The following is a 144,179-nucleotide window of genomic DNA, read 5'->3' on the forward strand; positions in this document are numbered from 1 at the left end:
AATATCAATAACCTCAGATATGCAATAACACCACCCACATGGCAGAAATGGCTTAAAGCTCAACAGTCAGAAAACTAAGATCATGGCATCTGGTCCCATCACGTCATGGGAAGTAGATGGGGAAACAGTGGAAACAGTGTTTGACTTTATTTCTTGGGGCTCCAAAATCACTGCAGGTAGTGATTGCCGCTATGAAATTAAAAGACGCTTATTCCTTGGGAGGAAAGTTATGATCAGCCTAGATAGCATACTTAAAACCAGAGACATTACTTTGCCAACAAAGTTCTGTCTAGTCAAGGCTATAATTTTTCCAGTAGTCATGTATGGATGTGAGAGTTGGACTGTGAAGAAAGCTGAACACCAAAGAATTGATGCTTTTGAACTGTGGTGTTGGAGAAGACTCTTGAGAGTCCCTTGGACTGCAAGGAGATCCCACCAGTCCATCCTAAAGGAAATCAGTCCTGAGTATTCATTGGAAGGACTGATGCTGAAGCTGAAACTCCAATACTTTGGCCACCTCATATGAATAGTTGACTCACTGGAAAAGACCCTAATCCTGGCGGCAGGCAGAGAAGAGAACGACAGAGCATGAGATCTTTGGATGACATCACCAACTCGATGGACATCGGTTTGGGTAGACGGACAGGGAGGCCTGGCATGGTGCGATCATGGGGTCACAAAGAGTCAGACACGACTGAGTAATTGAACTGAACTGAACTGAATGGTCTAGTGGCTTCCCCACTTTCTTTAAGTCTAAATTTGGCAATATGGAGCTCATGATCTGAGTCAGGTCCGGGTCTTGTTTTTGCTGACTCTATAGAGCTTCTCCATCTTTAACTGTAAAGAATATAATCAATCTGATCAATATAATCAATCTGGTGATGTCCATGTGTAGAGTCTTCTCTTGTGCTGTTGGAAAAGGGTGTTTGCTATGACCAGTGTGTTCTCTTGACCAAACTCTATTAGCCTTTGCCTTGCTTCATTCTGTTTTCCAAGGCCAAATTTGCCTCTTACTCTAGGTGTTTATTGACTTCCTACTTTTCCATTCCAGTCCCCTATAGTGAAAAGGACATCTTTTTTGAGTGTTAGTTCTAAAAGGTATTGTAGGTCTTCATAGAACCATTCAGCTTCAGCTTCTTCAGCATTACTGGTCAGGGGATAGACTTGGATTACTGTGACACTGAATGGTTTGCCTTGGAAACAATCAGAGATCATTCTGTCATTTTTGAGATTGCATCTGAGTACTGCATTTTGGACTCTTTTGTTGACTATGATGGCTACTCCATTTCTTTTAAGGGATTCTTGTCCACAGTAGTAGATATAATGGTCATCTGAGTTAAATTCACCCATTCCAGTCCTTCTTAGTTTGATGATTCCTAGCATGTCAATGTTCAGTCTTGCCATCTTCTGTTTGACCACTTCCAATTTGTCCTGATTCATGGACCTAACATTCCAGGTTCCTTTGCAATATTGCTCTTTACAGCATTAGACCTTGCATCTATCACCAGTCACATCCACAACTGGGTATTGTTTTTGCTTTGGCTCCATCCCTTCATTCTTTCTGGAGTTATTTCTCCACTGAGCTCCAGTAGCATTTTAGGCACCTACTGACCTGGGGAGTTCATCTTTCAGTGTCCTATCTTTTTATACTGTTCATGGGGTTCTCAAGGCAAGAATACTGAAGTGCTTTGCCATTCCCTTTTCCAGTGGACTATATTTTGTCAGACCTCTCCACCATGACTCATCTGTTTTGGGCAACCCCATATGGCATGTCTTAGTTTCACTGAGTTAGACAGGCTGTGGTCTATGGGATCAGATTGGCTAGTTTTCTGTGCTTGTGGTTTCAGTCTGTCTGCCCTCTGATGTCCTGTCTCAGCACTTACTGTCTTACTTGGGTTTCTCTTGCCTTGGACGTGTGGTATCTCCTCATGGCCATTGCTCCTGACCTTGGACGTGGGGTGGCTCCTGTGCTGCGCAGCCGCCGTTCCTGTCTTCTTATACCAAAATATATTTATAAAATTTCATATTAGGTAATCTTTTAAGAAGATTACACGATAAAATCAACTACATTTGGAAAAAAAATAACTGAGTTTTCAGCAGAGCAGTGGATTAAGTACATAATAATCTCATGAAAAGGGTGAGATATTGGTAGTCTATAGAGAGGTTGACAGGACTAAAGAGAATTGTTTAAGGTAGGAGAGATTCACATACATTTGTAGCATAGGAAAAAAAAATAACATTGTTCCTTCATTTCAATATTGGTATAAAATCCTAATTGCCTGATTATTATAAAATCACCTTATTTTCTATTATATATATATCTTTCAACATGTTTTTACTGGTGTCAGTAAATTCATTCAAGACTTTCTGTATCTCTTTGTTCATGTAGGACAGGACCATGACAAAACTGTTCTTTACAAGGTGCCCTGAGGCACAGCTAAGGGCAATGATCATAGGGCTGGAGAAAGTAGCTTCCAGTGGTCAGGATGATGAGTGCAATCAGGAAATAAATATTTATTGACAACTTTTACCTGTAAATCTAATGAGAGGAAAGTACAGTGGGGAGCTTTCTGATAATTAACCCCATGAGGGAAAGTGATGCTCTCTACTGCAGTGCATGGGAGAAGTCCCCTATGGAGCCCATTTCCCTTTCTGTTATGCCCTGAGGTACCTGTAAATATAATTGCAAGTCTGCCTTTTGAGGGAATTAAGAGATCCAGAAGAACAGAAGGGTTTCTGTGGTCTTTGGTAGAGGTCAGTACAGAAGACTCAGGCTTGGAAAGAAGGTATCACTCACTGTGCATGAGAAGAATAATCTTATTACATGAAGATTGCATTATTATATTATTATATAATATAGGTTATTATAGATTCCATTATTATTATATTGCATATAAAAAATTAGAGGCTTTGAATTTTGGTGATAGGCAATGATAAGTTTGGAAGAAACTCTGCCTGCTGAGGTACTAGGCAGAGGTATACATGAAAGAGAAGACTCCATTTATAGTGCCATCTTTTGAAAGATTATTTTGTCTAGTCTTGATTATGACTCTTATCAAAATTGAGTTTTCATACTTTTCTTTCCAAACAGTCCTCAGTTTTCTTTGCTAGGTTATTCATGACTGTCTTGTGGGTTTAATCATAACTGCACCTGGTGGCCTTGCTCCAAGTTGATCTATTTGACACCAGCTCATATTTTGCTTGTCAGCCCTTTCCAGGAGAAACTCATTCTTGAGAAGGTAAAACAACTAAGTTGTAATACAACAAATGATCCTTATGTAATGCAATAAATATATGTTAACACAATAAATATAATGCAGACACTCTAGTGTAATGGTGCCCAGTATTTTGGAATGTTTAGTACATTTCTAACATACTTTAAGTATTTAAGTATATTTACTTTGTCTATGCCTAGGTTTTCTCATTTGTAAAGTGGGGTTAATAATCCTATCTTATTAGAGCATTTTGAGCATTAAATGAAAAATATATACTTGTGCTTGCTGCAGTTAGTGACTCAGTACTACGTAATATACATAGTATACTGGCTAAGGCAATGGCAACCCACTCCAGTACTCTTGCCTAGAGGAGTACGACCCATGGAATCCCATAGAAAATCCCATGGACGGAGGAGTCTGGTAGGCTGCAATCCCTGGGGTCGAGAAGAGCCGGACACGACTGAGCGACTTCACTTTCACTTTTCACTTTCATGCATTGTAGGAGGAAATGGCAACCCACTCCAGTGTTCTTGCCTAGAGAATCCCAGGGACGGGGGAGCCTGGTGGGCTGCCGTCTATGGGGTCGCACAGAGTCGGGCATGACTGAAGTGATTTAGCAGCAGCAGCAGCAGCATGCATACAATATTCATAATGCTATGTAACACAGTACTGCCTTCCCAGGTGGCACTAGTGGTAAACAATCGGCCTGCCAATGCAGGAGACTTCAGAGATGCGAGTTCGATCCCAGAGTTGGGAAGAACCCCTGGAGGAGGAAATGGCAAACCCTCCAGTATTCTTGCCTAGGAAATCCCATGTAGTCTGGGGGGCTACAGTCCATGGGTTCACAAGGAGTCGGACATGTCTGAGTGATTGAACAATCAATGCAATACTATAGAATTCACAACGATATGAATCATATTATGCTATACTATTATTTTTATTATGTTTAGCCATTCTCGGAAACTTACGAGCTAGTTTCTATTAGTAATTAGCAGACAGGGTGTTACTTAACATAGTCAGATGAGCTTCATGGATTAGTAGGGGAGGAAGTACAAAGCAGAATGTTAAAGAAAAATGAGAGGTGTGGTGAATTGGACTTTATTACCCTTTTACTAAGCTGCCTGTTAAGCACTGTTTTAAGTCTTTTGTAGACATTAACTTAATCCTACACTATACCTATGAGTGGATACTATTATTAATCTCATTTTACAGATGAGTATTTGAGACAGACAGATTAAGTAGTTTACCAAAAGACACATAGATAATAACAAACTTAACTGAGATTTCAATGTAGACTCCAGGCCTACATTCTAATACCCTAGAACAGAGATCTCCAAAGAGGAATGTGCAAGATGGCCCAAGGGTGGAAAAAGAAAAGAACAGAACTTCTGTTATGTTTATTTTCACTCACACTTCTTACTTTTAAAATGTATTGTTAGATAATGTGTGCATGTGTGTGTGTTAGTTGCTCAGTCATGTATGAATCTTTGAGACCCAGTAGGCTCGCCAGGCTTCTCTGTCCATGAGATTCCCCAGGCAATAAATCAGGAGTTGGTTGCCATGCCCTGTCCATCATAATGTAGTACTTGCACATAGCTTTTGTTTTATTTTTTAAAGTCTTTATTGAATTCATTACAGCATTGTTTCTGTTTTATGTTTTGGCTGTGAAGCATGTGGGATCCTAGTGCCTCGACCAGGGATCGAACCCACAGCCCCTGCATTGGAAGGTGAAGTTTTTTCCACCTGACTACCAGGGAAGTCCCCGTGCATAACTTTCAAATACAAATACTTATATTAGAAGTTAAGCTAAAAATACTCCAATTTTTTTTTTTTTTTTTTTTACCACTAAAAGCATTTGGGAAAAATCTATTTCTGCAGTGGTGACTCTGGAGGAGTAAGTGAGAAAAAAATATAGAATGCTGATCACTTTTTATAAAATATGAAATTAAGGGAAAAATTTTCAAGCTATTTCTTCTTATTCATTCAAGTTATTTAGCAGTACATTAAATATTCTTCCTTGTGAGCTGGCATGTTGTTCACTGTTCAGTTGCTAAGTTGTGTCCAGGTCTTTGCAACCCCATGGACTGCAGCACACCAGGCTTCCTGTTCTTCACCATCTCCCAGAGTTTGTTCAAACTCATGTCCATTGAGTTGGTGATGCCATCCAAACATCTTATCCTCTGTAGTCCTCTTCTCCTCTGACCTTCAATCTTTCCAACATCAGGGTCTTTTCCAGTGAGTCAACTCTTTGCATCAGGTGGCCAAAGTATTGGAGCTTCAGCTTCAGCATCAGTCCTTCAGGGTTGGTTTCCTTTAGGACTGATTGGTTTGATCTCCTTGAGCTGGTGTGTACCCTTTTTTTTTATTCACAGGTAGTTCTGGGGATATGGAGATATACAAACCTATCAGCAGTGACTGAATTTGTAATCACTTACTTTTCTCAGATCCAGGAAGGTAGTCTTCTGTACTTCTTTCCTTTACTTTTCATCTATGTTTTTATTGTCATGGGAAATCTATTGATCTTTTTGCAGTAAGGCTGGATACCCAGCTCCACAATCCCATGTATAATTTCATCAGCATCTTTTCCTTTCTGGAATCTGGTATACCACAGCCATCATTCCCAATCTTGCAGATGCATTTCTTCCTTTCACTTGGAAATTCAGAGGGAATCTTGCTAATCACCATGGCCATTGACAGATATGTTGCAATCTGCAACCCTCTTCACTATCAAATGATCATGACTCCCTGTCTTTGTGCTTAGCTTTCTGCAGGCTTCCTCTTAGCTTCCTCATCTTTGGCTTCCTCATCCTGCTTCCTGAGAGTGTAATCATTTCAACATAGCTTTTCTGTGGTCCCAGTCAAATCCATCGAATCTTCTGTGACTTGGTCCCAGTTCTGATCCTGGCCTTAACAGACACATCTATGATTCTGATTGAGGATGTGATCCTTGCTGTGGCCATCATTATTACTGTCTTAATCATTGCCCTGTCCAATATAAGAATTGTCACCATGATCCTGAAGATTACTTCTGCTGAAGGTCAGCAAAAGGCTTTTTGTATCTATGCAGGCTATCTCACTGTTTTCCTGATATTTTTTAGCAGTGTGTCCCTCATGTACTTGCATTTCAATGGCACTTATTCACCCATTTTGGACACAGCCATTGCACTGATATTTACTCTTCTTCCCCCAATCTTTAATCCTATCATCTATAGCCTGAGAAAAAGGACATGAAGAATGCAATTAGAAAACTCTTCTGTATTCAAAGAGTGTTGAACACATCTGGAGGTTAATTCTGAGCCACAGACTGCCTTTCACTCTTTTAATATTTCTCTAACAGATTAAAATATGAAATTATTCTCTCTCTAATTTTTTTGTCAACTTGAGCCATCTGTCTGCTATCCTGATTATTTTATTTTATTGGGAAAACACATTTATGTTCTGCCATTGCTAGGAAACTTGATGGGTATTTCATCAAGAATTTTATTATGGAGCTGAAAGATTTTCTTCTTTCTTCTGAAAAGTTACAATTAAAGGAAAAATTTCTCACCATTTTAAAGGGTTAGAATCACATTTCAGAAGCTGGCTAAGTGCTTCAAGACATATGTCTTTATGTAGGAAATAGATCATGGGAATATTTTCTATACAATTATGAATTATGGATCACCTGATTCAGTTGAGTTCAGTTCAGTCACTCAGTTGTGTCTGACTCTTTGTGACCTCATGGACTGTAGCACTCTAGCTATCTTAGTCCATCACCAACTCTCAGAGCCTACTCAAACTCAAGTCCATCACATCAGTGATGTCATCCAACCATCTCATCCTCTGTCATCCCCTTCTCCTCCCACCTTCAGTCTTTGCCAGCATCAAAGTCTTTTCCAATGGGTCAGTTCTTCACATCATATGGCCAAAGTATTGAAGTTTCAACTTCAGCATCAGTCCTTCCAGTGAATATTCAGGACTGATTCCCTTTAGGATGGACTGGTTGGATCTCCTTGCAGTCCAAGGGACTCTCAAGAGTCTTCTCCAACACCACAGTTCAAAAGTATCAATTCTTCTGCACTCAGCTTTCTTTATAGTCCAACTCTCACATCCATATATAACTACTGGAAAAATCATAGCTTTGACTAGATGAACCTTTGTTGGTAAAGTAATGTTTCTGCTTTTTAACATGCTATCTATTTTGGTCATAGCTTTTCTTCCAAGGAGCAAGCATCTTAATTTCATGGCTGCAGTCACCATCTGCAGTGATTTTGGAGCCCAAAATAATAAAGTCTGTCACTGTTTCCATTGTTTCCCAATCTATTTGCCGTGAAGCGATGGGACCATATACCATGATCTTAGTTTTCTGAATGTTGAGTTTTAAGCCAACTTTTTCACTCCCCTCTTTCACTTTCATCAAGAGGTGCTTTAGTTCTTCTTCACATTCTGCCATAAAGTTGATATCATCTGCATATCTGAGGTTATTGATATTTCTCCTGGCAGTCTTGATTTCAGCTTGTGCTTCATCCAGTCCAGCATTTCTCATGATGTCCTCTGCATGTAAGTTAAATAAGCAGGGTGACAATATACAACCTTGACGTACTCCTTTCCCAATTTGGAACCAGTCTGTTGTTTCATGTCCAGTTCTAGCTTGCTTCTTGAACTGCATACAGATTTCTCAGGAGGCAGGTTAGGTGGTCTGGTATTCCCATTACCTGATTAGGTTTGTCCAGAAGCAGATAGCTACGAAAAAGCAAAAATTGCACTTGCAGAATTAAATTACACTTTAATTTTTAGTTGTATAATTAATTCTTCTTTATTACAATAAACGTATATGTTTAGTAAGATTAAATTATCAGTATTGTTAGACAGGTCCATAAAAAAACTAGAGTGTAGAGTCATAGAATTGTAGAGTTGCAACTATTGAGCCCATGCACTACGACTATTGAACCCCGCTTGCTCTAGATTGTTATGCCCCATGTCCGAATCCCTGAGCGGGAAGAGAGAAGACTTCCAAGACAATGCAACTCGCAAAAAAAGGGAAGTTTATTACTGACTCGAGCCAGGGCCTCTGCCGCAACCAACGCAGTGGTGCAGGGTCAGAGAGCCCCGAGCCCAAGCTGTTACACAAATTTATAGGGTGAGCACACGCCATTGGTAGTTGGTTTAAGCGGATTGGTTACAAGCTTGCAAAGCAATTTCATTGGTCAAAACTTGCACGCGGGCGGGACTTTCCTGGGGGTTTCCATCCCGTTCCTAATTTCCTAATTGGCAAACAGCGGTCAGTGTTAAGTGAAAGCTAATTGGTCCTAATTGGCAAACAGTGGCCAGTGTTAAGTGAAAGCTAATTGGTTGTATCCAGGTGGCCTGATAATCTTACCACCCAGAAGTAGGAAGGCCTACTCCTAATCTAAGCTTCCTGCCATGGCGTTACTTCTGCTTGCCTCACATAGATCTCATGCTCTGAAGCAAGAGAAACAATGAGAAGCCCACACACTGCAACTAGAAAGCAACCCCAGCTCATTGAAACTAGAGTCCACTGACACTAGAGTCCACTCAGCAATGAAGTCCCAGCACAGCACATAAACAAAATTATGTTTTAAAAGAGTAATTGACTTTCTCAGATTTTCCGAGAATACTATATAATCTGTGAATAGAGGAATTTAAGACAAGACACATTTTATAAGAGAGCAGGGAGAAGAAATTTTTCTTGCTCTGAAAGCATGAACTCATGGACATTACAGAACAAATAGACTGAAAGTATGTCCTTCCACACTGCTGCTGTTGATGCCCATTTGCCACCATTTACTTGAGTTACCATGACAACTCTCTTCAGGATTCAAACCCACAGTTAAAGCTAGTCTGCTAGGTTAACCAAAGAAGGCACTGCTGTCATTCAATCCTTTATATATAGATTTCCTAACATCTGGATAAGGACAAATATAGGCTAATTAATGAAGCATTTCTTTTTTAAAAGCAAATTGTCACTCTCCTTTTTTGTAAATTTATGCTTTTCTTATAGAAATAATTTTATTCCTAAAAATAGTGAACAGATGAAACATAGATTATGTCTGAAAAATAAATTTGCCAAATGCTGCTGATTCTAAAAACAGTTTTCATGGAAGAAAATTAGATAATTTCACATTCAAAGGGGCATATAAAATATTTCTTAACTTTAAATTTCTATTTTAGTAGAAATTTAGTAGAAATATCAAGGAAAAAGTATTTCCTGATTATTTTCAATGGTTAAAAACAAACATGTTATACACAATGGTGGTTAATACAAATTTGGCTTCACAATGTATTCTAATCTACTAAATACCATTATTTGATGGAGGTGAGGAGAGACACTCTCTTGTCTTTCTCCCTAGCATAGCAAGTCTTTGGACTGTGCTTACTAAACCACTATTTGTGAATGCGCCAAGGATGTGACACCATTGTTATGCTACTCTATCAAGAAATTTCTAAGGCATCTTTCACAATAAATATAAGCATTAATAGGAAAAAAGTTAATATACATATTATATTTTACAATGTTCACAGTAAACTGTAAACTAATTAGCTTGAACCAGTAGCACCCTCAGTTAAACAAAGCGATTTTTCAACATTAAGGATGTACAATTAAAAAATACTAAAATTAAGGCATCAAGTTAACTTGATCAATTTAATTTTGCCTTTTCTTGTCAAAATATATTTTCAAAACTCAGAATTCAAAAGTCTGGTATTTTCAAAAATTCTTTGCTGAGTTTCTCATATTTTTGCTTGGAAATTGCTACCATTCATTATACAGTTTAACAAATTATTCATCTTGGTGCAAATAGCTAGAGTCAGAGAAAATGTGATGTAGATAGCATATTGGAAACCTAACATATTGAACAACTGTCTGTTTTAGGTCCTTGGGGAATAATTCCAATGTAGCCTGGTTTTCCAACTAACCAATGGACACAAAAGGGCCAGGCTGCATAAGAAACATGGGAACCCTGAAGAAGTGGGATCTGGGACTCAGAGAAGGTTATTTTTTCTGAACTGCCATAACCACAGATGCTACATACATAAGTTGGAGGGCCAGGATCCACACAAAATCTAGCTTCAAATCCAAGCCACAGAAGGATATAGGAAGCAATAGACTTACACATGGGACATTTATGATGTTTTCCCTCATGTTTTTCTGTTTCCCCCATTATGGTAACAACACATATGGCTACAGTTTAGGAACACAGTTTAGGCTGTTTTCATTGACATCTTTCCTCTTTATACTAGGAAATGCTAGTGCTTTGAATTCTATAGGGTTCTGAGGTAACACTGCATTTGATTTTCTGTCTTAAAACTGAATTTTTCACTACAGGAGGCAGAAAAGGCCTTCTGGAGTATGCCACAACAACATTATACTGCAGAGGTGAATTAACAAGACATCTTATAGCTTATTGATTTCAATTTCCACCATTTTTCCTCTCTGCTGAGCTAATTTGGTTTTATACAAAGCTGAATACATTTCAACACATTGATACTTCTCTCCATATTTCAGTGCTAGAATCCTGTGTGAACCCATTATGTAGATGCATAACAAAACAGCCATTAGTGTTCAAGCCATCCATCTGCCCATCTGACAGCTTCAATATGTCACTCTTTTTTCCCAGAAAGGTGTTTTTTGATGAGTCAAATCCTGTAGCATTTATTTGTGATGTAAAGGGGAAATTATATTCACATATAATTCTAAAAGCAAACCTTGATATATTGCTTTGCACTGTCTGTGTATCAGAATTATCAATACTTTTACTCCTGGAACTATATCAGTTATTACAAAATTAATGAGACTTTAAGTCAACTGACCAATCTGAAACATCAGTGTTGCTGTCATGAGCATATTCAGTTACTGCTGTCTGGACCCCATGCTGGTCTTTCTTGCTTATTTCCTTTGTAACCTAAGGAGAACAAACCATAACTACAATGCTGGGCTTCACTCTATTTGCTTTATATCTTAAAAACAAGGCAAATAGACTTTTCCTTCTTCCTTTATCACCATTTGGGAGACAGTCTTTGTACCCTAAGGCAATGAGTTCACCATAGTTTGTTGGTGCTTTGGATGGATTATTTTTTTGATCAGGGCATAACATGATATTGGCTGTGTTTTTCAAATCTTTGTTCACTGATCATGAGCCCTAGGATACTTATAGTTTTTCATCTACTAGCTTGTTATTAAGATACAACTGTAAAGAGAACAAATAGAAAAGCTGTATAGAGCAAGGTAGTGCAAGGAGGCAGAGTGGGTCGTAGATCTTCCAAGCCCTGTCTGAATACACCACACTCTTAGCCCCTCTGTGTGCCCCAATCTAGAAAATTTATATTTTCCAAAAGGTTCTTAAACAAACCAAATGGAGAAAACCAAGGAAAGTTTATTTGCAAAATACAGTACATTTCTAACCAGAAAATTTCATAAAGCCTTAAAATTCAGAAAATGTGATTCATTCTATATCACACAAAACTTTTGTGCACTTGACCACAGGAGATTAGCATCTGAAGCTCTGCTTCTTGATTAGTTGAGAAAAATAATTTTGGAAATGTAAGCAATCAGTTTTTAATATCTCTGCATTTTGTTTGTTTATTTTAAAGGCATGTATGTCCCCATTCCACTCCCCAGCACCACACTGTGTATATGCTTCTGTGTATGTAATAGTGTGTGGCATTTAGGGATATCTGTGTGTTTATGAGAACACTACATTGCAATCTGCATTTTCAGGTATGGAGTGATGGTTGGAGAAAGGTTAATGTACATTAAAAATGGGCATATTCTGTTAATAATAGCAAATATTTAACCATAAGCTGCCCTAAGAAAGAATTACAGAAATAAGTTAAAATATTCCAAATTTAAATCTATAAAGAAATTATAAAGGTCTTTTAATGTATGACATGTGCTAGTTTGTTATGGCACTGTTAGTGATAAAAACTAACCAGATTAATAATCAGTAATAATATTCAATGGAAGAAATTTAAAAATTGAACACTAGAAAACTAACCTAGAATTTTGACTTGAGAAAATATTATAAAATTTAAGGAAGAAAAGTACAATGTCCTGTAAAATAGATTACATGGAAACTAAACCCTAGAAATGAAATATTAATGAAACAGAAATTCCAGAAATAAAGAAAGTAATACTCTGAGGAGTACCTTGGGGCTTCCTTGGTGGCTCAGCAGTTAAAGAATACTCCTTCAATGTGGGAGACCTGGGTTCAATTCCTGGGTCAGAAAGATCCCCTGGAGAAGGGAAAGGCTACCTCCTCCAGTATTCTGGCTTGGAGAATTCCATGGACTGTGTAGTTCATGGGGTTGCAAAGAGTCGGACATGACTAAGTGTCTTTCACTAATACCCTGAGGAAACTGTAAAGTTTCTACAGTAATGATAGAAGTTATCTTAAAACAAAACCAGACAAAAACAAATGTTTCTAACTAAAATGGAATACATTGTATTATCTATGTTTCAAAAAAAAGGCTTACAATTTATAAGACAAAAATTGATATAATCAAAATTAGCAATGGAGAAATTCACAATCATGTGGAAGCTTAAAAAGCAGATTAACAAACTGGACATAAGTGATAACAGAATTAATACTTGATTTGTGTAGAGTTAGACAAGTATTTTCATAAAGTAAAAATTTATTGAAATATGTGTTTATAATTTGTTCACTTTTTTACATGAATTATTTATCATTAAAATTTTTTTTTCTGAATTAGAGCTCTTGTGAATATCCACATAATTAAAATTTGGTTGTCCAAAAATCCAAAACATTTCAATAAGTTGTATTATCACATGATACCCTGTTCTTGTCTGCCTGCACACACATATGAGTTGTACACTAACCTAAATTTATCAAAAGTATTTACAGATATGCTGCTAGTTAATATTAAATATCTAAGCTTTTGCCTCATTTGAGTCATGACAACAATTTTTGTGAGCATTCACAGTATGATAAATATGGACTAACTACTTTGGAGCTATTTCTTTATAGCCATGAAGTGAGATGGAATTATGAGAATTTAAGAAACAATGAGTGGAAGGAAGTGGTATACAAGAAGTACATACAAATCTTTAATATATTTTTTGCTGAAAAGGGGGAAATGTAAAGAGTTCAGCAGAATTAATAGAAACAATTTGAAGGAAAACGCTGTGTATAGTGTTGGATAAAACTTGACACTCTTCCATCTTTTTTAGTATGGTGTACTTCTAACTTACATATTTTCATGAAAATTGATCTATTTTCTATTCATTAATTTGTTCACAATAATTAACATGTCAGTAAGGCTCTTTTGACATCATCCGGTTTCTTGTGTTTTTGAAAGGATGAGGTCCAATCAAAGGTGAGTGTACCTTTGTATGGTACACTTCCAATTCCACACCTAAATGAAGGCTGACTGGTTAAATCACAATGATGACAAGAAAAGATGCAACAATGGTCACCAGAACTTGAAGTCTTCCTTGGAGCACTGATTCTCCTTTGATCTGAAAATATGATGAGAAAAAAGTGCAATCACATTCTGATACTGATCCCATAGGAAAAAGAAAGAGTGCTTTCTATTTATTACCAAGGGAAGAAGTCTCAGTGGAACTCATTTCCCCTTTAGTATTTTTCCTAGGATCGTTATAACAATCCCTTCCAGAGAAGTTGAGAGAACATTTAAGAATGCAGAGATCCAGGAAAAATGAAGACCATTGCTGCATCTGGCAGAGGTGAGTTGAGGGCCACTGAGGTTTGGGTAGAAACTATTCATTTTTTATGTTCGGCATGAGACACACTCTAAAGATTCAAATAATGAAGATTTAGGCAGGCTTACGTTTTGGCATTGGAATAAAATTTATGTGAAAGCGCCATCTTTGGGGTTCTGGGCTTTTCACACTTAAAATCAGAAGTAATATCTAGTTATTCAGACATTACAACTGTCCAAGACATAAATGCTTATAAGTTTCCTTCCTACCAGTCTTATTTCTAGATTTTTCTAGCTTTAATATGATGCTGGGAAAGATTGAGGGCAGGAGGAGAAAGGGGCAACAGAGGATAAGATGGTTGTTGACACCACTGAGTCAATGAGCGTGAATGTGAGTAAACTCTGGGAGACAGTGGACATGGAAGCCTGGTGTGCAGCAGTCCATGGGGTTGCAAAGATTTGGATAAGACATAGCAACTGAAAAACAGCAACGATATTTTTCTAAGCCTAATCCAAATGTATTCATTAGAAAATGGCCATTTTCAAGCGATCAATGCATGCTAGGGTTATGAAACACAAAATGCTGATCCTGCTCTAATAGAAGCTCACAATCTTGTCAAGTTAAACAAATAACATGTTATAATAAAAACATACTAAGGATGATGGTAGAAACCCTCTGTAGGATATATATGAGAATAAACATGTGTGTGTGTGTGTGTGCGTGTGTGTGTGTAAATGTAGGGAGGGAGATGAAATCACAGTAACTGCTGAGGGCTTCTGATAGGGATCAATTCCTATGCTGAAACTTGAGGAAAGTCTAGGAGTTAGTCAAGTGAAGAGGAGTAATCAGGTCTTCTAAGAAGAGGGTTAACATTCACAAAAGCAATGATCCAGGAGAAATCAGGGTGGACTCTGAAAACTGTCGCAGTGCAGCATGAGAGAGTGGCAGATGGGAAAGACTGAATATGCAGTTCTAAAGTTCAGGAAACATACCTCTGCTGGTGACACAGACTTGAAAGAACTGAAAAACTGTGGAGGGTATGTGTTCATCAACAACAAGGCAGGACACAATTTTAGGGACCACAGCAGGAAACTGGGGCACACAGTCGTCTAGAGAATGGGTCAAGACGGTGAGTTTATAACACATAAAATAAGAAAGTTTTATAACAAAACACCTGAGAGGAAGCTTCTATTCAGGAAGAAGGTAAACTTGGAGAGGGTGGTTTCATGAGAGCCAAGGGAGACAGTCTTCAAGTAGTAGTAATCAGCAGTTTCTAATGCCAAAGTGAAGTTATAAAGATTGAAACTTTTCCATTATTTTGCAGCTACCATGTCACTGATACTTGGGACAGAATGGCTTCCATATAGGAGCGAGAAAGCAGTCACATAGCAAATGATTGAGGAGTGAAGAGATCTAAATGAGATATTGTTATTATTCTTTCAGAAAACTATTCAAGGTAGGAAATAACTAACAAATATTGAGCAATATTAATATTCTGATACATTAATTCTTTCAATACTCATAATTTTGCACTAATATTTTTCCACTACAGAAGATTCTGAGGTTCAGAGAGAGATTATGTAACTTGCTTATTTGCTCAACTAATATGTGCCAGAATGAGAATTTAGGCTCAGAATGTCTGATTTGAACCTGTTGCTAATCATCATTCTGCATTATCTCTCAAATAAAAAGATTAGTGATATAGACAAGTTGTCCATTATTTTGAATCTGGAAAAAGTCAAAACACAAAAATACCAGGTAACAAAAATACCATTTACATTTACACTGTGTTGATTTCTTTCTCTAATAGTTGGGTGTACCATCTTCCTCATTCACAGGTAGCCCTTCTGGGGACATGGAAGATGGAAATCTATCAGCAGTGACTGAATTTATCTTCACTGTGTTCCTCTGCTTCCAAGACGGTGGCCTCCTATACTTTGTTCCTTTACTCTTCATCTACACCTTTATTATAGTCGGGAACCTATTGATCTTTGCTGTAAGACTGGATACCTGTCTCCACAACCCCATGTATAATCCCATCAGTATCTTCACATTTCTTGAGATGTGGTACACCACAGCTGCTATTCCTAAGATGCTCTCCAATCTGATCAGCAGTCGAAAGGCCATTTCTTTCATTGGCTGCCTCTTGCAGATGTACTTCTTCCCTCCACTTGGAAACACTGAAGGAGCCTTGCTGACTGTCATGGCCATTGACAGGTATGTTGCCACCTCAACCCACTCCACTGCCTAACCATCATGACTCCCCACCTACGTGCTCAGCTTTCTGCAGGCTCTTGTATGTTTGGTTTCCTCATCCTTCTACCTGAGATTGTGTGGATTTCAACCCTACCTTTCTGTGGTCCCAACTAAATCCATCAGATCTTCTGCTCTGTGGTTTCACACCTTTATTAAATTTAGCCTGCACAAATGCCTCTGTGATCTTGGTGCAAGATGTGATTCATGCCCTTGCTATTCTAATAACAGATCTGATTATATCTCTTTCTTACACCAGAATTATCATTGTTATCCTGGGTATCCCTTCAGCTGAGGGTTGTAAAAAGGCCTTTTCTACCTGTGCAGCACACATGTCCATCTTCCTGCTGTTTTTTGGCAGTGTGGCTCTCATGTATCTTAGATTCTTTGCTACTTATACATCTTCTGGGACACCATCATTGTGCTAACATTCTCTGTGCTTACTCCCTTTTTCAATCCCATTATATATATCTTGAGAAATAAGGATATGAAAGATGCTATTAAGAAGCTCCTTTGCTCCCCAAAAGGTGTTTAATATATCCGGTAAGTAATTTAGACTGCAGTCCTGTATACAAATGGAACTTCTTCACAAAATATTAAGGCCAAAGAGACTAGCATTTCAAAGAATAATACAATTAGTCTAGTTTTCTTCCCCATGACTTGGTGAACAGACTGGTAAAGAAAGTCCTCTAAGGATTTACAGAGATGCCAGCGATATAAATTCTACTTCTGATTTTCTAGAGTCAGTGTATTTTTTTAAAATTTATAGCCTTGTAATTTGATTTTAATTTACTCTGTTACTTCAAACTGATTAACTGTATATATGTTTATAATACTAATAGTTACTACCTTTACTATTCAATATATTTCTTTTATATCCAATCTGTCTTAAAAATACTCTTAATTTCCTTACAAAACCCTTGTTAATCTGTGAGAGTACATGCTAACTCTCTATGTTACTAAGGAGATTTCTCTAAACCCTTTCAGTTACTGGAAATTAAGAAGAAGCAAGAATTCCTGGCACCCAGGCAATAGACTTTATCCCCCATCTTTGTTTCTTTTCCAGTCAGCCTTGCTGACATTTAAAAACACGTAAATTGGCTGGCTTACTTCATTTAGTATGATAATCTCTAGGTTCATTCATGTTCATGCAAATTACATTGTTTTTTATGACTGAATAATATTCCATTGTATAAACATATCTCCATTCATTCATCTGCGGATGGACATTTACGTTGTTTCCATGTCTTGGCTATCATAAATAGAAATTACTTTTCTGCACATCTGAGACTAATGCAGCATTTTAAATCAACTATGCTTCAATAGATAAAAAGAAAAAATATACATGTACTGATCTGATTTGCAGGTGATGCTATCATGAACAGGGCCATTATAGTACTGAGATGTAATTTGGTATTATATTACCTACTACAGAAAGCTATTAAGAAGATCAGATTCCTACCCGTGGAAACTTATTATATTATGTAGAATCAATGCAAGAGAGTATTAAAACATAATAAATGCATATATTTACATTTATAGTCAATAAAATTTATTAATGATTTAATCTATGTCTCTAGAAATCATCTATTTCCTCTTCCATATTGTGCTAAAAATATACTTAGCATAATATTTTTAGTATAATACATGTGATTTGATAATAAATATATTAAAATTATGTACTAAAATTTATTATTTCCACTATGTATTTATAATCATGGGTTTAATTGATTGCTTCATTGATTGAACATGCAAATTATTTTTCCATTTTGTTTCTCTATTGTTTGCTTCTCTATATTGTTTTTTAACTATTACCACTGGCGGCTCAGATAATAAAGAATCCCACTGCAATGCAGGAGACTCAGGTTCCATCCCTGGGTGGGGAAGATCCCCTGGTGGAAGAAATGTAAACCCACTCCAGTATTCTTGCTTAAAAACTCCCATGTACAGAAGAGCCTAGTGAGCTACAGTCCAAAGAGCTGTGAAGAGTCAGACATGACTGAACATGCATACACACATTTTTATAAATATGGCAATTATCATTTTCTTGCATAAAGTCCTTTTCAATTTCAAAAATTTCTGTTTCAAGATAAATTTCAAGAAGTTGAATTATTAAAAGCAGATGTGAAAGTATGTTCATAGCTTTTGGTAAAAATATTGATTTTGTAAATGGTTGCATAAATAATGCCTTAGTGTAGCACTTTTGTTGCAACCTCAGTAGTATGGCAACTGAGGTATAGATAAAATAAAAGTTTAGTTATTCTGTGAAAAATATCAATCCTATCACTGGCAAGCTGAACTTGCAGTACAACTATAAAAAGGAAATGTGATAAACTGAGTCATTCATCCCAATTCTTCACATCCCTGCAACAGATTTATAAATCCATAATTTTGCAATGAATGGATTCATGGTAAGTACAATTTACTTTCCTGCCCCACAGATTTGGCTTGGGCTTTTCCTTTAATTGACTCTTGGGAAAGCAATGAATATTATAAATACTGAATATATGCGTTTACAGTCAGGTTTACTTCAGATAACTGCTCCCCTTTCATCACTGGGCTCAAGTGAAACCATGTCTCTGAGAGTCAGTGGTTCAGACAATGAGAGACGCATGGAGCTGACCTGAACTGTAACTTGCCTGAAGCCTGGTGCTCGAAGTCCACAACCCAGAGCTCAGAGCCTGAAGTTGAGCATAGCCCTCCCTATTGCAACTGACTAATAGACTTCTAAGTGTGAGGATAAATGACTATTATTTTACTATCCATGTCTGAAACCCTTAATAAGTTACTGTACACTGCCATGTGTGGGCTTTGTCTGACATTGTGCCATCCTGAGATTGCAGAAATTAATAACTAATGCTTCTTATCTGAATCTTAAGATATTCTTTTGGGTTATAAGTATTTTAAAGCTGCATTGGTAATAATCTTTTAAAATAATTCTATAATTTCCAGAAAGATTACTCACATCAAATGTGCAATTATTTAACCATACTGCTTATTATTTTGTATGTCAAAGAACTTTTACACATCAAAGGGATTTGAGATCATTTAGAAATAAAGTAGGGGCTGAGTAGTGGAATGTAAAAGATGCAAGGCAGTCAATCTTTGGAAGCTACATTCTCCTTCTTACCATTTTTCTTCATTGTGTGTGCTGCTTCTGGGCATCTTGCACCTGATATGTGCTTGAAAAACAAGCTATGGAATTAAATCTTTATGAAATTTTATCTTTCAGTGTAAGATAAAAGCTAAAAACCTCTTTAAACTATGTGAAAAAAACAAAGATGCATTGGTAACAATGAAGAATTTTAGCAAGTAGAAAAGACAAGTCAACTTTTATTCTTGTTACTTGTCATATGTACATGAGCAAAATGTTATGGGTTAGTCCAAACATGGTACAAAATTCACACTAATTCTATGTGATATTCTTTAACTAGAAGTTGTTGTATTAGAAAAATTGATGAATGTGTCTTTGCCTAAAATTATAGTACCTCTTCTTACAGCATATTTATTTAGCTTATTTTGAGTAAGAAAAGTCATTACATTTAAAGAAATGAAGGAAATGGATTTCATTTTGTTAATCTTTTTTATTCTTAGAAATTTTAGTGAATAAATGGACAAAAATGAAAACAATCTTAATAATGGTAACATTAAAGAATTAGATCAACATAATTAGCCAAAGCACTGGCTATACAATTCAATATGGAACTAATAGGTGGAGCATATGGAAGGCCAATAGATTTTCCTAAATTTGGCTGACTGACTTAGAAACAGGTAAGAAATAGGTTTTAAGACTATATCCCTCATTTTATTGTTTTACCAATCTCCTCTCCTCTACTGCATTCAGTTCAGTTGCTCAGTCGTGTCCAACTCTTGGTGAGCCCATGGACTACAGCACGCCAGGCCTCCCTGTCCATCACCAACACCCAGAGTTTACTCAAACTCGTGTCCGTCGAGTCAGTGATGCCATCCAACCATCAAATCTTCCATCGTTCCCTCTCCTTCCGCCTTAAATCTTTCCCAGTGTCAGGGTCTTTTCAAATGAGTCTGTTCTTCACATCAGATGGCCAAAATATTGGAGTTTCAGCTTCAGCATCAGTCCTCCCAAGAATATTCAGGACTGATTTCTTTAGGATTGATTGGTTGGATCTCCTTGCAGTTCAAAAGACTCTCAAGAGTTTTCTCCAATACCACATTTCAAAAGCATAAATTATTTGGTGCTCAGCTTCCTTTATAGTCCAACTCTCACATCCATACATGACTACTGGAAAAACCATAGCTTTGACTACATGGACCTTTGTTGATAATGTCTCTGCTTTTTAATGTGCTGCTTACATTGGCCATAGCTTTTCTTCCAAGAAGCAAGCATCTTTTAATTTCAGTACTGCAGTCACCATTTGCAGTAATTTTGGACCCCCCAAAATAAAATCTGTCATGGTTTCCATTGATTCTCCATCTATTTACCATGAAGTGATGGGACTGGATTCCTTTTGATCTTAGTTTTCAGAATGTTGAGTTTTAAGCCAACTTTCTCACACTCCCCTTTCACTTTCATCAAGAGGCTCTTTAGTTATTCTTCACTTTCTGCCATAAGGGTGATGTCATCTGCATATCTGTGGTTATTGATATTTCTCCCAGCAATCTTGATTCCAGTTTATGCTTCATTCAGACTGGCATTTTGCATGATGTACCTGCATATAAGCTGAATAAGCAGAGCTACAGTATACAGGCTTGACATACTCCTTTTTCTATTTGGAATCAGCCTGTTGTTTCATGTCCAGTTCTAACTGCTGCTTCTTGAACTGCATACAGATATCTCAGGAGGCAGTATTCCAATCACTTTATGAATTTTCTACATTTTGCTGTGATTCACACAGTCAAAGGCTTTGGCACAGTCAATAAAAAAGAAGTAGATATTTTTCTGGAACTCTCTTGCTTTTTTGATGATCCAACGGATGTTGGCAACTTGATCTCTGGTTCCTCTGCCTTTTCTAAAACCAGCTTGAACATCTGGAATTTCATGGTTCACATATCACCCCTGAAGCCTGGCTTGGGGTATTTTGAGCATTACTTTGTTAGTGTGTGAGATGAGTGCAATTGTGCAGTAGTTTGAACATTCTTTGGCATTGCTTTTATTTGGGATTGCAAAAAGACTGATCTTTTCCTGTCCTGTGGCCACTGCTGAGCTTTCCAAATTTGCTGGCATATTGAGTGAAACACTTTCACAGCACCATCTTTTAGGATCCAAAATAACCCAACTGGAATCCCATCACCTCCATTAGCTTTGTTTGTAGTGATGCTTCTTAAGGTCCACTTGACTTCACATTCCAGGATATCTGACTCTAGATGTGTGATCACACCGTCATGGTTATCTGGGTCATGAAGGTCTTCTTTGTACAGATCTTCTGTGTATTCTTGCCACCTCTTCTTAATATCTTTTGCTTCTATTAGGTCCATACCATTTCTGTCCTTTATTGAGCCCATCTTTGCATGAAGTGTTCCCTTGGTGTCTCTAATTTTTTTGAAGAGATCGCTAGTCTTTTCCATTCTATTATTTTCCTCTATTTCTTTGCATTGATCCCTGAGGAAGACTTTCTTATCTCTCTTTGCTATTCTTTGGAACTCTGCATTCAAATGGGTATATCTTTCCTTTTCTCCTTTGCCTTTAGTTTCTCTTCTTTTCTCAGCTATTTGTAAGGTCTCCTCAGACAGCCATTTTGCCTTTTTGCATTTATTTTTCTTGTAGATGGTATTGATCCCTGCCTCTTGTACAATGTAATAAACCTCTGCCCATAGTTCTTCAGGCACTCTGTCTATTAGTTCTAATCCCTTGAATCTATTTGTCACTTCTACCGTATAATCTTAAGGGATTTGATTTAGGTCATACCTGAATGGTGTAGTGGTTTTCCCTACTTTCTTCAATTTAAATCTGAATTTGGCAATAAGGGCTTCATGATCTGAGCCACAGTCAGCTCCTGGCCTTGTTTTTGCTGCCTGTATAGACGTTCTCCATCTTTGGTTGCAAAGAATATAATCAATCTGATTTTGGTGTTGACCATCTGGTGATGTCCATGTGTATTCTCTTGTGTTATTGGAAGAGGGTGTTGCTGTGACTAGTGCATTCCCTTGGCACAACTCTGTTAGCCTTTGACCTGCTTAATTTTGTACTCCAAGGCCAAATTTGCCTCTTATTCCAGGTATTTCTTGATTTCCTACTTTTGCTTTCCAGTCCCCTATAATGAAAATGACATCTTTTTGGGGGTGTTAGTCCTAGAAAGTGTTGTAGGTCTTCATAGAACCATTCAACTTCAGCTTCTTCAGCATTACTGGTCAGGGCGTAGACTTGGATCACTGTGATACTGAATGGCTTGCCTTGGAAACGAACAGAGATCATTCTGTCATTTTTGAGACTGCATTCAAGTACTGCATTTCAGACTCTCTTGTTGACTATGATGGCTACTCCATTTTTTCTAAGGGATTCCAGCCCACAGTAGTAGATATAATGGTCATCTGAATTAAAGTCACCCATCCCAATCCATTTTAGTTCACTGATTCCTAAAACGTCAATGTTCACTCTTGCCATCACCGGTTTGACCACTTCCAATTTGCCTTTATTCATGGACCTAATATTCCAGGTTCCTATGCAATATTCAGAGAAGGCAATGGCCATCTAGTCCAGTACTCTCACCTGGAAACTCCCATGGATGGAGGAGCCTGGTAGGCTGCAGTCCATGGGGTCGCTAAGAGTTGGACACAACTGAACAACTTCACTTACACTTTTCACTTTTCATGCATTGGAGAAGGAAATGGCAACCCACTCCAGTGTTCTTGTCTGGAGAATTCCAGGGATGGGGAAGCCTGGTGACTTGCCATCTATGGGGTCACACAGTGTCGGACACGACTTAAGCAAGTTAGCAGCAGCAGCAGCTATGCAATATTTGCTCTTTAGAGCATCGGATTTTACTTCCATTACTAGTTACATCCGCAACTGGTTGGTGTCTTTGCTTTGACTCTGTCTCTTCATTCTTTTTGAAGTTATTTCTCCATTCATCTTCCATAATGTATTGAGCTCCTATCGACCTGGGGAGTTCATCTTTCAGTGTCCTATCTTTTTGCCTTTTCATACTGTTCATGGGGTTCTCAAGGCAAGAATACTGAATTGGTTTGCCATTCCCTTCTCCAGTGGACCGTGTTTTGTCAGAACTCTCCACAATGACTGGTCCATCTTGGGTGGCCCTACATGACCTGCCTCATAATTTCATTGAGTTAGACAAGGCTGTGGTCCATGTGACCAGTTTGGTTAGTTTTCTGTTATTGTGGTTTTCATTCTGTCTGCCCTCTGATGCAGAAGGATAAGAGGCTTATGGAAGACTTCTGATGGGAGAGACTGTTTGAGGGGGAAACTCTTCTGGTCTTGTTCTAATGGGTGGGGCCATGCTCTTTAATCCAACTTTCTGTTGATGGGCGGGGTTGTGTTCTCTCCCTGTTGTTTGATCTGAGACCAAGTTATGGTGGAGGCAATGACGATAATGGCGGCCTCCTTCAAAAGGTCCCATGCACGCACTGCTGCACTGTGCCCCTGGCCCTGCAGCAGGCCACCACAGACCCACGCCTCCACTGGGGACTCCTGGACACTCACAGGCGAGTCTGGGTCAGTCTCTTGTGGGGTTCCTGCTCCTTCCTCCTGGGTCCTGATGCACATAAGGTTCTGTTTGTGCCCTCCAAGAGTCTGTTTCCCCAGTCCTGCGTAAGTTCTGGCAGCTCTATGGTGGGTTAATGGCAAACTCCTCCAAGAGGGCTTATCCCATACCCAGGTCTGCTGCACCCACAGCCCCTGTCCCTGCAGCAGGCCCCTGCTGACCTGTACCTTTGCAGGAGACACTCAAACACAGTTCTGGCTCAGTATCTGGGGGTCTCTGGGTCCTGGTGCACACAAGATTTTTTTGAGCCCTCTGAGCATCTCTGGCAGGTAAGGGATTTGATTCTAAACTTGATTTTGCCCCTCCTACCATCTTGCTGGGACTCCTCCTTTGCCCTTGGATGTGGGGTATCTTTTATTGGTGAGATCCAACATTCCCCAGTTGATGGTTGCTCAGCAGAGAGCTGCAGTTTTGGAGTTCTTGCAGGAAAAGATGAGCACACATCCTTCTACTCTGCCATCTGCATTAACATTCTTCAAACTCTTGGAATTTCAGCTTTTGATTTATTTAAAAGTTAATCCAATCAGAAGTACCATAAAAAAGAAAGCAAACAAACAAAACCACACTTATTGCAATGTCTCTGACTCCTGGATTATCTCATTTGTTCTGGATTTGAGTTACCTCAGATTGGGGTTCTCCTAATTACCAGCTTGAATTTTTTCCCTAATTGGAACTATTATAATAAGAATTGTTTTCCTACTTATTTTAAATCGCTTGTGTAGTATTCTCAGGAGAGTCCATCTTCCTATTCTAGCTAGGCTTAGGAAGATACACTAGTGCACCCAAAGGGGCAGGGTAAAAGGAAGAGCTCTGTAGGGAGAGTCAGATCTCTTTATCACTGACTGATGAAGGAAATACAGTTTAGGTGGAAGATTCAGGGTAGAAACATAGCAGAAGAGCAAAGGAAGCTAGGCTCAGTAGCTCTATATGGGTGACCACATTAGGGTAGGGAAAGAGAGTCTTCACACATGTTTATTCCAAGTTTGGAACCCATCAGCAGCAAGGTCAGTAAATTAACTAATTTAGGGGAGTTGGGACATATCTAGGGGAAGAAAAACACTTACACAGGACAATATACAGCTCTGGTGTCCATGTGGAAACTGTGAGTAACTATTGGTAAGGCTGGGCAAGGAGGAATCAGGAACTTCTCCTGCATTGCAGGCAGATTCTCTACCGTTTGAACTACCAGGGAAGATGTGTTATAAGCAAGTTAGTACAAAGCATACATGTTTCAGTTGCTAAATTTCCCAAGAAATAAGAGGGATACAAGTGGGGCCAAAGCTCATCAGATGGCTTTAAAACAACAAATGAGCATTGTGATTGATTTCTGAAATATTTCAGGAATCAAGTGACGTTTCCAGTTTGTTGTGAGGCATTAATATTATTGACAATTGTACTAGACTTTACTGAGATTTGGATAAAGATAGAGAAGTGTTCATTGGGAGAACTCTAAGTTTTCTTTTTGATTTCCATGTCTCTTATCTTTCTTCTACTTAGCCATGTCTTTTCAGTAGAATGAGGAATTAGTTCTGCTCAGAGGCTCTTTCTGGAATGAGTAGACTGGCTCAGTTTGTAGGACCCTGTCTTAAAGGCCATAGTAACAATATGTAGGGATGACTACTGAGGACATCAAGTCTTATGGGAAAGATCAGATATGTATATGAAAAATCAGGAACACTTGAAAAAATTTAAAAGGAAAAGATACAGAAACATATAAATATTACAGGAAGTAGAGTGATTTCTATTACGTGTGGAATTAACTTGTTAAAATTAGAAAAGACACATATATTGGGCTGGCCAAAAAGTTCATTTGGGTTTTTCTTATAACATCTTCTGGAAAAATCTGAATGAATTTTTTGGTCAACCTGATAGAATTTGGCTAATTTAAAGAGAAGGTAGAGTTTGTACAGAACAAGAGGATATTTCATGCAGGGGAGACTTCTTTCAGGAATTCTCAGAGACCAGAAACTGACATGTTTGGATTAACAGCAGGTTTAATAAATTGGATTGGAAATGAACAATTTTTCATAGCAACAGTAGACAAGATGGCTTTGTTTTCTGCTAAAATAACAAAAATGCCATTTCAGTGCAATACTAGAGAAAGATGATGCAATTGGGAGTTTTATGGGGCTTAGTCACATTATTGGGCATCCTGATGCCTCAGACAGTAAAGAATCTGCCTGTAACACAGACACCTGGGTTCAACCCTTGGTAGGGAAGATCTCCTGGGGAAGAAAATGGCTCTAGTATTCTTGCCTGGAGAATTCCATGGAGAGAGGAACCTGACAGGCTACAGTCCAAGAGATCACAAAGAGTCAGACATGTCTGAGCAGTTAACATGTTCACTTTCAGTCATATAATCAATGAACAAATACATCCATAGATAATATAAATAAGAGAATATTAATAAAGTACCCTTTCCTAGTGTACCATGAGATTATTAATCAGTGACAGACAAAAGTGAAGCTTATTTTTTTTTCTTTTGCAGTGATTATAAAAATGTTATCCTAGGTGATCTGAGATTTTTTTCTTTTTAAAGAAAAAACAATTTAGAGGAAGAAAATGGTGAGAATGTATAGGTATGGAAGGGGAGTCACATGAATAAACTGATGCTATAGCAAGGTCAGTCTTGAGGGAATAGAGGCTTGTATGAAAACAGTAAGACTGGAAGTAAAAACCTTTGGTAACCTATTACAATAGTGTAGGCATTATTACTAAGCATCAAATTAGCGGTAAGATAAAAGAAATAAAATGTATTGGTAATACAACAGAAAAAAGTTAAGCAAACTTCAATGATTAATTAAGTTTGAGACATAAGAAGGCAATAGATGCAAAAAATGTGTGAAGTCGCTATCTAGAAGAACCAAGAAATAAGAAAGTCAACAAGGGAAACTGGTTGAGTGCTGGGTGTAAGTATGGTATATTAATTTACTAAAGCTTTTATAACAAAGTATCAGACTAAGTGACTTGAACAACAAGAATTTATTTTCTCACAGTCCTGAAATCTAGAAGTCTGACATCAAGATTTTGGCAGAGTTGATCACTTTCAAGTTCTTTCGTCTTGACTTGTAGGTGACTGTCTCTTCCTTGACTTTTCTCAGGTTGAAGACCAGTAAGATAAGTTTTAACAAACCCTCCAAGTGATCCTGATGCCTGATAAATTTTGAGAATCATTAACCTAATCTATTGGCTGTGTTTTCTGATTGAATTTTTTCCACATTCCAATTTTAGTTGTAAGCATCTATGGAATATGGAATATTCTTTCTTCTTCTACACTCCCAAGATGGGGATTTATCCAGATGCTGGCATTTTGTAGGTGTACTTACTCTATGATGAGTAGTAGACATTGCCTAGAAAGTGTGAGTGCAGTAGGATTTGAAAACCTCATTTCTCACCTGGAGATGGAGAAAGCCAATCAAACCACTGCTCACGAGTTTATCTTCTCTGCTTTCCCTTATTCCTGGAGAGATTCTGTCATCTGTTTTGTTCTACTGCTCTTCATTTATGCATTCATTGTTGTTGGAAATGTGGTCATCATCACAGTGGTCCAGCTGAATATTCATCTCCACACTCCCATGTACTTCTTTATCAGTGCCCTTTCTTTCCTGGAGATCTGGTATACCACAGCTACAATACCAAAGATGCTCTCTTGCCTGCTTTGTGAGAAGAGCATTTCCTTAAACGGCTGTCTTCTGCAGATGTATTTCTTCCATTCCACAGGCATCAGTGAGGTTTGTCTGTTGACAGCTATGGCCTTTGACCGCTACCTGGCCATCTGCAGCCCTCTTCATTACCCTACTATCATGACCCCAAAGCTATGTGCCTGGCTGACTTTAGGTTGCTGTGTTTGTGGTTTTGTCACACCCCTTCCTGAGATTGCCTGGATCTCCACACTGCCCTTTTGTGGCTCTAATCACCTGAAGCATATCTTCTGTGACTTCCTCCCAGTACTGCGCCTGGCCTGCACAGACACACAAGCCATCCTCATGATTCAGGTAGTGGATGTTGTCCATGCAGTGGAGATCATTACAGCTGTGATGCTCATTTTCATGTCCTACGTTGGTATCGTGACTGTAATTCTACGTATTCGTTCCACTGAGGGCCGTCGCAAGGCCTTTTCCACATGTGTCTCCCACCTCACTGTATTTCTGCTCTTCTTTGGCAGTGTGGCTCTCATGTACCTACGCTTCTCTGCCACCTACTCCTTATTCTGGGATACAGCCATTGCTCTGGCCTTTGCAGTTGTATCCCCATTTTTCAACCCCATTATCTATAGCTTGAGGAATAAAGAGATAAAGGAAGCCATAAAAAAACACATGAGTCAAGTGAGCATCTTTTTTTCATAAGACCAGGGACCTCAAATAAGATCTAATGTTTGGTAGTCTATATAATTGTTAGTCTTTTTACCCTCAACTCTTTTTCATCTGTCTTTTTCTGTCAGTCTTTGGTTGAAACTGGTCTCCCAAAGGTCACCAATAAAAAAAATTCACTAATTGAATTCAATAGGTTTTTTCAACCTTTATTCAATTTGACACATTTTGAATCAGACTTTGTTGATTAGGTTTTCTGCCACTCAATTTCTCCAAGATAAATTTAACTTGTGGAAATAATTGGGGTAAAAATTTAATTTTAATAGAGTCAAGACATATGATTATAAGATATGGTGACTGAGCAACTATCTTCATAAGACTAAGTTCTCTCTATGGTATTTACAATGAATATACTTGAAGAATAATCCTAATTTCTAATCGAGTGTTCATGTGTTGATAAATAGCATACTAGATGTTTTTCAGTAGGTTCAATTAGGAATCCCTTGTATGATTTTTATCTTGGCATTACTACACAATATTAATTCCATGTCTGGGTCAATAACAGGGACTAAGGCCTGCATCAATCATAATGAGCCTATGTGCCCAGTTAGTGGAGGTTGATTTATTGAACACCAAATTAACTTTATTAATATTGATGACCACTAGAAATGAAGAGAATGGATAGGCCTCTTTAAAATTGACATGGAGAGAAGCCTCATAAAGGAGTTGGTTGCAGTTCTGTGGTAGTTAAGGACCATGGCAAAAAATCTCAGGGCAAGAAGTTCATTGAAGAAAATTTTAAATGCAATAAATGAACAAACAAAACCTTGACTCTAAGAAAAGTAAAGTAATATAAGTAACCTATTAATTAGCTAATCAATATTTTTTCATGATACATTGAAAAATGTAATCCTTGGTTTCACTGTAATAACATGTAAAGTACTTATTAATGAAGCAGGAATATCAATAAATATCTATTTAGTGAATAAACCAGTATCAGCATGCTGCATTCAGATTGTTCCAGCCAATTGATCTACCATATTGGACAACAGGGCTTCCTTTTTGACTTCTTCTCCCTTGGGTTTCAGGATGCTAGACTCCATTTTTTAAAATCTTACTTTGTTTGAGGGCTCTTTCTCTTGTGAATCCTTGTCTTTATATATGCTTCACAAAGGGTGATTTTCTCCAGGGCCCACACCTCAGTGGTGATGCAATAACAAAGCTGATGACTATGCAAATGTTAATAGATTTTTCACTTTTCTGTAGCCCACCTACAGGAATCCTATGGTTGTCAGTCTTACTTCCCCGCTAATATGCCACAGCCATGCCCTCATCCTCACCCCTAAATCTTATGATATTCAAGAATCAGATGCAAGGACACAAGTTAAGGGAAGGGTCTTATGAGAAGAGGATAATGCTATCTAAAAGAATTCAGATAGAAAGAACGTGAGAGAAAAGTCACAGTTTGTGGCTGGAGAGGTCTTGGTAAAAGGAAGTCAATCAGAAAATACACTTGTCATAAGAAAACAAGGAAAAAGAAAAAAAGGGAAACAAGAAGTGTTCCTGTATTTAAATAGTGAGTCTTTAATGTTCTATTTTTAATGTTTTTCATAAAACATGAGGAATGAAATTACAGATTGACTAAGTATTTAACTATAATTTTCTAACTATAATTATTGTTCCAGAATTGATATACAAAAATTCCAGAATATGAAACAGTTATGCAGTTTTCTTATCTGTTTTCCCATTTTTAAGATTGTGTATTATATAATCTATTTCTTAATTAAAGTTCAATTAACAATCCAGTTTAGAAGAATAAGAAGAATTTTATTTGAGCCAAACTGAGCAATATAACCAGGGAGACAGACTCTTAGAAAGCTCTGAGAACTGTTCCACCTGTTAGAGGTCAGAGGCACAGTCAGATACACCTTCAAGACAAAGGCTCATGCATCAAATGGCATACTGATGTATTACATAAAGTTCAACAAGGATACATAGTCCAGGTAAGCATTTACAAAGCATCAAGTCATCATGACTCTTCACAGAGATGGGAAATAATAGTATTTATTTTAAAAGGAGTTACATTGCTAGGGTCAGAGGAAAGGAAAAGAAGTGATCTTTACTGCCCAGCAGACACTCCCATCCTTGAGAAGTTCTTTTTGATGTGTAATGCAGGTGCACACTGCACATTAGGGAGACAGGATGCCCAAACGGACACACAGAGAGAATTTTATGCTGAAATTTTCTTGTCATGCCTTAAAATATAAACTTTATGTCTTGCCTTAAAATATAAACTTTGCTTATCACTTTCCTGAAAAAGAAAATGAAAATGTTAGTCAGGAAGTTGTGTCTGACGACTCTTTGCCACCCCGTGGACTGTAGCCTGTCAGGCTCCTCTGTCCACAGAATTCTCCAGGCAATCATACTGGAGTAAGTTTCCATTTTATACTCTAGGGGATCTTTCCGACCCAGGGATTGAACCCGAGTCTCCCGTACTTCAGGCAGATCTACCATCTACTACTTTCCTAGTCCCTCAAAATTTATGCTTGTCATTTATCTTTATCAATATCACATATTTATCATTATAATTTATAAATTATCTATAAATTATATTATGACTATTATTGTATCATTATCATTTATCACTTATAATGACATTTATAAATGACATTTATATATGTTATATAAATGACACTTATGCCATTGTCATTTATCATTGTCTCTAAAAAATTTATATAGCTGAAACTTCCACACTTTCTCACCTTCGGTCTGCTCGTACAACTGAGATTATAATATTTCTTAAAACTTAGATATTATTGCTTTACTACTCTACTTAAAAACCTTCTAAGATTAAACACACCCTCACTCCAAATTGCGAATGTAATTTTACCAGCTAAACTGTGTATGTGTGCACGCTATTCCAGTGTGTTGAATAAAGACAATTTCAAATTGAGAGAAAAGCTAAAGGAAAAGAAACAGCATACAGCAGGGTCTGATGGTCAAAATAAGGATACCATTCAGAGGGGAGATCACTGTGCTGACCTGCTGGTGGAATTTCTTACATGATTTTTTTTTTTTTAATTCACATTACTGATGATTGAGCAGTGAGTTCTCTTACACTGTGTTCCACCTCACCAACCTATCTATTGTCTGATATTTGGGGAAGATTATATTAAATAAGGGCTTTCCAGGTGATGCTAGTGATTAAGAATCTGCCTGCCAATGTAGGAGACCCAAGTTTGATTCCTGGGTTGGGAAGATCCCCTGGAAAAGGGATAGGCTACCCACTCCTGTATTCATGGGCTTCCCTGGTGGCTCAGATGGTAAAGAATCCACCTGCAATGCAAGAGACCTGGGTTTGATCCCTGGGTTGGGAAGATCCCCTGGAGGAGGACATGGCAACCCACTCCAGTATTCTTGCTTAGAGCATCCGCATGGCTTAGGAGCCTGGCAGGCTATAGTCCATGGGGTCACATAGAGTCAGACTTGACTGAACAAATAAAAACAGCACAGCACAACTTTGGAGAATCTGAGGTAATAAAAGTTAAAGTGAATATTGTTCACTGCAAAGAGGTCTTTCTTTCTTTCTTTCCTTTTTTTTTTTTTTTTTGTGAATGACAATATTTAATATTTTAAATTTGGGAGACAAACATTGGAGGCTTCTTAAAATGAGAACTCACTCTGGAGAAACAAAAATAAAGTCTTAAAAATAAAATAATGATGACCTTTACTCCACAGGAAAACATTTTTTACATTAAAATTAGTGTATTTTTCCTTGTTATTAAAAGAGTTGAGAAAATTGAACTCTAAAATTCCACAGTAAGCATGTGAATTTTAGTGTTGCAAATTGGGGACACTTTAGAATTTGGGGATATAAAGCATCTGTTGGAGTTTCTGAGTCCGGGAAATGAAGATCTGATAACTAAGAAGAGACTCAGGAAAGCTGGGCAGTGCTGATTAAATGAGTGTGAGAAGTATAGTTCTGCCCAGAGCTGATAACCAAGATCAAACACAACAGTTCTCAAAAGTACTCCCACCCTGTGAAACTGAGCATAAGACTTCTCTTTAATGAAGCTGTCTGTAATGAACTTAGTTTTCCCTGTAATCTCTCAGCACTCATTTATATAAAGGGCTACATGCAATTTTACAGATTGAACATGATTCTTAACCTGCACCATGTCTCTCATACATTCTTTACCTGAGTCTCCTATACTCAAGGCCTCTATGTCATCAGCGCCAATAACCATCCTTGGAAAAATGTAATAGTGGCAAGAAGGTCAGAGGCCCAAGTATTAAGCTATCAGGGTTCAAGATTTTCTCATCACGCCCTTCCATCAATCCAAAGGAAACATCCTGACACTTGTACTAATACATTCCCTAAGATTTGTGTTCATGCCATTAGCACCCAAATTTGATTTTTATATAATGAAACTATATGAAAAAGTAAAGTTAATAGTATACTTCCAAGAAGAGAATTTAAATCTCTCTCAGTTTCTTTGGGTGAGATAATCCAGGGTGAAGGGAAACTAGAAATGTAGAACCTTGATCTACCTTAGTAGACCATGAATGCTATATTATTCAAGTTGGATCTACAGGGAAATGATGTTTGACATGGATAGACCCACTGTTTTTTATGAGGATCTGAAGCCACCCTGATCTTTTTTTTTTTTTTTTGATATGTTTATTTCATTTCTTAAAATTTGTATAAAAGAACAATGTGTTTGGAGGATTTCTGCTTTCTTTTCTCTTCATTAAAAATAATACATACAATAAATAGTATGACTTTATCCCAAAATTTATAATTTTGTTCCATTTTTAGATATTTTATGGCTTCATTAATTTGTCAAATGCTGTTCAGTCACTCAGCCATGTCTGACTCTTTGAGATCCCATATACTGCAACACACCAGGCCTCCCTGTCCTTCACCATGTCCCAGAGCTTGCTCAAACTCATGTCCATTGAGTCAATGATGCCATCCAACCATCTCATCCTCTGTTGACCCCTTCTCCTCTTACCCTCAGTCTTTCCCAGCACCAAGGTCTTTTCCAATGAGTCAGCTCTTCACATCAGGCGGCCAGAGTATTGGAGCTTTAGCTTCAGAATCAGTCCTTCCAATGAATATTCAGTGTTGATTTCCTCTGCATTGACTGGTTTGATCTCCTCGGAGCCCAAGGGACTCTCAGAAGTCTTCTCCAGGACCACAGTTTGAAAACATCAATTTTTCAACACTCAGCCTTTGTTATGGTCCAACTCTCACATCTGTACATGGCTATTGGAAAATCAAGCAAACAAACAAGCATAGCTTTGATTATACAGACCTTTGTTGACAAAGTGATGGGGTATCCTAATTTTCGTTTCACAAAATGCAAATAAGCAAGCTTATATCTTACTTCCTTTGGGTTTTTAAAAATCTGATTTAGCTTTACCTTTAATCATTTAAATAAAAGAAACAACCTGTGAGACCAGGAATAAAATTTTCTCCCTATTTTAGCAAAGTCTGTACAGCAAGAATTAGGATGTCTTGTTGCTTAAAGACTGTTAAAGATCTGCAGTTGAGTTTTAATGGAGTTGGTGATTTGTATTTCTGAGAGACAGGTTGGAACAAGAACCTCTGTATGCCTTGAGTTCTTGTAATTCTGTACAGAGTATGAAGAATGGGCAACCTAGAATTCCTTCCTGATTTATAATTCTCAGAAGCAAAATTTAAAGCTAATTGAAGAAACAAAACATAATCTTAACATTGCCCTATGTTACATCTATAATAGTTTTTTTTCTCTAAGTTTTCATCTAAGAAATTTGCTTTCACTTTTTTTTTTTTTTTTATAAAGTCCTGTTGAAGACCTTTGAGAGCCGCAGTCCCCTCAAAGCGCTGAATCATCCAGCATCTGTGAAAGTTAGCAGCTGCTTCAGGCCAATCTGTCTCCCGAAGATAGGGTAGATTGTAGTTGGCGGGATTCTGGCCCAAGCAACAGGCTATTTTTTTTTTCTTTGTCTTGCCACATGTGTAACGTTTCTCTCATCTCTATCTAAATTAGACTAAACGATTACATGTGAATTGTTTCTCTTTCTTTCTCTCTTGCTCTTTTGGATAAATTTTATTTTGGTGGGTTCTTGACCTTTAGGAAAAGCATAACACTTTCCAAAGGAAACCGTGAGTACATCTTTATTGGATAATTTGTGACCAATATAATTAGGAAAGCTGTCTCCTTTGAACTTTCTGTGCTATCTTTGACAGGATCAGCAAGAATTATTTCTTGATTCTTAAGAAGTAAAGAAGATTAGTTTTAATTCTCTTTTTTATGAATGTATCACTTTAAACTGACCTTGAGCTTGTGACTATACAGCACAAAATCCAGCAATGACCTGTTTACACAGAAAACAACCTAATAACTTGGAGCAAAATAACACACAATAAATGTTTGAGTCTCCATAAAAGGATTTATTTCTGTAACCGAACTAGTAAAGGCCATCCACAGAATAACAATTATGTATAGAAGGAGACTAAAGTCTAAGTCTTATATTGAATGTTTTCACAGAGGTAAACTAAGGAAAACTGTGCTTATATCCAGATAAATAAAGATGTATCCTATGGAGATTTTGCTGGATGTTGTCACAAATAAATTGGATCCCACTATTATTGGAAAATAATACGTGATTTTATTTGATAATACAATGTTTTATATTGCAAAAGTCAATTACCAAGATGCTAATATTTTAAATTTGTGGGAATTAGATTGTAAATGTGCTAAATGTTTGATTTGTAATGTTTATGAATAAAGAAAATAAAAAAGTAAATAGTATATTAGTTATACTTTTACATACTTTTTTTTGGACTTTGGGGTATATAATTTGTCAAAATTAATTGCAAGCCATTTATATTTATTCACTAAATTAGGTTTGTCATGATCAGTATATGTTAACACCTTTTAAGCTTTTGAAAGCAGTAAAATCATATTTCTTTTTATGCATCTGAAAATGTGATTTTGCTAATTTAAAGTTATTTTCAATTAGTCTAACAATGCATGTTATAGAACTTTATCATTAATTAAGTTTATTAATATAGGCAGATATTTATGTGAAAAGTTGGAAAAGTATTATGAATGACCAAGAATTATTAGCCTAAGTTGTAGCTGTATATGGTCAAAATTATATAAATGTATTACAACCTTTCTAAAAAGATAATTTTATGGATATAAAGATATCTGAACATAAATCCAACATGAGTAAATGCCTTGAGACATTTAAAAAGAGAGAATATTAGAAAGAGAGAGAAAAAAACCCAGTATACTAGAGACTTGAAAACCAGCAGTAAGTAGAAGCTTTTTAACTTGCAGGCTATGGAGAGTGATGGGTCAAAGGAGCTGGAAACAGCAGAAGAGATCCAGGAGAGGCGTCAGAAGGTGTTGACTCGGTACCAGAGGTTCAAGGAACGGGTTGCTGAGAGGGGTCAGAAACTTGAAGATTCCTATCACTACCAGGTTTTCATACGAGATGCAGATGACCATGCGAAATGGATCACGGAGAAAATGAAGATTGCAAGTGATAAAAGCTATGAAGACCCAACGAACATACAGGTTCTTCAGTTTCACTGACGTCACTGGAGTAGACTCTAAAATCTCTAGGGAGGGAAACATTTTTATAATGTAGGTGTGCATCTGGTAAACTCTAGAAGGATGCTGTAATAGAAAGATTAGACTTCGGAAACTGTAATTCTGTCTCTAAATAGTCCATGTCTTCAACTCCTTAAGCCTCAATGTCTTATTTACACAGGGAACTGATTCTAGATAATACTTTATAAATGCAGCATTGCTTTGAACTTAAAGCATGGGCAAAACACTGAGAATGCAAAGAATTTATGATGCACTATGGAATTTCAATATTTGTGACATTAAGGATGGAATTGAAGTAAAGTGACACCAGTACTTCTGAACCAACTTCTCTTTGCTCTCCTCAGAAAGATATGATTTAACCAGAGTTTTTCCCAGCTGGTTGTTCATGACTCTTATTAAGTCCAAATGAGAGGTCTCAGATAGAGAGGTTTGGTGGATGCTCCCCCTACTACTTGTATTACGGAATAAGGCATAGTCAGGAGCAGAAGAGAGGCTTGTATGCCTAAAATGCACAAAGGAAATCAGAAAGGAAGCACCTAGAACAAGAACAAAGTGATACCTACTAAACGGATCAACCTATATATGACAGCAAGAGTATAATCTGGCATGCAAAAACTTCCCAATTAAAATAAAAGCCACTGTTGTCATGATCATTTTCCTCATTGTTCACTACTTTCAGTAGGATTTCGTTCCTTTTTTCTTAAAAGGACAAATTCTGTGTTACATTATTTAATTTCCACAGAAGGCAATTAAGACTTTAACGTAATATTTATTGAAAATTTCCCAAAAGCAGTAAGGACTGAAAAAACCTTCTTCTGTGGTCCTGGACATTGGGTCTGGGATCTTTGAAAACCTCTATGCAATGATTCTGCCACAACCACTTCTTCTAGGATAGGACTCCTCTAGCTATGGTCATAGGCTATCATTTAATCTATGTTGGGAATCAGGTAGTTCTGCCTGCAAGAAAGAAGAGGAATAAAAGAACTCTTTTATGGTCCAGGAGACCAGGCTCCAATAAGTCATAAACTCTGATTTCTAATCTTCAGGGGAAATATCAGAAGCATGAATCCTTTGAAGCAGAGGTGCAAGCAAAATTATGGGTCCTTCCTGATCTGGAAAAAACCAGGGAACTCCGATTTCCTGAGGGGCATTTTGCCCATGAAGACACCAAGGTAAATATATGGTTGGGCTCTGTGAGAGATGCTCCTAATTGCTGATTATGTTATCAGAGTTTTCATTGATTACAACAGGTGTAAACCTTGATATAACTGACTTGGAACCATGGTTCTGCCTCTTATATTTTACTTGAATTGTGGAAGGAAAAATTGATGGGATGTGCTAGTGTTCCTAGGAGTGGGGACAAGAGCCATGGCACAAAGCTCTCATTGAATAGAGTCACCTTCCTCCTTATGCCATCACAGGATGGGCTGGCTCAAGATCACACCCACTTCAACCCAGATGAATTGGCTTTCCCAAATGTCCTTTCGGACTAACTCTTCTAAGCTTGGAGTCCTTGGTGTTTAAACTGTCTAAACAAGGGATGCTTTGTCTTTGAATCTTCTCTGAAATCTTTCTCCCTTTGTCTATGATTCCTCTTTCTCTTCAGAACTCACATGCTATAACTACTATTGTAGTTCTTCAAATACTTGAACCCTTGAGATCGAAGAGCACCACCACCATGGAATCCATTATTAATTTATCAGATTTTTTCTGAGTTAATTCATATATCTTCCTAAAGTGTTTGTGTTGATAGAGTCAGTTCAGGTTCTTTCTGTATTAAGTGAAATTCTTTTACTGTTTAACTGTTTCTAAAATTGTCAAAAGAAATGTGTGTTATATATTTGTAAGCTGGGGCTGTTTTTCCATATTTAGCATACAAATTCTAGTTCCTTTTACTGTCAACAAAACATGGTCAGACGATGCAGACTTTAGCAAGAATAAACCTTATTAGAAAGAAGATTCTGTAACAAGAATAACTCAAAATTTACCTGTTATTAAATAAAAATGATTTGGTCAAATTGCACAAAAACCAGTCCCTGGCATTAATTAAAGTAGTTGAGAAATGTCTGAAACATCTTCACATCTATCAGAATTACTGAGATTATAGTGACCCTGTAGCATGGCAGGATCCATAGATAAATGTGATCTATATGCTACATGTTACCTTAGAGCCATGAAGTAGTTGAAAAATACAAAATTCTTGAAGACATAACATAAATGATACCTTCAATTTTGCAATATATGTAAAACCCAGTCTTCTAAGCTAATCTAGCATTAGAGCCCTCAACTATATAGTCTCAAGTTCTGCTATTGCTTTGGTGACCCTATTTCCTTTGTAAGTCAGAAAAACTTGTAGCTCTTAATCCATTCTGACAATGCAGTGAACACCCTCTCTGTATCTTCTGCCTATCAAAATTCTATCTATTCCTCAAGGTCCAATTCAAATGAGTGCCTTTTTTAAATGGATTTTTATTCCATCCTGTCTTATCATTTGTAATCATTTCATCTTCTAAAATCTCCAAATGTTATTATTTCTTTTTCTTTATGGAAGATCATATGATTTAACGGCTATTCCCATACATGCCCTATCCTCTTTTACTATTTTCAAGCAATTAATGCCAAAGTTAATGGGATGAGGGATTTTTATCCAGATCCTTCTCTGCACAGGTTTCTGAGTCTATACCTGCTGCTCCACAGCAGGTAATGTGCCTGAGTGGTTTTACTTCTCCCAAAGGGCCTTCTGAATGAACTGAACCGCCTGTGGGACCTGCTGCTGGAGGTGACCCGGGAGAAGGGTGCCCTGCTGCTGGGGGCTCTGAAACTCCAACAGTACTTCCAGAAGTGTGATGACATCTTGGAGTGGATTGGAGATAAGGTATGGGAGCAAACAGCCTGTATATAGGACTTTCCATCCCTCTGGCCCAGACATCCCATAGCAATTTAATGCGGACTTTCCTGGTGGCTCAAATGGCAAAAATCCACCTGCAATGTGGGAGACCAGGGCTCTGTCCCTGGGTTGGGAAGATCCTCTGGAGAAGGGGATGGCTACCCACTCCAGTATTCTTGTCTGGCGAATTCCATGGACAGAGAAGCCTGGCAGGCTACAGTCCATGGGGTCATGAAAAGCGACATGTTATGCAACTGAGCGACTTTCACTTTCACTTTTTGTAAAGAAGTCAGGGTATTTGTTCCTGGTCTTAGTTCCTTGGAAGAGAGAGGAATGCTAGCAAAGATTTAGAGGTATTCTGGAAGTAAGCAACATTATAGGAGGATAAATCTAAATGTATGAATCTGAATATGAAGAAGACAAGACATACAAAAAAATGTGTACTGAAAGATCATCTAGGATTGCCCCTCTTCTACCTTCCATGAACCTTCACTCCTTTCAGGTTTTCAATCCTACTCTGGTTCCAACTGAGAGAATTGTCTCTTAGTACCTATAACTAGAGAGGTTATCTTCTATTACTTGAAGAATAAACCTATGGTTAGGAATGAAAATTTACACAGGCAAGCATTCAGCACAATACTTTTGTAAATACTCAGTATGTTGAATTGAGCAAAACCAGAATGAATTTACTTTTCATGTTCCAAACCACAAAAATGTTCTTCCAGGGGCATTTTCTGACAATGTCCTTGGTCTTCCCAAAGAGTTACCCCAAAGACCACTGTCTCCTGAGTCGCGGTGCCACGTCAGGAAATATACCCTTGCTCTGACTCTTTCTTGAAGGAGTTCTCCCAGGTTCCACCGCTATCTCCTTCTGAGTTATCCTGGGAATGTAAATGTAAGCAAGGTGTTGGGCATTTGATCTGCGGGAATCTCTAAATATTTGCGGGTGACCTAATAGACCTTTCTGCGTCTACAGGAGGCTCTGGTGACATCAGTGGAGCTGGGTGAGGACTGGGAGCGCACAGAGGTTCTCCACAAGAAGTTTGAAGAGTTCCAAGCAGATCTGGCAGTTCGAAAGGAGAGAGTGAATGAAGTGAACCGATATGCCAATGAGTGTGCAGAGGTGAGGTGGGGAATGACAGGGACAATCCAGGGAAAGGGTTCTGATCTTCAAGAAGATTGCCTGGCCATTTGTAGAAGGAACAAGAAAGCTATGTAGGACATTGTGAGAACACGGAGGTACGCCTGTCCCTGGAGTAACATGCCCAGAGCAGCTTTCTCTCATTTCTGAACTTATCCCTTGCCAGTCTTCAGAAATAGAGGTGTGAGTGAGTGAGTGTACATGAGTTTGTGTAAAGAAATTCAGTCTACAATGAGGTTACTCTTGCACTGTGCAGTGCATTGATTTCTCATGTTTATGAAGCACCAAAGTGGCAAGGAATATAAAATAATGGTTGCTTCTCGTAATATATATGATATCATTAGATAAAATTTTCTGTGCTTTGAGGGGGAAGGAAAAAGAGGCAGATTTACCTTCATTTACTTAAGAAAGTTCTGAAATAAATTTTTAATTTCTGAGCATACAAATACTCAGCATGCAACTAAATACCCTTAACACATGTAAGAACCGGGAAGTCAGTCTGATTTTATGTGAAGGAATTGAACAGAAACTGCAATAGTTGGCTATCATGCTTTTCCATTTAAAGTTTTATTATCACTTCAGCCATATAATGGGAATGACATTTATGTGTAGATAGGATCAAGATTTCAGGATTAACGGTTACCAGAGTAGGGAAAATAAACTATTTCTCAATTTTTTCCAGGCCTCATTTCTAACAGTCTCTAAATTTCTCCCTCTAACATGACTGTATTTTTCTTATTGTGCAGAATTTTTTTTTTTTTTTTTTTTAGTTATCTGTTACTATCTACCAAACCACTACAAAACTTAAAACAGAAAACACATTATTTTTTCTTGGTTAGGTGAGTCAGATTCACTGATTCAGCTGCTCAGCTGGGCCATTCTCCTGATTTCACCTGATATTCTTAAGTAATTGTGGTTACGCAGTGACTCAGTTGGTATACAGGATCTAAAACAACCTTCCTCCCATGTCTAAGGATTTGGCAAGGATTTCTCCATATGCTCTCTCATCTTTCAGTAGATCATACTTTTTAATGTGTTCCAAGAAGGTAAGAACAGAAGCTGAAAAACCTCTTGAGGCCCAAGTACTGGGGCTTATAAAATATTATTTCTACTTATAAAGAAGGAAGAAGAAAATTCTGTCTGAAGAGACTGCAAAATAGAAATAGAAATAGGAATAAACAGGGATGGGGGGATAGGGAGACCTGGTATATGGAAACTACTCAAAATTGCCAAGTATCAAAATGGGCTGATGCCGCTAGCTTTATCTGATAAATATAAATCTCATTGCTTCAGATAGTGTGCAAAACTGTATGAACTTTCCTGCAAAATTAAATTTATCTGCATATCTGTCTAGTTCTGGGAAGAGGGAAATAGCTCCAACTATATTCTCAAAGGTGTCAGGGCCCCAAAAGAGCCAAAATTCACAGTATTAGAGTTTTGAAAAATTAAGTCAGATTTCGCAAAAGGAATTTTCTCTTCCTTGGTTTCCAGGATCTTGAGGGAAGCTAGCAGCCATCAACATGATGGAGTTCTGAAAATAATGAGGTTGGGCAACCTGTGTTAGTAGACTAGTCTTGAGCTGTGGGCAGAAGATGCAATATCTGGTGGTTTGGTTTTCTAGATTTTGATGATATGGATCAAGTAAAAGGGACCAGGGCTAAGGTGAAGTGCAGTATCTGGCTAAATGGTTATCCTTCGCTTCTGACAAAGTATGGACCAGTGTGAAATAAGAAGTATTTAAATATTTTTTCTGCATTAGTCTAACACTGACTTACTCCCACAGGAAAGGCATCCTGAGCTGCCCTCGATTCAGTCAAAGCAGAACGAAGTGAATGCAGCCTGGCAGCGTCTCCATGATCTGGCTCTCCAACGACAGAAAATGCTGTCCAGTGCTGCAGACCTCCAGAGATTCAGAAGGTAGGAATCTGGCCACTGAGTTGTAGGAAACTGCAATAGCACCAGGTTGGGTATTTGGGTTAACCTCTGTCTACTGTTAGAAATGAGTGGCCAATACCCTGAATCAAAGAAAAGCAATGTGCTTGCCTTTAAGACAACAAGGGACAGAGTAGTTAAAATTGTGATCCAGTCAATAGCCAAGCATGTGTTAAATGGAGCTTAAAGTAATAAAATTAGCACTAGTGAATTACTGATGGAAGCTCTGCAGGGGCAAAAGCAGAAAGAAAATGGAGAGTAAGGTTGGGAAGGAGGACGTTTGTGAAGAGCTAACACAGAAGTATATCTGGAGGCTCAGCTGACAGGATGCCCAGGTCCTTACATCTCAATGGAAACCATTAAACCATAAGTAGGAACTCTTCTTAAAAATCCTGTGCATTTATTCTATTTTTGGCTGTATTGGGTCTTGGTTGCTGTGGGCGGGCTTTCTCTGAGGTGAGCCGGGGTTTACTCTTCAGTGTGGTGGGTGGGATTCTCATTGTGGCGGTTTCTCTTGTGAAGCACGGACTCTAGGTGGATGGGCTTCACTAGTTGTCTCTTTGCAAGTGGGATCTTCCCGGACCAGGGATTGAATCCACGTCCCCTGCATTGGCAGGTGAATTCTTAACCAATGCATCACCAGGGAAGCCCCCAAACAGGAATTCTTTACGCTATTTTTTGCTAGTGTGTGGGAAGATAGGATAATTTCTGACAGGGTGAGTGAGGCTGGTCCTGCTGGGTGCTGTTTGCCCTGGAATGCCTGCCTTCTTCCTTGATGGAGCTCATGGGGATGTCTGGCAGGGATGTGACTGAAGCCATCCAATGGATTAAGGAGAAAGAGGATCAGGTCACATCTGAGGACTATGGCAAAGACCTTGTGAGCTCTGAGGCACTGTTTCACAGCCACAAGACACTTGAGAGGAACCTTGCAGTCATGAATGACAAGGTAAGCTGGGGGGAGGAAGAGCTAACATCCTTGTCAGAAGAGCCATCTGATGTTCATCTTGTCTCCATAAGTTAAGTGAAGTCGCTCAGTCATGTCCAGCTCTTTGCAATCCTATGGACTGTTGACTACCAGGCTCCTCTGTCCATGGGATTTTCCAGGCAAGAGTACTGAGTGGGTTGCCATTTCCTTCTCCACTTGTCTCCATTAGAACATAGTAAATTTGCTATTTCAATGAAGGAGAAATTTTGCGCCACATGAATATGCCTCTTTATTCTACTTTATAACTTGTATATAATTCTTGGATATCTAGTATTTTGTTTAAATTATTTTTATTTAAATGCACATATATATATAATATAAATATATACACTTATGCCTTTTGTAATATATTTCATAATTCAAAACCAAAATAGATAGCTTCATGAATGGTTTCCTACCTAACCACACCTTCTCCTGTTGGAGACGAACCTTGTTTCTTTTTGTCATTTACTCAGTAGAAAAGGGGGAAAATTTCTTCTTCTCCTTTTATAATAAACATAGACGATAAAACACTATACTCAACCCGCCTTTGGGTTTTCTTCTGGAAGCTGAAAGACCTCGATCCCTGTACCTACGGTAGGCATAGTCACACAAGAACTTGGAGTAGGCCTATATTGTTGAATGCTTTCCATTCTTACTTCTTCCCCTCACAACTTTGACCATAATTTAAACTGATTACTCCTCAGCTTTTACAGTGGAGTCAACCCACAAGAAGATCTCTAGTTGCTATGCTTTAATCATAGTTCTATCCTTCGGTCCAGTTTCTGAAAAATATTTCACCAGTTCTTTTTTTCTTCCTCATTTTTCCCCTTTGGTCTTTTTTTTCCCCCTAATTATGAGTGATAAAATACCATGACTTAATGAGTAATGATAATGAAATCTCATCTTAGACAACACCTGATTATAATTCAGTATAGTGGAAGGACTAATGGTAACATGGAATTTTCCCTAGTAACCCTGCTCTTCAGGAATTGTGCTCACAGTGACCTGGCATTACTGAAATTTTCTTGGCCAAAATTTTCCTTAGCAGAAATATCTTTCTGATTCTTATGGTAATGTTTATGAAAACAGTATAGAGGGTAATGAAGGACAGATATACATCTAAATATTGCTTCTGATACTGATTTATTGAATGACCTTGGGCAGATAAAATACTTAGCCTCTAGTTTTCACATACAAGGGGAACAAGAATAGTTTCTGCTTCATAGTCTTTTAAAGGGAGACTGGTCTGTCTAGTCAAGGCTATGGTTTTTCCAGTGGTTATGTATGGATGTGAGAGTTGGACTGTGAAGAAAGCTGAGCACCAAAGAATTGATGCTTTTGAACTGTGGTATTGGAGAAGACTCTTGAGAGTCCCTTGGACTACAAGGAGATCCAACCAGTCCATCCTAAAGGAGGTCAGTCCTGGGTGTTCTTTGGAAGGACTGATGCTGAAGCTGAAACTCCAATAATTTGGCCACCTCATGTGAAGAGTTGACTCATTGGAAAAGACCCTGATGCTGGGAGGGATTGAGGGCAGGAGGAGAAGGGGATGACAGAGGATAAGATGGCTGGATGGCATCACTGACTCGATGGACAAGAGCTTGGGTAAACTCTGGGAGTTGGTGATGGACAGGGAGGCCTGGAGTGCTGCAGTTCATGGGGTCACAAAGAATTGGATACGACTGAGCGTCTGAACTGAACTGAACTGATAAAACAAGAAAATGAATGTGACATGCTTAGCACAATAAGAGACAAAAAGCAGTCAGTAAATTATCATTGTTAATATAGTTACATGAATATATTAATAAAGATATATCCATATAAATGCACTAAATGTCATTCTTACTCATATAATTATTATGTTACATCCATCCCATAAAACTTTGTCAGGAGGATCAGAATACTTGGATTTCCCACTAAGATTCATTTTTCCTCTTTTTAAAATTATATAGTAAGTTTCAGATGTACAGCATTATCACTAGACACATGTATATACTATAAAGTCACTATCTAGCACCATATTTTTGACCCACCTTCACACACTAGGTTTCTTTTTCATACCAAAGGTGAAGGAGTTATGTGCCAAAGCAGACAAGTTGAAGCTTTCCCATCCTTCAGATGCAGCTGAAATCCAGCAGATGAAAGAGGATCTGGTCTCCTGTTGGGAACATATTCGCAACTTGGCTACAAGCAGATATGAAAAGCTGCAGGCTTCTTATTGGTGAGAAAGCCTTCTTTTCTATTATGTTAACTACCTCTACAGGGTCAAAGTGCAATGTTAAAACAGAAATAAAAGAGTAAAAGGAATAAAATAATGAATGACCCGGCCCTCCTCAGTAGAGGCAAAAGAAATTTTAAGTTTCCAGAAGTCCTTTGCAGGATGATATAATCCTCAGAATGACATTTCCTTTCACCTATATACCCTTTCTGTCTTCCTCTGTTTGTATAGTTGTAAGAAGCTATGAAGTGGCCCATGAAGCTGAAAAAGTAATTGTAGAAACATGTCAAAATCCTGGCCCTAGCTAAGGAATTGGAGTTAATTTCCAAGCTGAAGAATAGAAAATAAATCTAGAATTGTTTCCTGAATGTAGGTCAGCTTATATATATATATAAAACACTTGGACATCATTTCTGTACTTAATTTTTATGGTTAGTTGTTAAATCACCAGAAAATAGTATTTATCTTATTGATATGATTGAAAATGAAATGGTGAGGATTTGGTTTTTTGAATAGGTAATTTTCTTGGTGGCTTTTGTTCTCACTGATATGGTGAAGAGTGAATTAAGATACATGAGGGCTCCTAAACCTAACTCTAGCTGCCCCTTGTCATAAGGTACTTCCTGTTGTTTATGTTATGTGATTATTTATTGGCCTCATAGTACTTTAGTACTTTACTTGAAGCATTTCTGGCGTGTTACTGTGTGATGTTGGAGATGTCATGCCCAAGTGCTTCATCACACAAAGACACATTCACCCTAGGAATATACAATCTAGAGTGAAGGATTTATAGCCAGCATTGCTAAAGGAATAGGAAAGTATATAAGAGGAATGAAGGGCTAGGTTTAATGCAAAAAGCACGTTGTACATCTCAGCCCAACCCAACTCTGACTCTTTGTTCAATGTCCATTTGCATCTAGTTCCTCCTTTCTGTCTTTTCCTTTACCTTTTCCCCAGGTACCAGCGGTTCTTATCTGACTATGATGAGCTCTCAGGTTGGATGGAGGAAAAGACTGCTCTGATCAATGCTGATGAGCTGCCCACAGATGTGACTGGTGGGGAAGCCCTACTAGACAGGCATCAGCAGCATAAGGTAGAGAGGAAGGGCCTCCCCAGGAGGAGGAAGAGGGAGGTGACAATGATGCCAGAACTTTTCTTGCTTCATTTTAACACAGTTTTGTCTTGTGATCACAGCATGAGATTGACTCTTATGATGACCGATTTCAATCTGCTAATGAGACTGGTCAAGCCCTGCTGGATGCCAATCATGAAGCATCTGGTGAAGTTCGGGAAAAGGTAATCCAGTTTAACAGAATTTGTGAAATTTTGATACATAACCTTCACTTAATCTCTTACTAATTGACAATCTCTGAATGGAAAGAGGACAGAAGACATAAATATCTTAACATAGATCCAGATTTCACATTGCTTCCTTCATATGTTGCTTTAGTTAGAGTGAGGCTTTTGAAATTCTCAGAACTTGACGTGTGCTTCCTCATCTCTGAGATGTTAGTTGGTCTAACTAATTTCATCACATGAAAGTGAAAGCATTAGTTGCTCAGTCATGTTTAACTCTTTGTGACCCCATGGACAGCAGCCTGCCCTCTGTAGAGGGCAGAGGAGTAGGCACCTCTGTCCATGTAATTCTTCAGGCAAGAATACTGTAGTGGGTAGCCATTCCCTTCTCCAGGAGAGCTTCCTGACACAGAGATTGAAACCAGGTCTCCTACAGTGCAGGCAGATTCTTTACAATTTGAGTCAGGAAAACTCCATGCCATCTTGCCTTGTCATACACACACTATTGTGTCACTTTCTCATGCTAGTCTCTAGATTGTGAATTCTTTGAGGACTGCTCCTTATTCATCTTGGGGTTCCCTAAGGTATCTAGCATGGTTCCTGGTAAATGGTTCCTTTTCTTTTCTCCTCTATACAACCTAAAATCAAACTGATTTTCCTATATCTGTGTTTCTGAAATCTTCATTAAACAACAAGAAAGCTTTACACACTGCCATCATCATAATCTTCTAGATCCCAAGGGCTCACTTAAACCTCCTGATCTCTGAGACATTTTGCTGTAGTCACAGAGTCATAGGAACTCATGGGATGATAATTGAAATAAGATTTGCAGGTTCTCTGCATCTCATTAGCTTTCAAGCACAGCCACCAGCACTATATGATGAAGACTGAGATGACTATATTTCAACTCATCAAGAACCTTATGGGAGAAATATAGTATGAATTTTTATTTTTAACAATTTTCTGCCAAAGGAAAAGTGGAACTCTAAAACCTTGAAATGTACCTGTTATCCTGAATTCTGAGAATTTGTACCATCTTTTTGATGGAATTAACACAGCAGTTTTAATAAGCTGGGGTTTCTAGGACAGATTCTTGGGCAGAAACAAGGCTTTCATGAGTTTGAGAATGTCCCCTTTTCCTTGATGGCTCTCATTTGCATTTGAAATAGAATGAAAACTTCTCAATCTGATCATTTAAGTGCCCTGTGAACTTGAATTTCATGAAATGTCCACCTTTTTTAGACACTGCAGTTTTCTCTGGAGCACTTCATGTAATCTAATGATTACCTGGAATAATTACTTACTTGTGGTATTATGTCTTCCTACAATCTTGATCCCCACCTCTCTGCCTTTTAAATCTTGGTTTGATACAATAGTTTCTATACTTCTACGCCTTGTTTCTTTGAATCAATTAATCTTTTCTTCTTTATTTATACATAGTGAGTGTGTACCTCTATTATGTATAAATTTCTCCCATTTTTTCCCTATACTATAGGGATTTACTTAGTTGTAGGAGTCTTAAGAGAAAAGCCCAATTTCTATTCATTTTTTTTTCTTCAAAGGGCCTTGCATTTATTAGATGCTCAGTGAAAGTAGGATAAAATAAATGCATTTAATATCTTCCTGGTCTTTTACCTCTTCCTTTCCAAAGATGACAGCACTTACCAACAACTGGAAAGCTCTGCAGAAGCTGTGGGCGGAGCGTCGGCAGCAGTATGAGCAGTGCTTGAACCTGCATCTCTTCTACCGTGACAGTGAGCAAGTAGACAGCTGGATGAGCAGACAAGAGGTAACACAGGGGCTCAGCGAGTGTCCAGAAGCCATTTCTCCTGCTCCTTATTCTCTACTATCCGCATCCTCCCCACCACTTCGGTTCACCTGGGAATTAGAGGGTGAGCTACAAGGAGGAGAAAAGATCGACCCTCTCTGTAAGGCTCTTGAAATTCCCTCATGGACAAATGCACAGGAAAAATATTTAAATACAAAGCACAGAGTTTTTAAACTTCTCTGAACGTGAGCAAAATGAATATCCAATTGTTACGGGATCCGCGAAAGAAAAATGTGATGAGTCAGGCAGGGCTAACCAGAGATTTTCTGGTGGAGGTGAGTGGTCCTCTTGAGGACTTGAGAACACAGAATCATGCTTAGATTGGTTGGTTCAGACAGAGATGAAGGTGATAAATTTGGATGAGAAGGTTGGGAAGGGAAGTCTGAAGCTGAGGTTCTGCTCTTTGAGGTTAGCCTCTATCTCCTCTCCTACCCTGTGTTAATTCCCTTCTTGCTTTCCATCCCCCTCACCTCCTTTCTTATTCCTTTTCTCAGAAATATTCCAAAGGGAATGATTCTCACTGGTGAGGCACAGCTGGGATGTATCTTTCTGTCTTCTACAGGCCTTTCTGGAAAATGAGGACCTCGGAAATTCCTTAGGCAGTGTAGAAGCCCTTCGTCAGAAGCATGATGACTTTGAGGAAGCTTTTACTGCCCAGGAGGAGAAGATCACAGTAAGAAATGGGTCCTGGTTTGGGCATTGGCTTCATTTTTTTTTTTTTTTAAATCTTTAATTGGAGGATAATTGCTTTACGATGTTGTGCTGGTCTCTGCCTTACAACAATGTGAATCAGCCGTAAGTACACATATATTCCCTCTGTCTTGAACCTCCTTCCCACCCCCCACCCAATCCCACACCTCTAGACTGTCACAGAGCACCAGGTAGAACTCCTTGTGTTATACACATCTCATAGATTACCAATCCTCAGACATGAGGGTCGTTTTTAAAAGAGAAAACATCCAGAAAAATAATCATACCCATTTTTTATCAACACATTTCTTATTCCACAAAGCATATTTAGAAAGTATTTATTTTTAAATTTCTTTCATAATTAGGTAAATTTATTTTTTAAAATTAATTTAATTGTAGGATAGTCCCTTTAAAATATTGTGACTTTTTTAGAAAGTTTTTAAAGATTTTGAGCAATTTATATTTTCTGACACAGTGCTGGATTGTCTTATTTTTTTCCTGCAGTATAAATAGAAACTATGGGATCCATATTCAATATGAATCATAACTTAAAAGTTTGAATGTATTATTTACATTTTTTAGTCCTTTCCTCTCCAGTAATATCTCCATTTAGCTTTCTTTAGTAATATCTAGATATCTAGGTAATATCTATTTTTTTCCTGTATATCTTCATCTATATGTTTTGCATTTAATGCTGCTATACTTTTCTTGTGAAACTTAAGTTACAGTGTCCCAGAAACTTGTCAATACATAAGCAAGTCTCAGAGAAGTATGAGGGAGACGTTATCTGTCCAATGCATGTATACTATATGTCTTTGGCAGTCTCCTAGTGCTGGGGTTAGCTAGAACTTGCACATGTGCATGTATACCACCAGCAGTGACAACAATAACCACAAAACTCTAAATTACAGAGCTTGTTATGGCCCCTTCCCAGTTCATATGCTTATTAGGTCGATTTTCATTGGTAAAAGATAACAACATAAAAGAAATTATTGTTTATTAAATACATGTGTAATTTTACATCATTTTCCTATTCCCAATCAATTAATTCATCCTGAGCAGTTTTGAGAGTTTATGAATGAATATGAGCCAAAATTCACATGTATAATTTGACTCCATTCCCCATATAGCTAGAGATAGATGAAGATTATAAAGTACATATACTATATGATGGATGGATGAGTGAATAGAAAGGTAGATAGACAAAGACTGGCCATTGAACAAGGCTGTATCAACAATGCTCCTCTCCTTGAAAATTTAAACATAGATCAAATATTCACCTCATAGTGAAAACAGGATTCATTCATTATAACCTAGATTAATAAGGAACTACTGTGGCATAGAGAAAGTAATTGACCTGTCTGAGATTTACATTTTGAAATACAATTTATAACAGAAATCAGAAGTAGGACCCAGATCTTCTGACCCTGAATCTTGTCCTCTTCCCACACTGTCATGCTTCCTCTTTAAACAGTTAGCCAAACTACGGCCACTTACTCAGTGCCAATGAGAGAAAAACACTTTTACTTTTTTTTTTTCCAGACCGTAGACAAGACTGCAACCAAACTAATTGATGATAATCATTATGATTCCGAGAACATAGCCACTATTCGGGATAGGGTATGTGCATCTGCCTGCCTGCGCGCCTGGGTCAGGGAAAATATTGGGGCATTGTTATCCATGGTTGGCAGTAGATCTCAGGCATTCATATTTTATTTTTCTGACAGTGAGTTTGTTTATGGGTTTTGCAGCTGTTGGCCCGACGGGACGCTCTACGAGAAAAGGCTGCCACTAGACGCAGATTGCTGGAGGATTCATTCCTTCTGCAGCAACTGTATCAGGACTCAGATGACCTAAAGAACTGGATCAACAAAAAGAAAAAGTTGGCAGATGATGAAGATTACAAGGTAGGCAGGCTTGCAGAGCCTGGACATACTCACTGGTACTTAATTTCATGGAATTAGAGTCTTGGAACTGAAAAGACAATAGTGTTCAGCTGGTGAGCCTCATTTTATAGATGGAGAGACAGAGTCTCAGAGAAGGGCAATGATTCCTCCAAGACTGTACTTCTGATTTCCAATTTTCCAATACCCTGTTGCCCATCACCCCTTTACCCTGGTTCAATTTCCAGTGGTCCTTAACAGAGTGAGGGAAAGCAGGAACTCTCCTGCATATCCCCCTCTCTGCTGCCCTATGCACCCTTATAGTAGGAAAATGTTGGGTCTAATCATGATGTACATTCAGGCTACCAGAAACTCAGAATTAAACTAATGGTTTGATACAATATAGACTTACTCCTTTGTAGCTGGAAAGGAACAGTTACTTATTTTACAGATGAAGAAATCAGGATCTGGATTGTGTAGTGAGTTGCCCAAGGTTAACCAATTATTTAGATCTGTTTAACATAGAGTTAGACACATGGATTCTCTTGGGGGAAGGTAAACACTAGGCTTGAATTCACTCCCTGTTATTTTTAGTTTGTGTGACTTTGAAAAATTCCTTTGAGTCACACATAAGTTTCTTCACTTTGTTATTGTATAAAACACATATTTTTCACTCACAATATAAATTATTAATAGGCTTCCCTTATGGCACTGTGGTAAAGAATCTGCCTGCCAATGTGGGAGATGGAAAGAGAAGTGGGTTAGATCCCTGTGTTGGGAAGATCCCCTGGAGTAGGAAGTGGCAACCTGCTCCAGTATTCTTGCCTGGAAAATCCCACGGACAGAGGGGCCTAGCTGGCTACAATCTGTGGGGTCGCAGAGAGTCTAACATGACTGAGTGACTGAGCATGATAAACTGTTAAACTCTTTTGCACACACACACACACACATTCTTGGATTTACAGTCAGGACTGGAATCAGTCTCTTGATTTCTAGGTCAGTATGTATTCACTGTATTTACTTTCTAGATATCATTTAGTCTTAAATGTATACCTCTGATGCTCTTGTTCTAATATTCTTTTGATAGAACTTTGAGCATCTAATTTGGAACTTTCATTCTGTAAAAGTCAGCACTGTGTGATTGTGTTCCCTAAAGGGGATATGGTTCCAGTGTATGTAGGGTAAACGGGTCTCCTCTGCTAAAGGCAGGAATGGAAAATAATCTCCATCTTTCATGACAGCTGTAATTGATTGATAATCCTTACATATGTTGTCATATTTAAAATGATCTTCAGACCATATCCAGACTCAGCAGAAATAAATTCAGGGGGTGATTAGCCATGTCTGTCATTTGTATGAAAGGAGTGATTGGTCATAGTTTCCTGAGCAACCTCTGGCGCTATACTTGGACTAGGACAAATCTGCCTTATGCCCTCTTCTTAGTTCACTTAGATTTATAGTGAAAAGAAATTCCTGTCCTCAAAATATCTGCCCCTCATTTCTCAAAGAATTGTTTTCTTTCATTGTTTTCATTTTCTCTCAGGATACACTGAACTTGAAGAGCCAGGTTCAAAAGCAGAAAGTCTTTAAAGAAGAATTGGCAGCTAATGAGATCCGGCTCAATAATGTACAGAAAACTGGCCAGGAGATGATTGAGAGCAATCATTATGCCTCTGAAAGTGTGGCTGCTCGTTTGAATGAAGTTGCCAGCCTCTGGACTGAACTGCTGGGGGCTACAGAGCAGAAAGGTTAGAAGCAGAGTTTTTAAGAAATAATTCCTAAATTCTGAAATCCACCTTCATCTTTACCACCTTGAATTTACCTGGTGGCCTCTGTGAGAAGGGAGGGATGCTACTCATTTGCTTCCCTGTGTCTTCCTCTATTGATCAAGAAATTTAAAAAATCTAACCTAAGCTCATCACACTATATATTAACACAGTTCTTTTCTTCAGATATGTAGGTCTTTTCAACTGAAATTATATTTGTTTTCTTTTCACTTTTCTCCCTCTTTTTTCTTCCTGTTGGATAACATTCAGATACCGTGAATTCAATATTGACTATACATCTAAAATGAGTGTTCATAAATTCAATAATACATCTTTTTGTTCTATAAATGAAGCAATGTATTCTGACTCAGGTTATTAAATTAGGCATTAAAATATGGTTGGGGCCACATGTGATGTTCCTATGACATTTTATTCTTATGAAAAGGCTTACTGACTTGCTTTTTTCACCTGTCCGGACATATTCAGGTTCTGTTGTAAGCTCTTCAAAAATTCTCATGTCTGTTTGAATAGCCTCTACTTAAATTTAATTTCACCTCTTACTTTGAAAAACAAATCAATTATCATAATTAATACAAATAATAATGCTTTTTCTGTCAATAATCCCTTTGTTATAAACATTATCTGTAGACATGCCTCCGTCCTGGTTATAGAAAAGATACATCATACTGATTTTGTCAGATATCCTGATTTTTGGTTTAGGAAAAAAAAAATCAACTTGACTGCAACAAGAAGTTGCTGTTACTTCATGTCACAGTAATTGTTTCACAGAAATAATACAAATGATTGCTATAAGATCATATGATAAAGAATTTAGCTGAGAACAGTGGATAATCAAGATATTTTCTGAAAGAGAAAATTGTAGGGTGTGGTTTGTGATAAAGAATAGGCACTAAGGCAGAGGTGGCTGATGGCTAGCAAAGTTCTGAGAACGATATTTAGGAAAAGATACTTCAAAATTTTAAACTGAGCTAACCCCAAGTTTTATTCTTTTCTTGGAAAATGACATGTTTATGCTTGAATCCTTTTGAAAGGGAGGTCTCAATAGAGAATAACAAGTGACAAGATAGTTAAAAATCTAACAAAGGCCCATACCTCAACAAGAAATGAGCATATTGTTTATATCTGTTTTGAGAACACTAGTATCTTCAAAAGCAAATCCTATCTGAATTCTACAAATTAATGGTAATTTCTTATATAATCACATGTTAGACAGTTATATTTTCCCCATTGGACTAGCCAAACATTATATTATTCCTTAAGTTGGTATAATTTGTGATAGCATATAATGAGGATAAGTTATGATACCTGTCTTATACCTGATGTCTTTTCCTAGGGATCCAGTTGGATGAAGCTAATAAGCAGCTGCAATTTGAAAATACTGCAGAAGAACTGATGCAATGGCTGGAGGAAGTGGAATGGCAGGCTAGGTCTCAGGATTATGGGAAAGGCCTAGCAGATGTACAGAATCTGCTCAGGAAACATAACCTCCTGGAGTCTGCTGTGGCTACTCGTCAGGTTTGTTGCTAGCTCTTTGACCAATCATGGGCCAAGTTTCTTATATACATTCTGAACACATTCATCATAATTATTATTTAAAAAAAGAGTGAGACAGAGCAGGAAGCTGTTAGGTATTTAGAATAGGAAAAAGAAGTTCAAAATGGTGGTGAAGAAAGACAAAGAAAGGAAAAAGCCCATGAAAATGGAACAGAAGAAAATTTGAGGACCGGAGTGAGAACCTCAGGTGAAACAAACACACCCCTTTCATGGCTAGCCCAATTTGCATAAGGCAGGCTCATTGGGGAGGAGACAAAACATATAAAAAGAGAGAGCCAAGATAGATTGAGGCCTCTTCTTTGGAGTTAGCCTGCCCTCACGCCTCAAGGGTGTACTATCCTCTACTTGCTAAATAAAACTGAGCTGTAACCAAGCTGTAACACTGGTCCACCATTTCAAATATTTGCTCCCATGAGACAGAACTTAAGATTACACACTCCCCCAACATATCTGGTGCCATGACTTGGATGATATGCCGGGAGAGTGTGTAATTTCCTTGGTTCTGTCTGCAGCAGCAAAGATTTGAAATGGTGCACCAGTGTTACAGCTTGGTTACAGTCCAGTTTTATTCAGCAAGCAGAGCGTAGTATACCCTTGAGGCATGAGGGTGGGCTGACCCCAAAGGAGAGGCCTCAATCCATCTTGGCTTCCTCTTTTTATATGTTTTTCCTCCTCCCCCCTGAGTCTGCCCTGTGCAAATTGGGCTAGCCAAGAAGGGCATGTGTTCATTCCACCTGAAGTTCTCACTCCTGTCCACAGATTTTCTTTTGTTTCATTTTCATGGACTTTGTCCTTTCTTTGTTTTTCTTCACTGCCATTTTGGACTCCTTTTTTCTATTCTAACTACCTAACAAAGCCAAATTCAAAACGTTTAGTTGGTCAACTACCTCTTTCCAGTATCTCCTTTATCCAGCTATTCTTCTTGGTGCCTGGTGTCTTTTGTCAGAACCCCATGGCTGATATAAGACTTCATTGACACTTCTAAATATGACACCGTACTCTCAATCCAGAAAACTGGATTTTATATAGCCTTATCACTTACTAGTTCTGTGGTGTATCTTTTCACCTTTTTGCACCTCTGTTTACTTACCTGTAAAATAAAAGTTTGGATAAAATTGTCTCTTTCTATTCTGGCATCCTACAACTCAAAACTTGAAATATTTTTAATTTTACCTTTTTTTTTTTTCCATAAGAAAATTGAAACCCAGAGAAATGAAGTGACTTCTCCGATGTCACAAATAAAATTAACAGCAGGGCCAGGACTATTAAACAGATGTCTAGGCTGTTGGTTTCAAAGTTACCCACTGAAATTGTACCAGACTACTTTTTTTAAGCAAATTTATCCAATAACTTTTTACAGTATAGATGTTACTGAGTCCAAGCTCACTCTGCTTGTCATACAACAGGCCAATGAATCCGAGAGATGAGATGTTGAGGTAAGGAAGAGACTTTAATAGGGGAGTCAGCAGACCAAGAAAAAGGCAGGCCGATGCCTCAAAATAGCCATCTTATTGGGGTCTGGATGCCAGGTTCTTTTATTGATCAGAGAGAAAGAAGCGATGAGAAACTAAAGTCAAAAGGCAGAAGAGAGAGGGAGCGACAGTGGGGAAGTAAAGTAAAGGGTCTTCGGTCTTGCAAAACATCTCCAAGAGAATGTCCAGCCTGCAGAAGTGGTGTGTTAATTTCTTCTATTCACAAGTGCGCAGGGACAAGCTATCTGTCAGTAAGCTGAACAAAGGCACTTTAGTTAATAGTCAAGTGAATGGGCAGGATCCTCCAGGAAAGCCATTGAGTATGATTATAATAACAAAAGCAATGAAAAAAATTCAAAGAAACAGTTTCCAAAATGGAGTCAGAATTGGCTTTCTCCCTGCAGCAGAGATACTCTATGTGAGTTTCTAGAGAATTCAGTGGAAATCAACTTTCAGTTGACTCAATTTCTCATTCCAGGAATCCAAGCTTGTATTGAATTGACAGCAGTTAATATTATCAAGCCTTAGGTTCCAGAAGGTCTGCAGGCTACTGCTCATGATCTTCAAGCAGTTAATTTCTTCTATTTGGTGGTGGTTTTAGCATATGAAAAACTCAGGAAATATGTATCAGATACTATTATCTGGCTACTTCAGAAAGGAGCTAACATAGAAGGTATGGGGGAGGGATTTGTCCCAGGAAGGCCTGTAGGGTCCTGCTTCATTATACTCCTAGTTGGAGTAGAGGCTAAGATACCATGCTTGCAAAAGAAATCTTAGATATGGACTACCAAAGCTGGAAAAGGTCATAAATATTCTCTAGCCTTTATTATATATTATATATATTAAATATTATCTAAAGTCTTTATTATATAGATGAGTAAACTAATTTTAAAACAGGTGGACAGCTGGATAAAATAGCAACTGACTCTCAGCCAAGTCTATCTCTTTAGTCTGATTCATCTTGCATTACATTAGCTTTCAGATAGTACAGTGGTACCATAATCATGATGACAATTACGATGCTTTAAAATCACTCTATTATACAATGATGTTTTTCAAAGTTAAACTGTCCTAAGAGATGAGAACAGTTGGCTAGTAGAAGATTTTAATTTTAACTCTTTATGGAGTCTTTAATTCTTTATTGAGACGTGAGTATACACCTTAAGAAGCTATTGATGATCGGTAGTTTGTTCCAAATAGAGAAGAGAGGTCAAACCCTGTATAGGTTGAGCACAGAACAGCAAACTAGGATAAGTAAAACCAATACATGCTGTACATACATCTTTTAGAAGAACTCCTTTTATCATCAACTGCCCATCCCAACAACAGAATGAAACAAGCAGAAGAACAAAACTCCCATGTACTGTGCTGCTGCTAGACAGTCATAGTTGACCTTGTTAATCAAAATGAAATGAATCTCTCGTATCTATTTTACTATGCAGTAATATGATTAAACTTTTATTTCTAGGAAGATTCCTCAAACTTCTGCTTCTGGTTTTCTCTTTTCTTATGTATAAGTCAAATGGGAACAGTTATTCTCTTAGATTCATACAACTAGTAGTCAAAGAAAGGCCTTTGAATTTCTCTTTTTGGGGTTCTGACACTTGTTTCGCAGAGCCACATTTCATCTCACAGGCATTGTTCCTGCTCTACAACAAACAATAATAGCTCATTATAAAGAACAAGAAAGGAGTTGGGAGGGGGATTGAGAAAGAAAAAGCCTCCTGCTATCTTCTTTGGGGCGTCAATTTAGCAACACTCCCAATCAAGGAAGGCTTTGTAGTTATGGTTTCCCTGATTTCTTTGGTGCCCTCTATAAATATTTTGTCCTTTCTAGCACGTGACTTTGGGGCTTCCCAGTGGGTCAGTGATAAAGAATCCACCTGCCAATGCAGGAGATGTGGGTTTGATCCCTGAGTGGGGAGGATCCCCTGGAGAAGGAAATGACATCCATTCCAATATTCTTGCCTGAGAAATTCCAAGGATAGAGGAGCATCGTGGGCTACAGATCGTGGTATTGCAAAAGAGCCAGACATGATTTAAACAACAACATGCTATTTCAGAACTATTTTCCAATAAATAACTTTTGGCATGATGAATTGGTTCTTAGTGTAGCAACCTCTCCCACTCTATTTCACTGATTTGATTTAGAACTTTAAACACAAGCACATATAGGAGCTGATTCTCTTTATCACCCCTTGCCCAACACCAACCCCGCCCCCAACCCCAGATACCAGATACCAAACTCTCATCCTTTTCTTACTAAATCATGGGACTTTCTGACCCCCATTCTATTTCTCCCTTAGGATCAGGTGGACACCCTCACAGAACTGGTGGCATATTTTGAAGAAACAATCCATCCCGATGCTGGAAATATGCGGGAAAGGCAGGAGTACCTGGTATCCCAGTTTGAAGCCCTGAAAGAGAGACTGGCCTACCGGAAGAATAAGCTCATTGACCTTTTCCACCTGTACCAGATCCAAAGAGATACAGAGGATGAGGAGGCCTGGATCCAAGAGACAGAACCCTCAGTGGCTTCCACCTACCTCGGTTAGTAAGTCACAGAGCATCAGCAGGCAGAGCCAGAAGGAGAAGACCAAGGTCTGCAGATGGTTTGAAAGCTCAGGGACACAGTAACTAAGTTTATGCTCAGGTCTTTTCCCTTAGACACTTGAAAAATTTTCAAGTTTTCAAAGGAAAAAAAAAAGATTTTTAGAAAAATTTATATGAGAGGTTTACCTCCTAATATCAAACATGAAGAATGTCACAGATTTAAGGCCTCTGGGAAGAGCTAAAGTATGACCAGCTTTTTGCTACTTGCTCTAACTTAAGTTATTGTCAAGGTCCTTGGCTGAGTGGTCATAGTTAATGTTTGAGGTACCAAGTGTTTCTGTCTACATTGTCAGTAGTTCCCTTTTATAAGGGGAGTTTTCACAAGGATGTATTAATATATGAGCTATTACAAAGATAAAAGGAATGAAACAGCAGATAGAGTACATTTTTCTTTTTCCCTTTGGAAGCTATTGGTTTACCATTGTTAAAGCCAGGACACTTGCATTGAAATAGAGAAAAAAGTGCACACAGATATAGCGTAAACTTAACTTACATATATTGGGTACATCTGTGAGAGACTGGATCATGATGAGAGGAGGAACTAGTCTGGGAAAACTTCCTAGAAGAGGAAAGATGTCTTTGAAGGAGAGATGAGCGTAGAGATTTGCAGACATTTAGTGTGAAGTATGCAGAGGAAAATTTTAGAGGAAAGAGAGGTGAAGCTTGGATGGGAGACAGGGAGGATGAAGTTGCAGGAGCCAGAGACTTTAGAAAAAGGAGGAAGTGAATACGATGTAGTTTTTATTATGTGCTTGTTAATGTTAACCAATGGTGAGGCACCTTTTGTAAATTATTTCTAATCCTTACAAAGAAAATTACAGAACAGTTATTATGAGTTTTGAGGATTTAATAACTTTCTGGAACCCATAGAAATAGTAAGTAGAAGAGCCTGCTTTTTATGCTACAATGTGTTAAAAGAAATTGGTTGCATGATACATTGAAAGTTTGAGCTGAAGAGTTATTTGCCTTTCTACCTGTCATCCAAAGAGAAGAGCAATGTATTCCTCATTTTTTGTAGAATAACAAATTGAAATTTCTTAGTACAAAATGGCAAGGGGAAGAACAGAGCCAAGCAGAGATAATTAATTCAGACAATGTAAATTTTCGGAAGCCTGCTTAATGAATTCAATGGGAAGAACTTGTAGGTCCAAGAGTTAAAGAGAAGTAGAATAAGATCTTCTTATTCTGTGCACTACAACAATGACCTTGAAATTATTTTTATCTCTAGGCAAAGACCTGATTACCTCCAATAATCTTCTGAACAGACACCGTGTCATCCAGGCTAACATTGCCAGCCATGAGCCACGCATCCAAATGATCACAGAGAAGGGAAACAAAATGGTAGAGGAAGGTATGCATGATTCAAATTGAAATGACCTGTCACCACTTTGCCAAATTTATGGGAAGAAGTTTTTCCAATTTTAGGGCTTCATTCCTTTGTCTACATTGATACTTTTACCTGTATAATTTTCCTTTTAGGTGAAGTTTCTCTAACATTTCCTCTAGTGAAGTCCTACTAATAATAGATTCTCTGGGCTTTTTCTTTGATCTAAAAGACTTACTTTTGCCTTCATTTTGAAACACATTTTCACTGGTTATAAAATTATTGCCTGACAGTGTCTTTAAGTATTTTTAAGATGCTACTGCACATCTTCTGACTTGCATAGTTTCTGGTGAGAAGCCTGCTTCATTCCTGTCTTTGCTCTTTTGTATGTAATGTCTTTTTTCCTCTGACCCTTTAAAGCTTTATGTCACTGACTTTTACCAACTTGGTGTTCTTTGTTTCTGCAGCTTCTGCAGCTTTGCAGAAACAAAGATCCAGAGCTTCTTGAATCTGCTTTCTTATTGTTCTTCCAGGGAAGATTTTATTCTGATCTAATTTAGAGGATTAGTCCGCTACTAAGGTACAAGCCTTCTGAGGACACTAGGTCATGCATTATAAGATCTTTCCACTTTGCAAAATATTTCCCCGGTGTCTCATTTGGCTAACCACCTGTGTTCATGGTCTCCTTTCCACAGGCTGCAGGGCTGCAGTTTCTCTTGTTTCTCTTGTCTGCCCTCTGGTGGGTGAGATTGGTCTAGGGATTTGTTACAGGCTTCCTGGTGGGAGGGACTGGTGCCTGCACTTTGGTTGGTAGAGCTGAGTCTTTTCCCTCTGTTGAGCAGGGCCACATCAGGTGTTGTGTTTTGGCGTGTCTGTGAGCTTAGTTTTGCTGATGGGTGGTGCTGTATTCCTCTCTTGCTGGTTGGTGAGACATGTCATGCGTTGGTGCCGGCAGGCAGTTGGGTGGAGCCGGACCCATGTCCAGATAGATGCCACAGAGGGACCAGGAGGCACCAGATCACAGCTGAAACTGGAATATGATATCACAACTGTGGCTGGGGACATACCAGCATCACATACGCTCAAAAAGGGCAATTTTGACCGCTATATGTCTTTCTACTTTGCTTCTTCAAGTTGTTTCAGTCGTAACCAACTCTTTGTCACCCCATAGACCATAGCCTACCACGATCCCTCTGTCCGTAGGATTCTCCAAGCAAGAATATTCAAGTGGGTTGCCATTCCCTTCTCCAGGGAATTTTCTTGACCTAAAGATTGAATTTGTGTCTCCTGCATCGGCAGGAGGGTTCTTTACCACTAGCACCACCTGGGAAGCCCATATCTTTCCACTTTGCTGGGAGCTAATTTTAAGTATTCACAACACTTTGTGGTCCTTAGGAGTTTTTTGGTCTACTTCTTTCCAGTCTTCTTTTTCTTCCCCTTTAAGAGTTTCCTGGTACATGTCTGCCAAGGAATAATCGATCAAATACTTCAAGGGACCTTTGCAAATTTCCAAAACACCCTCGCTGGTACATCAGTCTAGTCAGCATTCTGCTCCATACATTCTAGCTGTCTTGCCTTCCCTCAGCTCTGACGTCTGTCTCAGCATGTTGTGATTGCTATTGATAGTTCTGTAGTCCTAGGGTGCTAACCCTCTTAGAACCACAATGTATATACTGCCCCAGGCCTGAGCTGTGGCATTCATGAAGGCATAGCTCATTTCTTTCCCTTCTCTCAGGAGTCACACTCTTTTGCCTATTGTCTGAAAATCATTATATCTTACAGTCTGTCCTGTTTTCTAGTTGTTTAGGATAGGAGAACAATTTGTGTAGTAATAAGTTCTTTATTACCAGCAGAAGTGAAAATCTGCTGGTTGACTTTTGCCAACACTACACTGTATTTTCTTGATTTATCTGTAAGGGTGTTCACCAAATTCTGAAAATGTACTTAACATGATCTAAGGAAAAATTTTGATTCATCGATATTAAAAAAAAAAACAAACAAAACAGAAATGAAAATTAGCTGATTTTTCTGTTTAGGCTAGAGAATGCATGTTTTAGTGCTCTGAAAAGTACCCACATATAGGTATTTTGTTTTCATTCCCTACATCAGAGATTGTACCTTCCAATTCACCACCACACATACACTCTATCCTTCATTAACATCTACCTATGCTTAATCTCACATATGACATTTCAGTTCCTAGGAATTTAGGTAAAATGTCATATTGGCTTCATGCAGCATGATCCTCATGGCTCCCTTTCTCTCTCCCAGGTTACCAAAAAGATTAAAGTATAGTGGACATAAATGAGGGTAAAATTCTCCTTTTCTATACCTACCTCATAGGACACTTTGCTGCAGAAGATGTGGCCTCTAGGGTCAAGAGTTTGAATGAGAATATGGAATCTCTCCAGGCTCGAGCTACTAGACGGCAGAATGATCTTGAAGCCAACGTCCAATACCAGCAGTACCTAGTCGATCTGCATGAAGCAGAAGCATGGATTAGAGAGAAGGAACCTATAGTAGACAACACTAACTATGGGGCTGATGAAGAAGCAGCTGGGGTAAGGAGGGCATAGAGAAAGATATTGTCTAGTACTTACCAAATTGGTACCAAATGTGTACCTCATTAGATTGTGTGATAGTGTTAGGTTTTCTTAGATCATTTGGGGTTTCCAGAGTGATAACTTTTGGGCTTCCTCTGCTGGGATAACCTGAATTAATAAAAATCCCAAAAGATATGCCACATTTTCCTAATCCCATAGAAATCCATATTTCTCAGAGATTATCTAACCCCCCAAAATCATGACCAGGCATCTCTGCCTGACTCGGTTCCATCCTAAACTTCCCAGGCTAACTTTGGGATTTCACAAGCCAACTATGGTTTTAACATATGCTTAATCACTTTATTATAATAAAGTCAAGCAGACACATTAGGGTAATAAGAATTTCAAAGGTTATAATTACTCTGCATATTCATTTCTTTATTTTGTTCACTATTCTATGGTGAGCTAGTATAGTATTTCACAAACCCTAGAAATACTTGACATGAGTATCTAAAGATATGCTAATATTTAATCCTACAAAGCAATGTTATCAACAGCATTTTATTTCAGCTGTGGTGTGCATTGGTAAAATGCTTGTGCAATTTGACTTTAGTTTGTTTAAAACAAATATATTGAAATTGTTGTTCGTTTAACTCCTATTTTTTGATACTTGCAAATTTAGTATCTTTTAGTAGGAATTAGGACAATAAGTATATCATAAAACAAGTTTAGTGATCTTCCTGTATTTGCTTCTGATGATTTTCCCATCAACAAATTCAGGCTCTTCTAAAGAAGCATGAGGCCTTTCTAGTGGATCTGGAGGCTTTTGGAAACAGTATGCAAGCTCTTCGGGATCAGGCAGAAACCTGCCAGGTAAGAAAGACTTAAGGATAACAAGAATCCCATTCTCCACTGCAGAAGAAAAGGAATTGTCACCAGTTTTTACTTTACATAGTCTAGGAAGCAATTGCAGTAGAAAATACTGTCCTGTGATCTTTAGGCAGGCACTGTAGCATCTTTGTAACATCTACAGAGATTCAGTGCAAAAGAATTTCTCAATAAGGGTTATAATTTTTGTTCATTGGTATATTTGTTTCCTTTTTCCTTTTATATTTCCATTTTCCTTTCTTTTACTTCTTTTATTCACATCTCTCCTTTTTATGTTCCTTCCTTACTTAGTTATTTTTTTATACCAACACATATTAAATGTCTACCATGTGCAAGTATGAATAAAAGAATAATTCTGACTTGAAGGAAAGTTATAGTCTGTTAGACCATGAATTTTAACAAATAACATATGATAGATATATGAATGAGAAAAACAATCTCAAAGAAAAAAGTGTTTCATTCTCTTGATATTAGAGTGCTTGCTGGAGGATAGGAAAATCATAGCTGAGTCAAGCCAGTTTATCTGAATTAGTTTTGTAAGGGTGGTTTACTATGCAGATAAGGAGAAGATGGGTTCTTCTAATGAATAAGCTATGAGAGAAAATGCTCTGAAGCACAAAATAATCAAGTGTATTGTGGGAATGGCGAGACTGCAAGGTGGAAAGAAGTGTCTGGAAGACTGATGGAAGCAGGAATCAACTAAATGATATGGACGTCTCCTGAGTAGAGTGGAAAGAAAAGAGACACACTTTTCACATTCAAGAAATTCTTTCTTATGAGGGGCTCTGAATCCATACACTGCAAGTAGAAAATACATAGGCTTGCTATGTCAATAAGTATTCACAGAGTTTTAGTGCTATGCCTTCCTCAAGTTCTGCACAGTAGGTGCCTACATAAAAACAGGTGGATTTATGAATTGCAAGTTATGAGGAAATAGTACTTGAAGGATACAAAATCAGAGGGATATATAACGGGAGGTACATCTTCACATCCCATCTGAAAAAGATGTGGGTCATTACTTATGAAGGGTGATTGTACTTGTTCATTCTCTCAGAGATAAGATATTTGGGGGAAATGAAAATCAGAAAAGGCTGTATCTTGGAGGGCAGGTTTCTTGCTAAAGAGAGAAACAAGATATTTGATGTAGGTTTATTTTCTCAAATATTAAAATTCTAGGGCCTCCCTGTGCTGTAGTTCATTCATCTCTAAAAAAAAAGAAAAAGAAAAAGAAAAGCTCACATTTCGTCTACAAAATGCTTTAAGGACCTAGGGAATGGAGAAGGTGATGAGAGATGGTGGATCTTTCACTTTCTCAATTTTCTGAAACACAGATGCGGCAGCCCTTTAATATCTGCTTAAGACTGGTGATTTAGAGCATTTAATATATTTTTGACAAATTAAATTCTTACTTGCTCACTCTATGTACTTATTTCCCAATCTGCCTGTCCCCCGAGAAGTGCTAAGATGAGATGACATTTCTAAAGATACCATATTGCAGTAGCTCTGTCACTGGCATCCAGGTAAGAGGTTGTTACCAGGAGCTCCTCTCTCCTTCCAGTGCAGGAACAGCCCACCATGGGTACAGAAGGATCTTTCCTATGGGAGGCTCGAATGTTCTTCTTCCTATTTTGTTCAGAAACAGCAGGCTGCACCTGTGGAGGTGGCTGCTCCAGAAGAGAGGGTTGTGGCCTTATATGACTTCCAGGCCCGCTACTCCCGAGAAGTCACCATGAAGAAAGATGATGTCTTAACACTGCTCAGTTCCATCAGCAAGGTGACTTTCCTTTCTACTTTTCTCCCCATCAACAAGGCTCTTGCAGTTGACTCTCCCAACCCTGCCAGATGTGGGTATATTTTAACCAGTCAGTATTTTTTTTTTTTCTATTGCTCTCTCTCTTAAATAACCATAATTTATCAAGTAGCATCATCCCTCCAGATATTGCATGAGATCCTGTAAATATCTTTTGAGATTACAAAATACCAATTTCACACTTAACAAAGTGAGGACTCAAGGAGTTTAAGTAACTAGCCCAAAGACTTATAAGCCATGAATGACAATTCTATAATATGTTTACAGGATTGAAACTTGTCTCTTCATCTCATCTTTGCTTGTTCCTATTCTGTGCCAGTGTTCCTAGTAATGGGAAAAAATGGCTGAGCTTAAGAGGAGCCTGATTAAGGAGAGGTCTTTTGTCAACTTGGTTATCCTTTAGCCTTCATAACTGTGAGAATAGTAACAAAATATTGTCTAGTATTTAAAATATATTTATCATAGGATCTCACATAAACAGCAAGGTTCTAATGTACAGCACAGGGAACTATATTCAATATCCTGTGGTAAAACATAATGGAAAAAATATTTTTAAAAAGAAGGTATAGACGTGTATAACTGAGTCACTTCACTGTACTGCAGAGATTGGCACAGCATTGTAAATCAACTACATTTCAATAAAAAAGTAAGAGTTCAAGTAAGTTTTTGTTATATTTTAATATTTCATTAATCTCCATAGATTGAGAAGAAAAAAAAAGAGAGCTCAGGATTTTCTACTCTGAGGATAAGTAATTTTGGGGAAAAGCAAGATTGTCATTATCAGAAGCTGTGTTCCAGTCCTCTTTCCCTTTTGCTCAGTCTTCCCCATTTCACTACGTTATTCTCTGAGGATATTAACTCCAGAGCGGTTAGCATAGCAACAGTCCTAAAAAGACTGTGAAGGTTAGGGTGATACCTAAGCATGAAGCATTCTTACAGGTGAATTTCAAGCAATGCACAATGTTTAGGGGCTCTAGGAGAAGGATGGGGAGAAGTTCTTATACATACATAGATGCTCCACCCAGAAGAAGCCTAGTTTAATTCTGGTCCTATAGGTTTTTTTTTTTTTTTCTTTTTTAATGAATTTTTAGTAGACAAAATACCCTTTCATGAAGAGAATGACCATTGCGTTTTGAAAACTTCATCAAAGTTAAGGATCTAATATCAAATATCAGATCCCTTGATTTCAGAGGCTTATCTCTGCAACTCCTACAACTCTTGATTTATCTTCTTTGTAATATATAAAATTTATAAGCAGTTGCTTTTCTTTTTTTGGTTATCAGCTTGTCCCTTTGCCTAGAAATGGAGTTAAGAGGGTTAAAACTTCTAAATGTGTCTTTTAAGGAAGGAGTGGGGATTTGCTCTTCTTTTAGGACTGGTGGAAAGTAGAAACTGATGATCACCAGGGCTTTGTGCCAGCTGTCTACGTGAGGAAACTAGCCCGTGATGAATTTCCTATGCTCCCACAACGGAAGCGAGAAGAGCCAGGCGACATCATCCAGCGCCAGGAACAGATTGAGAACCAGTAAGTTCTGAAGGCTGGAGAACTGGACAGTGTTTGGCCAAACATCTCCTCCGATTATACATCTCTTGATTCTATTATTTGTTAGATTAAAGATGCTTTTCAAACTCACAGACTTTAAGAGCTAAAAGTAAACACAGTAATTCAAACCCTTCATTTTTTAAATGAGGAAAGGGAACTCCAGAACCATTATGTAAATTGCCCAAGGTCACATATTCTGACGCCCTGCCTGGCGCTCTGTCACTCTTTCAAGCTTATCAAAAGGTCTTCTGACTCCCACGTGCACGTTGTTTGTGTGTGTTACTATACGAGGCTATTTCCTATCCAGTTGCCAATAGGAGTGTGAACTTTTCACGTCTATAAAACGGAAGGGGTTAAAAAAACAAAACAAAACAAAACAAAACCGGAAGGGGTATTGTCAGTCACAATCCTGGGACACTGACATTTTGATTGTTTTTAAATAGAAAACTTTTGTCTCTCTGCTCTCAATGCTATTTTTCTTCCATCTTTATTTCCTCCTCTTCATTGTTTTTCTTTTGATTTTTCTTCCCTTTCCTTTTTGTTCCTTTTATTCTCTTCCTTTCTTACCCATACTCTCCTGTGTTTTCTCTGTCTCTTTTTCCCACATTTTCCATTCTCTTTATTTCTCCACTCAGGTACCATTCCCTCCTTCATCGGGCAGACCAGCGCAGACGTCGTCTGTTGCAACGTTACAATGAGTTTTTGCTGGCCTATGAGGCAGGAGACATGCTGGACTGGATCCAAGAGAAAAAGGCAGAAAACACTGGGGTGGAATTAGATGATGTTTGGGAGTTACAGAAAAAGTTTGATGAGTTTCAAATGGTAAGAAAGAGCTGTCTCCTCTAGACAGCTTTCTGAGGGTTTTCATCATTTCTTTTTACCTCATATCTCCTCCTAAGTAATCCCTTAATTTCATATTTGCTAAATATCCTCCCCAAAGCTAGAGAGTTCCATATGTTAAATATTTCTCTAGGTATTACAAGTGGAAAGAAAATGCAGAGGAAGCTACTTACCTTGATTTTGTAGTCTGCAGTCCCTGTTACTCCTGCATCCTACTGGAAGTACTAGTCTTCCTGAATCTTTACAACTTGTCCTGTACTGTCCTGTGATCCAGATGCCCAGGTTGAGATGGGGTGTTGTAAGACTTGTAAGGTCTAATTATGGGGCAGAAGTTTGGATGGAAAGGTGGGAAGAACAATCTGACTTTACAGCCAGACAATTTCTAATTTTCTGCCTACCTAAAATCTATTCAATCTCCTTTGTTCTCTCAGATCTGTTCTTTTATGTTAACTAGCAATTAGTATAAACTTCTCCCACCTTTCCTTTCTATTCCATATGATACTTTCCTTACACATGGAATTCAAAGCTGTACAAAGCTATATATATATGTGTGTGTGTATATATATATATATATATATATGCAGAAGGTAATGGCAGTATGGAGCTAGTTATGGGAAAGGTCAAAGGAAATAGTCTCTCTATATATAGAGAGAGAAAAGTAAGAGAAAGGGAAGGGTAAACAGGGTACAATTTATAAAAGAACACTAAGAATAAGGCTTCCGTGAGAAAACTCATTGAAAGGCCATTGTATTGTGAAATGAACAATATTGTCACCATAGACATAGATCATTTCCCTAATCAGGGAGAGATTTTTAAGAAATTTAAGGAAAGAGATATCTATATCTCATATAAATAACATTTTTAATAGCCACTGAGTATCAGGGAATTTAAAAGTCCTCTTCTTTGTGGCAGATTGGAGGAGGGCAGTTTGTTGTTTATTACAAGTATGGTTAGCAATATGTTTTAATCTGTAGTCAAGTCAGGGCAAAGGTGATTAGGCAAGAGTGAAAGACTTTTGAGGAGGGAATTTAAACTGCCTTGGTACATTTTTCCACCTAGGATTTGAAGACAAATGAGCCTCGACTGAGGGATATCAACAAGGTGGCTGATGATCTTCAATTTGAAGAGCTTCTGACACCAGAAGGAGCTCAAATACAGCAGGTAACTGTGACTCCTTCTTCCTTCTCACTACCAGGCTGAGTTTTGGGAGTCTTCATCTCACTTAAAAATACTTAACTTCATATTCTGCAGATTAGCTAGAACATATGGAAGGTAATTGCAGTAGAGAGCTAGCTATAGGAAGGGTCAAAGGAAATAGTCCAGATAGTCCACCTGTGTATCCATCTTGTTGTTGTTCAGCTGCTAAGTCATATGCATTTTAATAGATTCAAAATCCTTAAATTGCCACACCTCCCCCACCCCATCACCATGAGAAATTCAGCGCTCAAATACTTGAATACAAAGACAATGCAGGTAAAGGAGCGATGATAATAGGAAGTGGTTAATCAAGAAAATGTACTGGATGGGATAGGCTCTGATAAAATCTAATGTAAGAAGAATATAGGTAGTAGAGATGGAGGAGAAGGCATTTGAGACCTTATTCAAATTTGGACTGGTGGTTCCATAAAATATGTACGGAACTAATGGAATGTCTAGTCCAGTTATCTGAGTTATCATAAACCAGTGAGGATAAACCCTGCCTCCTTTTATGGTAACTGATGTGGGCTAAGAGTGAGAAAGAATGTGAAAAGGAACAATTTTCTTACTCTTCACAGAAAATAGGGCTCTAAGAGGCTACCTGGTTTAGTCATTTCAGGACACAAAAAACACACTAGCTCTCATAGAAAAAGGCAATGTCTTCTAGCTACCAAGGCAACAAGTCACAGTTACTCTTCAGAGGTTGTAATGTAGTCTCTGGGGCAGCCAATATCAATTGATGCACTAAGGTTGTTGGTTCCCACCTGGAACATCAATTTGGGAAGGAATGTGATCCCTTTTTTAACTGCATTGGCATAGCTGAGGCCCAAGCTCAAACTACCCAAGAAAGAAAGAAACCTGTGCAATTTCTAAAGAAGATAACATGAAAATAATGAGGATTTAAGCCTCATCTAATCTTCAAACACCACTAAGCTGAGTTAGATCCCTAGCTAAAGTCTGTGTCTGCCTTTTTCAGGAGTTAAATTCCCGTTGGCGGTCCTTGCAGAGGCTGGCAGAGGAACAGCGCCAGCTTCTGGGCAGTGCCCATGCTGTCCAGATGTTTCACAGGTGAGAATTTTAACCTTGAAAAGCAGCGCTGCTCTAAAACCAACTCGAGAACCACCAATTCTAATTGCTATAGTACAACCGTAGCTACTAGCTTAACCTTTCTTCCTGGAGAAAATAGGCAATCAGATGCTTCAGTAGTAGGTAGATATCTCATTGCGCACGTAGGCTACTTCAGACAACCAGCTTCAATTTTCTCATACCTAGGCTTGGGCCCTGGTACATAATTAGCAGTTTATATATGTTTTCATGATAGTGAATGAAAATTGAAGTTGAAACAAGAGGTTTAAGTAATGACACATCTGAACTAGAAGTAGAGAGTAGAGGGCAATAAACATCACATTGACTCTAAGTGTTGATTCAACAATTTCTTTTTTAATGTCAGATTGCCAAATCTCTGTCTATACTAAGAAACACACGCACCATTAAGTAAGCAAACTGACAACCAAGCACCTTTACTGTGTAAAAATGTATTTTTGAATATTCAGAGAAAGGAAAACTGAAATGGAGGCAAGTCTTGTTATTTAGAATGGCGTAAGATTTTCCATGTTTTTCCACAGTTAAACAAGTGGCTTTGCCATCAGGCCACCTGATTCAAATTCAAGGTCTGCCTAAATTTAAGGCAGTGGTATAATCTTGAGAAAATACCTAACCTCTTTTCTTTTTTTGCTACTTAGCCTCTTAAGCTTTAGTTTTCTCATATGTTAAATGGGACTGTTAAATAGTAATTGGGCCTCAAGTAGTTGTTGTAAAGATTAAATGAGCCTAAGTTCTAACACATCCTTAAGAAAAGGATGATGGTGGTGGTAGTGATGACTTCTTTGTGAGCCCAGCTAGTCTGCCTTTAGCTTGTGTTATTATTCTTAAACATTTTACCCTCATGCACCAGAGAAGCAGATGACACAAAGGAGCAGATTGAGAAGAAGCACCAGGCCCTCGATACGGCTGAGCCTGGTTCAGACTTGTTCAGTGTACAGGCCCTTCAGCGGCAGCATGAGAACTTTGAAAGAGATCTCGTACCTCTGGGGGAAAAGGTGAGATGTGCCTTCATGCTTTTCCAATACACTCCTCTTCACATCTACCCATATTAATGCCCTCTCCTTTGGTTTTATTATCCAGTCTCTTATTCTAGTTCTCCTTATCCCACTCCATTCTTGTCTTTAACCCTGTCCCGAAAGCTAGTCTACCAAAAGAGCATGCCCAGAGCAATTCACGTGGAGGGAAACATTTTTGAAGTTTTTTTCAAAAGTGAAGTACAGTTGATTTACAATGTTGTGTTAATTACTGCTGTATACCAAAGTGATTCAGTTTTATAAATACATATAAATATATATATACATATATATCCTTTTTATATTCTTTTCTATTATGGTTTATCATAAGATATTGCATATAGTTCTCTGTGATAATACAGTAGGACTTTGCTGTTTATCCATTCTATATGTAAAAGCTTCCATCTGTTAACCCCAACCTCCCTCTCCATTCCACCCCCAACCCCCTCTCCCTTGGCAGCCACAGGTCTGTTCTCTGTATCTGTGATTCTGTTTCCCTTTTATAGATAGGTTCATTTGCATCATATTTCAGATTCCACATGTAAGTTATACCATATGGTATACCATATCCCTTTCTGACATACTTCACTTAATATGATAATATCTGGTTGCTCCAAATGGCATTATTTCATTCCTTTTTATGGCTGAGTAATAGTCCATTGTATGCACAGTACATCTTCTTTATCCATTTATCTGTCAATGAACATTTAGGTTATTTTGTGTCTTGGCTATTGTAAAAAGTGCTGCTGTGAATATTGGGGTGTGTGTATCTTTTTGAATTCTAATTTTGTCTGAATATATGCCCAGGAGAGGGATTGTTGGATCGTAGGGCAATTCTATTTTTAGTTTTTTGAGGAATCTCCACACTGTTTTCTACAGTGGCAGTACCAAATAGCATTGAGGGAAAATATATTGTAAATGAGCCTCTTTGTGAGTTCCAAGTGAGTTTGTGAGTTCCAAGTGACCAGAATGTATAGAAGTTAGCTGGAGATCAGTAGCCTAAGATAAATAGGAGATGATCATACCTGATATGACCAGGCCTATACCTGAGTATGGTACAGAGTTTCCTTAGAAGGGATTGAAGAAGCTTAATCCTACTCTGGCCAAAAAATGAACTCTAAAACTTGCCAAATACACTCTGGAATAACTCAGGGGGAGCATAGAACTTGCATTACCATAAAAAACAAAAAGAAGCGCAGAAAATGTCTACATCAAAAAGATCTTCACATTAATTAACACTTGCCACCAACCGAGTCACTTAACCACCCTGTCCTATAGCCTTATTTATTTGTTTGTTTATATATTTATACAAAGGTTTATTTTTAAATGTATGACAGATTCTAAGACAACATTTCCTTCTTCCTAAAGGTGGCAACAGATATTATGTCAGAGAATACAAATGTATAAATAGAAATGGAATTAATGATTATCATTGCCTCAGGCACGAGGAACAGATTCCTTTTTGTAAGATTTCTTAATTCCACCTGTGGCCAGGGAGCCCTTTCCCTGAAGCATTTCCTTTTAGCTTCTCGAATTTTTTCTGCTCCTCCTTCTTCTGTTTCTGCTTGAATGCCTTATCTTCCTCTTCTTTCTCCTTGACTTGCTTTTTGGGCTGCTTCAGAGGCGGCTTCTTGCCACCTTCATAGCCCAACATGATACCTGAGGCCTCTTCCCTGGACCTTACCACTAGAAGCAGCCTTCTAATCATAAAAAGAAGCATGGTCATGTCAAGAGTGGGTACTTTGGAGAATTATCACATACATCCAAAGGGTTTCCATCTTCATATAAAAAGTAGCGAGACCTCATTGATGTCTATTTGAGGAAGGAGCACCCTGAGGCTTGGAACTCTTTTGCTAGGATTCAGGTGTGACATCAAGCTGATTGTCAGAACTCTTGACCCCCTAGGTGGAGGTATTGAGGGATACAGCAGATCGACTCAGTGAATCCCACCCAGATGCCACTGATGACCTGCAGAGGCAGCGGTTGGAGCTGAAGGAGGCCTGGGATGAGCTGCAGGGGCTTACACAGGATCGTAAGGAGAACCTACAGGAGTCCTTAAAATTCTACCAGTTCCTCAGCCAGGCCAGGTAAAGTTCCAGAGGCAGACTTCCACCAGGTGAAATTGGCAGTTTCCACGTCTGGCCCGTAAATGGAGTTTCTAGGAGCTGCCTGGGTACAGGTGTCCTTCATTACCTGGTTTGGAGGGTAGCTCCTGGTCCAGACTGTACCTTCGGTAAGGAACAAAATTCTCAGGTTCAATATTTCAAGCCATGAAATATTGAATTTTGGAAGAATATGAGGTTATCTATGTCAGTTAGGTATGCTTGTAAGGAGTCTATACTATATAGAGAATGCTATATCAGGAATTATAGGATATTGGGAATTCCCAGAGTCACTAGTGATAAAGAATCTGCCTGCCAATGCAGGAGACAAAAGAGACATGGATTTGATCCCTGGGTCAGGAAGATTCCCTGGAGGAGAAAATTGTAACCCACTCCTGTATTCTTGCTGGGAAAATCCCATAGACAGAGGAGCCTGGAGGGCTACAGTCCATGGGGTCACACAGAGTCAGACATGACTGAGCACACACATGCATAGGATATGGGGGGATATTCTACTGGAAAAGCAAAGAAGAATACAGATAACCAGGGTGGGACATAGAGTAGCCCCAAACACTCATCCCAACAAATAGGTGGAACTATATAAACGAAGAGAGGAGAATAGGAAGAATTAGGAGAATAGGAAGGTATAGAATCCCCATGACATGGGGACAGTTAGATCCTGAGTTTTGTACATCACAGGGGTGAGGAGAAGTAGCAAGAGATAAACTCAGAAATGTTACGCTCAAATCCTTTTTTAAATTAATTTTTTATTGGAGTTTAATTGTTTTTGACTGTTGGAGAAGTTTCACTGTTTTGATAAACAGTTTAGACATGATCATGTTTTAGCAAATACACACTTTATCAGTGGAACAGTTTGCACATTCTGCCCCATCTTATCAGTCTGCATTTAGAATTGAGGGTTCAGAAAGTAACAGCTTGCAATGTAATATTTTTGAAGACAAAAGGGGGCAACTTTGGCAAAAGACTACAAGTATTCTTGCCAATGCCCTCCCTAATTCAGCATCTCTGGAAAGTTATAGTGTTTCACATAGTATAAATAAATAGCATTCATACTCACTCCTCCAAAGTATATATATGCCCATATATCTCTGCTTATATAGGTTCTGACTATACTTAAGATTCCATGTTAAATGCTGACTCTTTCCCTTTATGAAATATTATTTAACATGGCAGAAGTAATATTAGCGCCCTCAGAGCAACTCTAACACCTTATTTTATCTCTTCAGGACAGTCTTTCTTTTCAGGGTTTTTGGAAAAAATACTAATCTCTATGTTTTGCTTGCTTTTTATTTTCTTCTCTCAGTGTAAAATGTGAAACTCCTAGAAGGCACAAATACATCTCTTTCACAATAAAACTTAGCTGTTTAAATAAGTGAATAAGTGAGTTTACAAAAGAAGAGGACTTTCTGCCCTAGAGCTACTGATCCCTATTTAGTAAACAAGAGCAAGGGCACTCTTCATGAGATGCTGAATTAGACCATCATATATAATTTTTTAACTCAATGCATTATTCTTTGACATTTACCTTCTGGGACAGATGGACTTTATCTCTCCTTTTCTAATTTATTGACTGCTAAAAGAGTGGGAAATGGCCCTGGTTTAATCAGCAGCAGAGAGTAAGTATGGTGTGTGTGTGTGTGTATGTGTGTTGGGCAGAAGCATGTACTGGATTCAGTTTGGAACAAGAGTAAGAATAAACATATACCTCATCTGAGTTTCTATGCTAAGATAAATCTTTAAACCCAAAATCCACTTTAAAGGAGTAGGACATATTAAAAGTAATGGAATATGTACCAGTCCAGGATTCCAGCCTGGGTTCTACTCCATATGTCTGTTTCCAGTTTTAACACATAGGCAAATCACTTACATTCTCTAGGCCAACTTCCTCATCTCCAAAGTGGAAGGAAAAGAATTCCCAGAATTCTACTCAAAATTATTGCAAGAATCAAAAGAGATAGTGTGTGAAGAAAATTTCAAATGCAACAGAATGCTATTATTAAATTATACAGTGAAAACAACAAAGCTAAGATCTGTGAAGGCTATAAACCAGAAAGAAAATATAATATAGATCTGGAAACGTTTTCTAGAGGAGAAAAAGTCCAAGGACAGACAGTTTTATAGCAAGTTGCAGGGTTTTCTTGATTCACTTTCAGTATGCCGTTTCTCTAGGGACTTACAGAATTGGATCAGTGGCATTGGTGGCATGGTGTCATCCGAGGAGCTGGCTGAGGATTTAACTGGCACAGAGATCATGATAGAGCGACACCAGGTATGGTGACAAAAGCCTTAGCCTCTGATCACATAGCCTCACAACCTTTCTGCATTTTGCAGCTTTTGTGAGATGTCACCGGCCTCATCAGTCTCTGATCCCTTTTTCCCATAGGACCATCGTGCTGACATGGAGGCCCAGGCTCCCGCCTTCCAGGCCTTTGAAGACTTCGGTACAGATTTGACAATCAGTGGGCACCGGGACAGCCCACAAATTGAAGAAAAGCTTCAAGCTGTTAGACTAGAGAGAGATGAGTTGGAGAGTGCTTGGGAAAAACGCAAAAAGATGCTAGATCAGTGTCTGGATTTGCAGGTACTGCAAATTCCCCATCATTAAGCAGGCTTAGCTGAGTCTGTTCCTTCTATGCAGTTTCACAGAGTTAATACAGGTGCTTATTTCACTGGAATTCCTTGCCAAAAGCATAAAGGTATCTCTTGATTATCTGACATTGATCAGTGTGGTGTTCTTTGCTCCTTATTCTTGTTAATGAAAAGCTAAACAAAAAGGCAGTCAGTCCTAGGGCATGGGGCCCTGAAATTAAGTGGTTATAATTTATTGATATTTAAATTTACTTATTGATTGGAAGTTTTATTGATTGATTTTTATTGAGAACCTACTAGGAACACAAATATTAGTAAGATAGTGTCTATTTTCTTAAAGTAGTGAAATTAGACTTGTAGGCAGATCATTCTAACATATAAAATAATTACTGATAAAATGTGTGAATGTTTTGAGATTATAGCAGAGGGAGTGATTAATGCTCTTGAGGGAAGGGAGTGGAAGTGTCACATGCTGTCCTGAAAAACAGTCCCTATCAGAGTCTTAAAGAAATAACCAGCCAGTTTTTACCAAGTGTATGTGTGTGTGTTTGTGCACGCTCAGTAGCTCAGTGTCCAACTCTTTTGTGACCCCATGGACTGAAGCCCATCGGACTCCTCTGCCCATGGAATTGTCCAGGCAAGCATACTGGAGCAGGTTGCCATTTCCTACTCCAGGGGATCTTCTTGATCCAGGGATCAAACCCACATCTCTTGCATCTCCTGCATTGGCAAGTGTATTCTTTACTACTGCGCCACATGGAAGCCCATTTACCATGTCTAGGATATGGAAAATAGTACTGCAAGAATGGAGGAAAGCTTATATGAAAACATAAACCATGTTTTCAGGGAAGGGTGAAAAGGTCCAATATAGCTAAGATTTATTGTATGAATGTTTCTTGGAAGAATATTGGCATCCTTTACAGTATCCCTATTATCAATATCATGGGAGAGGTGGGAGATCATTTCCTCTGTCTGCCTGGAATGAACATACCATATACATTTAATTTTAACCTGCATAGTTGTTCCGAGGGAACTGTGATCAGGCTGAGAGCTGGATGGTGGCACGTGAGAATTATCTAAGATCGGATGATAAAGGATCCTTAGACAGTCTGGAGGCCTTGATGAAGAAACGTGATGATTTGGACAAAGCGATTGCTGACCAGGTAAAAACAGCTAATACAGGAATTCCAATAATACCTGTTAGTAATAATGACAGAAAACCTGCACATGTATGTGGTTTTATGATTTGCATGTATTTTAATTCCCATTTGCTTTTTACATAAACTCTGAGGTAGGCAGGGAACATAGTGGCTTAGTTTTAGCCAAGATGCAGAAGCTGTTTTGTATGCTATCCAAAATCCCATTCAATGCAGGGATCACTCTCTACAATGACCAAGGGAAGTGTCTGTTCTATAGGGAAACTGACACCACACATGTAGTCCACCTCAGTATCACTATTGATGTTTCTCTTTTTGTTGAGTTAAAAACCACCTCCCTATGGCATTTACCTTTTGGCTTTGGTTTTGTTCCCCTTTGTGAAACCACAAAGGATATATCTCTCCTTTTCTAGGAGGAAGTCTGAGATTGCACCAAGAGCCTACTTTCTGGGTATCTGGACTTTTTTTTTCTTTCCTTTATCTAGGAAAAGAGAATCACTGGACTAGATCTTTTTGCTGAACGACTCATAGCTGAAGACCACTATGCCAAGGAAGAGATTGCTGCTCGGAACCAACGGATACTAGAGAGGTCAGTATTGAGCAGTTGTTTTGTGAGATATAGGAAGATATAGGGGCCTTCCTTGTGGCTCAGCTGGTAAAAAATTTGCCTACAATGTGGGACATCTGGGTTAGATCCCTGGGTTGGGAAGATACCCTGGAGAAGAGAAAGCCTACCCTCTCCAGTATTCTGGCCTGGAGAATTACATGGACTGTATCGTCCATGGGGTTGCAAAGAGTCAGACACAACTGAGTGACATTCACTTACTCACTCACTCAGGAAGATATAGAAAAGTGACTCCTTTGCTAGCATTGAGGATGGGGATAATACTTTGAGTTCTCCTTTCTGTGCTGTGGTCTTCTAAGCTGCTTCAGTCATCTCTGACTCTTTGCAACCCTGTGGCCTATAACCCACCAGGCTCCTCTGTTCATGGGATTCTCCAGGTAAGAATACTAGAGTGGGTTACCCTGCCCTCCTTTAGGGAATCTTCCTGACCCAGGGATCGAACTCACATCTCTTACATCTCCTGCATTGGTAGGCAGGTTCTTGACCACTAGTGCCACTTGGGAAGCCCATATATAACATATAAGTGTATAAATAATGAGAATGAGAAGATAAAGTATAGATAAGCAAATAGGGATATTCATGGATTTGGCATCAAGGCTTGGTGGAAAGACAGAGGGCAGAGAATAATCTAGTCCCTACTTTCAGATGGAAGATTCTCAAAGAACAGCTGATTGATGAGCGGATGAAACTTGGAGACTATGCTGACCTAAAACAATTCTACCATGACCTCAAGGACCAAGAAGAATGGATCAGTGAGATGTTGCCCATAGCCTGTGATGAATCCTACAAAGATCCCACCAATATTCAGGTAAGTTCAAAATAAGAATCTTGGAAAACTTCAGCATACTTAGACTGCTGGATGAATGGTCACCTCCTAATGTGGAAAACTTCCTTACTGTTCAGACTGCCGTCCCTGCCTTCAGGGATTTCTGAAGAAATGGAGGGAGTTCTTCCCAAGAATTAGTTAAGAATTAATTAAGAATCCTTAATTTTTCCTTTTAAACAGAATTTATTTCATCTTACTTTCTAAATTAGATGGTAATTTAGGTTCTGCTTTCTCTTCAGAGAAAATATCTGAAGCACAAGACCTTTGAAGATGAGGTCAATAGCCGAGCTGAGCAGGTGGAAGGAGTCATCAACTTGGGGAACACTCTGGTTGAGCGGAGGGCATGTGATGATAATGAAGAGTCTGTGAAGGTGGGTTCTGCTTACGATGGGCTTTGGGCTATCAAGGCATAGGAAGAGAAATCTTTTATACCCTTTCAGTGTTTCCATGTGTAGGAATATAGAATATATTCTATTAATGGTCTTCCCTTTGTTTTTTTCACAAAAAAGGAGGAAAATATGTTGTTTTGGGATTCCCCTGGAGAGGGGATAGGTTACCTACTCCAGTATTCTGGCTTGGTGAATTCCATGGACTGTATAGTCCATGGGGTCACAAAGAGTCGGACAAGACTGAGAGACTTGAACTTTCAGACCTTATCCCTCCCATCATACTCAGCATCTTGACCTCCAAGACAGCTTTAGACTTAATTCCTATGTGTTATCATGCTTGCTTATATTTTCTGTCCTTACCACCAAGAGTTTTGATATTTAGACAATCAGCTTCTATAATCAGTCCAGAATTCTTCCTTCAAAATTTCTGCAAACACTTACTATTGCTCCCCAAATTTAAACCAGCATAAACAATTATGATTTAAAATATATGACCTTCAAGCACTGGAAGATTTTGGCTGGACCTGAACTCCAGAGCCTCCCTACATTATTCTTTCAAATTGCCGCAGGACCCTAAATACCATAATGACCCCTCAATTCAGGAGAGGGCTATGATCAAGTAGGGCTTCCCTGGTGGATCAGATGATAAAGAATCTGCCAGCAATGCTGGATACCTGGGTTCAATCCCTGGGGTTGGGAAGATCCCCTGGAGGAGGGCATGGCAATCCATTTCCAGTATTGTTGTCTGGGAAATCCCATGGACAGAGGAGCCTGGTGGGCTACAGTTCATGGGGTCTGCAAAGAGTCAGACGTGACTGAGTGACTAACACACACAGGATCAAGTAGAAGAGTTGGAGAAAAACTGGGAGTACTTGCTTGAGAGAACAATTGACAAAGGACAGAAGCTCGATGAAGCTAGTCGCCAGCAGAGGTTCAACACGAGCATCCGGGACTTTGAGTTCTGGCTCTCAGAGGTATTTATACCTGGAAATGGTGTGGGCATGGGAGCTTAATAAGTTCTTGTCAAATAAATAGACTTTTATGTGAACAATTTCCTTGACTTTTCTTGGGAAAAGTTTGGGGACATAGTTGCAAATCTTGTTCTCCTTAAAAACAGTTTTCATCTGGCATCTGTATTGTCTACCTTTCCATTTCCAGGCAGAGACACTGCTGACCATGAAGGATCAGGCCAGGGATCTGGCTTCAGCAGGAAACTTGCTCAAGAAGCATCAGCTACTGGAAACAGAGATGTTGGCCAGACAGGTAAGTAATATTCGAATTGCACTCTTCTGGCCAGAATGGAAATGTTGGTGACTTTTCACTTTCCTGTCCCAGGAGGCTGTTTGAGAACAGCTTTGCAAAGCTGGGCTTAGTGTCCTCAACCATCTGTCATTATGATCAGGTCAATTGTGTGGACTCCAGAGCTCCTAACCTTATTATCATTAAATCATAGAATCTAAGATTCCGATAAAATGTGAAAGTTAAAGCGTTAGTCATTCAGTCATGTCTGGCTCTTTATGACCCTGTGGACTGTAGCCTACCAGGCTCCTCTCTCCATGGAATTCTCCAGGCAAGAAAACTGGAGTCAGATTCCAAGAAGTAGATCCTAAAAAATGGTCTTGTTTACCTTTTAATGATCCATGAATATAAACTCACTCTTCCAAAGCTGAAATATTTGATCTGGTGTTTTAAAGAAAATAAAAGTTTATTTTTCAGAACTATAAAAAAAAAAAAATCAGATGGGAACACGTGCAAGGCAGTTGAACTATATGTACATTGTGAAAGTTCTATGGAGCATTTCAGCTGTATCCTAATGTCAAGCAGAGATGTGTCCTGTGAGCTATGATAAACATTCAGAGAGGTGTTAGTTTCACATTGATGGATTTTGTATTATCAGTTTTATTTGGTAACACAGACACACAAAGAATATAATGTCAAAGGTTTTCTTAATTTCAGGACTTGGTGATATTCTCTTGGACATCACTAGGGGGCAGACTTGGAATGCAAATAGACATAGATGAGGCTGGCTGGGTTCTGAATGTGACTAGCCTGAGAATGTTGCCAAAAGAGAATCTTCTTGAATATTTCAGTCACTCAGTCTGTGTCATATTCAGCACTGTAAAAAGATAGCCTGTTTGGAGACACAGTGCTTGTTCACCAAGGTCTTATTTTCCATATGGGGAGAGGAAGAAAACCCAAGGGAAAACATCAGAAGGCCAAATACATAGTTCCAACAAAGCAACCATGCTATCTATAATGTCCGTATTATTGCCCTTATCCAAACTGAGTTAAAACAGCATAAGGTCAAATTCATTATCTTCAAAAATGAATCTATTTTCCCCAGTCTTTGAACTTGAACTAGCAGTGTTTAAAGGTCTACTTAATACCTATACTACATTAATCATTGAGGACTCTTGGGCTTTCTAGGATGCACTCCAGGACCTGAACACATTAGCTGCAGAGCTGATCTCCAGTGGGACTTTCAATACTGAGCAGATTGTGGAGAAAAGGGATAAAGTCAACGAGCGCTTCCTGAATGTCAAGGATTTGGCGGCTGAGCACCATGAGAATCTGAAAGAGACGTATGCCTTGTTCCAGTTCTTCCAGGACCTAGATGATGAAGAGTTCTGGATAGAGTATGTACTGACAGCTCACATTGCGTGGCTAGTCCAAGAAAATAGATAATCCACCAAACATGTTCTTATTTGATGCTGAAATGAAATACGTAAAATGAACATTGGTTTTATTTTTATCAATTTTTTTCACTGTGCGTACGCAGAAGGAGACAGGCACGGAGGGAGTGAGGAGAAGTTCACACACATTCTGGGAAGAAAATTAAGAAGCTGTATATGTGTATTTTTGGGACTTCCCATAGCTCAAATGGTAAAGAATCTGCCTGCAATGCAGGAAACCAGGGTTTGATCCCTGCGTTGGGAAGATCTGGAGAAGGAAATGGCAACCCACTCCAGTATTCTTGCCTGGAGAATTCCAAGGACAGAGGAGGCTGGCGGGCTACAGTCCAATGGGATTGCAAAGAGTAAGACACGACTGAGTGACTAACACGCATATGTTTGTTTTCAGATAGTTCATATGTGTTAAGTCCTCTGTCCATGAGATTCTCCAGACAAGAATGCTGGAGTTTGCTATTTCCTTTTGCAGGGGATCTTCCTGACCAAGGGATTGAACCATGTCTCTTATGTCTCCTGCACGGGCAGGTGGGTTCTTTACCACTATGGCCCCCTGGGAAACCAGCTAGTTCGTGGAATGTGTAATGCCCACTCTGAATTAGATAGCTGAGCACTGACAGCTTACGGGACTGGTCACTATTGTCATTCTTTCTGTGTCTTGTGTATCTAATACGTGACTGAACTTGACACTGGCAGGGAATTTACAGTACCTGCGCTTTGTGCTAAGTCGTGACACATGCTTTACGGCCCCGTGGACTGCAGCCCGCCAGGCTCCTCTGCCCTTGGGGATTCTCAGCGCATGAATATTGGACCGGGTTGCTATGTCCTCCTCCAGGGGATCTTTCCAACCCAGGGATCGAATCCAGGTCTCCCGCATTGCAGGCAGATTCTTTCCCATCTGAGCCACCAGGGAAGCCCAAGAATACTGGAGTGAGTAGCCTATCCCTTCTCCAGGGGACTTCCCAACCTAGGGACCGAACTGAGGTCTCTGCACTGCAGGAAGATTCTTCACTGGCTGAGCCACCAGAGAAGCCTACATAACACTTGCTATGGTATTGTCGCTGATTCTTCAGTTCAGTTCAGTTCAGTTCAGTCACTCAGTTGTGTCTGACTCTTTGCAACCCCATGGGCCACAGCAAGAAAGGCCTCCCTATCCATCACCAACTCCCAGAATTTATTCAAACTCATGTTCACTGAGTTGGTGATGCCATCTAACCATCTCATCCTCTATTGTCCCCTTCTCCTCCTGCCTTCAATCTTTCCCAGCATCAGGGTCTTTTCCCAAATGAGTCAGCTCTTTGTATCAGGTGGCCAAACTATTGGAGTTTCAGCTTCAACATCAGTCCTTCCAACGAATGTTCAGGACTGATTTCCTTTAGGATGGACTGGTTACATCATTTTGCAGTCCAAGGGACTCTTAAGAGTCTTCTCCAACACCACAGTTCAAAAGCATCAATTCTTTGGCACTCAGCTTTCTTTTTCTTTTCTTTTCTTCACATCTATACATGACTACTGGAAAAACCATAACCTTGACAAGATGGACCTTTGTTGGCAAAGTAATGTCTCTGCTTTTTAATATGCTGTCTAGGTTGGTCATAACTTTCCTTCTAAGAAGTAAGCATCTTTTAATTTAATGACTGCAATCACCATCTCCAGTGATTTTGGAGCCCAAAAAAATAAAGTCGGCCACTGATTCCCCATCTAATTGCCATGAAGTGATGGGACCAGATGCCATGATCTTAGTTTTCTGAATGTTGAGCTTTAAGCCAACTTTTTCCACTCTCCTCTTTTACTTTCGTCAAGAGGCTCTATAGTTCTTCTTCACTTTCTGCCATAATGGTGGTGTCACCTGCATATCTGAGGTTATTGATACTCCTCCTGGCAATCTTGATTCCAGCTCGTTCTTCTTCCAGCCCAGCGTTTCTCATGATGTACTCTGCATAGAAGTTAAATAAGCAGGGTGACAATATACAGCTTTGACGTACTCCTTTTCTTATCTGGAACCATTCTGTTGTTCCATGTCCAGTTCTAACTGTTGCTTCCTGACCTGCATACAGATTTCTCAAGAGGCAGGTCAGGTGTTCTGGTATTCCCATCTCTTTCAAATTTTTCCACAGTTCATTGTAATCCACATATTCAAAGGCTTTGGCATAGTCAATAAAGCAGAAATAGATGCTTTTCTGGAACTCTTTTGCTTTTTTGATGATCCAACAGATGGTGGCCATTTGATCTCTGGTTCCTCTGTCTTGTCTAAAACCAGCTTGAATATCTGGAAGCTCATGGTTCATGTATTGCTGGAGCCTGGCTTGGAGAATTTTGCGTTACTAGTGTGTGAGATGAGTGCAATTTTGGGCTAGTTTGAGCATTCTTTGGCATTGCCTTCTTTGGGATTGGAATGAAAACTGACCTTTTCCAGTCCTGTGGCCTCTGCTGAGTTTTCCAAATTTGCTGGCATATTGAGTGCAACACTTTCACAGCATCATCTTTCAGGATTTGAAAAAGCTCAGTTGGAATTCCATCACCTCCACTAGCTTTGTTCATAGTGGTGCTTTGTAAGGCCCACTTGACTTTACATTCTAGAATGTCTGGCTCTAGGTGAGTGATCACACCATCATGATTATCTGGGTTGTGAAGATCTTTTTTGTACAGTTCTTCTGTGTATTCTTGCCACCTCTTCTTAATCTCTTCTGCTTCTGTTAGGTCCATACTATATCTGTGCTTTATTGAGCCCATCTTTGCATGAAATGTTCCCTTGGTATCTCTAATTTTCTTGAAGAGATCTCTGGTCTTTCCCATTCTATTTTTTCCCTCTATTTCTTTGCACTGATCTTGCTGATTCTACTTTTTGTAAAAATAGAGGTGGAAAAATCTTACCAAATCAAATAATTTGTCTTATTTCTACCCTGCCTCATCATGTTCCTTTTCTATAAAACTGTTGATTCTTGTTCATTATCAGTGAATCAGAGCAAAGGAATGTGCATAGGGCACCAAGCAGGACATTTTTGAACCTTTTTGGAAATAGTAAGATATTGTAAGACAACTATATCCCAGTAAAAGAAATAGTGGGATATTTTCTACCTAGTCTTTCACCACACTTCAAGGTGATGCTCAAACATTTTATACTCAGAACCAATCCAACTGCCATGACTCCTGTAATGTCAGTTTTTATGTCTATTTTACCTGAATTAGCTATTGATATGGGCTTCCCCTGAGGCTCAGTGATAGAAGAACCCACCTGCCAGTGCAGGGAGTTGCAGGAGACCCCTGTTCAATTCCTGGGTCAGGAACATCCCCTAGAGAAGGAAACGGCAACCCACTCTAGTATTGTTGCCTGGAGAATCCCATGCACAGAGGAGCCTAGCAGGCTACAGTCCATAGGGTCGCAAAGAGTTGGATGTGACTGAGCAGGCATGCATACCATGTACATAATTATTGACATTAATAGAAGGTCATATAGGCAGATATGTTTGTATATATGTAGTGAGTATGTGTGTGTGTGTAATTTTCATATTTTCTGAAAGAGAAACAACAGTGAGTTCTTGAGAAAAGGGAAGATACACATGTAGACAGGCAAAGAAATGGATGAGAAGGCTGTTCCAGTATATTATTTTAATTTGTCTTGGTCTAAGTCCAATATTTTGCTGAAAGGCTCTGATACTTGTTAACTTTGTGATTACTGACACCAGAGTGTTCCAGAATTTACCCCCACTATACTCCCAGCCAAACACATACGCTTAGAAAACCATCCTTTTAGGATGTCCTCAGTCTAAAGTTTTAGGATGTCTAAAGTCTAAAAGTTTTCTTCCTTGATCTCAGGGAGAAGTTGGTACGAGTGAGATCCCAGGACTATGGGAGGGATCTGCAGGGGGTTCAGAATTTGCTGAAGAAGCACAGACGCCTAGAAGGAGAGCTGGTGGCACACGAACCTGCCGTCCAGGTAGGAATATGAAGCCTGAAAAGACAGAGATAATGTAATAGTAGCACTTCATGTTATGGATAAATATTAGGTTGGTGCAAAAGATTTATGGTTTCAGAGCCTGAATTTTAAATCATTATGACTAGCCTCAAACACATCTTTATTAATCAAAATAGGAAACATTACAATCAACACATTTTTGCCAATGAGAAATAAGTTTGTATATTCCTGTTGCATAAAAATCCATGCTTCAGAATTCAGTGAACTCTTGGAAAGCATTTTCTGCCTCCTGCTGGCTGTGAAGCATTTTCCCTGCAAAAAGTTGCTAAGGTGCTTGAAGGAGTGGTAGGTAGTCAGTTGGTAAGAGGTCAGGTAGATATAGCAGATATAATTGGGCTACAAAGGCAAAACTTTGTAGCCCATTTCATCCAACTTCTGAAGTGTTGGTTGTGTGACATGTGGTTGGGCATTGTTGAGGAGAGTTGGGCCCATTCTGTTGACCAGTGCCAGTTGCAGGCATTGCTGTTTTTATTGCATCTCATCGATTTGTTGAGCATACTTCTCAGAGGTAATGGTTTCACTGAGATTCAGAAAACTCTAGTGGATCAGAGCAGTAGCAGACTACCAAACAAAGACCATGACTCTTTTTTTGGTACAAATGTGGCTCTGGGAAGCACTTTGGAGCTTCTTCTCAGTTCAACCAGCTGGTCATTGTTGGTTGTCATATAAAATCCACTTTTCATCACACATCACAATCCATTTGAGAAATAGTTCATTGTTGCTGCATAGAATAAGAGAAGATGACACTTCAAAATTATAATTTTTTTTTTTTTAATTTGCAGTCAGCTCATGAGGCACTTGCTTACCGAGCTTTTTCACTTTTCTAATTTACTTCAAATGCCAAATGACCATAGAATGGTCGAATTTGAATTCTTGGGCAACTTCTTGTATAGTAAGAGGATCAACTTCCATGATCCTCTCAGTTGGTCATTGTCAACTTCTGATGGCCAGCCACTGTGCTCCTCATCTTCAAGGCTCTAGTCTCCTTTGTAAAACTACTTTAACTGCCATTGCACTGTATGCTCATGTTGCTCATGTATGCTCATGCTCATATGCTCCTGGGCCAAATGCATTGCTCATGTTGCAAGCAGTCTGCTGATTTTTGACCCATTTTGAACTTGAATAAGAAAATTGCTCAAATTTGCTTTTTGTCTAACTTGATTTCCATAGTCTAAAATCCATGTAAAATAAATAGCAAGTAATAATTTATTAGCAAAATACATAAAGCAAAAATTTTGCATTAAAATGATGCATAACTTAAATACATTTATTTGAGAATGTATTCCAATATCAAATGGCAAAGTTCAAGAATGCAAAACAGAAATTACTTTTGCACCAACCTAATAGGGTGAGGCTACAAAATGTGAAGGTAGAGTGCCAAGGTCACATAGACAGCTGGCTGTAGAGTTCACAAGTATTCTCCTCCATATTGTGCCTTCTATGAATAGAAGAATCTGTGTAGAAACCCATGTCTTCCCTGGAAGGAGCACCTTTGACAGTCCAGGGCACAGTTGCTGACAATTAGGATGCAGATTGGGATATCTGGAAAAGCTGTACCCGAGATGAGCCACGTGGAAAGATGGCAACCCTGAGTGTTGGCTTGGCAGCAGGGTCACCCTGTGACTGTCAGTCAGATCCTGAAAAGTAGTCTAGTGGAAATGCCAAGGTATTTGTCTGAATCCTTGATGAAGTTTAGCATGTTAGATCTTACTGCAGCTTTCTTCATTCTCCCAGGATTGTCAGGACTGCCTTGAGTACATCCAGTTTATAAATGAGCTGGAGGGCTAGATACTTTGCTAGAAAACTGGATAAATGGGGAAATGCTGTGGGGAAATATGACATGGAGGATGTGTGTTGTTCAGAATGTGCTGGATATGGCAGAAAAGCTGGGAGACAAGGCGGCCGAGGGGCGAGAGGAGATCCAGAACAGGCTCGAACAGTTTGTTCAACACTGGGACCAGCTCAAAGAGTTGACCAAGGCTCGGTGAGTTGGGGATAGGAGGCCAGATTCTCTTGTTGGATTGCAGGTATTGGGTAGGTATTGAGAAGATACTTAAGTGCCTGCTCAGCATCTCTCCCTAGCTACCAATCTCTTCTAGCTTCTAAGTCAGTGCTCAAGTGCCAAGTCTTCCATGAAGCTTCCTCTATGTACCCCAGGAAGAAATGACACTGTTTCTATGTCTCTATGACACTGCCTCTCTAGAGGTGTGCTTACAATTACTTGCAGCTGTATTTTGTCATTGTTGCCTTACATATGTTATCCTTTATACCACATTATCTCCCACATGTCTGTTTTATTTTCTGCATCTCCCCAGTTTTAACATTATGTGCAGTGCTTAGTAATAAACGTATGGAGTATTTTTCTCCCTTACACCCATACAGCCAAAATCTTAAAATCTTATAAGATTGTGCCACTTTGCTACACTTCCACTGCTCATTAGTTTTTGTGTTTTTTTTTTTTTTTTTAAATTTGGGGTGGGGGTTACTTTCCTGTTACAGAGGGATTCAGTTGGGAGAATCCCTAGAATACTTGGAATTCATGGAGAATGCTGAGGAGGAGGAAGCTTGGATCAGTGAAAAGGAAGCTATGGTTGCCCAAGGAGATTCTGGAGACACTTTGGCCGCTACTCAGGTGAGGAACTGGAAGAATGGATCAATTTTCTTCTGTTTAATTTGAATACTTTCTTAAGTAGTCAACATTTTTACCTGTAAAACTAGAATCTTTCTTCTGGTGGAAGAAGAAACTTTCAGGTTAGTTCTTAGCATGATGTTCTTGATACTAGATATTTTTCTGCTAGATGGAATGTTTTCAAGAATTATTATATATACATTTCAACATGGAGAAATCCTTCTGTATTAGCTTGGTCAATAATCACTCCCAAATCCAGAAGTCTCAAGTCGCATGGTTAGTTATAAACAATGTCACATGTATTCCTTTGGCTCTTTGGTAAGACTGCCTTCCTGGGAAGTGAGGAATTTGGGAAGAGAAATTTACTGGAGCTATGCAGGAATAAGTGAACACTCATGTAGTCTATCAACTTAGTTGAATCATTGCTGGTGAATGGCATCAAAAGGAATCAGAATGTGAGTGGGATAGATTGTTAATTTGGGAAGTTTTGATTCTCACCAACTCATTCACACAGAGCTTACAAAAGAAGCTCAAAACTTTGGAGAATGACTTTGCTGTCCATGAGATTCGAGTGCAAAATGTGTGTGCTCAAGGAGAAGACATCCTGAGTAAGGTGAGATATACTCCAGGGATTCCAGGTCAAAATAAGGATTTGAAAAAGGGATTGGCCCAAATATAGAATCATGAACATTGCTAAAATCATCCACAACCTTGGTAATCTCTTCTAAGCTGCCTTTTTGTTATTGTTTCAGTGAACAAATACCTATTTAATTATTGCTATTTTCTGGAAGCTTTTTTTCAAAGTCTTCTTATAGGTATTTTTAGATATTTAAAAATCATTCATTGACTCATACTCTATGCAGAATATGACATTTAAAAATATTTTACACATGACTTGCTTTGGTCATAGAGTACTGTAAGAATGTGGAGAAATCTCTTTGACCTCTAGAGATGAGGACCCCACTGAAATCTCTTGGTAATCTGAGAACCATTCTTTTGTTTAAATGCTAGTTTTAACAGAACCTCAATAATCTAAAGGCTGTACAAAGAATCCTAAACAGATGATTCTGTACCTTTGAGATGCTTATGCCAACTAAGAAGATCACACTTACATGGACAAACAGGAGACTGTCCAAATGCTGGACAATATCATCTGTATAATAGATATTCTATTACAGATGAATAATAGAATAATTTCAGTGGACCTAGAAGAGAGTAGCTATATGTTTGGAAGGAGAGAGATGAAAGGTTTTTAATAGTGCAAAGGATTTTACTTTTCTGGCTCTGGACATTCATCAATATATCTATCTCTCCTTTCAACCACGGTGATACAGGGGGAAAGTCAACATAAAGAGAAGATTTCTAACAAGATACAGGCTCTAAATGAAAAGATTCCTTGTCTGGCCAAGTCATTGGCTGTTTGGAAGTCACAACTGGAAGATGATCATGACTTTCAGCAGTTCAACTGGAAGGCTGATGTGGTTGAGGCCTGGATAGGTATGATGTGTGAGGACCAGAGGCTTCCCAGGTGGCGCTAGTGGTAAAGAGCACACCTGCCAATGTAGGAGACATAAGAGATGTGAGTTTGATAACTGGGTCAGAAAGATCCCCTGGAGGAGAGCATGGCTACCCACTTCAGTGTTCTTGCCTGAAGGGTCCCATGGACAGAGGAGCCTGGCAGTCTACATTCCATAGTGTCGCAAAGAGTCAGATATAACTGAAATGACTTAGCTTGCACTCATTTCAGGACAATGGCCTCTGGGTTTGAGGAAACGCTGATAATTCAATTTATTGAATGGATCCCAGGGCTCTGTTGCTCACCATGGGAAGAAAGATGCCCCCTTCATCACCCACTCCTATCCTGTCTGAACAGAATTACAATTAAAGTCACTTGTGTGCAAAAATACCCACACATACACACACACACAAACTTATAGAGACGTATGCTGAGAGAATAACTAAGTACTATAATCCCAGAGAACATCTTTTTTTGGAAATTGGTGATGTCCTTGTGATATTCAGAAAGAGAGAGTCATGGCAAACATTCTAGCAAATAAACTCTGTGTTGTGTTTGATTTACTTATAATTTATGTCTAAGCTGAAGATTTCCTTTGTTCAATGAAACATCCATAAGTTCTCTTGGTTCTAGCTCTATTTCAGTCAGTTTATCCTGTATACATCTAAAAACATAGTTTACTGGCTCCCACTCCCATATTCTAATGAATCATTTACTTGGAGAGTCAAGAGGCTCTCTTGTGGCCAATAGTAGATATGCCTTTCTCTTTGCCAAGCCAGATATAAAACCAACTCTCATTCTCTTCTTATGAATTACCTTTGTTCTTCAGCTGAGAAAGAAACAAGCTTGAAGACCAATAGCAATGATGCAGACCTTGCTGCCCTCTCCACTCTCCTGGCAAAACAGGTGAGAGTAGGGTTGCCTTGTTCATAAATGCCCATGAAGTTCAAGACCCACATCACACAGAAGCTTCACACATAGGGTTATTTCATTCCCAAATGTTGTGGTTTTATTATCTGTAGGACCTGTAAAATTGTTCCCTTTGTGATAGAGATAATTTGCTAGTTCTTTTTCCCTCATCAATATTGCTAGTAAGTGCTAATTTTTATTAGATAACCAACTTTTGACCATTTAATTTTTCTCTGTTTTATCTTTTTACTGTATTCCATTAATATCTTTATAATTATTCCATTATCTTTATAATTTTTTAACTTTTTTTGCGATTACTTGATTTAAAAAAAAGATAGATATTGATGTTGTTAAATACTTAGCCATTCTTCTTTTCTAGTATATTGATTTGAGAATACACATTTTCCTCTAAGTAAATCCTTAACTGCTCTCACAGATTTCATGTTATTTTTATTATCATCTAATTAAAAATATTCTGTTATTTCTTGCATTATTTCTTAATTGACTCACTATTTATTCTGCAGTGCATTGTTCAATTTCTAAACACTTGTGAATTTTCTAATTATCTTTTTTTGACATGTATATATAGTTTATTCAACTTTATTTTAAAAACACACTCTATGTTATTTTAGGAGGTTGCTTTATATCCAACAAATGACCTGTTTTGGTGAATAGCCTTTGTCCAATTGAAAAGAATGTGATTTTGCAATGATTTGTATTACCTATCAGAGTGTTACTCATGTTTTTTTTTTTTTATATATATATTTTAGTTTTATATATTTTAAAACTAGGTGAAAAGTTGTGTTGACATTTAGAATTATGAAATCATTTTGATGAATAAATTCTTTTAATTATGAAAAGTTTTTCTCTAATAACACACCTTTTTAAATACTTCTTAATTTAAAGGTTTTTTTCACATATTAGTGTACTACACCAATTTTCTTTTGTTTACTGTTTGCAATGTACATCTATTTCCATTTCTTTTAAAAACATTTCTATGTCTTTATAGTTTTTGTTGTTTATTTTGTACATTCATAAATTGTAACATGGTTGTCACTATATCATTAACTATCACTTTCATTCTGTGATATAACTATCATTTTTTTTTAAGGTGAGAACAGGTAAGACTTGTAAGACTTATGTACTTTAAAGTACATAGTATAGGAATATTAACTATAATTACCATGCTGTACATTAGATCTCCAGAACTTGCTAATCTTATAAGTAGAAGTTTTTGCCCTTTCACCAATTTCTCCCCATTTCTCTCACCTCCAATATATTCTATTTGGCTTTTTTAGATTCAACATATAAATAACATTATACAGTATTTGTCTTTCTATGTCTGACATTTCACTTAGCATAATGGTCTCAAGTTTCATCCAAGTTGTTGCAGATAGTAGGGTTTCCTTCTTACTCGTGACTGAATAGTATTGCGTATATGTATATCACCTATCTTCTTTATCCATTGTTCTTTTGACAGGCAGTTTGTTTCCATATCTTGACTATTGTGAACAATGCTGCAACAAACATAGAAGTGCAGAGTGTCAATATGTCTTAGATGTGTCTTTTATAAATATCATATAGTTGAGTGTTGACCTATTATCTACTTTGATGATTTTCATGGAGTAGTGAATCTATGTACATTTAAAGTAATTGATTCATGAGTTTTTATTTAAAGCTATAATTTAATACCTCTCTCCCATCTCATGCCCTATCCAACCCCTACTTTTCTTGGTAATGACTCAAGACCTGATTTCAATTTTCCTGAAGACTAGCCATTTTCAGTTTGTTCTTAAACGTAGAATCTTTAGACACTTCAACTAAACCTCTTTCACTAAGTCTGCTCCTACTTGATGTGTCCTGATCTCAACACTATATGACTGCAGAAAATTCTTAGATTTTAGATTCTTTAGATTGTTTAGACTGTAGATTCTAAGCTACTCTTTTCTGCTTGACTTCTAAAACTTGTATTAAGGAAATCTGTAAATGCCTTAAGAGAGTCATACAAGGGGATTATTGAGCCTCCTTTGCTGCAGCTCCCTTCTCATGGTTTCCTCAAACAGTGGATGCTTCAGTTTCTTAGAATTCTGGTTTCTGTCCTTTCAGTTCTAATGTGATGATCAAAAGCTCTGAGCAGCTGCTTTCTCTGCAACTTCAGCCTGTACAGTTTATACTTCAAAGGAAAAAGTGGCAGAGAGTAGCACTCTTATTTTGCTACTATGCCCTTCTCCCTGTAATTTTGATCCCTCAAGTTATAGCTATTTGAGTTGCATCCTGATCCCTTTCAAACAGCTGATTTTTTGTGCTTTTATCCAGTGGTTAAAATTGTTTTCAAAGGGAGGATTGGTCAAATACACACCACCCTGTTAAAACTAGAAATGGAACATCCTGAATTTTGTGATTTTGATATCATTTACACATACACACGTACACTGTCACCTGTAGAAGGTCTTTTGTTAGCTTGCATACTTTCACAATTTCTAGTAGGGCACTTCTATTAATACTAATTAGAATGCAAAATCTAATAAGTAATGTAAAAGAGTCTTAGAAAGTGAGCCTTAAGAAGGATTTAATTTTGATTTGGAAGATTTGAAATATCACATCATGCTCCATATGTCCCTTAATATTAATTTTGCACCTAATCTAAAAATCCAGTTTTAAAACATTGTAATTTAACGATAATTCCAACTCCAAGTGTTTATAAATGTCTCTAAGTAAAATTTCCTTTTTGGAAAATTTGTCCACTAGTCTACACTCTTGCATAGGTTCAATCTGGTGGAACCCAGGTATGAGTGACCCTTGGAATCTGTATTACTTTTCTGTTCACACCTTCTCTATGGGTCTTTCTCAGGACACACTGCATGCCAGTCTGCCGAGCTTCCAGCAAGAGAGACTGTCTGAGATAACTGACCTGAAGGATCAACTTATGGCTGCTGGGCATAGCCAGACCAAAGCCATCGAGGAGCGCCATGCTGCCTTGCTGAGGCGCTGGGAACAGTTGCTGGAAGCCTCCGAAGTCCATAAACAGGAATTGCTAGAGAAACAACAGCCCCTTCTGGAGGTAAAAAAAAAAAAAAATGATGAGCCATCATCTGACCTTGATTATCTATATCCAGAAATAGATACTGGAAACCATGTTTGAATACTATAGATAATTGAGTGAGTATATTGCAAAGAATCAGGAAGACATTCTTGTAAACATGAAGTAATTCATTTTTAGATTGATACTTTTTTTTTTTTTTGACTGATTGACCAGCTATTCAGCTGACTTATGATGGAAGTCACACACATATATTGGAAACAAGTAGGTGAGACAAGGACTAGAAGATCTTAATTTATGGCAGAACTAATACTGGCATGTAGGAGTCAAGATTGCTCTTGTGTTTTTTCTAACTCAAATAAAAGGAATATTAGACAAGTAAAATTTGTGTTATCATCTTTCTTAGCTGGGGCACCTTCTATATGTTGCTTAACATCTCTGAAACTTGATTTCTCTATTTAGATTTTAGGGTAACATCACCATCATAGCTTGTTCTATGCTATTACTATCAAAAGAGATAATGGACCTGAAAATGCAATATAAACCACTATGTTCTATATGGATATAGTTATTAAAATGTTCTTTCTTTTGGTGACTGCTAAGATATTGGATGCTGATGATAAAATTATTAATAGTAAAAGAAAGTCAAGATGTTCAGTGAAAATACTGAGTACTTCTAGACCATAAGATATTGTAGCTGACGAGTTCAAGTAGAGAATTAGACGAATCAGGAAACACACAAATAAAAGTCAGACTCTTAATTTTAACTGTACTGAGGGACATAGAACCTACAGAAACTAATCTTAAGTGCAAAATTAAAGCAATTAATGGATAACCACATATTATTTTATAATTATAAAATCTCTGTAAAATATTTAGTTGATACATCATATTATGAAAATATGTGACATTATTTATAGGTTTCCATGTCCTTCCAAAGTAGGGGCAGTAATAGATTTTCTGTGTTGGTCTATTTTGGTGTAAAGATTGCTGAAATGAATATAGCGACAACGTAATGGTATACAATACCTTTGCAATCTCTATTCCATTTGGGTCAGTTTTTTTCCTCTTAACCCATTTTGAGATGAAAACTGATTCTCATATCTATATAACAAAATCTTTTTGAAAGTACAATCAGCTGACACAAAATATATGTTGTGTTTTAAATCTAAAACTTTTTATTACCTTCTGGTTGAAAAAATCTATTCTATTTCTCTTATTTAGAAATTCACATTCAGAATACTCCAGAGAGTATTGCACGGCTAAAGATGTAGATTAGAGGGTAAGAAATGGATTTAAGCAGGAAATTTAGGCATGAGATGAGCTCTGAACAAGGTTTAGAGGAAGGTAGGAAGACAACTCAGTATGTACAAATAAACATCAAAGCAGTGAGGGCTGCAGATCACAGAAGAGAAATAAGAAATGTCTATCCCACAAATGATTTTTTAATCTAATCATCCATCCATTCATTCACTTAAACTTAATTCATGCATGTTATACTATGTGCCAATTAGTCACGGAACGCAGACATCAGAACAAGAAATCATGAAATCTTATCATTGAAAACTGCCCTTGTCACTTTGGGAATCTTATGGCTAAAATAATCCTAGAAGTTATCCAACTTCATTTTTAAGTGTTGGAAGAAAAGAGAAAATGCTTGGGTCAGGACTTGTATTTTGAACTCACATGTCCACCCATCTGATTGCATGGTCTCCATTGGTTTTAGTTCTGCTCTCTTAGAGTGTTGGTCCTGAAAATATTTGAAGACAGTCATTTTTTATCCTGTTTTATTTTCTGCTGTTGAACTTTATTGGAAAAGATGGAATTGTCTTTTTTCTTTATAGGCTGAGGTTCTATTCATGGAATTCGCACACAAGGCCTCAGCTTTCAACAACTGGTGTGAGAAGGCCGAGGAGGACCTGTCAGAGCCTGTGCGCTGTGTCTCCCTGGATGCAATCCGGCAGCTGCAGAAGGACCATGAGGCCTTCTCGGCCTCCGTGACAAAGGCTCAAAGAGATTTCAATGATTTGCAAGAGCTAGACCAGCAGATTAAGGCCTTAAATGTGCCCTCCAGCCCCTATACCTGGTTGACAGTGGAGGTGCTAGAGAGAGTCTGGAAACACCTATTTGATACCATCAAGGTAGTTTGGGGCAAAGAAGATACTTTCTTTAGTTATAGTGAACAGGATCATTTGATTTAATTTCTGGATTTGGGGACTTTAAGAGAGAAAGGAACACTTATTAATTATATTGGGACAGCAGCCGTGAACTGAGTCAATCTAAGAAAAAAAATGGAAATACGTTCATGATAGGCAGAACCCTAGACCCTATAGTTGAGACAGTCTCAAGTGTCTGAGTGTTGATCGGTGATTCAGAAAAGCAAACATAAGCTCCAGAAGATGGCTCTAAAAACGTGTTATGAAAAGTTCATGAGGCATATGTATATCTTTGCAGTCTATATGCTCAGAAGCACTTTCTATTTTATACAAACTTCCAAAAGTGCCTTTTTAATGTGCTTGTGTGTAATTTTTGTCTGTCTATAGTAATGCTCATTACCGAAGCCATGGAAAATATAAGTTTGCAAAGAAAATGTTCACTATAAACTCACCAATTTTAGATGGAAACTCTTATTATCTTTTCATTTAAATGAAATCTCAGCTGGAAAAATACTGAGATGAGGAAAGACTACCTTTATTATTAGCTTGCTTTTTACTGGGCTTGGTAACACCTGCAAGTACTTATGAAAAGTTGGGTAAGCTTCTTTCATATTTCTGAGATGAGAAGAGGTGGACTGGAAGAAATTTGGGCACACAGGCAATGCCATTGGAAGGCAGGTGAAATTTGGAAGAGGGGAGATGTGCAGATGAGCCTAGGAACCAGTTATTTTATTGCAAGAGAAAGCCTTCAATGTGCACACTACTATCTGTGATTTGGGGTTTTAGGAAAGAGAGCAGGAGTTGGAAAAGGAAGAGGCAAGACAGATCAAGAACTTTGAGATGTGCCAGGAATTTGAACAGAATGCCAGTGCCTTCCTTAATTGGATCTTGGAGACCAGGTGTGCTGTGATACCCCCAAACTCACGATCCTTATGCCACACATTCCACTCACTGTGGGGATGGAATACATAGCTAAGGGAAGGGGGTAATTCTTACAGTACTTATGCAGTCCTAAAATCACCATATCCTGTCTGTGCTTTGTATCTGGAATTGACTGTATTCTAAATCAGTCATTGAAAAATTGAGAAATGAGAATTTCACCTCATTACCCATTCTTTATTCCCTATTTGAAAGTCTCCCTTTTTTTCCTCTTGCCTATAGTTACAGTCCCAAAATAATAACATTCACTTACATTTGCCTTCCCCTTTGCACTTTACACTGTAATTTTATAGTCCATTATCTCACTTAATATTCAGAATAACCTTGAAGAGTGTACAACACTGATGTTATTACCTCTGTTTCTAAATGTGGAAACAAGTTCCGTAGATAAATTGACTTGCTCAAGGTCACATATGTATTTATTGGTACAACCAGAGCAGAGTATACTGTGAATACTTCATAGGAAACTATTATATTGCTTGACTACTAAAACTGTCATGAGAATCAAGTGAGATAATATATGCTAATTGTTTTTACTAAACGCAAAATACTTTATACATGACAATAACATTTGTTACATCTTCTGAGGCAAATGACCTGGAAAAGAGGAGACTTGGACGGTATAATAAATGACTAAGTGGTCAAAGTTGGTAGACTGTATTCAGCAGGTGTATCAGAATTGTGGAGTTTTGAGAGTTTAAAGTGTCAGTTTAGACAATTCATGCTTCTGTTCCTATGAGCTCACTGACAAGGATAAATCAAAGACAGAACAGAAAGAAATTCTCTATCATGGCTTAAAAAAAAACTGACTGAAGACAAAGGACACACAGCTCACCCTCCTCTGCCTCTGGCTTTGGTCTCTCATCTCTGGCAGCAGGGGCCCAATACTGAGCGTGTCACCTGACACCTGAGCTCTTCATCCCAAAGCAACGAACTGCCCAGGAGACTCTGGGATTCTCAGTATGGGGGACACTTTGAGGACAGTGGGTTGAACAGATTCATACTTTAGGTACAAAAGATTTAGAATGTATCACACATCTGAAGAAAGAAGATTATTGAAATAATCCTTGTTAACGTGATTTTCCTTTTCTCTCTTCTGATTCATGTTCTGGACCTCCATATCCAGGGACTATTTTCTGGATGGGTTAGTATTTTATGTTATCCTGTTTGTTTTGTTATATCATTCTGAAAGAATTAATTAAGGAGGCCTTGTTAGTAAAGTATCTTCATCCCACTGCAAATCTGATAAATTAAATATATGTGGGGTAAGAAGGCCCTAAAATAAAATGTGGGATAAGAAGGAGAAGCATGTAAATCATTCTGGCCCTATCTCCCACTAGGTGGAGTCAATGGACATGGGTTTGGGTGGACTCTGGGAGCTGGTAATGGACAGGAAGGCTTGGCATGCTGCGGTTCATGGGGTCGCAAAGAGTCGGACATGACTGAACGACTGAACTGAACTGCTTACATTAGGTTAAGGGTGTATTTGAGAATAAAAACTAGGGGAGTATGGAAGCTCTCTTGTAGGCACAGAGGAACCTCACTTTCCTTTTCATCTATTCAGCAAGGTTACCAAATCAACAGAGAAGGTCTGATTTCATAAAAATTAGCATTATGAAAATTCATTTCAGAAAGGCCATATAACTTGGAAGAACTTATAGAAGTGTAGGAGATTTGGGTTGGTCTATTTGTGTAACATACTGACTTCTGATATTATAAGTAATGTTTTCCTCTGGTTCTTAACTAGATCTTTGCTGAAAGAAACAGGAACACTAGAATCCCAGCTGGAAGCAAATAAAGTACGTAATGTTTATTCATTAGTTCTAAATATTGCTGGAATTTACAGGAGTTCAAGAACTACTCAAAGGAAACTGGTAATTCCTTTAGGTAAATCCCCTGGTGCAAAATTCAAAAGCCTAAGACTCTGTTGTCAATCTTGCCAACAATTTGCATTCTAACCATTGGCTACCACTTCATGGACGTGAATGTCAGTTTCCTTAAATCTCAATTTTAATTTCTGTATCTATACAATGGAGTCAATAATATCTACATTATAGATTTACTATAGTTATTAAGTTAGGGGACAAGTATGAAAGCTCATAACCTACAACTTGTAACATTGACAACTTTATGTTATTTGATATGGTAAGAAAATAAAACTGAATATAAATTGTCTCTTAACAATTGGGTGAAGAAGTGGCTAGCACAGTATTTTTAGCTTTCACCTTATCTTTGTTATTGCTTCCCCACCAGAAAAAAATATTTAATTAATTAAATCTAATTTATCCCCAAGGAGAGAACTTAATGCTAAAAAGATGTTGTCAGGTAGGATTGAGTTTTGGAGAGCCACAAACCACTGTAATATCTTATATATTTTCACAACTTTCACACCTACCCCCATCATCACAACCAATTCACTTCTCCCTTCTTTAGGATTTCCCTGGTGGCTCAGGCGGTAAGGTGTCTGCCTACAATGCGGGAGACCCGGGTTCAATCCCTGGGTCGGATATGGCAAACCATTCCAGTATTCTTGCCTGGAAAATCCCATGGACAAAGGAGCCTGGTAGGCTACTGTCCATGGGGTTGTAAAGAGTCTGACACAACTGAGCAACTTCACTTTTCACTTTCTTTAGGGAAAGATATTTCCCTGTTGACAAAGCATGACCTAAATGCAGATATTTGGCATTTAATGTGACTGACAGAAGCATCTTGTAGAAGCCTGTCCAAGCCAGTGAAGGAGAGTGATGTGTGAATACTGGGAAGTTTAAGTGGGCCTCAGAAATCAGCTACAATCAATAATGCAAATCACTCATGATGCAGATCACTGGGAGCTGATGATGCATGGATCCTAGGAGTCCTACCCTTCTCTATCTACAGTTTATGACTGCTAACCCTTAGATTTATATATTACAGACTACCAGAACGACAGAAGTCATGTCACTTAAACTTCTCACCATTTTATAAATGAGGAATAGAGAATTCAGATGGTTTTACAAAGGACAGGAAAATTCCTGAAGATAACTGAAAAGGAGCAATGAAGGGAAATCTAAACTTATCAGCTTCTTGCCTTCCATATTATTCCTAGATTTGGACCTGGTACCCCAGATAACTGCTTCTCTTCTTTGTCTTTTTCCAGAGGAAGCAAAAGGAAATCCAGGCAATGAAGCATCAACTGACCAAGATTGAGGACCTGGGAGAAAGCTTAGAAGAGGCTATGGTCCTGGACATTAAATACAGCACCATTGGGCTGGCTCAGCAGTGGGAACAGCTCTACCAGCTTGGGATGCGAAGGCAACACAGTCTAGAACAACAAATCCAAGCCAGGTATTGAGGAATTGGGGTCAAGGCTGGGCAAGGATGTGTGGTGTTAGGTATTAGAAACTTAGTTCCAAGGGCTAAACTCTGGGGGTACTGGATACAGTGGCTGCTTCACTGATAGTGCGCTTATTAACTCCAGAGCCAGTTTTCTCTCTTTGCTGACCCAGAGAATGACTGTTTTAAAAAATATGAGTCCACTATAAACTGGGAGACAGTGCTATCATCCTCCTGTGTCTACTTACCAGCCATTTCTCAGAGCCTATGCATCATCTTATATGACCTCTTCAAAGAGCATTCCCTTTTGTAAAATTCCCATTAAAATGTCTGGAGTGAAAGGAATATTCAAAGTATAGAGCAGAAGATAATTTTTTTCTAAATAAAATATTTTGGCAGCGTTAGTCATTTAGACAAAGTTTTTCTGTAAAGATCCTGATAATATTGTAGAATTTGTGAGCCATGTAGCCTTTTTTTAAAATGCTATGCTGTTACTCAGTTCTACTGTTGTGAAAACAGCTACTGATAATTCATAAATGAATAAGCATGAACATATTCCAGGGAAATTTTATTTATGGATGCTAAGATTTGAATTTCTCACAATTTTTAATGTTTAAGGAAATAGTCTTCATTTATTATTTTAAATCATGTAAAAACTATTCTCAGTTCATTGACTGTACATCTCTTGGACCTGGCCCACAGACCATAGTTTGCCAGCCCCTGAACTAGGTGACTTGACTAGCCTAATAGTCACTACAATTCCTCTTTTACTATTATGACATGTCTATTTTTATTTCATGGGTTAATTTTTGTTTTTCTTTCAGAGACATCACCGGTCTCAGTGAAGAGACACGACAAGAGTTTGAAACAACCTTTAGGTGTGTATAGCTTCATAGTTGATTGTTTTGCAGGAAATTCAGAATGAAGCTCCAAATAACTATTTTTTTTTTCCCCCTCGGTGTGGTTTGATCTGATTCTTACTGAACCTGATTAAATATTTTTTGTTCTTTAGGCACTTTGATGAGAATCTGACAGGTCGCTTGAGTCACAAAGATTTCCGGTCCTGCCTGAGAGGGCTCAATTACTACTTGCCCATGGTGGAGGAGGGTGAACCTGAGCCCAAGTTTGAGAAATTCCTGGATGCTGTTGATCCAGGGAGGTAGGAGGAAGAACAAAGCCCAGAGCACAGCAGGGAATAGGTCTTGGTGGAGGGGGGCAAGTGCAGAAAGTAAAACGATCCATAAAATATAAAATTAATTCATCTTGAGAGTAGGAAGATCAAGACTACCATAAATGAATTGGGCAGCTTTTGGTACCCTTTTGGAATACTAAAGACCAAACAAGACCAGAAAGTAGAGTTCTTCAGCTCAGTTTGAAGAGCTTGAGATACCTAGAGATGGTGCTAGTGGAAAATTCCCAAATTCTACTTAGGGAGTCAGGCTGAATTACTCATGTGGAAACAGCGACTGGAACTTAAGAAACTGTTTATTTGGCTTAAGGGTATGAGGATGGGGGTCAAATAAAGATCATCTCCTGTAGTCTCAGAGAGCTGAGATGGAACAGGCACTTAGAAGGTTCATCTTATCTCTGTCTCTGAGACACTCAGTAGAATGAGAAAGGGACCTGTCTTCCTCTCTGTCTGGAGAGGGGGCAGTTTCTGATCTATTTCTCCAACAGAAAGGGCTATATCTCAAAAGATGAGTACATCGACTTCTTGACCGACAAGGAGTCAGAGAACATCAGATCCAGTGATGAACTAGAAGATTCTTTCCAAGCGCTGGCAGAGGGCAAAGCTTATATTACGAAAGAGGACATGAAGCAGGTCAGATTCCTGTTTGTATCCACTCTCACTGCACTCGAAGCATCATCTAGATTTTGTTCATCTCAGGTCTGGCTCCCTAGTTACTGTAGGCAGCTGCTTTCCTCTCCCCCATGTTTTCTCAGATATTGTCATGCACTGGTTATCATTTGCTTTGGCCACCACCTCATGTTGTTTTGACCCAACTCAGAAACCTATAGTCAATGTCTAAATATTTCATCATTAATCCCAAACATGCTACTTGGTTTTAAGACTATTTCTTTATTCTGTTTATTTAATAAGCCAAATTTAAAGAAGGGGGTAAATAGTGCAATCAGAACAAAATGGGAGTCTTTGGATAAGTATTGAGTTGAAAAGATGAGTTGGTCTTATTAGTTAGAAATTACAGATTTCTATAAGAAAAACACATGATAGGCCCAGGACTGGCTGCTTTTGCCCAAACCTCTCTGCTTCCTGAGTTTAGAGCATATTAGAAGCCCAAAGGAGTTAGCGATTCTGAATTTCTATCACGGTAATTTTTTTTTTTAATGTTTCAGGCCCTAACCCCAGAACAAGTGTCATTCTGTGCCTCACGTATGCAGCAATATGTGGATCCACGGGGTCGAAGCCAACCTGCTGGCTATGATTACGTTGGCTTCATCAATTCTTACTTTGGCAACTGAGAGGCAGCTCTTTCTGGGTCAGAGAATCTTGATGTTGTGGGAAGTACTGGAGGATGAAGGAGATAGGCAGATATGGAAGATGGCAAGATAGTTTGTGTGTGTGTGTGTTTTACATTTATTGTAAGACCTGAAAAAAAAAATCTCGAGCTTGGGGGACAAAGGCATTAATGACACTGGAGGAGAGGAGGCCATGGGTTTATTTTATATGCAACCATCACTGCTGAAGGGTGCTAAATAAAGTTTCTATTTTTCATTTGTTGGGTTCTATGCAATATTACTTAATTTTGTTATGATTATAGAATAAAGTATTTCCTTTTTTTTTAAAAGCATTTTATGCAGTTCTTACTTTTGGGAGGACAATGTGAAATAAAATGTTTTTGATCAGTTAGGTCTCTACATTTCTGAGAATTGTACTGTCATCTAAATATAGGCAGCAAATTATACTGTAAATTAGGGCCTTGGTAAAGTAGATACATAAGATTCAAGATAATTTACAAAGTGTTTCTTGAGCTTGAAATGTGATTAAACTCTTACATTTGAAAATGGAGATATTTGACATCCTGGGAAACCCTGACACTTTAATCTATAAAATGGAACCATATGGAGAAAACCAGCATAGACCCATTTTCTTCTTAATCTGTCCATTTTTCATACTTCCCCATTAAAGTGAATGTTATTACTCTTGGAACAGCCAAATAGGAGCATAGAAGCTCTTCCTTTTGTCCTCTATGTCCCTGAATTTTCTCCAAAATTTTAATATGATAAAAAAGAATCTTTGGGATTTCCCTGGTAGTTCAGTGGTTAAGAATCCTCCTCACAATGCAGGAGATGTGGGTTCCTCTCTGGTGGGGGAACTAGGATCCCACATGCCTTGGAGTAACTAAGCCTGCACAATAGCTAGACAGCTGGAATGGCACAATGAAGTACACTGCATGATGCAACAAAAATCCCACGTGCCACCACTAAGACCCAATGCAGCCAAATATTTTTAAAAAGGAATCTTTGTTTTCATTTATTTTTATCTATTATTAGTGTAAAAATTAGTAGAATTTTTCTTTTTAATAGAATTAAGAAAAAAAATAAACAAGAGGTGGTGCTATTTCCAAATAATTTTCATTCCAGGTTTGATCTAAACTGGTTCATCCTGATTTGTAAAAATGTATTGTGCCATTTGCTTGTGAGTAGACTTATTTCTTTGCTCAGTATGAAATGAAGCAGCCTAGCTGTTTGTGTATCATGCACCAACAGTTTCTGCCTCCCAGTCCATGTATGGTCACTTGATTACCATTTCAAGTCTCAGTCTCATTCTTTGCATAGATATTAGTCCTTGCTAAGGGACAAATCCTGTCACAGGAGCCATTTAAAGAAATTTTAGTTAAAACTGAAAAGCTATCTTTACTGCTAATAATGTATAGGTTTTGTTTTGTTTTAGCTGTTTTTTACTTAAATAATTACATATTATGAAAAATAATAAAACATATTTGAAAACATATTTCAAAAAATGTTCATAAATGTCTAAATTGTGTTACCAAATTATGAGCTGAAAAATATCATTATAGCTGAAAAAAATTAATAGCCTGTTAGGCTGTCAAAAATAAGTATCATTTAATATCACACTTATTGAGCCTTGAAAATCTAAAAAAATATTGCTTGTTTGTAATAACCAAAAGCAAAGGTGAATATGGTTCCATTCTCCCCTTGATCACTGCCAAAAATCTGGAAGTCCTAAATCACATTGTTAGGCATTTGATGAGTCTTTAAAGGCAAAGGACCATTAGTAACATCTCAAAAAAGGAGATTAATAATATAGAGGCTAAAGAAGATAGTATTTATCTAAAGAATCAACAAAAGTTAGTTCAGTTGCTCAACTTTTTGTGACCAAACTTTTTTTGTCTGCCCAACTTTTTGTGGCCACATGGACTGCAGCATGCCAGGTTTCCCTGTCCATCACCAGCACCTGGAGTTTGTTCAAATTCGTGTCCATCAAGTCAGTGATGCCATCCAAATATCTCATCCTCTGTTGTCCCCTTCTCCTCCTGGCTTCAATCTTTCCCAGCATCAGGGTCTTTTCCAATGAGTCAGTTCTTCTCATCAGATGGCCAAAGTATTGAAGCTTCAGCTTCAGCATTAGTCCTTCCAATGAATATTCAGAACTAATTTCCCTTAGGACTGACTGGTTTGATCTTCTTGAAGCCCAAGGGATTCTCAATGGTCTTCTCCAACACCACAGTTTAAAAGTTTCAATTATTTTAGCCCTCAGCTTTCTTTATGGTCCAACTTTCACATCCATACATGACTACTGGAAAAAAACATAGCTTTGACTAAATGGACCTTAGTTACCAAAGTAATATCTCTGCTTTTTAATATGCTGTCTAGATGGTTATAGCATTTCTTCCAAGGAGCAAGCATCTTTTAATTTCATGGCATCAGTCACCATCTGCAGTGATTTGGGGGCCCAAGAAAATAAAGTCTGCCATGCTTTCCATTGTTTCCCCATCTATTCACCATGAAACGATGGGACCAGATGCCATGACCTTAGTTTTTTGAATGCTGAGTTTTAAGGCAGCTTTTTCACTCTCATCTATCACTTTTATCAAGAGACTCTTTAGTTCCTCTTGACTTTCTGCCATAAGGGTGGTGTCATCTGCATCTGAGGTTATTGATATTTCTCCCAGCAATTTTGTTTCCAGCTTGTGTTTCATCCACCTGGCATTTTGCAATAATATAGAGGCTAAAGAAGATAGTATTTATGTAAAGAATCAAAAAAAATGCCTTAAAAAGATGGTACTGTCAGAGTTACACACAGCACCTTCTGAAATCAGATTCTGGCCACATGTGCACTCAAGCCAAAAAAAAAAGACAATATAGGAATTGTCATGCATAACTTAATTATGAATATAAATATTCAACTTATAATATTATAACAATTAAAACTTGTATCAAATTTCCCTCTTGATCTCAGGGTTAAGCTCCACATATTATATAGTCTTTGTTTCTTGATCTTCTGTTTACTTATCTTAAATTAGAATCCCTGCTCTACTTTCAGTAATTCTCTTCTTTATAATTTAGAGAGTGGAGCCTGCCTCTGAGACACAGCCTACACTCTTGATTTTTCTTTCATGATAACTACCACTTTGTTGGGTCCCCAAAATTCACTCCTAACTGAATTTTCTCTTTAACATTTTGTGGGTCTCCCTGATGCCAAATATTTGCCTGGAAGTCATCTGATTCTTTTTCCCTAGAGCCTGACCCATTTCCCCGTACCTACTCTTCTCAGATGGATCTAAGTCCATCTTCCTACCTTCTCCAGTCAGGTACTGTGCCAGGTAACAGCATTTTACTCTTGTCTGGTTATATCATGATATATAAGATGGTTGGCACTGACTCCTGCCAGCATAAACTAGGTAACAAATGTGTCAGTCTAAAGCGATACTGCCTAGAAACTTCACATAATAATAGATGGTCATGTTGGGTGTTTCATGTATGGCAGACTCTGCTCTAAATATTTTATCTTAATCATCACAAAAAGCCCTACAAAATAGGTACTGCTAAAATTCCATTTTGGTATTGATAATGGAGGCCCAAAAATGTTAATAAACTTCCTCTAGATCACACACCTAAAAAGTGGCAAAACTATGCTTTAAACTCAAGCGAAATGATTCCAGAAACTTATGGAAATAATTGGCTCTTTAAAAAGACATGATCGTTTTTTAGAGGGCATATGTGGTCATGTTCATATCTGGGGACTTCTGCTTTGCTATGTGTATATGTGTGTATGTACCTGGCAGGAGGACTTGTTTAAGTATATGGCTGTATTTGTAGTCAAGGGAGGAAATTTGAATCACTAAGGGGGTTTTGTAGATTGTTTCTGCCTGCCACCCCAGAGCAATTGTGTCAGGATCTATGGAGATTGTTCTCAGGAGTGTATACTGGATGATCCCTCATGTGATTTTTATATCCTTTCATACTTAAGACTAATATATTTAGAAGGTAGATGGACCCTTGAGTGAAAGTGAACGTGTTTGTGGTTCAGTCTTTCCTGACTCTTTGCAACCCGAAGGACTATAGTCCACCAGGCTCCTTGGTCCATGGAATTCCCCAGCCAAGAATGCTGAAGCAGGTAGCCATTCCCCTCTCCAAGGATCAAACCTGGGTCTCCTATATTGCAGGCAGATTCTTTACCATCTGAGTCACCAGGAAAGCCCAGACCTCTGAGTAATACTTAGAAATTTTTAGAACGTCTCTACACATTGTTGCTGAGTGTGCATTTAAGGAATGTTATTCTAGATGAACCCCATGAACAGTATGAAAAGGCAAAATGATAGCATACTGAAAGAGGAACTCCCCAGGTCAGTAGGTGCCCAGTATGCTACTGGAGATCAGTGGAGAAATAATTCCAGAATGAAGAGATGGAGCCAAATCAAAAACAATACTCAGTTGTGGATGTGACTGGTGATAGAAGCAAGGTCCGATGCTGTACCGAAAAATTGATGCTTTTGAACTGTGGTTTTGGAGAAGACTCTTGAGAGTCCCTTGGACTGCAAGGAGATCCAACCAGTCCATTCTAAAGGAGATCAGTCCTGGGTGTTCATTGGAAGGGCTGATGCTGAAGCTGAAACTCCAATACTTTGGCCACCTCCTGTGAAGAGTTGACTCATTGGAAAAGACCCTGATATTGGGAGGGATTGGGGGCAGGAGGAGAAGGGGACAACAGAGAATGAGATGGCTGGATGACATCACTGGCTCAATGGACATGAGTCTGAGTAAACTCTGGGAGTTAGTGATGGACAGGGAGGCCTGGCGTGCTGCGATTCATGGGGTCGCAAAGAGTCAGACACGACTGAGCGACTGAACTGAACTGAACTGGACTGATTCTAGATGAACTGCATACACTTTGGAAATGAATTTGCTCAAACAGCCTCAGTGCAATGAGGAGGTTACTTCCAGACTCACTGAAAAGGAGTTTAGAGTACATACATGGCTTTTCTTCCCTGACTCAGGTTCTTTCTACTCAAGTCCTTTCACTCGACTTCTCTACAACTTATTCTCTTCTCTTGGACTAGCTTTCTTTCTTCCACATTTGCTTTTCACTGAATTCTCACTAGAGGATATGTTTCTTCACCGAGAGCATAGATAAATACGGATTCCTATCTGCAAAACATTCCTTTAATATGCATTCTTCTCTCTCTCTTAAGTCTTGTCCCACTCTAACTTATTGATAAATCACATGAATCCTACATTTTCAAAATCTCTTATGTCTACAATTTCTGTCAGTTCCCAATGCTTCTCTCTTTATTCAAGTCCTTTTGCCTTTCTTTAGAATGATGTCAATGGATTTCTTATGGATTTCCTTGCCTCCTTTTTTTGCCTGCTGAGAGTTATCATCTTCTCTGTTACTAGACTGGAGCTTCCCTGATGGCTCAGTCAGTAAAGCGTCTGCATGCAATGCAGGAGACCCAGGTTTGATCCCTGGGTCGGGAAGATCCCCTGGAGACGAAAAAGGGCAACCTGCTCCAGTACTCTTGCCTGGAAAATCCCATGGACAGAGGAACCTGGTAGGCTACAGTCCACGGGGCCACACTTCACTTTTTGTTACTGGATTAATCTTCTTAAATCGCTTCCCAGATTCAACTCCACCCTCTGCTCAAAGGTTTACTGCCCAAAGCATCAAGTCTGAAGCAAGGTATTCACAATGCTGTACACAAAGAAGTCTTAACCCTAGTTAACTTCACCAATCATTTGTGAGATATTTTTGTCCCTTGGGGCAACTCACCATACTCTGCAACAGGCGTGTATTGTCTTGTCACTAAGACTTTAGTTATTCTGTTCTATCTTCTTAGAATATATGTACTTTATTTCCACTTACTGCATTCAAAATTTATTCACTCTTTGGGAATAAGTTCAAGTACTGCCTTTGACATGAAGCCTCCTCTGTTCTTCCATCGAGAATAACATCTCCCAAAATTAAAAACCAGTATCAATTTGCTTAGCATGTTATTAATTACAGCAGCGAACGTTTGTTGGAAAATGATTATTAATATGATCCAGATATTGCACTAAATAATTTATATTCATGACTCTGTTTAGTCAGCAATGCAAAACTATGAAGTTATTAATAAAACCACTTGACAGGTGAGGATTTTGAAGCTGAGAAAGTAACTTACCCAGGGTCACACAGTAAGTGGCAGAGCCTGTATTTGAACTCCTACCTGACAACTGTGTGGATTCATCCCACCTTTATAGAATTGTCCTGTGATGCAGGAGACCCAGGCTTAATCCCTGGATTGGGAAGATCCCCTGGAGAAGGGAACAGCTACCCACTGTATTCCTGACTGAAGAATTCCATGGACAGAGGAGCCTGGCTGGCTACAATCTGTGGGGTTGCAAAGAGTCAGGCATGACTGAATGACTTTCACTTACTTATCCCTAGAAATGTCTGATACCATGCATATTGAGGGTGGAAAATAAAACAAACAGGATAGAGAATTCCACAACAGATTCTAAAGGATAGTATCCATGCTAAGTAGTGACCCAAGTGAGGAGGTCCATATACCCAAGATAAGGGGGTCATTTAGAGAGGAATAGAAATTATCAAGGAAAATAAGAAGTAAATAGAATCTATCCAACTAGGAGAGCTAGTTAAAAAGAGGAAGGCAAAGAAATAATGAGCCAGAGATTAAAAAAAAAAAAAAAAAAAAAGACTACATAAAAAGATTAAAGACCTCTAGTGGAAGACAAGAAAATAACTGACCCTTTCATTTAGCAAAGCATTCAAACTGATTTGCTAACCTGATAGTCACTGAGTTTCAGGTCTTGGAAGAACATTTTTGGTGGGGTAGTCTAATTATATAATGATTTTAGAAATCTCTATAGTATCCCTGGAAGGACCCCGGCTGCTTTGAACTTGGGTGCTTGAAACTCCCTTCATCTTTTTTAGCTCAGTTAGAAAATTCTTAATGAGCTGAGTTTCAGGAACTACTGTTGACATATGGGAGACTGGAAATGAAAATTCAGACTCTCAGCTCAGTGTGAGTTAAGCCCAGTAACCAGAGCAGGAAGTCCTGCCTCGGCATTTCCCCAGCAGCCCTGGGGAACCTGTAAGAGACAGAATGGGGCTCTCTCAGGGAATTGGGATAGGTAGGCTTGGCCTAAGACTCTGACCATCTGGCCCACTGGCCTCAGCTTCTGGTGTATGTCCAGCCTACACAAAGGGGACTGTCCCATTGGGTAGCCTTCATCCTTTACCTAGTAATCCCCCTTGGAAAGCATTTCTCAGGGCTGTCTGCATAGCCCTATTTCTCAGGCTATAAATAATGGGATTGAGGAGAGGAGTCACAACAGTATAGGTGACAGCAATAAGCTGATCCCGCTGAAGAGAGTAACTGGCTTTAGGTCTCAAGTACATGAAAGAGGCACAGCCATAGTGAACAATGACCACTGTGAGGTGTGAGGCACAGGTGGAGAAGGCCTTCTTCCGCCCCTCGGTGGAGGAGAGCCTCAGGATCGCTGCCAGGATGTAGCTGTAGGAGACAGTGATGAGGGAGAAGGAGGCCATCAGAACCAGCAGGCTGAGGATCAGGATTCCCAGCTCACTCAGGTCTGTATCTCCACAGGCCAGGCTCAGCACTGGCGGCGTGTCACAAAAAAAGTGCTGGATCTCATGGGAGCTGCAGAATGGGAGGTGGAAAATGACCAGTGTCATTCCCAGACCGAAGAGGGACCCACTCAGAAATGAGGTGCCAACAAGCTGGGCACAGAGAGTAAGATTCATGCGGCTGGCATAGTGTAGTGGGGCGCAGATGGCCACATATCTGTCAAAGCCCATGACCGCCAGAAGAAAGCAGTTGGTGCAGGCCCATGAAGCGGAGAAGAACATTTGGACAGCACAGCCCACAAAGGAGATGTCCTGCCCACCCCTGACAAGGCCAGAAAGCATCCTAGGGATGATGCCCAAGGTATAGCAGGTCTCAGAGAAAGCTAAGAAGGCAAGGAAGAGGTACATGGGGGTGTGCAGATGACTGTCCAGCCTGATGACTACAATAATGAAGACATTGCTGGTCAGGGTGACGAGATACAGGGAGAGGAACAATGCAAAGAGCAAGAATTGCAGTTCCCCAAAGCTGGAGAAGCCTAGGAAGACAAAGCCCCTCCAGAAGGTTGCATTGGTCTGCTCCATTCTGGGTGACATCCTGATAGACTTGATTCCTTCCACTTTGCCAGGAGATGTCTAGTTTCTTCCAAAGCCAAGACGAGGTGGATTCTGATTCTTTGTACCTGTTGTAACCAAAAAGATTTAGACAGTAATAAACTTCAGAAAGATACTTATTAGACACACAGATTATGAATCCATTCTCACATACATAGATGTGCACATGTGAATACAAAGATACACAATATACACACACATATGTGACTACATATACACATGCATTTATATACATGCATATCACATGCAAAGGACTCACACATAATTGTGCACATTTTACATATTCAAAACCATGCACTACACATTTACCATTATTATCAAACATGCACACACATTGGAAATGGATACACATTGTAAATTAACATATATTCAGGCAGCACATATATATGTAGATATGCACACCACACATATACTTATACCAACATTATACACACAATACTACATAATATACATGTGGACACATCTTACTGCCTGTTAGAACTTGAAGTTCAGTAGCTTGATGGACATTATTTTAGTGACTAAGTGACAGAGTCAAGAGGGTGGAGTGACTTCCTTGAAGTCGTAATAAGTCAAGACTAGAGAAAAAGTGCCTTGTGTTCTAATCAAACATTATTTCCCCCAAACAATGATGACTCTTCTCAGTCACTGTGGGACACTCGATCACATGATGCAAAATAAGAAACAGTTTGCTCAACAATAATTTCTTATATCTATAACACCCCTTCTGCAAGCCCTTGTTCATGAGAGTCTATGAAAAGCACTGAAGGAAAAATCAGGGCAAGCTGCACATCCTTCAGCCCAATAATCAGCTGTCAGGCTTCACTGTCTCTAAGAGATTAGATAAGGGAGGATTCCCTACTCACCTGAAGTGGCTCACATTGAGGATGAGTCCTGCCTTTAAGCAGCCATGTACTAATCTGACCCCCGGTAGACCTGTCTGTAGGAGAAAGGACTTGAGGTCCAGATTAGAAACTCCTATTCTGAGCCAGAGTGATGTTCCCAAATGATACCAGGGAACTTTCCAAACCCCTGTTCCCAGGGGTGAATCTGTTCCATGAAAACAGCTTATCTCTCTGAAGATTCCACAGTCCCAGTGGGTGCTGTTTCAGCAAGCAATTTGTGCTTGTTATTAACTAGAAATATTCTTCTGGGGAAAGCAAAAAAAGGAAATGTGAACAAAGGGATACTAGGATTGTGATTCAAACCATAATTTATACATCTGTTTTGTGTTAAACATTATATAACTTTCATAGGTTAATCTATTTTAAAACTTAGAAGGACTTAGAAAGAAATGGTACCGGTTACATTTAATTGAAGAAGAAAGTGAGTCTGATAGAGTTTAAGTGACCAGCCCAAAATCACAAAGCTTAAAACTGATGCTTTTAAATTCACACTATAAGAAGAATAGAAAGAAAACAGGTATTCACCTTCCATTACTGTTGTCTTAAAAGTTTTAGATGACATGTCTGATGTTCTTTCTATTTTGAGGTCACATATACCTTCACACTCAAATATTGAGAATATTCCAATCTCCCTTAGGTTCAATCTCTTCTTGCATATTAATATCTTCAAATGTCTGTCCCACTATCTTCAGTCACATTTTTTAAAGGTAATTTTTACTTTATTTTCATATTTTTTCTTTCTTGAAAAATACTGCAGTATCTGCACCCAGATTTCCAATCTACCACACTCAGATTATCTTTAAATGCAAAAATGTCCAGAAAGTCTACCCAGGTTAATCATCTTATCTAACTCTTCACTCTCAGCATGCATTTTCCTCTACTAATACTAGTGACATGAATATTTGCATCTCTAATATGTATCATCACCCATTCATTGATTCAGTAAAACCAACAATGATGTGTTATCTTATAATTCAATGACAGGCTTTTTACTCACTGCAATTAATTTAACAATCACAGTTAAAGTCACAGTATTTAAAGGTTATTTAATATTCTCATTTTTAAGACTAAAAAACTGAGGCATGGGAAAATTAAGTAATTTGTTAATATAAGACTGCCTCTTTGTAACACAGGGGCAAGAGGACCTAAGAACACATTCTCCTAACTACAGTATAATTCCTGGTACTCTGCATTGGTTAGGAGGATCCAAAAGATGAAATGTGGAAACTAGGATGGCATTAGTATAACTATTGACTTTATGGAAGTTTTCCTTACTCTTTTTATTTGTTAGTCTAGAGATTATAGCCTGAATTTTTTAACTTAATCTATTTAAGCTTAATAATGAATTGCTTCAAGAAAAATATAGTAAATTTGCTCCATGGCTGATTCATGTCAATGTATGTCAAAACCCACTGCAATGTTGTGAAGTAATTAGCCTCCAACTAATAAAAATAATTGAAAAAAAAAAAAAAAGAAAAATATAGTAAATTTGCAATTGCATAATTCCATTTGGGCTTCCCTCGTGGCTCAGAAGTTAAAAAATCTGCCTGCAATTCAGGAGGCCTGAATTCAATCCCTGGGTCAGGAAGATCCGCTGGAGAAAGGAGTGGCCATTCACTCCAGTGTTCTTGCCTGAAGAATTCCATGGACGGAGGAGATAGACAGGATATTGTCTATGGGGTCGTAAGAGTTGGACATGACTGAATGACTAACACACGCAGGCCTGCACACAGAGCTCCATTTACTTAATTCCATTAATCCATTGCTGTAATTTTCAAACATGCATATGCCTTGTTAAGGAAATTAAGAGGAAAATTATATTAGTGTATATAATCCTTTATATTTAACCATACACTTACCATTTTCAGTACTCCATTCTTAGCTGTATATCCAAGTTATGATGAGTTTCATTTTTCTTCAGCCTGAAGGACTCTTATACTGCATGTTTGCCAGCAATAAATTATCTATGCTTTTACCTGAAAGCATCTTTATTTTGTCTTTATTTGTCAAAATTTGCTTTACTGGATAAAAAATTCTTGATCAATAGATCTTTTTTTCCATTTCCCATGGCATTTAATATATCTGTCTTCCCTAGTTTCTGATGAAAATGTTGCAAATAATGCATCATATTTTGCTCTATGTAATATGTCAAATTTCTCCTGTTTCAATATTTTCTCTTTACCTTCAGCTATCAACAATTATAATATGCTTCTGTGTGCTTTTTGTGCTTTTCTTACTTATGTTTTGCTGAACATCTGGAGATTGTAAGTCATTGTCTTCTACTAAATTTGAGAAGCTTCTAGCTATCATTTATTCAAATATATTCTTTCCTTTTATCTTTTCATTTCCTTCTGCTATTCCAATTGCACATATGTTGGGTCAATTGATAGTGTCTCAAAAATTTCAAAGAAATTGTTCATTTCATCTCTATTTTTTCCTCTTCAGATCGAGTTATTTCTGTTGATTTACCTTCCAATTAACTAATTTTTTCTTCATCAATTCCAGTGCTCTTGGAGCCTATTTCTTGAATTTTTTCATTTTAGCTATTATGACTTTAAAGTCACAGAAAAAAATACTCTATGATCTCATTCATATGTGGAATCAAAAATAGTCAAATTCATAGAAGGAGAGAAGCATGGTGGTTACCAGGCACTGTGGGGAAGGAGAAATGGGGAGATGTTTGTCAAAGGTGTTTCAGTTATACAAGATGAATAACTTCTGGAGATCTTATGTCCAGAATGGTGACTATTGGTGAAAATACTGAACTGTATATGTGAAATTTGTTAGCAGGGTATATCATAATTTCTCATCGCATGCACCAAAAAAAATTTTAATTTCATGAGATGATGGATATGTTAATAAGTTTGATTTTAATGATTATTTCACAATGTATACATACAGTGAACCATCAAGTTGTACATCTTAAACTGTTGTTGCTCAATCACTAAGTTGTGTCCAGCTCTTTTCAATCCGATGGACTAGAAAGCATGCCAGGTTCCTTTGTCCTTTACTATCTCCCAGAGTTTGCACAAATTCATGTCCATTGAGTCAGTGATGCTTTCTAACTATCTCATCTTCTGTCCTCACCTTCTCCTCCTACCTTCAATTTTTCCCAGCATCAGGGTCTTTGCTAATGAGTCAGTTCTTCTCATCAAGTGGCCAAAGTATTGGAGCTTCAGCTTCAGCGTCAGTCCTTCCAATGAATATTTAGGACTGATTTCCTTCAGGATTGACTGGTTTGATCTTCTTGCTGTCCAAGGGACTCTCAAGAGTCTTCTTCAATGCTACAGTTCAAAAACATCAATTATTTGCCCCTCAGCTTTCTTTATGGTCCAACTCTCACATCCATGCATGACTACTGGAAAAAACCATAGCTTTGACTAGGTGGACCTTTTTGGCAAAGTAATGTCTCTGCTTTTTAATATGCTGTCTAGGTTTGTCATAACTTTTCTTCCAAGGAGCAAATGTCTTTTAATTTCATGGTTGCAGTCACCATCTGCAGTGATTTGGAAGTCCAGGAAAATAAAGTCTGTTACTCTTTCCATTGTTTCACCATTGATCAGTCATGAAGTGACGGGGTCAGATGCCATGATCATGGTTTTTTGAATGTTGAGTTGTAGGTCAGCTTTTTCACTCTCCTCTTTCACTTTTATCAAGAGGTTCTTTAGTTCTTCACTTTCTGCCATAAGGGTGGTGTCATCTGCATATCTGAGGTTATTGATATTTCTCCCTACAATCTTGATTCAGTTTGAGCTTCATCCAATCTGGCATTTCACATGATGTACTCTGACATACTCCTTTCCCGTTTTGAATCAGTCTGTTGTTCCATGTCCAGTCCTAACTGTTGCTTCTTGACCTGCATACAGATTTTTCAGGAGGCAGGTGAGGTGGTCTGGTATTCCCATCTCTTCAACAATCTTCCACAGTTTGTTGTGATGCACACAGTCAGAGGCTTTATCGTAGTCAGTGAAGTAGAAGTAGATGTTTTTTTCTGGAATTCTCTTGCTTTTTCTATGATCCAATGGATGTTGGCAATTTGATTCCTGGTTCCTCTGCCTTTTCTAAATCCAGTTTGAACATCTGGAAGTTCCTGGTCATCATCAGTCCTACTAATGAATATTCAGAGTGGATTTCATTTAGGATTGATTGGTTTGATCTCCTTGTAGTCCAAGGGACTCGCAAGAGTCTTCTCCAGCACCACAATTTGAAAATATCAGTTCTTCAGCACTCAGCCTTCTTCATTATCCAAATGTTACATATGTATATGACTACTGAAAAAAAGAACAAAACAAAAACATAATTTTGGCTATATGGATCTCTGTCAGCAAAATGATGTCTCTGCTTTTTAATACATTGTCTAGGTTTGTCATAGCTTTTCTTCCAAGGAACACGCGTCTTTTAATCTTGTGACTATAGTCACTGTCTGCAGTGATTTTGGAGCCCAAGAAAATAAATCTGTCCCTATTTCTACTTTTCCCTCTCTATTTGCCATGAAGTGATGGTACCAGATGCCACAATTTTAGTTTTTTGAATGCTGAGTTTAAGCCAGCTTTTTCACTCTCTCTTTCACCCTCATCAAGAGCCTCTTTAGTTTCTCTTCACTTTCTGCCAATACAGTGGTATCATTTGCATATCTGTGGTTGTTGATATTTCCCATTATATTATATCCTCAGTTGTGTCTTATTGTGAGTTAGTATTCTTTCTCATTTTAAAAGTTTGCAATGTGGAATATAAAGCAAACAAGCAAACAAAATCCGTGAACAAAACCAACCCAAACAAAAATAAACACATAGATATGCAGAACAGGGCAGTGGTTATTAGAAGGGATGCAACTGGGAGGAGGGAGAAATAGGTAAACAGGTTCAATTATGTAACAATAGACAAAAACTAAATTTTTGATGGCTACCATGCTATAGTGTACACAGAAGTGAGCATATAATGCTGTGCACATGAATTTACATGTTATAAATCAATGTTTCCTCATTATTTCAATAAAAGGTAAAGCAAAAACTTAGAAAGTAAAAACTTGAAACAAAATAATTATTAGTGTTAGATCATTTGCAGCTGCTTTTTGGTCAGTTATGTAATATTAAGCTGAAGATGATTACTCTGGGAAGTTCTGTTTTGTTTTGTTTTTTCATTAAGAGCCCATGTCTACGGAGTTTTTAAAATGCATAGTACCCATTAGCTAGCAAAGATATTCATTTCTCTGCAACATTCTTCTGTTTCTGATGAAAAGTCTTTGTTCTTCAAATTATATTTCTCTCTAAGTAAGCTGTCATTTCTTTTTCTCAGTGATTTCAAGTTGTTCCCCAGTCCCCTTGGCTTTAGTTTTCAGAAATTTGACTATTGTGTGTTGGTGTGGACTGTCAGATATTATTCCATTTCTATGGAGTTAGGAGCAAAGGTCTGGGTTTGTAACTGCTTTGTGCTAACATAGGGTTCTGTATTGTTCAGAAACAGCTTTGCAATATCCTTTTAACAATTCAATTAAACTTTGCAATTATGTAGCATGAAAACAAGGGGCTGTCTGGGACTTTAGTGTATGCACACCTCAATTAACAGAATCAGAATTAGATATACATTGAAACATTATCTTTTCTGTCTAAAACCATCCTCATTTTTACCAAATATAGCCAAATTAAGATTAATTTGTTTGTAAATTAAGTCTGATTTCAATAAGGTTGGCCTGGTTGTTTATATTGATCATATAGGCTCTTTTAATGGGCTGTGTTAGAATTTTTCACAAAGAATCTCAGATTGAACTTTCAAAAGCCCTCTCAGAGTCAAGAAATCCAAACCAAGGGCTTGTCACAGATTTTGCTTTACAGATTTGGATAGATTCCTCCTTTTGAAGTTCCAAAAATATCACCAGTCAGGAAGTGACCTTCTATATTTATTTGATAAGATGGTTGAGAACCTATGGGTTTGCAATTTCTGGAGAGATCAGACACAGAGAGAAGATAAATGTTTCAATTTTACTTACAAAAGTATTATCTATCAAGTTGCTGTACATCATAATTAGCTTAAGGGGAAAAGTCACCCTATATCTGGAAAACATGGATTAAAAACCAGTAATAGTTCAGACAAAACCAAAAAAATTATAATCACATTCATCAATGTACCCAGTTCCATGTAACTAATCCTTTTTGCTAACAGTTTTATGAAATCAGAGTTTCCATTAGACTTTTAAATTTCTTACCCAGTTTAGCAGTGTGATCTGAAATTTATCATAGACCTGAATGTTTTAAAAGTCTCTCCTGTGAATTTTCTTAAGGATGAAGCACTTTTGACAATGTATCAGAGTACAATAACTGTCTATAATTGACAAAAGTCTTAAAGGTCAAGGTTAAAGTTGTGATTAAGATGTTTGACAAAGAAGCTTAACTAAGTTGCTGTAACATACAACGTTTTAAGATAACAACTAGAATTATGACTTCTAACATTACACTAGGACATATCTAAATTTCAGGAACTATATAATTTCAAGAATGTCTATACTAACAACATTTATCCATAGTATAACTGAGGAAGCTTATTATGCCCTGACAATGCGTACTGTGTAATTCAACATACAAAACAATCCTTAGCTTACTATTTTTCTCTGAGATGCCTTAAAGACCCTCTGAAACATTACAGAGTTGGTTGTGTAACAGAGCAGGATGAGCACAGATGAGCATAGCCCTTAGCAAGTAGCCATTGCTGTGCCTCATTATTCTGCACCCTGTTGCTAGGCAACGGGTCTTTCTCAGCCATTGTGCCTCAGTGCGCCCTACTCACAGCCAAGCACTGTCCATGAGCATTGAGTTAGTTGTCCTGCTCAGCTATTGGTCAGCACCGAAGCCGGCCCTGCCCACTGGTAACTGTCAATGAGTGACCATTGGGGAAGGGATTCAATCAAGGATCAGTGGTGTGGTGGTCATCAGGTGGAGAGTGAGGTAAGAGGCAGATTCAGGCCTCCTCCTGGAGGTCCTCCAGGTTACCCAGCCTTGGGCCAGTAGGTGAGCTGGAGGGCCCAGGGAAGAGACTGGGGACTATGTCCTGCTGGGCTGCAGAGCCCTCGCTAAAGTCCTCCACTAGCTATGGCCCAGACCTTGAGGAACCAGTACTGCTGAAGAAGCTGAAGTTGAATAGTTCTATGATGACCTACAAGACCTTCTAGAAAAAACACCAAAAACGATGTCCTTTTCATAATAGGGGACTGGAATGCAAAGGTAGGAAGTCAAGAGATACATGGAGTAACAAGCAAGCTTGGCCTTGGAGTACAAAATGAAGCAGGTCAAAGGCTAACAGAGCTTTTTGAAGAGACTGCACTGGTCATAGTAAACAACTCATCCAACAACACAAAAGATAATTCTACACATGGACATCACCAGATGGTCAATACTGAAATCAGATTGATTATATTATTTGCAGCGGAAAATGGAGAATCTCTATACAGTCAGCAAAAACAAGACCAGGAGCTGACTATGGCTCAGATCATGCTCTATTTATTGCAAAATTCAGATTTAAATTGAAGAAAGTAGGAAAAGCACTAGATCATTTGGGTATGACCTAAATCAAATCCCTTATGATTTTACAGTGGAAGTGACAAATAGATTCCAGGCATTAGATCTGATGGACAAAGTGCCTGAAAAATTATGGAGGGAGGTTCGTGACATTGTACAGGAAGCAGTGATCAAGACCATCCCCAAGAAAAAGACACGCAAAAAAGCAAAATGATTGTCTGAGGAGGCCTTACAAATAGCTGAGAAAAGAAGAGAAGGGAAAGGCAAACTAAGAAAAGAAAAGATATACCCATCTGAATGCAGAGTCCCAAAGAATACCAAGGAGAGGTAAGAAAGCTTTCCTAAATGATCAATGCAAAGAAACAGAAGAAAAAAATAGAATGGGAAAGACTAGAGATATTTTCAAGAAAATTAGAGATGCCAAGGAAACATTTCATGCAAAGATGGGCACAATAAAGGACAAAAAATATGGACCTAACAGAAGCAGAAGATATTAAGAAGAGTTAGAAAAAAAATACCCAAAACTATATAAAAAAGATTTTAATGACCTAGATAATCATGATGGTGTGATCACTCACCTAGAGCCAGATATCCTGGAATGCGAAGTCAAGGGGGCCTTAAGAAGCATCATTATGAACAAAGCTAAGGGAAATGATGGAATTCCAGTTGAGCTATTTCAAATCCTCAAAGATGATGCTGTGAAAGGGCTGCACTCAATATGCCGGCAAATTTGGAAAATGCAGCAGTGACCACAAGACTGGAAAGGTCAGATTTCATTTCAATCCCAAAGAAAGGCAATGCCAAAGAATGTTCAAATGACTGAACAATTGCACTCATCTCACACAGTAGCAAAGTAATGCTCAAAATTCTCCAAATAGGGCTTCAATAGTACATGGACTGAGGACTTCCAGATGTTCAAGCTGGACTTAGAAATGGCAGAGGAACCAGAGATCAAACTGCCAACATCTACTGGATCATAGAAAAAACTAGAAAGTTCCAAAAAACCTTCAACTTTTGCTTTACTGGCTATTCCAGAATTTGACTGTGTGGGTCACAATAAACTGTGGAAAATTCTTAGAGAAGGGGATATCAGACCACCATACTGCCTCCTGAGAAATCTGTGTGCAGGTCAAGAAGCAATATTTAGAACCAGACATGGAACAATGGACTGGTTCCAAATTAGGAAAAGAATATGTCAAGGCTGTATATTGTCACCCTGCTTATGTAACTTATATTCAGAGTGCAACATGTGAAATTCTGGCCTGGATGAAGCACAAGTTGGAATCAGGGAGACTGCAGGGAGAAATATCAATAACCTCACATACACAGAGGACACCACACTTATGGCAGAAAACAAAGAGGAACTAAAGAGCCTCTTGATAAAAGTGAAAGAGGAGACTGGAAAAGTTGTCTTAATATTCAACATTCAAAAAACAAAGATCATGGCATCTGGTCCCATCACTTCATGGCAAATAGATGGGGAAACAATGGAAACAGTGATAGACGTTATTTTCTTGGGCTCTAGAATAACTGCAGATGATGACTGCAGCTATTAAATTAAAAGATACTTGCTCCTTGGAAGAAAAGCTATGATCAAACTAGACAGCATATTAAAAAGCAAAGGCATTATTTTGCTGACAAAGGTCCCTCTTGTCAAAACTATGGTTTTTCTAGTAGTCATGTATGGAGTTGGACTATAAAGAAACCTGAGTGCTGAAGAATTGATGCTGTTGAACTATGGTGTTGGAGAAGACTCTTGAGAGCCCCTTAGACTTCAGGGAGATCAAATCAGGTAGTCCTGAAGAAATCAGTCCTGAATATTCATTGGAAGGACTGATTCTGAAACTGAAGCTTCAATACTTAGGTCAAGAACTGGCGTGAAAAACTGACTCATTGGAAAAGACCCTGATGCTAGGAAACACTGAAGGCAGGAGAAGAAGTGGATGGCAGAGGATGAGATGGTTGGATGGCATCACTGACTTGATGGACATGAGTTTGAGCAAGCTCCATGAGTAGGTGATGGATAGGGAATCCTGGTGTGTTGCAGTCCATGGGGTAGCAATGAGTTGGGCAGGGCAGAGGGACTGAACAACTTTCTTTAAGCCCAGAACTGATGATTACACAACAAAACAACAGATCTTGTTCAAGGGTATGTTTTTCCTTATGCTCTGTTCTAATGATTCAATAACAACAATGGATCTTGCTTGAGGACATGTTTCTCCTTTTTTTTTTTTTTTTTTTTTTTTTTGATGTAAGTAAGTTCATTAAATTAAGCAATGTATATAGCATGTTTGGTATGTTTCCCCTCCACCTGCTGATTCCTTAAAGGTGTAAGAGTTATTATTCTTGTGTTATTGTGAGAGTTGGTAGTTTTATGTCAGAGCAAGAATGAAGAAATGCTCTATAAAAAACCACATTAACTGCAAAATACTCAGATCAAATTATAGACAACATATATCCTTAAGTTGGTAAAGTTTTTGAAGACTCAGTGCATGGAACTGAGAGATAAATAGAGAATTTTATTACAGTAGAGCACCAGTACTCCACTATCTCCAACAGAAATCTCAAAATAAAACAAAGTGTGTCTTCTCCTTGAGGAAACACAAAATAAAATGTGTTTCTTCTGCTGTGACTGGGTCCTTGTGTTTCTTAATGAGCACACGTGCCAAAGAACAGAACATCTGCCACCTTCCAGCTTTCTCACTGCAGAACTTCACTAAGTTCTAAAATTTTTTTTTTTATTTATTAGTTGGAGGCTAATTACTTCACAACATTTCAGTGGGTTTTGTCATACATTGATATGAATCAGCCATAGAGTTACACGTATTCCCCATCCCGATCCCCCCTCCCACCTCCCTCTTCCCTGTTCCTTCTGGCTAATCCTGTTATCTCAAGATGTTGTGGGAGTGGATCTGGTAAGATCTTTACAAAGTTTACATTCCTTTAATCTGTTGTCAGTAACCATTTGAAAAAGTTTAGAAATCCCTTGCCAAAACTAGCAAGGGACACTCTTTCTGCCCTCTTCTGACTGAGCCACTTTTACTTTACCTTTCCCATGAGGATCTCAATTAGGTTCATCTGGTCTTATGTATGATTTAAGACTTTTGTTTCCTTATTAATTTTCTGTGTGGATGATCTGTCCATAGGTGTAAGTGGGGTGTTAAAGTCCCCTATTATTAAAGTCTTACTGTTATTTCTCCTTTTGTGGTTGTTAGCATTTACCTTATGTATTGAGGGGCTCTTATCTTGGACATAAATATGTATAATTGTTATTTCTTATTCTTTGATCCCTTGATCATTATGTAGCATCCTTTCTTATATCCTGTAACAGTTTTGTTTTAAAGTATATATTGTCTGATATTATTATTACTCCTGTATTTTTTGATTCCCATTTTCATGAGATTTTTTTTCAACTCCTGACTTTCAGTCTGTAGGTGTACTTAGGTCTGAAGTGGATCTCTAGTGGGCAGCATATACACCCATAAGATATTTTATTTCTGTATCCATTCAGCCAATCTGTGTCTTCGGGTTGGGACATTTAATCTATTAACATTTAAGGTAGTTACTGATATGTATGTTCCTATGACCTTGAGAACCTCATGAACAGTATGAGAGGGCAAAATGATAGGATACTGAAAGAGGAGCTCCCCAGGTTGGTAGGTGCCCAATATGCTACTGGAGATCAGTGGAGAAATAACTCCAGAAAGAATGAAGGGATGGAGCCAAAGCAAAAACAATACCCAGTTGTGGATGGGACTGCTGATAGAAGCAAGTTCCAATGCTGTAAAGATCAATATTGCATAGGAACCTGGAATGTTAGGTCCATGAATCAAGGCAAATTGGAAGTGGTCAAACAGGAGATGGTAAGAGTGAATGTCAACATTCTAGGAATCAGCGAACTAAAATGGACTGGATTGGGTGAATTTAACTCAGATGACCATTATATCTACTACTGTGGGCAGGAATCCTTTAGAAGAAATGGAATAGCCATCATAGTCAACAAAAGAGTCTGAAATGCAGTACTTGGATACAATCTTGAAAACGACAGAATGATCTCCGTTCGTTTCTAAGGCAAACCATTCAATATCAGAGTAATCCAAGCCTGTGCTCCAACCAGTAACGCTGAAGAAGCTAAAGTTGAATGGCTCTATGAAGACCTACAAGATCTTTTAGAACTAACACCCCAAAAGGATGTCCTTTTCATTATAGGGGACTGGAATGCAAAAGTAGGAAGCCAAGAAACACCTGGAGTAACAGGCAAATTTGGTCTTGGAGTACAGAATGAAGCAGGGCAAAGGCTAATAGAGTTTTGCCAAGAGAATGCACTGGTCATAGCAAACACCCTCTTCCAACAACACAAGAGAAGACTCTACACATGGACATCACCAGATAGTCAACACTGAAATCAAATTGATTATATTCTTTGCAGCCAAAGATGGAGAAGCTCTATATAGTCAGCAAAAACAAGACCAGGAGCTGACTGTGGCTCAGATCATGAACTCCTTATTGCCATATTAAGACTTAAACTGAAGAAAGTAGGGATAAGCACTAGACCATTCAGGTATGACCTAAATCAAATCCTTTATGACTATACAGTGGAAGAGAGAAATAGGTTTAAGGGACTAGATTTGATAGACAGAGTGCCTGATAAACTATGGACAGAGATTCATGACATTGTACAGGAGACAGGGATCAAGACCATCCCCTTCGAAAAGAAATGCAAAAAGGCAAAATGGTTGTCTGAGGAGGCTTTACAAATAGCTGTGAAACAAAGAGAAGTGAAAAGCAAAGAAAAAAAGGGAAGATATTCCCATTTGAATGCAGAGCTCCAAAGAATAGCCAGGAGAGATAAGAAAGCCTTCCTCAGTGATCAATGCAAAGAAATAGAGGAAAATAACAGAATGGGAAAGACTAGAGATCTCTTCAAGAAAATTAGGGATACCAAGGGAACATTTCATGCAAAGATGGGCTCAATAAAGGACAGAAATGGTATGAACCTAACAGAAGCAGAAGATATTAAGAAGAGGTGGCAAGAATACACAGAAGAACTGTACAAAAAAGATCTTCACGACCCAGATAATCACGATGGTGTGATCACTCACCAAGAGCCAGACATCCTGGAATGTGAAGTCAAGTGGGCCTTAGAAAACATCACTATGAACAAAGCTAGTGAATGTGATGGCATTCCATTTGAGCTATTTCAAATCCTGAGAGATGATGTTGTGAAAGTGCTGCACTCAATATGCCAGCAAATTTGGAAAACTCAGCAGTGGCCACAGGACTGGAAAAGGTCAGTTTTCATTCCAATCCCTAAGAAAAGCAACCCCAAAGAATGCTCAAACTACCACACAATTGCACTCATCTCACATGCTAGTAAGGTAATGCTCAAAATTTTCCAAGCCAGGCTTCAGCAATACATGAACCGTGAACTTCCAGATGTTCAAGCTGGTTTTAGAAAAGACAGAGGAACCAGAGATCAAATGGCCACCATCCACTGGATCATCAAAAAAGAAAGAGAGTTCCAGAAGAACATCTATTTCTGCTTTACTGACTATGCCAAAGCCTTCGACTGTGTGGATCACAATAAACTGTGGAAAATTCTGAAAGAGATGGGAATACCAGACCACCTGACCTGCCTCTTGAGAAACCTGTATGCCGGTCAAGAAGCAACAGTTAGAACTGGACATGGAAGAGCAGACTGGTTCCAAATAGGAAAAGGAGTATGGCAAGGCTGTATATTGTCACCCTGCTTATTTAACTTCTATGCAGAGTATATCATTAGAAATGTTGGGCTGGAAGAAGCACAAGCTGGAATCAAGATTGCCGGGAGAAATATCAATAACCTCAGATATGCAGATGACACCACCCTCATGGCAGAAAGTGAAGAGGAACAAAAAAGTCTCTTGATGAAAGTGAAAGAGGAGAGTGAAAAAATTGGCTTAAAGCTTAACATTCAGAAAACTAAGATCATGCTATCTGGTCCCATCACTTCATGGGAAATAGACGGGAAGATAGTGGAAACAGTGTTAGACTTTATTTTTGGGGGCTCCAAAATCACAGCAGATGGTGATTACAGCCATGAAATTAAAAGACACTTACTCCTTGGAAGGAAAGTTATGACCAACTTAGATAGAATATTAAAAAGCAGAGATATTACTTTGCCAACAAAGTCCGTCTGGTCAAGGCTATGGTTTTTCCAGTGGTATTGTATGGATGTGAGAGTTGGACTGTGAAGAGAGCTGAGTACAGAAAAATTGATGCTATTGAACTATGGTGTTGAAGACTCTTGAGAGTCCCTTGGATTGCAAGGAGATTCAACCAGTCCATCCTAAAGGATATCAGTCCTGGGTGTTCATTGGAAGGACTGATGTTGAAGTTGAAACTCCATTACTTTGGCCACCTCATGCAAAGCGTTGACTCACTGGAAAAGACCCTGATGCTGGGAGGGATTGGGGGCAGGAGGAGAAGGGGACGACAGAGGATGAGATGGCTGGATGGCATCACCCACTCGATGGGCATGAGTTTGAGTAAACTCCAGGAGTTGGTGATGGACAGGGAGGCCTGGTGTGCTGCGATTCATGGGGTCACAAAGAGTCAGATACGACTGAATGACTGAACAGAACTGAACTAATGACCATTTCTTAATTGTTTTGGGTTTGTTTGTGGGTTTTTTCTTCTCTTATGTTTCCTGACTAAAGAAGTTCCTTTAGCATTCATTGTAAGGCTGGCTTGGTAATGCTGAATTCTCTTAGCTTTTGTTTTTCGGTAGAGCTTTTGATTCCACCATCAAATCTGAATGACATCCTTGATGGGTACAGTAATTAAGTTGTAGGGTTTTCCCAATCATCACTTTAACTACATAATGATCAAAGGATCAATCCAAGAAGAAGATATAGCAATCATAAATATATATATGCACCCTATATAGGAGCACAACAATATGCAAGACAAATGCTAACAAGTATGAAAGGGGAAATTAACAATAACAGAACAAGAGTGAGAGACTTTAATACCCCACTCACATCTATGGATAGATCAACTAAACAGAAAATTAACAAGGAAACACAAACTTTAAATGATACAATAGACCAGTTAGACCTAATTTATATTTATAGGACATTTCACCCCAAAACAATGAATTTCACCTTTTTGTCAAGCACACACGGAACCTTCTCCAGGGTAGATCACATCCTGGGCCATAAATCTAGCCTCAGTAAATTCAAAAAAATTGAAATCATTCCCAGCATTTTTTATTACCACAGTACAGTAAGATTAGATGCCAATTACAGGAGAAAAACTATTAAAAATTCCAACATATGAAGGCTGAGCAAAATGCTGCTGAATAACCAACAAATCACAGAAAAAAATAAAAAGGAAATCAAAATAAGGATAGAAATGAATGAAAATGAAAACACAACAACCCCAAACCTATGGGACACTGTAAAAGCAATGCTAAGGGGAAGGTTCATAGCAATACAGGCTTACCTCAAGTAACGAGAAAAAAGTCAAATAAATAACATAACTCTACACCTAAAGCAACTTGAAAAGGAAGAAATTATGAACCCCAGGGTTAGTAGAAGGAAAGAAATCTTAAAAATTAGGGCAGGAGTAAATGCAAAAGAAGCAAAAGAGACCATAGCAAAAACCAAAAGCTGGTTCTTTGAGAAAGTAAATAAAACTGCCAAAGCATTAGCCAGACTCATCAAGAAACAAAGGGAGAAAAATCAAATCAACAAAATTAGAAATGAAAATGGAGAGATCACAGCAAACAAGGCAGAAATACAAAGGATCATAAGAGACTATTATCAACAACTATATGCAAAGAAAATGGATAACTTGGAAGATATAGACAAATTTTTAGAAAAGTACAATTTCCCAAAATTGAACCAGGAAGAAATAGAAAATCTCAACAGAACCATCACTAGCATGGCAATTGAATCTGTAATCAGAAATCTTCCAACAAACAAAAGCCTAGGACCAGGTGGCTTCACAGCTGAATTCTACCAAAAATTTAGAGAAGAACTAACTCCTATCCTACTCAAATTCTTCCAGAAAATTTCAGAAGAAGCTAAACTTCCAAACTCATTCTATGAGGCCATCATCACCTTAACACCAAAACCTGACAAATATGCCACAAAAAAAGAGAGAAAACTATAGGCAATATCACTGATGAACATAGATGCAAAAACCCTTAACAAAATTCTAGCAAACAGAATCCAACATATTAAAAAGACCAAGTGGACTTTATCCCAGGGATGCAAGGATTCTTCAATATCCACATTTCAATCAATGTAATGCACCACATTAACAAATTGAAAAATAAAAACCATATGACTATCTCAATAGATGCAGAGAAAGCCTTTGACAAAATTCAACACTCATTTATGATAGAAGCCCTCCAGAAAGCAGGAATAGAAGGAACATACCTCAACATAATAGAAGCTCTATATGACAAACCCTCAGAAAACATTATCCTCAATGGTGAAAAATTGAAAGCATTTCCCCTAAAGTCAGGAACAAGACAAGGGTGCCCACTCTCACCACTACTATTCAACATAGATTTGGAAGTTTTGCCCACAGCAATCAGAGCAGAAAAAGGAACAAAAGGAATCCAGATTGGAAAAGAAGTAAAACTCTCACTGTTTGCAGATGACATGATCCTCTACATAGAAAACCCTAAGACTCCACCAGAAAATTACTAGAGCTAATCAATGAATATAGTAAAGTTGCAGGATATAAAATTAACACGCAGAAATCCCTTGCATTCCTATACACTAACAATGAGAAAACAGAAAGAGAAATTAAGGAAACAATTCCATTCATCATTGCAACGAAAAGAATAAAGTACTTAGGAATAAATCTACCTAAAGAAACAAAAGACCTATATATATATAAAACTATAAAACACTGATGAAAGAAATCAAAGGGGACACAAATAGATGGAGAAATATAACATGCTCATGGATCAGAAGAATCAATATAATGAAAATGAGTATACGACCCAAAGCAATCTATAGATCCAATGCAATCCCTATCAAGTTACCAACGGTATTCTTCACAGAACTAGAACAAATAATTTCACAATTTGTATGGATATACAAAAAACCTCGAATAGCCAAAGCAATCTTGAGAAAGAAGAATGGAACTGGAGGAATCAACCTGCTTGACTTCAGTCTCTATTACAAAGCCACAGTCATCAAGACAGTGTGGTACAGGCACAAACACAGAAATATAGATCAATGGAACAAAATAGAAACCACAGAGATAAATCCATGCACCTGTGGACACCTTATCTTTGACAAATGAGGCAAGAATATACAGTGGATCAAAGACAATCTCTTAACAAGTGGTTCTGGGAAAACTGACCAACTACTTGCAACAGAATGAAACTAGAACACTTTCTAACACCATACAAAAAAATAAACTCAAAATGAATTAAAGATCTAAATGTAAGACCAGAAACTATAAAACTCCTAGAGGAAAACATAGGCAAAACACTCTCCAACATAAACCACAGCAGGATCCTCTATGACCCACATCTCAGAATATTGGAAAGAAAAGCAAAAATAAACAAATGGGACCTAATTAAAATTAAAAGCTTCTGAACAACAAAGGAAACTAAGCAAGGTGAAAAGACAGCCCTCAGATTGGGAGAAAATAATAGCAAATGAGGAAACAGACAAAGGATTAATCTCAAAAATATACAAGCAACTCCTGAAGCTCAATTCCAGAAAAATAAATGACCCAATCAAAAAATGGGCCAAAGAACTAAACAGACATTTCTCCAAAGAAGACATACAGATGGCTAACAAACACATGAAAAGATGCTCAACATCACTCATTATCAGAGAAATGCAAATCAAAACCACAGTGAGGTACCATTACACGCCAGTCAGGATGGCTGCTATCCAAAAGTCTACAAGCAACAAATGCTGGAGAGGGTGTGAAGAAAAGGGAACCCTCTTACACTGTTGGTGGGAATGCAAACTAGTACAGCCACTATGGAAAACAGTGTGGAGATTTCTTAAAAAACTGGAAATAGAACTGCCATATGACCCAGCAATACCACTTCTGGGCATACACACTGAGGAAACCAGATCTGAAAGAGACATGTGCACCCCAATGTTCATCGCAGCACTGTTTATAATAGCCAGGACATGGAAGCAACCTAGACGCCCATCAGCAGATGAATGGATAAGGAAGCTGTGGTACATATACACCATGGAATATTACTCAGCCGTTAAAAAGAATTCATTTGAATCAGTTCTAATGAGATGGATGAAACTGGAGCCCATTATACAGAGTGAGGTGAGCCAGAAAGATAAAGAACATTACAGTATACTAACACATATATATGGAATTTAGAAAGATGGTAACGATGGCCCTATATGCAGGGCAGAAGAAGAGACGCAGAAGTACAGAACAGACTTTCGAACTCTGTGGGAGAAGGGGAGGGTGGGATGTTTCAAAAGAACAGCATGTATTTTATCTGTGGTGAAACAGACCACCAGCCCAGGTGGGATGCATGAGTCAAGTACTCGGGCCTGGTGGGCTGGGAAGATCCAGAGGAATAGGGTGGACAGGGAGGTGGGATGGGAGACCGGGATGGGGAGTTCGTGTAACTCTATGGCTGATTCATATCAATGTATGACAAAACCCACTGAAAAATAAAAAAAAAAAAATTAAAATAAATAAATAAATAAATAAATAAATAGATTCTGCCACTTGCTTCTTGCCTGTATAGTTTCTGCTGAAAAGTCAGCAGATTGTCTTATAAGGATTCCTTTGCATATCATATTTTTTCTTTTTCCATTCTGCTTCTGTGCTTCAGTGGTGACTCAGACGGTAAAGAATCCACCAGTAATGAAATCCACCAATAATGTGGGAGACCTGGGTTGGATCCCTGGGTTGGGAAGATCCCCTGGAGGAGGGCATGGCAACCCATTCCAGTATTCTTGCCTGGAGAATCCCATGGACAGATGATCCTGGTGGGCAACACTCATGGGATCATAAAGAGTCAGACATGATTTAGTGACTAAGCACACATGCTGCTTCTATGTTTTAAATATGTGTCTTGTCATACTTCTCTTTGGTTTACTCTGTGTGAGACTTCCTGTGTTTCCTTGACTTGGGTGACTATTTCCTTTCTCGTTAGGGAAATTTTTCACTATGATCTCCTCAAATATTTTCTCATATAATTTTTTTTTGTTTACTCTTCTTCATCAGAGGCCCCTATAATCCAAATGTTGGTGCATTTAATATTGTCCCAGAAGTCTCAAAGACTGTCCTCACTTTTTTTTGTTGTTTGTTTGTTTCTTTCTTATTCTGCTCCTCAGCAGTTGTTTCTATCTTCCAGTTCACTTATCTGTCCTTATATCTCAATTATTATGTTAGGCATTTCTTCTAGAGTACCTTTAATTTCTGTAATTATGCTGTTCATTGTTGTTTGTTTTTACTTTATTTCTTCTAGCTCCTTGCTAAATGTGGTAATGTTTCTTGTATGTTCTCCATTCTATTTTTGATATTTTGAAATTTCTTTACTATTATTACTCTAAATTATTTTTCATAAAGATTATCTATTTCCTCTTCATTTGCTTGGCCTTGTAGATTTTTATCTTGCTCCTTCATCTGTAACATGTATTTTTGCCATTTCTTTCTTTTTTTTTTGATGGACTGTGTTCTTGCTTTATTAATTATTTGTCCTGAGGCTTCCAGCAGTAGAGTGTGCAGTCAGGTGAGTAGATGAGCCTTGGTGTTGAGAAGTGAATATCTGGGATACCTCACTCTGAATACTGTTTTCTGGGGCCTGGCATTCTCTATTACTCTAGCAGTTTGAATTCAGTGTTCTTGCCACAGAATCTCACACCTGATCTCAGGGCCATGAACTGGGATCCCATAATTCATAGGGAATATTAAAAAAAAAAAACAAAGAAAAGAAAAGTGAAATAGCAGAACAATATCAAAGGAGCAGAAGTGACTATCATGAGCAACTATATGCCAATAAAATGGACAAACTGAAAGAAATGGACACGTGCACCCCAATGTTCATTGCAGCATTGTTTATAATAGCCAGGACATGGAAGCAACCTAAATGTCCATCAGCAGATGAATGGATAAGGAAGCTGTGGTACATATACACCATGGAATATTACTCAGCCATTAAAAAGAATTCATTTGAATCAGTTCTAATGAGATGGATGAAACTGGAGCCCATTATACAGAGTGAAGAGAGCCAGAAAGATAAAGAACATTACAGTATACTAACACATATATATGGAATTTAGAAAGATGGTAACGATAACCCTATATGCAAAACAGAAAAAGAGACACAGAAGTACAGAACAGACTTTTGAACTCTGTGGGAGAAGGTAAGGGTGGGATGTTTTGAAAGAACAGCATGTATATTATCTATGGTGAAATAGATCACCAGCCCAGGTGGGATGCATGAAACAAGTACTCGGGCCTGGTGCACTAGGAAGACCCAGAGGAATCGGGTGGAGAGGGAGGTGGGAGGGGGGATCGGGATGGGGAATACGTGTAACTCTATGACTGATTCATATCAGTGTATGACAAAACCCACTGAAATGTTGTGAAGTAATTAGCCTCCAACTAATAAAATAAATAAATAAATAAATAAAAGTACAGTCTTACAGCACTGAACCAGGAAAAAGTAGAAATCATGAATAGATCAATCACAAGTACCTGAAATTGAAACTACACTCAAAAATCAACAGACAAAAGCCCAGAGTCAGAAGACTTCACAGGCAAATTCTATCAAATGTTTAGAGAAGAGCTAGCACCCATTATTCTCAAGCTTGTCCAAAAAGTTGCAGAGGGAGAAACAGTCTCAAACCCTTTTGATGAGGTCATCATCTCCCTGATAATAAAGCCAAAGATATGACAAAAAAGAAAATTACAGGACAATATCACTGATGAATGTAGAAACAAAAATCCTCAACAAAATTCTAGCAAACAGGATCAAAAAACACACTAAAAGGATTATACACTATGATCAAGTGGGACTTATCCCAGGGATGCAAGAATTCTTCAATACACAGAAATCAATCAGTGTCATACAACACATTAAAAATTGAAAGATAAAAAACTATTTGATCATCTCAATAGATGTAGAAAAATCTTTTGACAAAATTCAACACCCATTTATGATTAAAAGAAAAAGTCTCTAGAAAATGGATATAGAAGGCACCTACCTCAACATAAAAAAGACAATATATGACAAACTCACAGAAAACATTTCCAATGATGAAAAACTGAAAGCATTTTCTCTAAGATCAGGAACAAGAGGTGCCCACTCTTACCACTGTTGATTCAGCATAATTTCAGAAGTTCTAGTCATAGCAATCAGAGAAGAAAAAGAAAGAAAAGCAACCCAGATTAGAAAAGAAGGAAAATTTCACTGTCTGCAGATGACATGATATTATACAAAGAAAACTGTAAATATGTCAACAGAAAATTATTAGTGATAACCAATAAATTTAGTAAAGTTTCAGGATATAAAATTAATAGACATAAACTCCTTGCATTCCTGTACACTAAAAATGAAAAAAAAAAAAACAAAGGGAGAAATTAAGGAAACAATCACATTCACTATTGCAACACAAAGAATAAAATACCTAGAAATAAATCTCTCTAAGGAGACAAGACCTGTATAGAAAAAACTATAAGATATTGATGAAAGAAATCAAAGATGATACAAACATATGGAGAGATAATATCATGTACTTGGATTGAAAGAATCAATAATGTGAAAATGACTATACCACCCAAAGCAATCTATACATCCAGTGTAATCCCTATCAAATTGACAACATCATTTTTCATAGAACTTGAATAATAGAATATTGCAACGTCTATGCAAACACAAATGACCTGAATAGCCAAAGCAATATTGGAAAGAAAATTGTAACTGGAGGAATCAACCTTTCTGACTTCAGACTATATACTACAAAGCTAAAGTCATCAAAACAGTATGTACTGGCACAAAATCAGAAATCTAGGTCATGGAACAAGATAGAAAGCCCAAAGACAAACCCATGCACTTAGGGGATTTTATCTTTGATAAAGGAGGCAAGAATATACAATAGAGAAAAGACAGCCTCTTCAATAAGTGGTGTTGTGAAAAGTGGACAGCTACATGTAAAGGAATGAAATTAGAAAAGTTCCTAACACCATCTTGTGTTTAGTCACTCAGTTGTGTTCAACTTTTTGTGACCACATGGACCTTATTCCACCAGGATCCTCTGTCCATGGGATTTTTCAGGCAAGGATACTGTAGTATGTTGCCATTTTCTTCTCCAGAGGATCTTTCAGACCCAAGGATAGAACCAATTGCTCCAGCATTGCAGGCAGATCCTTTACCACTGAACCTCCAGTGAAGCTTCTCCTAACACCATACACAAAAATAAATCCAAAATTGATTGAAAATATAAATGCAAAGCCAGAAACTATAAAGCTCTTAGAAGAAAACATAAGCAGAACACTCTTTGACATAAATCACCACAGGATTCTCTTTGACTCACCTCTTAGAGTAATAGAAATAAAAATAAAAATAAGCATGTAAAAATTAAACTTAAATGCTTCTGCACAGCAAAGGAAACTCTAAATAAGATGAAAAGACAACTCTCAGAATAATAATAGCAAGTTAACCAATTGACAAAGGATTAATCTGCAAAATACAGAAGTAGCTCATGCAGATTGATGTCAAAGAAATAAACAACCCTATAAAAACATGGGTGGAAGACCTAACAAACATTTCTCCAAAAAAGGCATGCAGATGGACAATAAACACTATTGAAAAGATATTCAATATTGCTCATTATTAGAGAATTGTAAATCAAAAGTACAATGAGGTACCATCATCAAAAAATTTGTAAATGCTGGAGAGGGTGTGGAGAACAGGGAGCTCTCTTGCACTGTTGATGGGAATGTAAATTGGTACAGCCACTATGGAGAAACAGTATGGAGATTACCTAACAAACTAGGAATAAAAATATCATTTGATTTAGCAATCCCACTACTGGGCATATACCCTGAGAAAAATCATGGTTCAGAAACACACATGTACCCCAGTGTTCATTGCTGCACTATTTACAATAGCCAGATCTGAAAGCAACCTAGATGTCCACTGACAGATGAATGGATAAAGAAGACATGGTATGTGTGTGTACACACACACACACACACACACACACACACACACACACATAATGGAATATTATTTAGCCATAAAAAAGAACAAATTGGAACCAGCTTTGGTGAACATACAGACTGTTATACAGAGTGAAGTAAATCAAGAGAGAAGCAAATATCATACATTAATGCATATATATGGAATCTAGAAAAATGGCACTGATGAACCTATTTGCAGGACATTCATAGAGATGTAGACATAGAGAATAGACTTATGGACACAGCAGTGGAAGGAGATTGTGGGATGAATTGAAAGAGTAGCACTGAAACATACCTTGTGTAGAAGTGAGCGTTAGTCATTCAGTTGTGTCTGACTCTTTGTGACCCATGGTCTGTCCATGGAATTCTCTGTGCAAGAATATTGGAGTGGGTTGTCATTCCCTTCTCCAGGGGATCATCCTGACCCAGGGATTGAACTGGGGTCTCCTGCATTGCAGGCAAATTCTTTAGCATCTGAGAAACCAAGGAAGTCCAAAACATACCTTACCATATGTAAAATAGATAGCTAATGGGAAGTTGCTATATAACAAAGGGGCTCAGTATGGTCCTCTGTGACAGCCCACCTAGAGTGGTGGGATGGGTTGGAAAGGGATGGAGGTTCATATGTTTACTTATGCCCGATTCATGCTGTTGTATGGTAGAAATCAATATAACATTGTAAAGCATTTATTGTTCAACTAAAAATAAACTTAAATAAATAAATAGGCAATCCAAACAATATAAAGAATGTTCAAGAAATATGACTAGATCCTTCATTAAAGAAAATATCCAAGTGTCCAATAAACCTATGAAAAGATGTTTCTTCTGTTAGTCAGCATGATAATGAACATTAAAGCTCCAGTTAGGTATCACCACATATATCCACTTCAATGGATAAAATTAAAAAGATAGATTAACAAGTGCTGATGAAGAACTCTTGTATACTCCTAGTTAGAGTATATGTTTAGTATATAGTTCAATCACTTTAGGAAATACTTTGTTATTGTATACTTATTTTGAAGATACACATTCCCTATGGTTCAGATTTTCTACTCTTGGACTTACACCCTAGATAATTGTATGCATACATGTACATAAAAATAGTATTCATAGAAGTGATATTTGCAATATACCAAATTTAAAATTACTCAAATTTCACCAATGTTGGAATAGATAGATGACTTGTAGTAAACCCATATAGTATTGCATGTATACCAAGTTGCTTCAGTCATATTCAACTCTTTCTGACCCTATGGACTGTAGTCCCCCAGGTTACTCTGTCCATGGGGCTTCTCCAGGCAAGAGTACTGGAGTGGGTTGCCATGCTCTCTGCAGCAGATCTTCCCAACCCAGGGATCAAAGCTACATCTCTTATGTCTCCTGCATTGGCAGGTGGATTCTTTGCCACTAGCTCCACATGGAAAGCTCTACAGTATATTAGTACATAATAATAAAAGTGAATAACTATAGCTACATAATTCACTGTATATATTAACCTTTTTTCCCCTCTTGGGCCATATGTTTCTTTGACTATCTAAGATATAGTTTACAATTAAAGGACTTTGGAAAAATGTTTCACTAGATTTTCTGAATTTTTATGCCAAGGAAGTCCCTTAATGGGAAACTGTTAAGATATTCTCTCCTGTCAAAAAAGAATATAACATCAGTGAAAGAATAAAATAGGAGATCAATGGCTTCTGATGTTTACCTAATTGTGAATAGTGTTAATTTCTCTCTTCTACATGTATTGATGTTTACTATGTTCAAGAAACTGTCCTAGCCACAGTGAAAACAAAAACATACAATACATAGTTTTTCCTTCTAGGCTACTCACATTCTTCTTCTTTTTTTTTTTTTTTTTTACAACATTCTTCTTATGAAAGGCACACATTCACGATATGACATAGCTTAAGGCTTTCACAGATATATGAGAGTACTTGTCAAATACAAAAAAAAAAAAAAAAAAAAAAGCATGACCTAAAAGTTGAGAAGTATGTTTTATTTGGTAGACATAGGGAGGATTTAATCCTTAGAGACAGGCTCTCAGGTAGCTGTTCTACCTGTTCTGAAGAGATAGGGGAGTACTCAGGATATATAGAAGTTTATGCAAAAAAAGGAAGTTGGAATATTAAAAGACTTCTGTTAATTAGAGAAAAATGGCACCTCAAGTAAATGAATTTATAATGTTTCTATGTATGAGAAGATGAAAGAGTTTAGTCTCATGGAGATTATTCCTTTGATATGCACCTTAAGTATCTAGGGCCAGTACTCTGTTTTTCTCTTTCCTGAATTCCATTAGGGTGCACCATCAGGGTTAGCTGCCATGATTGACTTCCTGATACTAAACGGCCTGTTTATTTCCATCCTGAGTTCCCCTCAGAGTGTACTAATAGGATGGCTACAGAGGTTGATGGCTTGGTGACCACAACATCCTCTGTTTAATGAATTGACAAGAGACATTCTTTGTCTACATACTCAAGTGACTCCCTTCCCATAAAGGATTTCTAGAGGCTTCGGTCATATTGTTGCTGAGTGTCCCCAGACAAGATATCTCTACTTCAATATCTCAGCCTCATTTAAAAAGCTCTTTAAACAGGGGGAAAAGGATAACCAAGAGTCCTCCTTGAAAAACTATTCCTTCATGCTCCTCTGTTCATGAAATTCTCCAGGCAAGAATACTGGTAGCTATTTCCTTCTCCAGGAAATCTTCCCACAGGGATCGAAGCCAGGTGTTCACCATTGCATGCAGATTCTTTACCATCATACCCACCATGGAAACTCATTCCTTCATAGGAGACTGAATTTTGTTTTATTCTTCCGTGGAACAATTTATGTTCTAGGGCAGGGTTGAAAACAATAGAGCATTCAGTAGGCTAACAGGTGCATAAGGTCAAAAAAAGGACATCCAAAGTGAGTGTTAACAAAACCATTCATCCCAGAGTGAATGTGGGCATAACTAAGACTCTGCCCCTGATAAGCAGCATCAGAGAACTAACACTGTAAAAGGCTGGGAAGGAGAAATTTCACTAAAATAATCAAGATAGTCACCAAGCAAATATAAAAAAATAACAAATATAAGGCCCAGGTGTGTGTAAGGGAGTGGGGCAATAAAGTTTCTTCAATATATTATCTAAAATATCCAGTTTCCAACAACAACAAAAAATAAGATACATGGAAAGAAGAAATGTATCACATATTACCAGAAAAGAAATCAGGCAACAGGAACTTCCTGTGAGTGTAACTAGATGGCATACTGAAAAGTCAAAAACTTCAAAGTCATCATTTTATTGAATAAATATATTTAAAAACTAAAACAAATAAAGAAGTAAAGAAAAATATCATAATAATATTGATCAAATATATTACCAATAAATAAAATAGACATTTAAGATAGCCCAAATGGAAATACTTGATTTTAAAAGTACAGTAACAGATATTTTTAAAGAATTTCATATGGTGGTCACTATGAAGAACAGTACAGAGTTTCCTTAAACACACACACACACACACACACACACAAATAGAGCTACAATATTATTAGCAATTCCACTCCTGAGCATGCACCTGGAGAAAACCATACTTTAAGAATGTGTAAACCTCACAATGTTCATTGCAGAACTATTTACAATATCCAGGATATGGAAGCAACCTGAATGTCCAACAGCAAAGAAATAGATAAAGATGATGTGATACATATGTACATGGAATATTGCTCAGCCACAAAAAAATAATGTCATTTGCAGCAACATGTATGTATGTAGAGATTGTCATACTGAGTAAAGGAAGTAAGATACAAAAAGACAAATATATATTGCTTATATGTGGAATCTAAAAAAAAAGGTGTAAATAAATACCTTTATTTACTAAACAGAAGTAGAGTCACAGATGTATAATAGAAAATAAATTTATGGTTACAAGTGTATGGGATAGGGATATATTGGGAGATTGAGACTGACATATATAAGCTACTGTATTTAAAATAGATAACTAATAAGAACCTGCTGCATAGCACAAGAACATTTACCCAATACCCTGCAATGCCCCATATGGGAAAATAATCTAAGAAAAGAGTGGATATATGTATATGTATTACTGATTCACATTGCTCTAAGCCTGAGGCTAACACAACATTGTAAACCAACTACACTTCAGTAAAAGTTGTTTTAAAAAATTGTTTGAGATATTCTCAACCCATGGCTGATTCATGTCAATGTATGGCAAAAGCCATTACAATATTGTAAAGTAATTAGTCTCCAATTAAAATAAATAAATTTTTTAAAAAAGATATATATATATATATATATATTTAAACTAGTTGAAGAAAAAAAATAGTGAACCTGAAATTAGATTAATAATGATTATGTAATTCAAAGATTAGAGAGAAAAAAGAATGAAGCAAAGTATACTCAAAGAAATATGTGACACCATTAAATATACCAAAATTTAATGAGTACCAGAAAGAGAAAAAAGAAAGGAAGAGAAAAAAATTAAAGAAATAGTGGCTGAAAATTACCCACATTTATTGAAAAATACACCTACACATCCAAGAAGCTCAACAAACTGAGGTAAGGTAAATGTGAAGTGTGTTAGTTGCTCAGTTGTGTCTGACTTTTTGCAACCCTATGGACTATAGCTCACCAGACTTCTCAATTCATTGAATTCTCCAGGCAAGAATACTGGAGTGGGTGGCTATTTCCTTCTCAAGGGGACTTTCCTGACCCAGGGGTTGAACCCAAACGTCCTGCACTGCAGGCAGAGTCTTTCACCATCTGAGCCACCAGGGAAGCCCAGTGCAAATGTAAAGAGATCTACCAACAGATACAACCAACAACAGCAGAGAAGACATTCTTGTTGAGTGTATGAGGGACATAGATAGACCATATGACAGGGCATAGAACAAGTCTATAAAGTTAAAAGGATACAAATCTATAAAGTGTGTAGGATTTTGGAGTGAAAATTAGAAATGGAGTGAATGGAGAGAAATTAGAATCACAATGGAGTGAAATTAGGAATCAGTAACACAAGGAAATAGGGAAATTCGCAAGTATGTGAAAAGTAAGCAGCACGATCTTAAATAGCCAACAGTTCTGAAAAGAAATCATAGGAGAAATTAGAAAACACTTCGAGATGAGCAAAAATAAGGACATGACATAATACAACTTATGGGATTCAGCTAAAGCAGTGCTTAGAAGGAAATTTACAATGATATATACCTGTATTTAAAATGAAGAAAGATGGCAAATAAGCAACATAATCTTATACCATAATACATTGTGAAAACAGCAAAGTAAACCTAAAGCAAATAGAAGCCGGAGGGGGGGGGGGCGGTAAAATTTAGAGGAAAAAATTTTAAATGGTAGGATAAGAGAAAAACTTTTAAGTTGATGAAACCAAAAGCTGCTTCTTTTTATTTTTAACGAGATCAAAAAGATCAACAAAATTGATAAACATTTGCTCAACTGATCAAGACCAAAAAAAAAAAAAACAACTCAGATAATTTAAATTATGCGACTCAGAAATGATATTGTTACTGAACTTCCAGAGATAAAAAGAATTATAAGTAAATGTTACGAACATTTGCAGACTAATAAATTAAATAAGTTAGATAATATAGACAGATTCCTAAAAAGACAAAAAATTCCAAAACTACCACAGAAAGGAACTGTCAACTGAGTAGACCTATGGCAAGTGATTGAAAGTATTCTCTCAATATTTTTAATAACAGAAACCTCTGAAATTATAGCAGGGTACACAAATGGTCAAATACAGTAGCTTTTATATTCTTAGCCTCCTTTGTTGCCAAGCTTGTCAAAGTAATTAAGTTCTGACCAATAAAATATAAGCTTAAATGATAGGTGTAACTTCTAGGTTTATCCCTTAAGAATGATGTCTTTCTCTTTCTGATTTACTGATGGCTATGAACAGAAAACCAGATACTATGGACTCAGCAGTGGAAGGCTTATCTTAAGGATGGCAGAACCAATTCACCAGTTCTCAAGGGCTTGTATAACCTCATGAAGCTATTACCATATCAACCTTGCAAATTGTGGATTGCTTGTCACAAGACTGTTGTATGAGAGAAATAAATTCTGATTTAAGTGCATTAATTTTTTTATTCAGTGGCCTTTCTAAAGATGACAGGCCAGGATACAATTTTTCAGATAACTCTGAGTAACTTCCCAAAAGTAAGGAAGAAGCCAGGATATGTAAGAGCTTTTTTGCTATAGAAAACATTTAGTTGAACACCAAAAAATTACTGGTAATCACAAAAATACAGGACATCTAGAATCAATTATTTTAGTGTCTTTCTATCTATGGTAAGGACCAGCATCCTGCCTTTCATCATTTTGCATTCCCCTTAGGGTGTAGTTCAATGGTAATAGCTTGAAGGTATGATGACTAGCAACATTCCTTGTTTATCAGAAAGGCAGACAATATTCTTTGTTTACTGAAATGGCAGGCAATAGTTTTTGTCCACAGAGGAAAGGAGTTGATGAATAGAGGGAAAGCACCTTTTATGGTGAATGGAAAAGTGAATGGAATGAGTACTAGGGATGCAGTTGACTTCCCTCTCTGATAAAACAAAACTAATGAAGTAGCAGGAAGCCTTGGTTATGGGTAGAATATGAACTCTGAAAGTTTTAAATCCCCAGAGATTTCCAGAAGAGTTTTATTAGCCACATGTTACACAAAGTCCTGAAACTAATAAGAGCAAATTAAAAAGTTGAGTGAGAGAGTTCTTTTCCTCCTTCTGATGAAAAAAGAAAGAAATCCCTGAGTCTCTTAAGCAGAACCAAACAAACCTCTAGAGCTCAGGAACCTCAAGCCCTGGCAATTATCAGGTAGTATCTCTAAAGCGTTAGAAGTAAAGGCTCTAAGCCACTGCAGTTTAGTGAGTGTTGGGAACTGATCATTGCAAATGTGGCCTAACCTCACATGTCATGTCAAAAACTCTGGACCACAGAAAGTGATGCACACAAAGTCAGGATTTCTTTTACTTCCCAGGTGGGGGAACTCAGAAGATGCAAGGGCTTTCCCAGAGTCACTTAACTAACAGTGACACAGTTAAGAGTCCAGAGCATTTGACCAGTAATTTTCATACTAAATTGATCTTTTCCTCTTTTGAGTGATGAACAATGCATACTTCCAACAATGTGAAGACTTTCTGGGAAGAATATAACTATAATAGTGAATTGGCATTGGAGCTATGATAAAATACACAAGGTAGGAAATTATTCTAGATGGTTTGACTCTCTTTTCTTCATGACTAATCGTCACTACAATTTTCTTCAAATTACCATTTCTCTTTGACTTTGAAAAGGATATATATTTCTTCTGTCAGTGTGGATCTATATGGCAAACTAAATTTGAGACAGGTTGATTTCACAATAACTTCAGAGAGAGCTGAGAATTGGATGGGATATGATAACTTCACCGCATTCACACATATACACACACATTCAGAATATGCCAAAAGTAGAAGGAGAGTCTGACATTCATATTTTATTCATGTTGGTTAGCCAAGTAGATATTTACTACACAATTGGGTAAAAACTAGATAAAAAAGGACCTGGCCTGGAATTTGTATCAATTATTCTTTGCATTTTCAAAATGCTTCTGATCTTTAAACTTTGAAAACAACCTTTCTGGGCTGTCTTGGAGGGAATATGGCCTATTGTATGAAACCACACTGTTTTGCAGGTAGTATGACAGAAAAAACTTTTGGGCTTTGCACCAAGGAGGTCACCTACTAAAACAATTTCTTATTTTGTTAATATACTTTTTCCCTTTGGGGGAACTTAGTGAATCTTTTAATTCCACAATCCATATAATTACCTTTCTTATAGAGTTATTGTGAAGAGTCATGTGAATTTAAGAACCTTAGTGTGTGAATAGCTCTGTTGGTGGAAAGAATTTTTCATAATATGTTAGGGATCAACAGAAAGACCAAGTATTTTCTGACTGGGGGAGATTTTGTTCTTAAACAGTTAGAATCCTTCAGAAAGATGCTTACAGAGAAATGAAACAATGATCTTCAAATGTGGAATTGGATGCGAAGGACACTCACATGGAGTTTAGATACTGAAGAGGGTTACTTAAATGTCTCCTGAAAAAAACCAAAGGAACCTTTAGACACTGTCCCTGATAATAAGTTCTTAGGCAAGAAGACAGAAAAATAGTTTACCTTTTGGGAGATAATTGCTCACAGATAAAGTGTAGATACAGCAAGAGAGGGAAACAGGAAAGATGAAAGGGTTCATAGACAAGATTAGGTCAGGGGACTCATGTGTGACTATGAAAGAATAAAGGTCTTGTCAGGTCCAAGAGGACAAAGGAACCCAAGGGACCTATAAGGTAGAGTCCATATATTGTGAATTATTTATGAAAACTCTTGTAATTTAGGCCATTTTCCTACTGCCTTTTCTGACTTTCAGTGACCAGCAAGAGTCTACCCTGAAAATGCTTAATCGCTGCCTGAACCAAATCTAAGGAGCAATGGAAAGTCTGTCCATCTCTGTGCCCAAGATCACCTGCTATGCACTGCTGAATGACAAATTAAAGCAAACGTTGTTTTGAGATTCAACACTTTTAAAATAACCTGCTCACTGAAGATTTATTGGAAATCAATATCTCTTTCTTCAAGGTGAAAGCATTGATAAATGAAAATAATATACCACTAAGGTTAAAACAGCTTGACTCCAGTTACAATTGTGACACTTCATAGAAACAATAATCTTATTTTTAAAGTAGGCATTTTAAAAAAAATAATTTTTAAATTATAAAATTTACATTTATAAATTTAAAATGTAAATTTAAAAAAAAATTACAGCTGTCCTACACATTTTATATTTCTCCTAGGCACTTAACCTATACAGATTGAAGAGTAAACTGAATAAATATACAAACCAATTTGGCAAAATGTAGGCTCTATAAACGAGTTTTTTAATATGTTAGCATGCAGTTAAGAAAAAACATAGTTCAAGGTCATATAAACATAAGGGAATATTTAACTATAAGGACAAACATGGAATTTTAAAGAGGATGAGATTAAATCTGATGTAGAATTATCAAGAAATATACAAAATCACTAGAATTTGTCTTTTTTTGCATATGCTGAGCTTTACATTGTAGAAATGAACAAAATGTCTCTTTCCACTTGAACTATAGTTGCAGTAAAATGTCTGCTTAGTAACATCATCCACAAACTAAGCAAAATTTATCCTAAGGGTCCTTCAGAGGGGAGGAAAGAGAGCTTGCTATTTCTTTTCCTTTAGTATTTCAGGACCTAAATGTCTTCTTCAAGAAGACTTTGATCTTCTGTTATAACTGTAAGTCATTGTTCAAATACTGTCCCCAAATTCCAAATAGCTATCAGATTTCACTTACTAGCTGTTTACAGACAATATTTAGTACAAGTTGCTATGTCAGATCCTGATTATGTCAATTAACTACTTGGTAATTTTTTCATGGTTTAGAATCAGATCCAAATGCAACTCACCTTATGCACATGAATTTCCTTCATTTGGACAACATTTAGAGTATTTTTTGTTCTTTTTTTACTATTAGTCAATAAACTTTAAAAAATAGGACAGAAAAAGTCATCGTAAGTAATTAGTGGTGGTGGCTTAATAAAGAAGAAACACATGAACAGTCAATTAGGGGAAAACATGACCTACATACACATCTTGTTTTGTCAAACAAAATATAAAATGAATTGGTAACTGCAAATTTGATCGTCTGTTTTATTCACACCAAAACTGCAGAGAATAATGGAAAATTGAATTTTTTGATTCCTTGGATTTCAGAACTTCACATGATGAAGATCAACCAGACAATCCTGAAAGAGTTCATTCTTGTTGGTTTTTCAGTTTATCCACATGCACAGACACTCCTCTTTGTGGTTTTCTTTTGCCTCTACCTTTTCACCCTCACAGGTAATCTGGCCATTATGGGTCTAACTTGGATGGACAGATATCTGCATACACCCATGTACCTCTTCCTTAGTGTACTCTCTTTCTCTGAGACCTGCTACACACTGACTATTTTCCCCAAGATGCTGGCAGATCTCCTGGCCAAAGATAGAAGCATTTCTTACACAGGTTGTGGTTTGCAAATGTGTTTCTTCTTGGGACTTGGTGGCACTAATTGTATGATTCTTACTGTGATGGGATATGATCGCTTCCTGGCCATTTGCAACCCTCTCAGATATCCTTTGCTTATGACCAACATAATGTGTGGAAAACTTGTGGCCTCTGCTTGGATTGTTGGCTTCTTTATCTCTGTGATACAGACTGCATTGATATTCAGGGGCTCTTTCTGCAACCCCAACCTTGTCAAACACTTCTTTTGTCATATGCGAGCTGTTGTGAGGCTGTCTTGTCTAGATAGTGACCTCAAGGAATACATTGTAACAGCAATGTCAGTATCAGGTTTGATGAGCACCTTCCTGGTCATCATCCTCACTTATGTGTTCATTCTTTCCACTGTCCTCAAAATCCCTTCGGCTGAGGGCAAGCAGAAGGCCTTTTCTACCTGTGCCTCCCACCTCACAGTGGTCATTATCCACTTTGGTTTTGCATCTATTGCTTATCTGAAGCCAGAAGCATCAGGGGGAGATGACACACTCATAGCAGTTCCTTATACTGTCATCACTCCTTTCCTCAGCCCTCTCATTTTCAGCCTCAGGAATAAGGACATGAAGAATGCTTTCAGAAAGGTACTTGGAA

General features: G+C 38.1%; 4 protein-coding genes and 3 pseudogenes across 4 annotated transcripts in view; 5 read left to right on the forward strand and 2 right to left on the reverse strand.

Annotated features, from left to right (window-relative positions):
- The first annotated feature begins 2,930 nt into the window (after positions 1–2,930).
- On the forward strand, positions 2,931–6,505 carry LOC136173268 (olfactory receptor 6K3-like; annotated as a pseudogene).
- Positions 6,506–10,057: 3,552 nt separating this feature from the next.
- Positions 10,058–11,308, reverse strand: LOC136173339 (E3 ubiquitin-protein ligase pellino homolog 1 pseudogene; annotated as a pseudogene).
- A 4,410-nt stretch (positions 11,309–15,718) lies between these two features.
- On the forward strand, positions 15,719–16,681 carry LOC136173403 (olfactory receptor 6K3-like; annotated as a pseudogene).
- A 10,563-nt stretch (positions 16,682–27,244) lies between these two features.
- LOC136161165 (olfactory receptor 6K2) lies at positions 27,245–28,189 on the forward strand. Its single transcript, XM_065925760.1, has one exon. It carries the CDS (start codon positions 27,245–27,247, stop codon positions 28,187–28,189), a length of 945 nt encoding a protein of 314 aa, XP_065781832.1.
- Positions 28,190–35,490: 7,301 nt separating this feature from the next.
- Positions 35,491–101,647, forward strand: SPTA1 (spectrin alpha, erythrocytic 1). Its single transcript, XM_065925774.1, has 51 exons — positions 35,491–35,727; positions 36,810–36,935; positions 38,498–38,638; positions 39,627–39,773; positions 41,575–41,708; positions 42,525–42,669; positions 44,757–44,911; positions 45,866–46,001; positions 46,103–46,204; positions 47,856–47,993; positions 48,595–48,705; positions 50,265–50,342; positions 50,474–50,629; positions 52,149–52,353; positions 53,726–53,907; positions 57,725–57,968; positions 59,260–59,382; positions 61,699–61,916; positions 62,679–62,771; positions 64,423–64,560; positions 65,970–66,121; positions 66,775–66,961; positions 68,039–68,140; positions 69,153–69,244; positions 70,131–70,275; positions 72,199–72,380; positions 74,586–74,685; positions 74,800–74,997; positions 76,025–76,168; positions 76,648–76,751; positions 77,433–77,595; positions 77,853–77,984; positions 78,839–78,976; positions 79,161–79,265; positions 80,430–80,638; positions 84,506–84,626; positions 86,528–86,649; positions 87,165–87,297; positions 87,809–87,906; positions 88,619–88,791; positions 89,640–89,716; positions 92,571–92,780; positions 94,604–94,900; positions 95,702–95,814; positions 96,981–96,998; positions 97,602–97,653; positions 98,991–99,178; positions 99,991–100,044; positions 100,179–100,325; positions 100,844–100,988; positions 101,522–101,647. The coding sequence occupies exons 1-51, from the start codon at positions 35,491–35,493 to the stop codon at positions 101,645–101,647; spliced, it is 7,236 nt and encodes a 2,411-aa protein (XP_065781846.1).
- Positions 101,648–108,881: 7,234 nt separating this feature from the next.
- OR10Z1 (olfactory receptor family 10 subfamily Z member 1) lies at positions 108,882–109,823 on the reverse strand. The gene has a single exon (XM_065925784.1). It carries the CDS (start codon positions 109,821–109,823, stop codon positions 108,882–108,884), a length of 942 nt encoding a protein of 313 aa, XP_065781856.1.
- Positions 109,824–143,269: 33,446 nt separating this feature from the next.
- LOC136173466 (olfactory receptor 10X1-like) overlaps positions 143,270–144,179 on the forward strand; it is a 957-nt gene continuing 47 nt past the window's right edge. The window contains exon 1 of the mRNA XM_065943164.1: positions 143,270–144,179. This exon is cut by the window's right edge and continues 47 nt beyond it. Within this exon, the coding sequence (XP_065799236.1) occupies positions 143,270–144,179 (910 nt within the window).

The sequence above is a fragment of the Muntiacus reevesi genome, chromosome 1 (assembly GCF_963930625.1).
Source record: "Muntiacus reevesi chromosome 1, mMunRee1.1, whole genome shotgun sequence".
Taxonomy (NCBI): domain Eukaryota; kingdom Metazoa; phylum Chordata; class Mammalia; order Artiodactyla; family Cervidae; genus Muntiacus; species Muntiacus reevesi.

What these genes read in the sequence shown, in the direction of transcription:
- OR10Z1 (XM_065925784.1), bottom strand. Translation starts at nt 109,823, where the DNA reads ATGGAGCAGACCAATGCAACCTTCTGGAGGGGCTTTGTCTTCCTAGGC.
- LOC136161165 (XM_065925760.1), top strand. Translation starts at nt 27,245, where the DNA reads ATGGAGAAAGCCAATCAAACCACTGCTCACGAGTTTATCTTCTCTGCT.
- SPTA1 (XM_065925774.1), top strand. Translation starts at nt 35,491, where the DNA reads ATGGAGAGTGATGGGTCAAAGGAGCTGGAAACAGCAGAAGAGATCCAG. An exon ending in CCCAGCTGGAAGCAAATAAA is followed by an intron (nt 97,654 to 98,990) that starts GTACGTAATGTT and finishes GTCTTTTTCCAG; the next exon opens with AGGAAGCAAAAGGAAATCCA. An exon ending in CGAAAGAGGACATGAAGCAG is followed by an intron (nt 100,989 to 101,521) that starts GTCAGATTCCTG and finishes TTAATGTTTCAG; the next exon opens with GCCCTAACCCCAGAACAAGT.